The sequence below is a fragment of the Hemiscyllium ocellatum genome, chromosome 47 (genome assembly GCF_020745735.1).
Source record: "Hemiscyllium ocellatum isolate sHemOce1 chromosome 47, sHemOce1.pat.X.cur, whole genome shotgun sequence".
Lineage (NCBI taxonomy): Eukaryota > Metazoa > Chordata > Chondrichthyes > Orectolobiformes > Hemiscylliidae > Hemiscyllium > Hemiscyllium ocellatum.
In genome coordinates, this window is record NC_083447.1 from 8,066,286 (window position 1) to 8,210,464 (window position 144,179).

General features: G+C 46.4%; 1 protein-coding gene across 2 annotated transcripts; it reads right to left on the bottom strand.

The window, feature by feature from the left end:
- Positions 1 to 22,332: 22,332 nt before the first annotated feature.
- Positions 22,333 to 90,113, bottom strand: eml2 (EMAP like 2). Of its 2 annotated transcripts, XM_060856164.1 has the most exons (19): positions 89,996 to 90,113; positions 84,383 to 84,411; positions 71,706 to 71,835; positions 68,172 to 68,321; positions 66,750 to 66,819; positions 63,542 to 63,652; positions 62,132 to 62,227; positions 59,236 to 59,370; positions 56,157 to 56,256; positions 53,019 to 53,173; positions 51,861 to 51,986; positions 48,563 to 48,694; positions 45,248 to 45,315; positions 41,457 to 41,545; positions 39,779 to 39,876; positions 37,512 to 37,599; positions 34,033 to 34,125; positions 31,769 to 31,899; positions 22,333 to 24,200 (listed from the first exon to the last, which is right to left on the bottom strand). In XM_060856164.1, the coding sequence occupies exons 1-19, from the start codon at positions 90,013 to 90,015 to the stop codon at positions 24,075 to 24,077; spliced, it is 1,947 nt and encodes a 648-aa protein (XP_060712147.1). In that variant the 5' UTR covers positions 90,016 to 90,113; the 3' UTR covers positions 22,333 to 24,074. The 2 variants fall into 2 exon arrangements, with proteins under 2 accessions (XP_060712147.1, XP_060712148.1); XM_060856165.1 differs by lacking the exons at positions 68,172 to 68,321; positions 71,706 to 71,835; positions 84,383 to 84,411; positions 89,996 to 90,113 and adding an exon at positions 67,567 to 67,772.
- Between the last annotated feature and the right edge of the window lie 54,066 nt (positions 90,114 to 144,179).

A 144,179-nucleotide genomic window follows, 5' to 3' on the forward strand; every position in this document is an offset into this window, starting at 1 on the left:
TGTGTGGGATTCCTCCGGGTGGTCCGGTTTCCTCCCACAGTCCAAAGATGTGTAGGTCAGGTGAATTGGCCATGCTAAATTGTCCATAGTATTAGGTGAAGGGGTAAATGTAGGGGAATGGATCTGGGTGGATTGCTGTTTGGAGGGTCAGTGTGGACTTGTTGGGCTGAAGGGCCTGTTTCCATCTTAAAAGTAATCTAATCCATTCAACCTCTCCCTGTAGCTCAAATCTCCAACCCTGGCAACATCCTTGTAAATCTTTTCTGAACCCTTTCAGGTTTCACAACATCTATAATATTCCAACAGTGGCCTAACCAATGTCCCGTACAACTGCAACATGACCTCCCAACTCCTGTACTCAATACTCTGACCAATAAAGGAAAGCAAACCAAACGCCTTTTTCACTATCCTATCTACCTGCGACTCCACTTTCAAGGAGCTATGAACCTGCACTCCAAGGTCTCTTTGTTCAACACTCCCCAGGACCTTACCATTAAGTGTATAAGTCCTGCTAAGATTTGCTTTCCCAAAATGCAGCACCTCGCATTTATCAAAATCAAACTCCATCTGCCACTTTTCAGCCCATTGGCCCATCTGGTCCAGATCCTGTTGTAATCTGTGGTAACCCTCTTCACTGTCCACTACACCTCCAATTTTGGTGTCATCTGCAAACTTACTAACTGCACCTCTTATGCTCTCATCCAAATCACTTATATGAATGATGAAAGGTAGTGGACCCAGCACCGATCCTTGTGGCACTCCACTGGTCACAGGCCTCCAGTCTGAAAAACAACCCTCCACCACCACCCTCTGTCTTCTACCTTTGAGCCTCTTCCGTATCCAAGTGACTAGTTCTCCCTGTATTCCATGAGATCTAATCTTGCCAGTCAGTCTCCCATGGGGAACCTTGTCGAATGCCTTACTGAAGTCCATATAGATCACATCTACCGCTCTGCCCTCATCAATCCTTTGTCACTTCTTCAAAAAACTCAATCAAGTTTGTGAGACATGATTTCCCACGCACAAAGCCATGTTAACTATCCCTAATCTGACCCTGCCTTTCCAAATACATGTACATCCTGTCCCTCAGGATTCACTCCAACAACTTGCCCACCACTGATATCAGGCTCACTGGTCTATAGTTCCCTGGCTTGTCCTTACCACCCTTCTTAAATAGTGGCACCACATCCAATCTTCCGGCACCTCACCTGTGACTATCGATGATACAAATATCTCAGCAAGAGGCCCAGCAATCACTTCTCTCACTTTGCACAGAGTTCTTGGGTCCACCTGATCAGGTCCTGGGGACTTATCCACCTTTATATGTTTCAAGACATCCAGCACTTCCTTCTCTGTAATATGGACATTTTTCAAGATGTCACCATCTATTTCCCTACAGTCTATATCTTCCATATCCTTTTCCACAGTAAATACTGATGCAAAATACTCATTTAGTATCTCCCCCATCTCCTGCGGCTCCACACAAAGACCGCCTTGCTGATCTTTGAGGGGCCCTATTCTCTCCCTAGTTACCCTTTTGTCCTTAATGTATGTATTAAAGCCCTTTGGATTCTCCTTAACTCTATTTGCCAAAGCTATCTCATGTCCCCTTTTCGCCCTCCTGATTTCCCTCTTAAGTATACCCCTACTGCCTTTATAGTCTTCTAAGGATTCACTTGATCTATACCTGACATAAGATTCCTTCTTTTTCTGAACTGACCCTCAATTTCTTTAGTCATCCAGCATTCCCTATACCTACCAGCCTTCCCTTTCACCCTGACAGGAATATACTTTCTCTGGATTCTTGTTATCTCATTTCTGAAGGTTTCCCATTTCCCAGCCGTCCCTTTACCTGTGAACATCTGCCTCCAATCAGCTTTCGAAAGTTCTTGCCTAATACCGTCAAAATTGTCCTTTCTCCAATTTAGAACTTCAACTTTTAGATCTGGTCTATCCTTTTCCATCACTATTTTAAATCTAATAGAGTTATGGTCGCTGGCCCCAAAGTGCTCCCCCACTGACACCTCAGTCACCTGCCCTGCCTTATTTCCCAAGAGTAGGTCAAGTTTTGCACCTTCTCTAGTAGGTACATCCACATACTGTATTAGAAAATTTTCTTGTATGCACTTAAAAAATTCCTCTCCATCTAAACCCTTAACACTATGGCAGTTCCAGATATTTGGAAAGTTAAAATCCCCTATCATAACCACCCTATTATTCTTACAGATAACTGAGATCTCATTACAAATCTGTTCCTCAATTTCCCTCTGACTATTGGGGGGTCTATAATACAATCCCAATAAGATGATCATCCCTTTCTTATTTCTCAGTTCCACCCAAATAACTTCCCTGGATATATTTTCGGGAATATCCTCCCTCAGCACAGCTGTAATGTTTATGTGAGGGACAAGAGGATGGTCAGGATGAGGGTAGGGTTGATCACAGATAGTGGGGGGAATTTGCAGCTGGAGTTGGAGGAGGTGGGGGGGGGTCCTTAGTAAACACTGAGCTTCAGCATTCACTACTGAGAGGGATCTTGTCGTTTGTGAGGACAGCGTGAAACAGGCTGATGTTAATAAGGAGGATGTGCTGAAAATTTTGACAAACAAAAGTTTAGATAAGTCCCCTGGGTCAGATGGGATATAGGGTTGAGAGTATGGTGCTGGAAAAGCACAGCAGGTCAGGCAACATCCAAAGAGCAGGAGAATCGACGTTTTGGGCATAAGCCCTTCATCAGGAATTATGCCTGAAACATCGACTCTCCTGCTCCCCCGACCTGCTGTGCTTTTCCAGCACCTCATTCTCAACTCTGATCTCCAGCATCTGCAGTCCTCACTTTCTCCCAACTGGGATACGCCCAAGGTTACTACAGGAAGTTTGGGAAGAGATTGCTGCACCTTTGACGATAACCTTTGCGTCCTCACTGTTCACTGTGGTGGTGCCAGATCATTGGACGGTGGCAAATATTATTCCCTTGCTCAAGAAAGGGAATGGGGATAATCCTGGGAATTACAGACCGGTCAGTCTCACCTCAGCAGTGGGCAAATTATTGGAGAGGATTCTGAGAGACAGGATTTATGGAAATCTATTGTTTGATTAGAGATAGTCAGCATGGTTTTGTGAGGGGCAGGTCATGCCTCATAAACCTTATTGAATTCTTTGAGGATGTGAAAAAACACATTGTTGAAGGTAGAGCACTGGATGGGATGTTCATGGAATTTAGCAAGGCGTTTAATAAGGTTCCCCATGGTGGGTAAATTAAGAAAGTAAGGAAGCATGGGATACAGGAAAACCTGTCTGTCTGGATAGAGAATTGGCTGGCCCATAGAAGACAGAGAGTGGCGGTAGATGGAAAGTATTCAGCCTGGAGCTCAGTGGTGTCCTGCAGGGATCTGTTCTTGGACCTCTGCTCTTTGTGAGTTTTATAAATGACTTGGATGAGGAAGTGGTAGGGTGGGTTAGTAAGATTAGCAATGACATGAAGGTTGGTGGAGTTGTGGATAGCGTGGAGGGCTGTTGTAGATTACAACGGGACATTGACAGGAGGCAGAGCTGGGCTGAGAAGTGGCAGATGGAGTTCAACCTGGAAAGGTGTGAAGTGATTGACTGTGGAAGGTCAAATTTGAATGCAGAATACAGGATTAAAGGCAAGATTCTTGGCAGTGTGGAGGAACAGAGGGATCTTGGGGTCCATGTCCATAGATCCATCAAAATTGCCACCCAAGTTGTTTGGATTATTAAGTAGGTGTACGGTGTGTTGGCTTTCATTAGCGGGGGATTGATTTTCAGAGCAATGAGGTTATGCCGCAGCTCTATAGAGACTTGGTTAGACCACACTTGGAATATTGTGTTCAGTGCTGGCCACCTCATTACAGGAAGGATGTGGAAGTTTTAGAGAGGATGCAGAGGAGATTTACCAGGATGCTGCCTGGACTGGAGGGCATGTCTTATGAAGGAAGGTTGGGGGAGCGAGGGCTTTTCTCATTGGAGTGAAGAAGGGTGAGGGGTGACTTGATGGAGGTCTACAAGGTAATGAGAAGGATAGATAGAGTGGATAGCCAGAGACTTTTCCCCAGGGTGGAAATAGCTATTACGAGAGGACATAATTTTAAGGTGATTGGAGGAAGATTTAGGGGTGATGTCAGAAGTAGGTTCTTTACACAGAGAGTGGTGGGTGTGTGGAATACACTGCCAGCCATGGGAGTGAGTCAGAGACATTAGGGATGTTTAAGTGACTCTTGGATAGACACATGGAAGATGGTACAATGACGGGTATGTAGGTTAGTCTGATCTTAGAGTAGGATAAATGGGTGGCACAGCATCGAGGGCCGAAGGGCCTGTACTGTCCTATGTTCTATGTTGCTCTGTGTATCTGCTGCCCACGTCCTCAGAGATAGGCTGTTGTTTTCGGAGGTGATGGGGATTATCTTTTACTCCAAGAGTAGTAGACATTTGGAATGTTCTCCCTCTTTTGACTCAACTTCACAATCCAAAGGAAATCGGAAACAAAATCAGGAAGAGCACAGGAAGGGTGAGGGGGATGGGGCTCAGGGTGGCACTGGGTGGTCTCCTCATGTACGGAGCCTGTCCACTCTGTCAAACCCAAAGTCAGAAGTCACACAACACAGGGTTATGGTGCAATAGGTTTATTCGAAATCACAAGCTTTCGGAGCGCTGCCCCTTCATCAGGTGGAGTGTTTAGAACCCAAGATGTTTTGTCCACCAGGAGCTATGAAGCTTTGTAAAGAGTTTGGGGGGGGGGTGGGGGGGATTATACACATGATCACGATAAACTGAAATGCCAATGAACAAATGAATGAATGAATGATTTTATTGTTACGAGAATTTTAGTGAGAAGAACAGTTAAATACAGTGAAAAGCTTTCCCACTGTCGCTGTGATCATTTTCAGTAGTTTATGATTAAGAAATAAAAAATAGAAAGATCGAGCTTAAAAAGAGTCCATCAGTCCTGAGCAGCTCATCATCAAAGATGCCTGGGCCGCTATTCCTCTCCTCCATCGTCTCACCACCACCACCACCACAACCATCACCACCATCACCATCGCCACCATCACCACCGCCACCATCACCACCGCCACCATCACCATTATCGCCATCGTCACCACCACCATCACCACCACCATCACCACCATCATCACCACCATCACCACCATCATCACCACCACCATCACCACCACCATCACCACCATCATCACCATCATCACCACCATCACCACCACCATCACCACCATCATCACCATCATCACCACCACCATCACCACCACCATCATCACCACCATCACCACCATCACCACCAACACCACCCCTTCGCAGCCGAGGATGACTCTCTCAGGGTGAGTCTGCAGGTGGCTGTACAGACCGATGGGCCTACCGCAGGCTCTGTTACTCTGGGGGCAGGAGGTGGTCATGGGAAGGGGGTGGGTGGGGCGTTGGTGAGGCAGCGCGCTCCTTTCGCCCGGCTTCCGCTTCTTCCCGACGGCGAGTCTCCAGGTGCTCCACAACTTCCCGGATGCCCCTCCTCCACTGTGGACGGTCTGGGCCCAGTGATTCCCAAGTGTCTGTGGGAAGGCATGCACTTGGCCCAGTGAGGCCTTGAGGGTATCCCTGAGGCGCTCCCTCTGTCCCACCTGGGGCTGGCCTGCCGTTTGGGAGCTGGGAGTAGAGCACCCGCTGGGGGGGTCTCGTGTCGGTCATGGGGACGGCGTGCCCAGCCCATCGTGGCCGATCGAGGTGGTGGTTGGGGGGGGTGCAGGGAGTGTCAGTGCCTCACTGCTGGGGGTGTTGGCCTAGTATTGGAGGCTGGCGTTAGTGTGTCCGGTGAATTTGCGGGATCTTGCACAAGCAGCGTTGGTGGGACCGCTCCACTGCCTGAAGGTCCCGGGCTGGAGACCAATTGCATCTCAGATCCATCCTGGAGGGCGGGAACCAGCACAACTCTGTAAACCATCAGCCTCTTTCCACACTGTTGGGGTTCTAGGTGCTAATCTCATCTGATCCATCTCCTGTGCAATTATTCTCTTCCTTTAATAGGGAGACCAGGAGTGCACATCATATTAGTCTCACCGATGGGACATGGAGAGATCTACACTGGAAACGTTAACTCATTCTCTCTCCGTGGATGCTGCCTGACCCGCTGTGATTTCCCAGTGTTTGTTGTTTTCAGTAAGTGTGACGGAATCTCCCTCCACTTCGATTCCGCTCCTCTGCTGAACCTGTTGAGCGAGGTGTCTTAATTCAGCTGCACTCAATGTCTTTTACTCATGGGGCAAGGTGAAACGCTAACACTCTACGTCTGTTTTCTGACATTTCAAGGATTGAAACGGGTGAGAAGGTGATGGAGATCAGAACTTCAGTCTGGGATGATTCACCATCCCCTGAGTGGGGGGTGAGAACCGAAAACACAATCTGCAGGGAAGAGTCAAAACGAAAGCGAAAGTCCTCACTGCAATAAAAATTTGTGCAACTGACTCTTCGGAGCCCATCCCCTCTCGTCTTAATCTGGGTGCCGTACGTCAAAGACAGGAGGTGTGTTTATTTACGCACTCGGGCCAGGTGGACAAAGCTGGCAAGGCCAGTACTTGTTGCCTGTCCCAAATTGCCCCTTGAGAAGATGGGGGTGAGCTGCCTTATTGAACCGCAAAGTGTTGAACAACAATCCATCTGGGCAGCAGATACATGAGAACATCACCCTGCACCCCCCCCACCCCACCCTGCAAGTTCCCCTCCACCCACCATCCCAACTCGGAAATATATCGCAGCTCCTTCCCTGTCAGAAGAGCCAAGGTGTTATAGAGATGTACATCACACCCCCTTCAGTCAAACCCGTCCATGCCAGCCAGATATCCGAAATTAATCTTGTCCCATCTGCCAGCACCCGGCCCATATCCCTCCAAACCCTTCCTACTCATATACCCATCCAAATGCCTCTTAAATGTTGCAATTGAACCAGCCTCCACCACTTCCTCTGGCAGCTCATTCCATACCCATACCACCCTCTGTGTGAAAAAGTTGCCCCTTGGGTCCCTTTTAACTCTTTCCCCTCTCACCCTTAGGTCCCTCTAGTTCTGGACTCCCCCATCCCAGGGAACATTTTGTCTATTTACCCTATCCATGCCCCTCATGACTTTGTAAACCTCTATAAGGTCACCCCTCAGCCTCTAACGCTCCAGGGAAAACAGCCCCAGCCTGTTCAGCCTCTCCCTGTAGCTCAAATCCTCCAACCCTGGCAACATCCTTGTAAATCTTTTCTAAACCCTATCAAGTTTCACAACATCTTTTCGATAGGAAGGAGACCAGAATTGCATGCAATATTCCAACAGTGGCCTAACCAATGTCCTGTACAGCCGCAACATGACCTCCCAATTCCTGTACTCAATACTCTGACCAATAAAGGAAAGCATATCAAACACTGCCTTCACTATCCTATCTACCTGCGACTCCACTTTCAAGGAACTATGAACCTGCCCTTCAAGGTCTCTTTGTTCAGCAACACTCCCTAGGACCTTACCATTAGGTATATAAGTCCTGCTAAGATTTGCTTTCCCAAAATGCAGCACCTCGCATTTATCTGAATTAAACTCCATCTGCCGCTTCTCAGCCCATTGGCCCATCTGGTCCAGATCCTGTTGTAATCTGAGGTAACCCTCTTCACTGTCCAATACACCTCCAATTTTGGTGTCATCTGCAAACTTACTAACTGTACCTCTTATGTTCGCATCCAAATCATTTATTTAAATGATGAAAAGTAGAGGACCCAGCACCGATCCTTGTGGCACTCGACTGGTCACAGGCCTCCAGTCTGAAAATCACTCCACCAACACCCTCTGTCTTCTACCTTTGAGCCAGTTCTGTATCCAAATGGCTAGTTCTCCCTGTATTCCATGAGATCTAATCTTGCTAATCGGTCTCCCATGGGGAACCTTGTCAAACGCCTTACTGAAGTCCGTATAGATCACATCTACCGCTCTGCCCTCATCAATCCTCTTTTTCATTTCCTCAAAAAACTCAATCAAGTTTGTGAGACATGATTTCCCACGCACAAAGCCATGTTGACTATCCCGAATCTATCCTTGCCTTTCCAAATACATGTACATCCTGTCCCTCAGGATTCCCTCCAACAACTTGCCCACCACCGAGGTCAGGCTCACCGGTCTATAGTTCCCTGGCTTGTCCTTACCACCCTTCTTAAACAGTGGCACCACGTTTGCCAACCTTCAGTCTTCCGGCACCTCACCTCTGACTATCGATGATACAAATATCTCAGCAAGAGGCCCAGCAATCACTTCTCTAGCTTTCCACAGAGTTCTCGGGTACACCTGATCAGGTCCTGGGGATTTATCCACCTTTATGTGTTTTAAGACATCCAGCACTGCCTCCTCTGCAAAATAGATACATTTTAGGATATCATTATTTATTTCCATGTGTTCTCTATCTTCCATATCCTTCTCCACAGTCAACACTGTAGTATCTCCCCCATCACCTGCAGTTCCTACCTTGATGATCATTAAGGAGCCTAATGTATTGAAAGAATCCCTTTGGATTCTCCTTAACCTTAGTTTGAGCATAAAATTACTCACTTCCATCCTTTGTATGAGAACCATTTCCAGATTGTCTTGTTTCTGAGTTAGTTACAAAACTGGGACAACCACCTGAAACATGAGATTCAGAAAGATATTATATTATCTGTTAATTATATTATTAAGACACAATAGAGACCTTTGTTTTAATTAAGTGCATGGAGCACTTATAAAGAGGGGCTGCTGTGAATAAAGATCTGTGCACTTTTGTGTCTCTCACTGCGTCTCACACCTACACACACACACCATGGGGGCTGGGGAAAAAGTAAGCGCTACTGCAGTTCGGCGGGAGCGTGGGGGTAAAGAAAAAAAAAAAGAAACAAAAAAAATAAGAAAAAATAAGCAGGAGTGTCTTTGGTTACACTTTGGGGAAAAAAAAGATTTGTGCACTTTGTGTCTCACACCTGCACACACACACACACACCATGGGGGCTGGGGACAAAATAAACACTACCGCAGTTAGGCGGGAGTGTGCGGGTTTAAAAAAAACAGGAGCGTCAAAAAAAAATAAAGAGGGTCTGTTGGTACACTTATAGATTGAAAGCAGTCAGGTTGTTTTCTCTGAGTCAATTTTTAAAAGTAATGTTTACTTTTAATCCACCCATGGGCTAGGCCCAGCATTTATGGCCTTAATTGCCCCAGAGGGCACATAAGAGTCAAACACATCGCTGTGGGTCTGGAGTCACGTGTAGGCCCGACCAGGTAAGGATGGCAGTTTCCTTCCCTAAAGGACATTAGTGAACCGGATGGGTTTTCCCAACAATCGACAATGGACTCATGGTTACCATTAGACTCTTAATTCCAGATTTTTTATTGAATTTAAATTCCACCATTTGCCATGGTGGGAATCGAACCTGGATCCCCAGAATGTTACCAACAATAAAAACGGAAATTGCTGGAAAAGCTCAACAGGTCTGACAGCATCTGCGGAGAGAAATCAGAGTGAACGTTTCACATCCAGCGACCCTTCCTCACAACTGGTCCCGAAATGTTAACCCTGATTTCTCTCCACAGATGCTTAGCACAGTAGTTATAACTGCTGCCTCACAGCACCAGAGACCCAGGTTCAATTCCTGCCTCAGGTGACTGTATGGAGTTTGCACATTCTCCCTGCGACTGTGCGGAGTTTGCACGTTCTCCCTCTGTCTGTGTGGGTTTCCTCCCACAGTCCAAAGATGTGCGGGTCAGGTGAATTGGCCATGCTAAATTGCCCGTAGTGTTAGGTTAGGGGTATGGGTGGGTTGCGCTTCGGCGGGTCAGTGTGGACTTGTTGGGCCGAAGGGCCTGTTTCCACACTGTGAGTAATCTAATACTGCCAGACCTACTGAGTTTTTCCAGCAATTCCCATTTTTATTTCTGATTTCCAGCGTTCATAATTCTTTTTAGTTTTTATTACCCTGAGTCTCTGAGTTAACAGCCCGGTGATAATACCACTAAGGCACTGCCTTCTCTAAATGTGTATTTGCATCTTTCAAAGTAACAAGACCTACTCAGAAATATCAGGGAACACCATTTTTAGAAGATTGTAACATAACTTTTGTGACATCATGTGTAGCTTGAATAATTATTTTTCACTTCCACCTCCATCGTTAATGGAATAGGCTTGATTGTTTGAATGCCACTGTAATCTTACAAGATCAGAGGGGCCACTCTCTCATCAGAGAGAAGCAACTGGTGGTGTTTGAACCTGAGGGTCACCAGAGGTCAGAGTTGAGAAGGCAACTTCAAACAGGTGATAGGAGTTGAACCCATGCTGTTGGCATCACACTGCTCTGTTAACTATCAATCCAGCCAACTGAGCTAAACCGATTCCCCTGTCGGCTTAGGTCAAAAAATCACACAACACTAGGTTACATCCAACAGGTTTAATTGGGAGCACTAGTTTTTGGAGTGTGCTTCCAATTAAACCTGTTGGGTACAGGACATTGGTTAGGCCACTGTTGGAATATTGCGTGCACTTCTGCTCTCCTTCCTATCGGAAAGATGTTGTGAAACTTGAAAGGGCTCAGAAAAGATGTACAAGGATGTTGCCAGGGTTGGAGGATCTGAGCTACAGGGAGAGGCTGAACAGGCTGGGGCTGTTTTCCCTGGAGCGTTGGAGGCTGAGGGGTGACCTTATAGAGGTTTACAAAATTATGAGGGGCATGGATAGGGTAAATTGACAAAGTCTTTTCCCTGGAGTGGTGGAGTCCAGAACTAGAGGGCATAGGTTTAAGGTGAGAGGGGAAAGATATAAAAGAGATCTAAGGGGCAACTTTTTCACACAGAACGTGGTATGTGTATGGAATGAGCTGCCAGAGGAAGTGGTGGAGGCTGGTACAATTGCAACATTTAAAAGGCATTTGGATGGGTGTACGAATAGGTTTGGAGGAATATGGGCCGGGACCAGATTAGGATGGGATATCTGGTCGGCATGGACGGGTTGGACCGAAGGGTCTATTTCCATGCAGTACACCTCTATGACTCTCTGACTCTATGACTATAACCTGGTGTTGTGTGATTTTTTAACTTTCTGCACCCCAGTCCAACACCGGCATCTCCAAATCATGTCTGATTAGGTGCCTCAGAAGAATGTTGGGAGATCTCATGCCTGCAAAGGTGCTACACAAATTTAGGTCATTGCTATCCAGGTATGGTGACATTCAAAGTTGAGGTAGTGCATTGTATGCGGACTGGTGTTGTGCAGTCTGCTACTTTACCAGTGAGCCCCTGGGGGAGGGGTGAAGGGAGCTAAAGAACGCTGCTAAATCCGACCTTCTCCTTTTCGGTGGCATCAAGAAAAATCGCCAGGCACCGGCTGGACTCATAACCGAACAGGTTTCCAGGCACTGTTTGAATCACGGCTGATGCAGTAAACGTTTACTCAGAGGCTACAGGGCAACAAGCCAACTCCCAGAGGTGACAGCTCAACAGAAATCCCGAAAACTCGTGAAAAAAAAAATCTGCGTTCAATTCAAAACAAAACTGAAGTTTCTGACTCAGGGACTTTTATCAAACATTCCAGTAAATAATTAAAGGCGTACATAATACCAATAAAAACACCAGAATGACTTCTACCTCCGAATCAAAGAAAGATGCAGTGAATTTGGAGACCACAGTACTGGTCAGATTTGAGAGGTTTGTACAAGGTGCTGAGACACCCGAACACACATTATGAAAGTGGAGATACCGCATGTTGAAACCAGTGTGTGTCTAACGTGGTGCACCAATCTTTCCAGTTTTATAACACTTGCTGTGATTTCTCAAAACATGACCTGGCACAATCATGTCTGACTTTAGTGTGGCCCTCATGGTTCAGTCGCTGTGTTACAAACCCCATACCGCGTGAAGACCATGCTGTAAGTTGTGGTCAGGTTCACTGGAACTTACTGAGTTCCACTTCTGATTTGTGATGCAGCATCAACGTGGTGTGTTTCTGTCCCAGCGCCATCTCAGTGTTGCTCCTCGTCGGAAGGGGTGAGTGCTTACCGAGAGGTTAATCGCGCTGACCAATCACTTCTCTTTGACGACAGAGGGGCCTACTAACCTCTCCCTTGTGAAGATATTCTCCACAGGCTTGCCTGGTTTCTGCCTCAGGAGATTTGAAGAAGGGGCTTGGGGATGGTGGGGGGAGCGGGGTGGGGGGGTTGTATTGTCGATTAGCTCAGTTGGCTGGATGGCTGATTTGTCAACATGGGTTCAGTTGCCATCCCAGCTGAGATGAAAATGTGTTGCTGGTTAAAGCACAGCAGGTCAGGCAGCATCCAAGGAACATGAAATTCGACGTTTCGGGCCAGAGCCCTTCATCAGGAATGGCTGATTGCAGGGAACGTAGGTAGCGACGCATGGCTGCAAGGGTGGAGCGGAGGATCCGGAGGGAGGTCTGTTCCTGATGAAGGGCTCTGGCCCGAAACGTCGAATCTCCTGCTCCTTGGATGCTGCCTGACCTGCTGTGCTTTAACCAGCAACACATTTTCGGCTCTGATCTCCAGCATCTGCAGACCTCACCTTTTACTCGAAGACTTATCCCAGCTGAGATTACTGGTTCAGTACTGCCTCGGTGTGGTCTCCCGGTCTCGAGGTGATTCCACATCGGTCTCCCAGCCTCAAGATGAAGCGCAGCTCAGTCTGGAGTCTAGGCCCAGGGTGGATGGGAAGCTAGATACCAGGGTGGTCTGGGTTGGAAGACCCTTGTCCTGACCTTTTATATTCTCCATTTTTGTAAGTTATTCCCAAAACCTGTATTGTTGGACTTTTCGCTTCTTTATTTTTCTGAGAACTGTAACTGCAAAATCGTACACAGGGATCCTTGTAACTAAGATGGCGGTGACTTATCTACTCCTCGCTGTAGTCCCAGGGAGGACTCACGCTCCCCTCACTCTGGGTGAGGTCACTCCCAGGTTGAGCTGAGCTCTCTCTCTCTCTCTCTATGGGGGAGTAGCCTATCTGACTTTCACTTCCAAGTGTGATGTCGGATCACTGTGGTAGTGTTCCCTACCTCCAAGCCAGGAGGTCTGAGCTAAACTCCCACGTGCTCTGGAGGCATATTATAAGATGTTCGAACTCTTTGATTCGAACGGCACTCTACCTCAAGCGCTCCCTTGGAGATTCAACTTCCGCCTCAGGACCCTCCAACCACACGGGATCAATGTCGACTTCGCCAGTTTCCTCATCTCCCCTCCCCCCACCTCATCCAAGATCCAACCCTCCAACTTGGCACCGCCCTCTTGAACTGTCCTACCTGTCCATCATCCTTCCCAACTATCCACCCAGTCCTATCACCATCACCTCCCACCTTCACCCACCTATCGCATTCCCGGCTAACTTCCCCCAGCTCCACCCCCCTCTCACATTTATCTCTCAGCCCCCTTGGCACCCCTGCATTCCTGACGAAGGGCTTGTGCTCAAAACGTTGATTCTCCTGCCCCTCAGATGCTGCCTGACCGGCTGTGCTTTTCCAGCAACACTTTTTTTGACGTCGGTTTGGAGCGGTTGACTCTGAGCCCCGGTAGCTCAGTCAGTAGAGCATCAGCCTCTTTATCATGAGGGTCCAAGGTTCAAGTCCCCGTCAGGGTGCTGGCTTGCATCACGGAGTGACCCCAACAATATGGGTTCAATTCCCAGAGCAGCTGAGGTTACCTGGAAAGAATCTCCCCTCACGAGCTGTGGTGACCCTCAGGTTAAACCACCACCAGCTCTCTCCCTCTCCCATGAAAGAGCAGCCCTAATCTCTGGTAGGACTGTGTTCTCTTTAGTGCTTGGTTCTGCATTATCAGTAACAGGGTGGGTTGACCAGATGACATCAATTGCTTTAGATTAGATTACTTACAGTGTGGAAACAGGCCCTTCGGCCCAACAAGTCCACACCGACCCGCCAAAGCGCAACCCACCCATACCCCAACATATACCCCTTACCTAACACTACGGGCAACTTAGCATGGCCAATTCACCTGACCCGCACATCTTTGTGACTGTGGGAGGAAACCGGAGCACCCGGAGGAAAGCCACGCAGACACGGGGAGAATGTGCAAACTCCACACAGTCAGTCGCCTGAGGCAGGAATTGAACCCAGGTCTCTGGCGCTGTGAGGCAGCAGTGCTAACCACTGTGCCACCGTGCCACCCTTTCTCCATGGTAACACCTCAACCAATGTGTAACTGAGGAGTGCACAGTAAAAGGCCTTAACGGGGGGGTGGGGTGGACCGAGAGCCGGAAGGGGCATAGGGGTGGGCTACCTTAGAGTGGTGGGAGGGACGAGGGGGGGTCCTTGCTGGGAGTCTGCATTGTAAGCACTGTTTTTTATGTAATTGGACTGTCTCGTATATACAAATGTCATCGTTACTGTTTTGTGATGATTGAAAGTGGGATTTGAGGTTTGGAAGGTGGGGTTTGGGTCCTGGCTTTGCCACTCCCCTCCATTGTAAATCGCTGTTTCTCTGTATACAGCTGTTCATGTTAATTGTTTTGTAAACTGTGTATTGTTTAATAAAATTTAAAAAGGCTTTGACAGTATATCTACTGATTCAGCAAATTGGTGGCTCAGTGGTTAGCACTGTTGCCTCACAGCGCCAGGGACCCGGGTTCGATTCCAGTCTCGGGCGATTGTCTGTGCGGAGTTTGTACATTCTCCCCGTGTCTGTGTGGGTTTCCTCCCACAGTCCAAAGATGTGCAGGTTAGGGTGGATTGGTCATGAGTTCAGGGATGTGTAGGTTAGGGGACATGTAGAGAAATAGGGAACGGGCGGGTGGGATTCTCTGCGCAGGGTCAGTGTGTACTTGTTGGGCCAAATGGCCTTTCTACATTGTGGAGATTCTACTCTATTCTCTCGAGGGGCAATTAGGGACAGGCAACAAAATGTTGGCCCTACCAATGGTGAACACGTGCAGTGAATAGGACTGGCAGGATACCGAGAGGCGTGGGTGGAGTGGACGTGGAGAAGATGTTTCCATCAGTAGGAAGGACTACGACCCAAGGGCACAGTCTCAGAGCGAAAGGTCAGCCTTTAGGACTGAGATGCGGAGGAAAGTCAGAGGGTGGGGAATCTGTAGAACTCGTTCCCAGCGAAGGCTGAGGTGGCCTTTATCTTTAAACCCAGGAAAGACAGATCCTTGATGAGCAAGGAGATCAAAGGTTCAAGGGAGAAGGCAGGAGTACAGGTCTGAGAAATCAGTCCTGATACAATGGTAGAACAGATTCAAGGGGCAGAACGCCTTCGAGGGGCAGAACGGCCTGTTTCATATGGAATGGAATTTTAAAAATAGCTCCCAAATACATTTCATGATGTGAGAATGCTTCCATATTTTATTTGATCAAATGTACACATACAACATAAACTTTATTTTCATTAAAAAAAAACAAACTGCAGCGCAGCTAAAAAGCCATCTTATATTTCAGTTTCCCCAGCCTTATGGCATGACAGTATGTTTTGGTTATAAAGATTTTTCTGCTAGGATTATAAAAATACCATACATACACTGTACAGGTCTGTATACACTGTCCCTGACCTCCAGCAAGCGGAATATCTCTGTCTTACACCGCAATGTTAAATTTGCCAATCCAGATTTCGACGGGTCACTGTCCTTTTGACTGATTGCCCTCTGGGAAAGTTAGGCCCGATTCTTGAAGGTAGGGTGGGTGACAAGTTGTGTTGGCACTCAATCACCCTAGGGGGTGACATCTCTGCCAAAATATCACACTGCCCACAGTTCATTCTCAATTTCCACATCCCAATTGTGACAGACTTTGCCTTGCCCCCATTATTTTTTTTCTCAAACACTTGATAACGGTCCAATTTGAAGAGAAGCTGGTCACAACAAAAACTTCAAAATACTAGCCCCTGGTACGGAAGGTAGAGTGTAGATGCCTTTACCTCCCTCTCTCCAGGCCCTCAGCTCCCAGCCAGTCCGGTAACCAGTTACCCATCAGCCAGTTTCCCCTGCTCCTGTCGATGGCAATCCCAGGTATTGGCGTTACCCGACAATGCTGAACCACCCTGCATATTGAGACAGCACGTCACTCAAACCAAGACAATTGCAGTGAAAACGAAAGCATTGTTGCGCCATGACTGGGCAATTACAGGAAGGGTGTTCCTGGGGACCAGGGGAGTCCAGAACCATGGGCCCACATTCTAAGGATGTGGGGTAGGACTGAGATGAGGAGAAATGTCTTCATCTAGAGAGTGGGGAGCCTCGGTCATAGAGTTGTACAGCACAGAAACAGACCCTTTGGTCCACGCCGACCAGATATCCTAAATTAATCTATTCCCACTGGCCAGCATTTGGCCCATATCCCTCCAAACCCTTCCTATTCATATGCCCATCCAGATGCCTTTTAAGTGTTGCAATTGTACCAGCCTCCACCACTTCCTCTGGCAGCTCATTCCATACACACACCACCCTCTGCGTGACCAAGTTACCCCTTTTATAGCTTTCCCCTCACTCTAAACCTCTGCCTTCTACTTGGAATTCTCTACCACAGAAAGCAGTTGAGGCCAAAACATTGAATGTTTCCAAGGAGGGGTCAGATACAGTTCTTAGGGCTAAAGGGATCAAACGCTATGGGAAGAACGTAGGAACAGAGGATTCAGTTGGATGGTCAACCCTGATCATAGTGGACAACTCAAAAGGACTGATTCGATCAGCAACTGGAGAAAAGGTTCTATCTCTGTTTAATCCTGTTCCACCCTTCAACAGACCATGACTCATCTATCTAAAACTCCAGCTCCCTCATTGTCCTTCAGCACACCCCAAGGCTACTGATCTCTGTCGTGAACATAAATGGCTAAGCATCCAATGCTCTCCAGTAGAGAATTACACACAGCCACAAGGATTTGAGTGAATCCAATTTCATCCTAGTCCTGGACTCTTATCTAGAGTTTGTGGACTTTCAGGACAACAGTTACTGCATTTACTGGCCCCAAAGTTCGGAGCAAACCATCCAAGGAGCAGGGTTCGACATCCTCTCACCTCAGGGGTTAGGCATCTTCCAGGAGTTGTCATCGATGCTTAGCATGGAAAGAGGCCATTTGGCCCTTTGTATCCAGGCCAACACTAAGACTAACACAGCTACTGCTCACCTCCATTATGTTGCTGTCAAATTCCCTCATGAAAGTTTCGACGGAAACCGGCCTCCAGCCACACTCTTGGATTGTGCCTTCCACATCCCAACAACTCACTCTATACAACGCTTGTTCCTCACCACACCTTTGGTTCTACATCCAAGTGCTTTCTATTAGGCTCGCTAGGCCTTGGCCTGTCCAGCAATATTCCCAGCACCCCTCTCTATTCTGGCCAGGACCCTCGATCGAATCTCCTCACAACCCTCTCCAAAGAGAAACAGGTCCAACACCTCCACTCCATCGACATAACTGAAGTCACACAACATGGAACTGCCTTCTTGTAATTCACAGAATCCCTGCAGTGCGGGAAGAGGCCATTCAGCCCATCGGGTCTGCATCGACTCTCCAAAAGCACGCCACCCAGACCCACCCCATCCCTACATTTCCCATGGCTAACCCACTGAGCATGAACACCATGAGTAATTTAGCACGGCCAACCCATCCTAACCTGCCCATCTTTGGACTGAGGGAGGAAACCGGAGCACCCGGAGGAAACCCACACAGATACAGGTAGAACATGCAAACTCCGCACAGTCACCAGAGGCTGGAATTGAATCCAACTCCCTGATGCTGTGAACCCATCACTTGAGGAGCACTACTTTGTTTAGTAAAGGGTGCACTGAATGCAAAAGACCCAGAATATTGGCACTGAGTACAATTGCACTTCCATTATTCACACTGGCTGAGCGAGGTGCAGCATGAAATTCTACCCCAATTCCACACCTCAAGCCTCACCATGATAAAAGTCCCTCTACTCCCCAATATGACAGTGTCCCCATTTCCTACTTGTGCCCAGCTGTTGACTCGGACCTAGGATTGTTAATTTAGTGTCAAATTCAGGACATCCTGACCAGTGGGCTCGAATTGAAAATAGGGCGCGATTCCTACAGCCAGCAACATCTCTGCGGTAGAGAGAAACCTCAATTATCCGAAGGACACGGGTGGGGAGTATTTTGTTTGGTTAATCAAATTCTGGATAGTCGAGTGCCAGATAACAGTTTAGCCAAACATTGGGGCCTTGGGATCTTGCTGGATAATCCGATATTCAGATAATCGAGGTTCCTCTGTAGTTAGTGCTGGCTACAAAATTCAGAACCAGAGAATGAATGCATTACATTGAAGCCCTTTGTTAATGCAACTGGTCTGAGTATCGTTTCTTCTTCTCATCCAGGACCCATGAACCTGTTGCATCGTAACGTACAAGATCACAGGATGTAGGAGAAGGAGGCTATTCAGCCCACCGTGTCTGTTCCACCATTCAGGGAGATCCCGGCTGATCTGGTACCCCTCAGCTCCACTTGCCTGCCTTTTCCCCCATAATCCTGGATTCTCTTACAGAGCAAACATCTCTCACAACCTCGACTTTACTTCCAGCCCTCTGCGGGAAAAAAGTTCCACAGATTCGCTCCCCTCTGACAAGAAAGTCCTCCTCATCTCGGTCTTCAATGGGTGAGCTCTTATTTGGGGACGATGGTCTCTGACCCTTGACTCTCCCACAAGGAGATCCACATCTGCACCTACCCTGTTTCTTGGGGAAAGACATTTCTGGTAAATCCTTGCTTGATTGATCAGTGACTTGTCAAATATTTGCTCCTGGGATGTGGGCATCGCTGACCGGGCCCAGCATTTAACTCCTGGCCCTAATTGCCCCCTTGAGAAGGTGGGGGTGAGCTGCCTAACCTGCTGTGCTTTTCCAGCACCACTCTAATCTAAACTCTGGTTTCCAGCATCTGCAGTCCTCACTTTTGCCCAGTGTTATAACTAAGCTTCCCCTCATTTTGCTAAATTCCAATGAGTACAGGCCCAACCTACACAAACACTCCTCATAAGACAGTCCCTCCATACCTGCAAGTGAACCGCTTCTGGACTGCTTTTCGATAAAGGTCTGATTAGTGCCTTGTATAGTTTTAGCGAGACCTCCCTACTTTTACATTTTATTCCTTTTGATGAAAAAAAGTCATGAATTTGTCTAGTTCGACACCCATCCTCAGGTCCTGTTAACCTTCCTTTGTTTTAGTCCAGTCAATATGTTTGCCCTTTAGCTGAACACACAAGGACCCAGCCTCAAACCAAACCACCAACATTCGTTTCAGTCTCTATGAGCCGACAACCCTCTCTTCAACACCCCCTCCTTCCTACTCTGTGTTGAACCATGTAGTGTCATAGTGATGTACAGCACGGAAACAGACCCTTCAGTCCAACCCATCCATGCCGACCAATCTAGTCCCACCTGCAAGCACCCACCCACATCCCTCCAAAACCTTCCTATTCATATACCCATCCAAATGCCTCTTAAATGTTACAATTGTACCAGCCTCCAACACTTCCTCTGGCAGCTCATTCCATACACGTACCACCCTCTGTGTGAAAAAAGATGCCCCTTAGGTCTCTTTTATATCTTTCCCCTCTCACCCCAAACCTATGCCCTCTAGTTCAGGGAAAAGACTTTGTCTATTCCCCCTATCCATGTCCCTCATGATTTTATAAACCTCTATAAGGTCACCCCTCAGCCTCCGACGCTCCAGGGAAAACAGCCCCAGCCTGATCAGCCTCTCCCTATAGCTCGAATCCTCCGACCCTGGCAACATCCTTGTAAAATCATCCCTTTCCGTTGCTTTTGTGGCGATTTTGCCTTCACTCCTGGGAGACCCTCTCACTGGGGTCTAGCAGCAACGACAGGGGAGAAGCACCATTAGAGAAACCAGTTGGAGGGGTTGCACAGTGGTTTGTGCTGCTCAGCAGCGAAACACAGAGACAAGATCTTTGAGAAACTGCATAGAGGGTGATTTTTTTTGCTTTCCCCTTTGAGGAGAGAAGGTGAAGTCCAGAGCTCAAGGAACTTTCAATTTAACTCTCTATGTTGCAGGACGTGTTACTAAAAATTCATCTCTTCACTTGAATCGCCAGCGCTTCACCTGACTGGTGATTGAAGCTGGTTGTCAGTTGCTTGACTGCTGCGGCGTTTGGGCACTGCCATATTCCTGGAACGGATGACAGATCCAGGTTTGGTCAGTAGCAGCTTGGCATCAGGCTCCATTCCGATCCAGACCACCTTCAGCTCGGCAGCAACCGCCCATCACTCAAACTACGTAGGCAATAAATCCCCACCCCCAACCCACAAGGCGGGGGGAGGGGGGGGGGTGGGGGGAGCTAGATGAGAAGTTAGAGTAAGCGAAAAAATAAATGGTTGGTGATGTGCGATATAGGTTCCCACTTTGCTACAAAACACATCACTAAACAAAAAGCACCAATACGTCATTCAGGCACTAATGAAGGAACTGCTGTGCGTTGCAAACACATTCTGGCTCACTTTCACAGAAGCTTTAGATTTCCTGCAACAAAAATAAAACTGGCAACTTTCTTAAAGAAAAACCCAGGTCATGATGCCTTTACATCAGAGGTTAAATGATGTCTTCAGTGGGACTTTAAATTTGCACCTCCCCAATACCCAATGAAATGGCATGCTTTCATGGGTACCTTCAGCCAATCAGAATTCTTCCACAAATAGGCAACTTTTGAGTGAGTGCAGGGATGTGGGGGGGGGGAGGAGATGTTCGTTGACGGTAAAAGACAACCAAGCCCAGGAATGACACACAAACACAAAGCAGAATGATTTTTACCACTGGCACTTCTGACGCAGTGGGATTTTGGAATGTTTACCAGAGCGACTGAAGCAAAGAGGGTTTGCAGCTGAACTATAAAATACAGGAGAAATTTAGGCCAATTAGCCCCCATGCTGTCCGACTGTGGCCGGATTGCAGTGAGAACCCCCACATTCTGCCTGGCCCTGCTTGCTCCTCAATAGCTCGATTAAAAAAAAAACACACACAAACCTTGAATTAAAACAGAAATGGCCAGAAAAAGCTGATCAGGACTTGCAGCCTCTGAGAGGTCAGGTCCTCAGAGAGCAGTTCTGAGGAGGGGTCACTGGACCTGAAACATTAACTCCGATTTCTCTCCACAGATGCTGCCAGACCCGCTGAGTTTTTCTGCGCAATTTCTGTTTAGGTTTCTGATTTCCAGCATCTGCGGTTCTTTCAGGGTTTTAATTGAATGAATTCATCAACACAACCTCCACTACTTTCTGGGAAAGAGAATTCCACAGACCGATCACTCTCAGGAACAACAAAGTACTGAGAGTCCTTCAGGGGATCTGGCAAAGGCCAGTGTTTGTTGCTTATTCCTAAATGTCCTTGAACCAAGTGACTTTTTCGGTTAAGGATCAACCACATGGCTATAGTTCTGGAGCCACACATAGGCCCAAGCTGCTAAAGGTCACTAACTTTTATTTTTAATAATTCACTCATGGGAGTTGCTGGCTGGGACACCATTTAGTGCTCATCCTTGATGAACTAGATGGGTTTTATGACAATGGATAATTCTGGGGCCATTGAATATGTTTAAATTCTGGATTTCCACTTTAATTTAGCTCACCACAGCAAGAACCGAACCCAGCGTCCTCTGAGCATTACTGCTCTGTCTACGTTGGTCAACGAGACACTGGGTTGGGGGGGGGTGGGGTCAAGTCGTGTTCACTTTGGTCACAGCCCCAGCACAGACAGGAGATGCTGAATTCTGGATTAGTGGTGCTGGAAGAGCACAGCAGTTCAGGCAGCATCCAAAGTGCAGCGAAATCAACGCTTCGGGCAAAAGCCCTTCATCTCGAAACGTCGATTTCGCTGCTCGTTGGATGCGGCCTGAACTGCTGTGCTCTTCCAGCACCCCTAATCCAGAATCTGGTTTCCAGCATCTGTAGTCATTGTTTTTACCAAGATGTGCCGAATGTCTTCCTTTCTGGAAACATGCATTCAAAGAAAAAAAAAAGTTAAATGATGCTGTAACTCTACAAAGAGGGAATAAAAAAGGGAAGTTTCCCCTTGTCACCTACTCTTTCTGAGAAATAGGAAGTTTGATTCTAAAATGAAAAATTACTGGTGACTCGTGGGACTCCCGCGAGTGCTTGGAAGGACGTTGGTTCTTGTGAAGGTTTTACACACACCGACCATCGACACAGGCCTCTCGTCTGGGTTTAGAGACTTACAGGGAAAAAAATTGCAATTGTACAATTTGCTGCAGCCTTCACAAAATAGAGAGATCTTCAAAAAAAAAAGTTAAATTCTCTACAGTGGAGAAACACATTCATTTTCCATTTGTATTTCTTCATTGTGATTCTTAAATCAGTTAGTTATATACACTTTCTAAAAATAAAAGTCCATTCTCAGAACGTGGGGGAGATTGGTGAGATCAGATTTATAAATGACAGTGAGAGAGAGAGAGAGAGCACATTTGAGGAACATCAGGAGGGATTTAAACCATGGTTCAGCCAAAACAGGGAGAGGGGAACATAAATGTATTCAGGAATCTGTTAATAACCAAATGGCTTTGCTGCTGTCAACCAGGCCATTACCTGATAGATCCCATCCAACTGCCTTACTTCGGGTGTCGAGGTAATGGCCACGTGGTGTTGCCAGGTCAGCAGATTGATAACATTGGCATTTAAATGGTGCAAATGGAAGTTTAGTGCATACACATTTGTCACTGTGCTTAGAAACAACAAAAAAAATGGATAATGGCCTGTTCGACAGGCTTTCCCAGTTGCAAATCCATAGTGTGGAAATTGGATCAGAGCCTGTGGCTATCCAAACAAACTTGGGGCTGGTGGAGGGGGAAAAATAAAGAGGAAAAAAAAATTTGGAAGATGTGTTAGTCCAACAAGAAAATGAATTCCCATGAGCCAGTTGGGTTGCCATGGTGACACAGACTTGATGGGCTGAAGGGCCTCTTCCGTGCTACATGATTGATCTAGGGACTGCAGTCGACGTGGCAAAAGCAAAAACACTTCTTAACCCCACACCTCTCATTTAAAAATAACAAACCCAAGTACTCTGGTGTGGGACTAGTCTGGGAATCCCAAACCAGGTGATAATCGGACAGAAACAAAAACCGAATGGTCAGCCTTGACATTTTCAGCACATTTAGAAAATAAATTGAATACAAGAGAACTATTTTTGCCCGTTTGGTTGACTCCTGATGGTTTTAGACACATAGGGTATCCCCGTGAAGATTCCCCACGGGCTCCAGCTGTGAAAAAGGGTCTGTCGCAGAATTGGAAACAGTGTCCGGTTCCTTCAGCAGAGAGGGTGAGGAAAAAGGCTCCCAGAGTTTTCACCGCAATGGGCCGGCCGTTTGAACGCAGCAGGAAGGCAACTTTGGGAGGGCCGGTGGGTCAGAGGTGGAAATGCCTTTTTGCAAAATCTCAGTTTGGAGTCCTAGGGTGGCGCAGAAGCCTTTAAACAACCCCCAGAAAACAGACCGGGGGAGTGTTGACACAAATCAATCAATCAATGATTGGACTAATCAGGATAGCCTTGGAGCAATAATAGACCTGTGCCCTCTCCTACACACCCCGTTACCCTTGTAGGGTCCAGCTGAGAAAGTGGTTTGCGGGATTCCTTTGGAACTGAATCTCAACAGGAACCAACTGCTTACAAAAAGGGATCTCCAGAATGGATTCTTATATTGATTTTAAAAAAAAATTGCTCATACCACATGCAATGACTTGAGCACAGCAGGGGTGATGGAGACAGACTGCGAATCGTTTCAATGCAGCTATAGGACTGTCCTCGAGTTGGAAGTGGCCCAAGGAGGCTAAAGAAATCTTTTTAAAAAGCCATAGTGCAGGGGCTGAGGGTAAGGGAAGAGCAATAGATACCCCTTCAGCTTCCCACTAAAACAAAAATAAATTCAGCAAAACCGCAAAACAAATAAAAAGAGAATTGGTGACTAATGAGGCACTGAAGGGTGGAATCTTGCTGTGCAGTGCCCTAGCACCACCCAATCCACACGGCTGGGATTGCATCACTGGATAAAGTGCGGTAACCTAGGCGACGCTCCATTGAATGACACTCATGTCCTTCCCACCAGTGGAGATCAGACTGGTGTTGTCATGGAGAAAGGCAATGTTGGTCACATGACTGCTGTGGCCACTGTACTTGTGACTTGGCGCCTGTAACAGAAACAGGGAACAGTGACAGTCATTGCAGAGACAACCCCTCTATTAGATGGTTCGCATGTCTAAGTAGTTGCTAACCCACCTGTTCAGGGATGTTACGACACACCCTCTGGACCAGGTGAGACTTCAACTCAGCCCTTCAGGCTCAGGGCTAGGGACAGTACCACTGCACCACAATTGGGTGTTCATCGATCTATATAGAGTCCTACAGCATGGAAACAGACCCTTCGTTCAAACCAATCCCAAACTAAACTAGTCCCACCTGCCTGCTCCTGGCCCATATCCCTCCAATCCTTTCCTATTCATGAAATTAGCGCTGAAAATGTGTTGCTGGCTAAGGCGCAGCAGGTCAGGCAGCATCCAAGGAACAGGAAATTCGACGTTTTGGGCATAAGCCCTTCATCAGGAATGAGGAAAGTGTGCCCAGCAGGCTAAGATAAAAGGTAGGGAGGAGGGACTTGGGGGAGGGGCGATGGAGATGTGATAGGTGGAAGGAGATCAAGGTGAGGGTGATAGGCCGGAGTGGGGTGGGGGGCGGAGAGGTCAGGAAGAAGATTGCAGGTTAGGAGGGCGGTGCTGAGTTCGAGGGAATCGACTGAGACAAGGTGGGGGGAGGGGAAATGAGGAAACTGGAGAAATCTGAGTTCATCCCTTGTGGTTGGAGGGTTCCCAGGCGGAAGATGAGGCGCTCTTCCTCCAGCCGTCGTGTTGTTATGGTCTGGCGATGGAGGAGTCCAAGGACCTGCACGTCCTTGGTGGAGTGGGAGGGGGAGTTAAAGTGTTGAGCCACGGGGTGGTTGGGTTGGTTGGTCACGAAATTATCCAAATGTCTTTTAAACATTGTAACTGTACCCACTTCCTCTGTCACTTCATTCCAACCACTAAAATAAAATTGCCCCTCATCTTTAAAATCTCTCTCCTCTCACCTTAAAAATATGCCCACTAGTCTGGAAATCCCCCCATCCTATGGAAAAGACGCCAACCATTTACCTTCTCTATACCCCTCATGATTTTATAAACCTCGATAAAAGGTCACCTCCTCAGCTTCCAGTGAAAAAGTCCCCCTTCCGTGTCCTGCAACATCTTGGGAAATCTCTTTCTGAACCCTCTCCGGTTTTAATATCCTTTCTATAACCGGGAATCTTGCTGCTCATTAGCTCCTCCCCAATGCGGATCTCTCTGTCCTAAATCGGCCAATGGGAGAGGGTGACAAACCGAGAGCATCCAGTGTGGAAATCCATCATGCACTTGCCTGACAAAATAAAGTCTTGAGAAAGGAAACAAAAATGAAGTGACCATACAAATCTGCCATGATACAACTGAATGGCAGGACAGGCCTGATGTGCTGACACGAACAGAATAGGCCATTCGGCCCTTTGAGCCTGTTCTCCCATTCAATACGATCATGGCTGATCGTCCAATTCAGTGCTTGGTCCCAACTTTCCCCCCATACCCGTTGATTTCTTTATCCCTCTGAACAATATCTAACTCTTTGAAAACATTCGACGTTTTGGCCTCGACTGCTTTCTGTCATAGAGAATCACACAGGCTCCCCCACTCTCTGGGTGAAGAGATTTCTTCTCATCTCAGTCCTACCCTGTATCCTTTAGATATTGACTCCGTGGTCATCAGGAACATTCTTCCTGCATTGACCCAGTCTAGTCCAGGAGAATTTTATAGGCTGCTGAGATTTATTTATTAATTTTATTGTCACGTACTCAAAAGTATAGGAGTACAGTAAAAAGTGTATAATGTCACTAGCCAAGTGCCATCTAAGTACATTAGTACAGAATCTTAGGAGCAGCGTAGAAAGAAAGAATAAAGTTAAAGTTAAACATTGCAAGTGATTAAAGTACAGTGACACCTTTGTTTTAAGTAGAAAATAAAGCTTCAAGTTCAAACATTTCCCCCCCTCTAAAACTCGAGTGAATATAATCCTAAGTCCTCCTATCCTGGAAATTAAAATGGTCTTCTCAGGGGGTGTCTCAAACACTCTGGGATAGTTAAAGGTGGATGTGACAGAAGTGTCCATTGTTTTGTTTTGAGAAAACATCTCATGAGCCTGAGATGCGTAATGGTGAGTCTGTGCTGGCACTGTGAGATACAATACACACAGTGAAGAGAAAAGTGACGGGTTCACCTGCTTTTGTTGTTTGTCAGCCACTTCAAACGGTCAGGACTCACTCCTCTCGGACCTAAACGTTTGGCCCCTTATCCAGAGACTGTGCCTCCCACGGTCTATATTCCCCGGGTCAAGTCTGACAGTGCAGCATTTGGAGCGTCAGCCAGGATTGTGAACAATAGCTTATATTTGCAAAAGCACTTAATGTCATAAAAATGTTCCAAGGTGATTCACGGCTACATTATGAACAATGCTTCACACTATCCTACTATGCTGATGAGCCAGAGCAGTGAGGAGGAACAAAGATGGACTTCCTTCCATTTATAGCCTTCTATTCTTCAACTACACAAAATGGCACCAGATTGTGTTGACAGTTGAAGCTTTAACTGTATTTCGCTGTGTTGTTCATTGCAGAGTACAAGTGACTATTATTCATTCAATCATTTAACTGATGAAAGTGCAGTGCTTCGAAAGCTTGTGGTTTTAAATAAACCTGTTGGATTATAACCTGGTGTTGTGAGATTCTAACATTAGATTAGATTCCCTACAGTGTGGAAACAGGCTCCTCGGCCCAACAAGTCCACACCGACCCTCCAAAGAGGAACCCATCCAGACCCATTCCCCTACATTTACTCCTGATGAATGCACCTAACATCATTCAGTTCACTCTGACTGAGCTCCAAGTCTTCCTAGAAGAGGGTTAAAAAGGAGTATCTTCAAAAAGGAGGAATAAACTGAAGGCGGACGGGTTTGAGGAGGGAATTTAGTGCTAGACAGTTGAAGGTAGCACAGCCAATGGCGGAAGTGATTAAAATCAAAGTGGCGGTGAAGCTAAAGAGGCAGGAATCGGAAAATCATAGACTTCAGAGAGTTGCAAGGTTGGGGGCCTTTACAAAGATAGAGAAGGATGAGACTGTGGAGAGATTGAAAATAAAAGACGAACATCATTTTGTTTTTTTAAAAAAAAATCAAAAATGAGGCATTACTTCACCCAAACCAGTGTCAGTCAGTCAGCCAACAGGGGATTTGGAGAGATTGCAGAGTTTGGCATGACCAGAGTTTACAGAGAGTAGGGCCTGGGTAGCAAGCCAGACACGTGCTCGAATAATCGAGGGCAGAGGTCACTAAGGTGTGAACGAGGGCTTCAACAGCCAATCAGCCGAGATGGCAGTAGAGTTAACAGAGGAAAGCTGTTTTGATCACACAGCATTGCCCTTTGATGTGAAGGGCCCAGCTTGTCACAGGCCACTTGGGTGTTTCCTTTCTTCCTGGTGGTGGAAATTAAATAAAGATTCATGCACCTTGTGTCTCTCACCTGCACACACACAGGCCCTACCGCAGTTAGGCAGTAGTGCGGGGGTTAGAAAAAAAAAAGAAAAATTTAACCAAAAAAAACAGGAGTGTAGGGCACTGCTTGTCACTAGGCCAATAGAAGAAGAAAGAAAAAGAAAAGAAAAACAAATAGCTCTCTTCCTATCTTCCTGGTGTTGGAAATTGAAAAAAAAATTAAAAAAAGAGGAAAGCTTGGAAACAGCAGGATTTGTCCGATTGGAAGCTCATTGGAGGGTGCAAACATGGTCTGGCCGAGTGTCAGACAGTTGCCAGGGCTGAAGTCAATAGCTAGGGACTGAAAACAATGGCTTCCATATTCAACTGGAGGAAGGATTTCAGGTCAGCCTGAGTCCAGTGTGCAGCCAGACACCACAATAACTGTGGCACAGTGGCTCAGTGGTCAGCACTGCTGCCTCACAGCACGAGGGACTTGGGTTTGATTCCAGCCTCGGGTGACTGTACAAACTCCACACAGACAGACATTCTCCCCGTGTCTGCTTGGGTTTTCCTCCGGGTGCTCCGGTTTCCTCCCACAATCCAAAGACGTGCAGGTCAGGTAAATTGGCCACGCTAATTTGCCAAGTCAGGGGTAAATTATAGGGTCTAGATGGGTTACTCTTGAGAGAATCAGTGTGGACTTGTTGGGCCGAAGCGCCTGTTTCCACACGGAAGAGAATCTAATCCTGACTCTGCAGAGTGCCAGAATACTCAGAGGGTGGGAAAAGTAGTGATATGATAATTATGACATTTAAAAACAAATAGGTCAATTACAAATGTGACTTAAAAATGTTTAATAATTCCTTTCCCATCGCTCTGCTTAAAAGTAAATCCACCTTCAAAAAACAGATGAACCGAGATGATGCAGAGGGGAGTGAGCGAGCGAGATTAATAGAATAAAAAGGCACTGAATTAATTGGGTGCACACATTAATGTGAAGCGAGATTATCGGACTGTCACTGGCTGCTAATAGTCATTAATTTTGCTATATTAAAACCACAGCAGAAAGCCAGAGATTGATAGAATTCTTTGAGAGCGCGCTTTCAGGAAGGATCTGAACTCTAAGTAGAATTCACACAGTTCACGCTCTCTCTCTCTCTCTCAGGAAGCCAGAGATGAATTTGCTGATTTTCAAATTGGCAAACCATGAGTTTTCTGAAAAAAAACAAGGCAAATAGCAAAAAAACCAAAGACAGTGGGGCGGCACGATGGCTCAGTGGTTAGCACTGCTGCCTCATGTCCCAGGTTCAATTCCAGCCTCTGGCGACTGTCTGTGTGGAGGTTACACATTCTCCCCGTGTCTGCGTGGGTTTCCTCCAGGTGCTCTGGTTTCCTCCCACAGTCCAAAGATGTGCGGGCCAGGGTGGATTGGCCGTGCTAAATTGCCCATTAGTCAGAGGGAAATGGATCTGGGTGGGTTACTCTTCGGAGGGTCAGTGTGAACGGGTTGGGCCGAAGAGCCGGTTTCCACGCTGTAGGGAATCTAATCTAATCCTACTGAACTGACCAATGGCCAAGGGCTATGCTCTGAAGCAGAGACAGCTGCTGCCATGTTACAGAGGGAACAGACCACTGTCCGAGGTCTTCCTGCTGAAGGTAAATGGGGGTCCGTTCAGTTATTGGACCCTCGTGGTGCCCTAATTAAAGTCCTGCATGTGTAAGAGATGCCTTTCGTTTTTTGGGAGAGAGTCAAACTCCAAAGGAGTGTTGGTTTAGTGGATGTGCTACTGCGCAGAACCAAACTGGATTCGCGATTGTGTATGTACACAAAGATTTGTTTTATGAATATCTGAAATTTAAAGAAAAGCCAAGGGCTGCAATATGCTGCTTTTTACAGACAAAGAAATGGCAGGCAGCAGGAAACTGGGATTTAAAAAAAAGGGTTATTCTGACCAGATCCAGAAAGAAATAGGAGCTGGGCCACTCGCCTTCAGTCAGCTCTGCCATTTTTAACTCAATCATGACCGATCCAGTTCAGTGCTGTTTCAGAATCCCGACAGTGTGGAAACAGGCCATTTGGCCCAACAAGGCCACACCAACCCTCGAAAGGGTATCCCACCTTGAACTCTACATTTACCCCTGACTAATGCACCTAACATGCACATCTTTGAACACTATGGGGAAATTTAACATGGCCAATCCACCCTAACCTGCACATGAATGGAGGGCTTATCTTACGAAGAGAGGTTGACTGAGCTCGGACATTTTTCATTGGAAAAAAGGAGGAAGAGAGACGACCTAATTGAGGTGTACAAGATAATGAGAGGCATAGATAGAGTTGATAGCCAGAGACTTTCCCAGGGCAGAAATTGTTAACATGGGGGGTCATAGTTTTATACTGTTTGGCAGAAAGTATAGGGGGGGGAATGTCAGAGGTGGGTTCTTTACGCAGAGAGTTGTGGGAGCATGGAATGCGTTGCCAGCAGCAGTTGTGGAAGCGAGGTCATTGGGGATATTTAAGAGACTGCTGGACATGCATATGGTCACAGAAATTTGAGGGTTCGTACATTAGGTTTACCTTACATGAGGATCATTGGTCAGCACAACATCATGGGCTGAAGGGCCTGTTCTGTGCTGTCCTGTTCTATGTTCTATCCCTGGACACTATGGGACAATTTAGCACAGCCAATCCACTCTAACCTTGTTGTGGAAGAATCACTCAATGTTCTATAAAAAAAATTACTAGGAGACACAGAAAATCCTTCATGAACTTAAACTTTAATCTTGCAAAATCAAAGCTGTAGGAGCCAGCAAAAGGTCTTCCCTGACTCGCCCCAAGCTTTGTTCTTCTCGTGGTTATATAATTGTTGGTCCCGTCCTTATCGGATAATGTTAGCATAGCCGATCATGCTGGCTTGCTTTGTTTTTCTAAAGAAATCATCTATCTCACTGGTTACCTCCATCACACCACAACACCAGCATTAGGCCATCTACCAGTGAATTAACTAGCCTATCACAATACACCATTATCTGTTACTGGAGCCCTGTAACATGACCCCAGGCATACACTGCAACACTAAGTTAATGACAGAATAACTTCCATAACCTGCACCTGTTTGAACTGTGGGAGGAATCCCACGCAGACACTCGGAGAATGTGCAAACTCCACAAAAGACAATTGCCCGAGGCTGGAATTGAACTTGGGTCCCTGGCGCTGTGAGGCAGCAGTGCTAACCACTGAGCCACCATGCTACATATTTTCTCACACTAATCATCATGCCCTTTGATGGTTTTTAAGTGTCAACAAAAAAAAACTTTGAATATTTTCAGCAACTGAAGCACATTTTTTGTTAAAGACTAAGCGAACTGCAGGAGGATGAGGGGATTTGAGGATGTTTCTCCCCCCCCATTAGTCTTCCAGCTGATGTTACGAACGTGAACTGCACTGACCAGGAGGGTAATTGCAGCAAGAGCCCTCAACCTTTTTTCAAAAGGAAAACTAAGTATCGTAACATTCATGGATGGAGTGCGGGAAAGTGGGACTGGTGTAGACTTACAGTAATTTGTCATGGCTGATTTCCTGGGGCCTTTTCTGTACTGCCACAATTCTGTAACTACTTCAGTTAATTCCATTGGAGTCTGTGAAATTTTCCAGTTTGAAAATAAAAGAGATTTGCAAAGAGTCCCAGGCATAAGGGGACATAGCAGTATTTTCCATTTCTCCCAGGCAATTCCCCCCCCGAATCTGCTAGGCAGAGGTTCTACAGAGCAGAGAGACACAGACACAGCGAGACACAGGACAAATGACTGCCTGGCCGTTGGGAAAATCAGGGGCAAAAATTTAACTTCAGGGCCCAATAGGACTCTTCTTTCTAAGAGAGGATTCTTGAACTTGCAAAAGAGGGAAAAGGATTCTAAAAACTAAAAAGGTGATAGTTCGCGGGGAGAAAAAGGGAATAAAAAGGCACTGAGCTGTTGGATCAGTTGCAGAGATCTCTGCTCAGTGGTGAAGTGGAGGACAGCATGAGGAGACGTTGATCTGGATGATGGAGGTCAATGAACAAATGTGGATGAGCTATGGGAGGAGCGAGTGCGAACTACAGTGTAACAAGAGGCAGCAACTGCATATCGAGGGAGACCACTGGGTACAAAATGTTCACACTACACTTACCCGAGGGTGCAAGCACGGATAGGAAAACAAATTCACTTTCCCAAAGTCATCTGCTGTGACAAGGAGTTGATCATCGGATGACCTGCAAATGGCATTGATATCAGTCCCGTCAGCCCCCTCTGGCCAGACACCTGGGAAAAATAAAACCAGGAATGAGCTGGGCACAGTGCCCACTAGGGGGAAGCAATGGGCTGGTGGTACGTTCACTGGACTATTAACCTGGAGAGACCTGGGGGGTGCAGTGAGAGAGAGACTCACTGAAATCTTTGTAGAGGGAGGAAGAGAGCTTCTTCAAGGAAGGCATCCTTGCAAGAGGATTCGCAGTAGGTTAAAATCTTCGAGTAGAAAGTGAGGTCTGCAGATGCTGGAGATCAGAGCTGAAAATGTGTTGCTGGTTAAAGCGCAGCAGGTCAGGCAGCATCCAAGGATGCCTTCCTTGAAGAAGCTCTCTTCCTCCCTCTACAAGGATTTCAGTGAGTCTCTCTCTCACTGCACCCCCCAGGTCATCTCCTCTGCACAGAAGCTCTTCACATCTCCATCGCCCCTCCCCCAAGTCCCTCCTTCCTACCTTTTATCTTAACCTGCCTGGCACACTCCCCTCATTCTTGATGAAGGGCTCTGGCCCAAAACTTCGAATTTCCTGTTCCTTGGATGCTGCCTGACCTGCTGTGCTTTAACCAGCAACACATTTTCAGCTCTGACCTCCAGCATCTGCAGACCTCACTTTTTACTCGAAGATATTAACCTGGAGACCCAGGTAATGTGCTATGGAGCATTTTAATGCAGAGACTGGAATCTATACGGGAAACAACAAATGCTGCATCTCACTGCGGGTCAGCCACCATCCATGGGGAGAGAGGGCACACTAATGCTTGGAGTCTAGATGACTCTTCAGAGCTAATGTTCTGAGGACCCAGGTTTAAATCCCACTGTGGTAGACAGAGGAATTGGAATTCAATTAAAAATCTGGAATTAAAGAATCCATGAAGCAGTTATGATGTTGGAAAAAATCACCTGGTTCACCGAATGCCCTTTAGGGAAGGAAGCTGCCATCCTTACCTGGTTTGGCCTACACGTGACTCCAGACCCACAGCGATGGGGGTGACTCCGTTACCCACTGGGCAATACAGAGTGGAGGAAACCTATTTAAAGTTGGTTTCCTGGCATCAATAGGTGCCTGCTGCTTTCCTCTGGTAACCACTTTGCAGTTTTAAAAAAAAAATATATATATATATATATATAGACTACTGCTGGTCCTGAGAGAAGTCCTTAAACTGATGTGTCTTTAAGACAATGTACTATCCCATGAAGGAATAATAAGCACACTCTGGGGTGAGATGTACATGTGACCAGTTTAACCACCACATCTCACACCAGCTTGCACAATTAAAATACCTAGAGCAGCTACAAAGAGCAAACATCACCCTTGCTATTTGTCATGGCTGTGCCCTGTCCTTCCATGGGAGATTGAAGGGTTTCCTATACAGCAGCTTCTGCTGTCCATTTGTCACTCCCGCGCCCTCTGTTTGGACGTGCCCTGGCACTTTTTGACTGGCTGTTTGGAAATGGCACAACATTCCCCAGTCCCCCCACTCCCCAAAACCAAACACCTTGCCAATCAAGGTTTCCCCCTTTGTACAGAGTTGCTCAGCTGCAAGTTCTACAAAGGAAGGCAGTTCTCATGTTCTAGTGCCGGATACAGTTAACGGAAATTTATTTGCCAAGTGGTGGCCAATCCCTTGTATATGGTTGGTGCCTTGTTTTCAAGCAACACAAGTTTAAAGACTTCTCATAAGACCAACAGTAATCATTATATTCAAAATGAAACAGTGGTTACCCAAGGAAGGCAACAGCCATACACATTGATGACAGGAAGCCAATTTTGAGTGGCTCTCCCTCTAATGCCATTTCCAAAATGAATGGTGACGGCACAGTGGTTAGCGCTGCTGCCTCACAGCGCCAGAGACCCGGGTTCAATTCCTGCCTCCGGCGACTGTGCGGAGTTTGCACATTCTCCCAGTGTCTGCGTGGGTTTCCTCCCACAATCCAAAAATGTGCAGGTTAGGTGAATCGGCCATGCTAAATTGCCCCTAGTGTTAGGTGAAAGGGTAAATGTAGGGGAATGGGTCTGGGTGGGTGACGGGTCGGTGTGGACTTGTTGGGCCGAAGGGCCCGTTTCCACACTATAAAAGTAATTTAATCTAAAATATCTCTGTACTGACATATAGGACTTGGATAAGGAGAGGAGCCAATTTAATACTCACCAAAGACCTGGAAGGACAGTACACAGGAAGAAGTTGCCCACTCCAAGTCCCGCACCACATCCATGCTGGTCACCTGTTTACAGTTCGGAGTCCCTAGGGGAGGGAAGGAAGGGTTAGAGACGTCACTTGGAGACACAAGCCTTAGAGAAAAGGAAGCAACGGAATCACAAAAATCAGAACACGGGCTACAGCAGAAAGGTTTTAACTTTTTCCTGAGAGGGATCTAAGAATTAGCGCTGAAAATGTGTTGCTGGAAAAGCGCAGCAGGTCAGGCAGCATCCAAGGAACAGGAGATTCGACGTTTTGGGCATAAGCCCTTCTTCAGGAATGGGCTGAAGAAGGACTTATGCCCAAAAGGTCGACTCTCCTGTTCCTTGGATGCTGCCTGACCTGCTGCGCTTTTCCAACAACACATTTTCAGCTCAGATCTGCAGACCTCACTTTCTCCTCGAGGATCTAAGAATTAGCCAAGTATTACAAGTGAGTCGGAAGTCGGATGAGACTTTTTCGCTAAACTCCATCAAAAAGGGATATGGAGTTAGGTGACAAAAATCAGCCAGGGTTGCTTTTGACCGGTGAGACAGGACTGAGGGGACAAACGGGATTCTACTCAGAATATACAAACTAGTACACTCACTCCTCACCATCCACAAGTTCACTGCCCTCCCCATTCACTAGTCTAACCTGACCATGTTGGCCTTCACTGTCGATAGGAGAGTTACAGTGTACCAGTATTCACGGTTGGTAGTTGTGTTGCCATAGTCTTACCAGACCATTAGAGAGTAGCGACAGGTGGCGATTTAACCCGAGGACCACCAGAGCTCAGATGAGGGAAGGAGTTGAGAAGCAGAGTCCTTCAATGGGAATCTAAAACCGGTGATGGGAATTGAACCCATGCTGTTGGCATCTTCCTACTCAGGAAACTGAGAACCCAGCCAACGGAGCTAAACAGATTCCCACATTCGGTGGCATCCGTGGAAGATCTAAAGCTCCTCCGTTCCACGGAAAACAAGGATTTGGTGTAAGAGGGAGTTTTGTGTCAGTGTTTACCCAATCTCCAAACAGATAGCTACAGACTAAATACAGTTCGGAAACACAAATTGCTGGAGAAACTCAGCAGGTCTGGCTACAGAAAGCAAAATCAAATGTTTCTGGTCCAATAACTCTTCATGGCGCTTGACATTTTAACAAAAGTTTCTGATGAAGGGTCACTGCACAGGAATCATTTATTCTGCTTTCTCTGCCCCCAGACTGGCAGAGTTTCTCCAGCAATTTCAGTTTTCCAACATCCACAGTTCTTTGTATTTTATTTTAAACTATGGTTCTAAAAAACTGTTTATTGTTTTATTATAAAAATCAAGATCAAAGAGTTACAAATGTTAATGCTAAAATTTGAAAAAAGTAGGCCATTCAGCCCATTGTGACTGCTCCACCTCAATTTCACTTTCTGGTCTAATCCAAAATCCTGTGTCCCCCCCCTTAGTAGCCGAGATTCTCTCCCCGCCTTGGGGGATGTTTAGTGACCTGGTTTCTACCATTCAGTCATGAGTTTGGCATGTTTACCTTAATTTCTTGTCCCAACTCCTATACTCAAATGGCTACCATGTTGATGTTTTAGAGAGGACATTGGTGAGGCCTCTTCTGGAACATTGGGTCCAGTTCTGGTCACCCTGTTATAGGAAGGATATTAAGCTGAAGAGGGTTTCACAAGAGATTTACCAGGACGTTGCTGGGAATGGAGGGCTTGAGTTATAAAGAAAGACTGGGTCTTTTTACACTGGCGCGTAGGAGGTTGAGGAGTGACCTTAAAAGTTTAAAATCATAAGGGGTATGGACAGAGTTAATGATGGTTATCTTTTCCCTAGAATGGTGGGGGGGGAACTTCAAGACATGTGGGCATATCAAGGAGAGAGGAGGGGGTGCTCCGGTTTCCTCCTACAGTCCAAAGATGTGTGGGTCAGGTGAATTGACCATGCTAAATTGCCCGTAGTGTTAGGCAAGAGGTAGGGGTATGGGTGGGTTGCGCTTCGGCGGGTCGGTGTGGACTTGTTGGGCCGAAGGGCCTGTTTCCACGCTGTAAGTAATCTAAAAGACATGAGGGGCAATTTTTTTCTTCATTAACAGAGGGTGGTTTGCGTGTAGAGTGAACCTCCTGAGGAAGTGGTAGATGTGGGTACAACTACAACGTTTAAATGCCACTTGGAGAAGTACATGCAGAGGAAAGGTTTGGAGGGAAATGGGCCGGGAGCAGGCAGGTGGGACTAGTTTAGCTCGGGATTACGTTTGGAATGGACTGATTGGACCAAAGGGTCTGTTTCCGTACTGTATGAGTCGTTAGAACTTTCTTACCCAAGGTATTTCTCAATTTGTCTGAAATGGAAGCCCCCTCATTTGTAAACGGTTTCCCTTGGTTCTAACCTCTCCCAAAAAAGGGAACAGCCTACCAGCATCTACTCGGTCAAGTTTCCCTCAGGATTTTACATGTTTCATTTGGATCACATCTTATTCCCCTCCATTCCAGTGGGTTACAGGCTCAGACACAATCTGTCCAACCTCCCCACACAAATAATTCCCCCTTCCTCAGGGACCCATCAACTGAACCTTCTTAGAACGGTTTCTAAAGCAATTTATGTCCTTTTTATTAATAATAAGAGACCAAAATTGTACACACTACTCTAGATATGGTCTCACCAATGTGCAGTTCAACGGTGTCGAGGAGTGTGGTGCTGGAAAAGCGCAGCAGGTCAGGCAGCATCCAAGCAGCAGGAGGTCGATGTTTCAGGCATAAGCCCTTCTTCAGGAATGAGGTGATGGCCCAAGGAGGCTGGGAGATAAATGGAGGGAGGGTTGTGGTGGTGGTTGTGGTGTTGGAGGGAAGCTAGCTGAGGAGGTGATAGGTCAGAGAGGAGGGTGGAACAGAGGTGGGAAGGAAGGTAGATAGGTAGGACAATTCAAAAGTGTGGTGCCCAGTTGGCAGGTTGGATCTGGGATAAGGGTAAGGGGAGGGGAGGGGAGGGGAGATGAGGAAACTGATGAAGTCCACATTGATCCCATGTGGTTGGAGGGTCCCAAGGTGGAAGAGGAGGCGTTCTTCCTCCAGGTGTTGGGTGGCTAGAGTTTGGTGGTGGAGGTGGCCCAGGGTTTGCATGTCCTTGCCGGAGTGGGAGGGGGAGTTAGTTTTTGGCCACAGGGCAGTGGGTGTCCCGAAGATGTTCTCTGAAACGTTCCACAAGCTGGCGTCCTGTCTCCCCAGTGTAGAGGAGACCACATTGAGAGCAACCACAATCGGACACACTAACAGTGGCAAAACATCCCCGCTCTACAGTTTATCCCCCTCACAAAAAACAGCATGCTAGGAAACACTCACGCACTCAACATAGTTACCATCTGAATAAGAGACCAGACATTTGTGAAAACTTTCCCCAGGTTTAAGTAGCATCTATAGAATTTGACAACAATGTTAGAGACTCTGTACTCACAGAAGAGGACCTCATAGTCTCCAGAGTTTGTGACTATGTAGCGACTGTCAGTCGACCAGTCCAGATGTGTTAGAAAACTGGAGTGTCCCTATACCAGAATAAAAATAAATTCTTTGGTCAGGAATCAAGTAAAGATAGATTTCCAGAGCCCTCCTCTGGAAAGAGAGCAGCAAAAATATGGTAATAAAACAGGGAATGCTGGGAAATTACACAACTGCTGACAGACCTACTGACAGAGACACAGAGAGAGAGAGAGAGAGAGAGAGAGAGAGAGAGAGAGAGAGAGAGAGAGAGAGAGAGAGAGATACAGAGAGAGACAGAGAGAGACAGAGAGAGACAGAGAGAGAGAACGAGGAAGGAGTTAACATCTTCAGAATTCAGAACACTTATGGCTGTTCTGAAGAACTGGATTCTGGATATTAGTGGGATTAGAATAGATAGTTGTTTGACGACTGGTGTGGATATGATGGGCCAAAGGGCTTCATGACAGTAGCTTTAAAAAGAACTCGAGAGAGGGTGCTGGAAAAGCACAGCAGGTCAGGCAGCATCCAAGGAGGAGAATCGACTGTTTGAGCAGGTAATGATGAAGGGCTCCAGCCTGAAACATCGATTCTCCTGCTCAGCGGATGCTGCCTGACCTGCTGTGCTTTTCCAGCACCACACTCAACTCTGAACACTAGCATCTGCAGTTCTCACTTTCTCCCCATTAAAAAAAAACTGACATTTTTCCAGCCCTTTCTGACCAAGAGAAGAGTCCTGTTTCTCTCTCCACAATTGAAGAGTTTCTCCAGTATTTTGTTTTGGGTCCAGATTTCCAGCATCAACAGAATTTTGCATTGAGTGAAAATGAAGTTCTGCCCCTCAAACAGCCACCCTTAGTTGCTGGAGATAAACCTTGACAAGTAAGCTAGCAATACAGAGAGAAACCACATCAATATGTTCAGGCTACCCCAGACCAGGGACACAGAACACATTTGAGATTGGGAGAAAGGGTTCAGGCTTATAACCGTCACAGACAATCCAACGAATACAAAAACACACCAACGTGCAGGAGCGAGGAGGAAGACGTGCCCACTCACTTGCGAGGGATTTTAATTAACGGAAGTAGAAAACATAGAAAAATACAGCGCAGTACAGGCCCTTCGGCCCTCGATGTTGCGCCAATCCAAGCCCACCTAACCTACACTAGCCCACTTTCCTCCATATGCCTATCCACTGCCCGTTCAAATGCCCATAAAGAGGGAGAGTCCACCACTGCTACTGGCAGGGCATTCCATGAACTCACGACCCGCTGAGTAAAGAATCTACCCCTAAAATCTGTCCTATACCTACCTCCCCTTAATTTAAAGCTATGCCCCCTCGTAATATCTGACTCCATACGTGGAAAAAGTTCATGGTCAACCCTATCTAAACCCCTAATCATCTTGTACACCTCTATCAAATCTCCCCTAAACCTTCTTTTCTCCAATGAAAACAGCCCCAAGTGCCTCAGCCATTCCTCATACGATCTTCCTACCATACCAGGCAACATCCTGGTAAACCTCCTCTGCACACGTTCCAGTGCCTCCACATCCTTCCTATAGTATGGCGACCAAAACTGCACACAATACTCCAGATGTGGCCGCACCAGAGTCTTATACAACTGCAACATGACCTCAGGACTCCGAACTCAATTCCTCTACCAATAAAAGCCAGTACACCATATGCCTTCTTCACAGCACTATTTACCTGGGTGGCAACTTTCAGAGATCTGTGTACATGGACACCAAGATCCCTCTGCTCATCCACACTACCAAGTATCCGACCATTAGCCCAGTACTCCATCTTCTTGTTACTCTTCCCAAAGTGAATCGCTTCACACTTAGTGACATTGAACTCCATTTGCCACCTTTCTGCCCAGCTCTGCAGCTTATCTATATCCTGCTGTAACCTGCCAACCTATCTATATCCCACTGTAACCTGTATTTGATGTTTTAATGCCAGAGGCGAACTATCCAGCCCAGAGATGGGACTGGAACTCAAAACACCTGGCTCAGAAATGGTGACTCTATGGCAGTACCAGAAGGGCTGCTGCAGCTGTACTATAAGCCAAATGGCTCTCCTCTTAGTCCTAATGTCCTCAAAACTGGTCACACATGTTGTTTGCAGAATATTAAGGGGGGGGAAAAGCTGCAGTTTGTTTAGATGCATTGCCAGATGGTCACTGCAGTTTGATCAGGCATTGACCAGCCCCAGGGTAGAGGGCGGGGGGGAACCATTTTACTTACGGAACATCTTCCCACTCGATTGTACTTCCTGCCATTTTCGGCCACTGTGTAGATGTAAACATAGTTGTCGTGCGATCCAATGGCCAGGTAATTGCCATCTGTGGGCAAAGAAAGCAAGATACACTTGGAATGTTGTGTACAGTTCTGGTCCCCATATTTCAGGAAGGATGTGGAAACGTTGGAAAAGGTGCTGAGATTTACCAGGATGCTGCCTGGTCTGGAGGGAAGGTCTATGAGGAAAGGCTGAGAGACTTGAACCTGTACCCATTGGCAAGAAGGATTTGATAGAGACATACAAAATGATCAGAGGATTAGATAGGGTGGACAGTGAGAGTCTTTTCCCTAGGATGATGTCAGTGTGTATGAGGGGGCACAACTACAAATTGAGGGGTGATAGATTTAAGATAGATGTCTGAGGCAGGTTCTTTACTCAGAGTGGTAAGGGTGTGGAATGCCCTACCTGCTAATGTAGTTCACTCAGCCACATTAGGGAGATTTAAACAATCCTTGGATAAGCACATGGATGATTTTGGGATAGTGTAGGGGGGACGAGCTGAGAATAGCTGACACAACAGCGAGGGCCGAAGGGCCTGTTCTGCGCTGGATTGTTCTATGTTCTATGATAAATGAAGATCTTCAGAGTCTGGATGAATGGCTTCAAGCTAGCCAGGGACACAAGGCCTTATCCCCCATCACAAATTGAAATTTTAGTTGGGGTGGCATGGTGGCCCAGTGGTTAGCACTGCTGCCTCACAGCACCAGACACCCAGTTCAATTCCAACCTTGGGTGACTGCCCATGTGGTGTTTGCACATTCTCCCAGTGTCTGCGAGGGTTTCCTCTGGGTGCCCCAGTTTCCTCCCACAACCCAAAGATGTGCAGGCGAGATGGATTGGCCATGCTAAATTGCCCCATAGTGTCCAGTGATAAGTCCATGAATAAGACACATTTGGAAGGATATGGATTAAGGACAGGCAGATGAGATTACAGAAGAACCTCAATTATCTGAACAACACAGGAGAGGAATATTTTGTTCGGATAATAGATTGCCAAATAACAGTTCAGCCAAGCATTGGGACCTTGCGATCTTGTCAGATTATCCAATTTTCGGATAATCGAGACTCCTCTGTATTTTAGTTTGGGAAGATGGTTACTGTGAACTGTTTGGGCTGAGGAGTCTGTTCTAGTGATGTATGAACATCAGCCACAATTCTATTGAGTTGGAGAATAAGCTCAAGGGGCCCACTGGCGTACCCCTATTAATATTTTCTAGGCAGTACTGAGGGAGTGCCTTACTGTCAGAGATACTCTCTAACATTAACGACAAACACAGTAGCACAAACTAAGCAGCCAAGGTCAGAAGAAACTACACTCAACAGGGTCAGAAGGACGCCATTCAACCCATTAGACTAAAAGCAAGCAACAACAAAAGAATTACTCTTGAAGTAAGTTCTGTAAATTCTCCTACTATCCTTTTCAAAATGGTAGACGTTTAAATGGCCAGCCAGACTGATCACATGATTTCAACCAAACTGGATCAGAAAGCACCATTCAATGGGAAGGTGTGAAAAAATAAAAATCTTCAAATCTAAAACTCGCTTAGTTAGAATTCTCTGGTTTACCCGGAGTGGACTGGTCAACTCCAGATTGATAAATGGTGCGCCCGAGCCCTCTCATACCTGGAGAATAGCTCATCACAGACAGCTTCTCATTCCCATCGGTGTGCACAGTAATGGGATCCTTTGTTTCAGCATCAATTACCATCCACCTGTAGGAGACAAGAGCCAGGGAGAGAGAGTCACTGTCGATGCTACCCACTTGGACGTAATTAAGCGCCCAAAAAGGAAAAAAGTTTCCATACAGGAGTGCGGTCAAACAAACTTTGACTGAAGCACACAAGGAGAAATAGGACGGGCAATTGAAAGGGTGGCCAAGAGGCGTTAGTGTTAGAAACAGATTTTAAAAAGGAGTTCCAGAGCTTGGTGCTCCATTAACTGAAAGCACGGCTGTCAATAGCAGAGCAATTAAAAATCAGGCTACTCACATGGTTGGAATTAGGAGAATCTGGATATTGAAGGGATTGGAAAACATGGATTTTATCCCTCTCCCCCAATTCAACTCCAGCTTTGCCAGACCAGGAACCAGTGTAGGTCAGTGCACAGAAAAAGGCAATGGGACCGAGAGCACGTGTGTGAGGGACAGCACAGTTTTAAGTCCTCTCTAGGGATTTCTTTGGGTTTGTGGGGTAGAGTCAAACTCCGATGTTTTTTTTTCTTGTATGGTACTGTACAGAACTGAACTGTGTTTGTGACTGCTTATACATAAAATATCTTAAATGTATTTTTGAAATAAAAAAAAATCTCTAGTGTGAACAGGGAAGTAGTAAAAAAGCAAAATATATAAAAAAGTGTAGAAACAAAAATCAGAAATTGCTGGAAAAGCACAGCAGGTCTGGCAACATCCAAACAGAGAAATCAGAGTTAACGTTTCAGATCGAGTTTTGAGATAGGGTCACCAGACCAGAAATATCAAGTCTTGTTCCTCCCCACGGATGCTGCGAAACGTGCTGAGCATTGCCAGCAACTTTGACTTTTGTTTCGGATTAACAGCAAAAGTAGCCTTGTGCATGATTCACTCCACAGAGAATTGTACCAACATTTGCCTCAGTGTTACAGCTTTGTGTTACAACTGGTGTAGATAGAACCTCCCTGAACAGCTATTCCCTTGAACCCAGGCTGAAAGTGTGAGTGTTGACAGGTCGTTCAAGCAGAGGAAGATCACATACAAACCAAACCCCACTGTGTTCAAGGGACAGAAATATTTCCATTGCTCATCAGCAAGTACTTGTGAATGCAATGCACCCACAGGCAGAGATAAGGACAAGGTGGCATATGGTTACTGTTAGATTGATACACCGTTTAAAAAAATACAACACTAATTAGGGATTGGTTAACTTCACAGATTAGTTTAGACAATGTACAGGTTACAAAGCAGTTACTGCATCAAAGTAACCAATTTGAGAGTGTGCGCAGCTTACAAACAAAGATAACAGGCAGACAGAGTTGCAACATCACACAGACACACACACGTTAAGTATACAGGTCATTCTGCTACAACGTGCGTTTTAGGAACAAATTCCCTATAACGCGATTGAGGACGCTGTTTCTAAAGCAGGAACTTTTAAAACAGGTGTTGGCTGTATTGAGATTACATCATTGACACTAACCACTGCTTCTATGTGTGATTTTTCTCTAATGTGGGTTTGCATAAGAATGCAGTCATCGTGTTACAGAAGAAAGTATTCACACAACTAGTAATCCAGCGGCCTGAATTAAGACAATAAGAGAGGCAGGCCATTCAGCCCATCAAACCTGTTTTGCCATTCAGGGAGATCAAAACCAATCTAATAACCTTTAGCTCTACTTTCCTGGCTTGCCCACCCCTACTTTTTAAAAAAATTGGTTTCTCTTAGCCTTGAGTATACTTGACATAGCCTAGTTTAAAAAAATCACGACACCAGGTTATAGTCCAACAGGTTTAATTGGAAGCACTAGCTTTCAGAGCGCTGCTCCTTCATCAGGTGGTAGTCAGACAAACACATGACCTAACCCATACAGCCTTCTGGGTTAAAGGAGTCTACAGATTCACTCCACAGACTACAGCATCGGGGGCGGGGGTGGGGGGAAAAAGAAGAGAGAGAGAGAGAGAGAGAGAGAGAGAGAGAGAGAGAGAGAGAGAGAGAGAGAGAGAGAGAGAGAGAGAGAGAGAGAGAGAGAGAGAGAGAGAGAGAGAGAGAGAGAACGAAGACCATCATCATTAAAAACACCCATTTGCAGTCTTTACTTGGTCTGGCCTAGAGGTGAGTCCAGATTTGCAGCAATGTGCTTTTTTTCTGAAATGGCTCCAGCTTAAAGCTGCTACACTCTGTCAGGTTACACAGCATGGTGGGTTTACACATGCCATGGACTTCAATGGTTCAATGTAGCAGCTCACCAACTTGCCCCCCGACAAGATTCATTAGGCTGCAAACGCTGGCTTAGCCAACATTCATATGAAAAGTAAAAGTGACAGATATGGCACTGGGGAAACTACAGGCTTGCTATGAAATAATAAATTAAAAACAAAATTGAGGAGTTTTAGAAATTTCACTTCAAACTGGTTATTTTTATCAGAATAAACTTTTCTTTTGCTTTCAGTTCCTTTCGCCTCCGTACCAGGCCATCGTGTTCTCGACTCTTCACAGCTAGACTGGCACAGGAGAGAGGAAAGGCTTTAAAGATACTATTGACACCGTCCCCGATCACAGCATTCATGACCAGGGAAAGAACACACTCCCAAAATCATTCAAACTGTTGACATGCCCAAAGCTGTACCTTATTTAGTCTCAGAATCTTAAATACTGGAGGTAGAGAAGGAAAGAATAAACATGGAGGCAATCCTGCTCTCCCAGTGAGGTGTCCTGCTCCAGGTACCCAGCTGAACAGCACATCCAGAATTGGCCTGTCGAAACAGGCGAAGTCTCACAGCACAACGTGACTCCAAGACAGAGGCATACAGCACAGAAATGGACCCTGCAGTCCCAACAGGCTGTGTCAACCATGTTCCCTAACAAAACTAGTCCCATCTACCCTGTATTAGGCCCATATCCCTCCAAGGAGAAAGTGAGGACTGCAGATGCTGGAGGTCAGAGTCAAGAAACGGGGGGGGCTGAAAAATCACAGCCGGTCAGGCAGCATCCAGGGAGCTCGAAATGTCAACTCTCCTGGTCCTTGAATGCTACCTGACCGACTGCGTTTTTCTAGCACCACACTCCTTGATGCATATCCCTCCAAGACCTTCCTATTCATGTACTCATCCAAAATGCCTTTTAAAAACATTGTAACTGTACCTGCATCCAACACTTCCCCAGGAAGTTGATTCCACATTTGAACCTTCGAGGAGAAACTGAGGACTGCAGATGCTGGAGATCAGAGCTGAAAACGTGTTGCTGGAAAAGCGCAGCAGGTCAGGCAGCATCCAAGGAGCAGGAGAATCGACGTTTCGGGCATGAGCCCTTCCTGAAGAAGGGCTCATGCCCGAAACGTCGAATTTCCTGTTCCTTGGATGCTGCCTGACCTGCTGCGCTTTTCCAGCAACACGTTTTCAGCTCCACATTTGAACCACCTGTGTAAAAAAGTTGTCCGTCATGTCAGTTATTAAACCTTTCTCCCCTCATCTTGGATAGATGCACCCTAGTTTTGAACTCCCCCCACCCTAGGGGAAGACTCTTGCCATTCACTTTACCTATGCCTTTTTCGCCTGTAAATTGAGGAACTTCAACAACTGACTGCGACCCAGCCCTGCCTCTCAGAAGCGCTAGTGTTATTGTGTTAGAACGGATATGAAAATTAAAGAGATGCTGCTAGATGTGCCTGCAGCACGATCAACGAGTAGCTGGCTTGTATTTAGCAATTACCTGGAGCATGCTTACCTGGCAGTTTGCATTCCCACTGCGATAACAGACCCACTGGGATGGAAACCAACTGACTGAGCTGCATCCTGGCAAGAAATAAAGGTGGGGGGGGGGGGATAAATACAAAAAATAAGTATAGTAAACCTCAAAATATAACTCATCCATTTCCTTCTGAAAATCAGATACAAGTAGAGTCTGTTATGGACCACACCAGACCCCTTCAAATATTTTAAAAAGGTGGTATCCTGGACCCTAACATTTTCTTATTTTATAAAGACAAATATAAAGGGTTGCGTTCCAGATGCAACTGGACTACTCCACATTAAGCAAGACACAGATTTATTCAAATGCTAGTTAAAACAAAAAAAAGGAGGAAGAACTTGAAATAATAGATACAGTAATTATTACTATTTAACTGTTCCAATATAGTACCATCCCATCAACACACCCCTTGGCAAAAAGGCAAATTCAGACACAGATTGTCTCACATGTAATTCATCAGAATAAAAGTATCAAGTGGAAACTCTGTAGCAGTAAGGGGGTATTTACTGCAGCTTCCAACTCTGCGGAGACTCCAGCAGCAACTGCTGCCTAATCTTCAAAGTTAACTAAAAGTCCTTGGTCTAAGACAGCTTGACCACACCCTTTCAGGCTGCTTCTATTGTTCCAACTTTAATAAGCCCTCAAGGCCCCACAAATTGTTTATCTTCTCACAGACCCCTCAAAACCTGTCCCCCAATCTCTCTAAAAGAAAACAGGACAGAAACACACCTCTTAAAGCCGCAGTATCATCACAGGATCAAGACAGCGCTTTGCAAAACGTTAAGCACGCGCATCTTTATGTTGCCAGTTTATCAAAAGTGAAGGCCACCATGAACATCCTGGGATTGAGTCTCTTGTCCTATTGCTTTCTGGCCAGTTTGTTATGTGCTACTTTGTGTGTGGAGGGATATCACAAGAATTAGCAGGAGTTGACCCCATGGTTCCTGGAGCCCGCTCAAATATTCAAAATGATATGACCAACACCTTAACTCAACCTTCCCGCCTCCTCCCTTAGCTTCCTGAAGGACCAAGAGCGGGTGTCTGAATCACTGCCTCAAGGAACAGAAACAAACCTGAGGTGGTGGAGGAGGAGAGGAGAACTCCAAAATATTCACAACCTTTTCAGGGACGTCATTTCTCCCCCTTTCGGTCCTAACTGACCAGTCCTTCATCTGGAGACTGCGGACCCCTGTTCTAAATTCCCCAGTGGGTGGGGAGAGCACTGTTCCTCAGTGTCTACCCTTCACTCAACCAAACCCCCTAGAGGTCAGCCATATTTACTCAGCCTCTCATGACAGGAGACCCCCCCCCACCTCACTGAAGTTGTCGTGAAATATATACAGTTACTGACAGTGACATCACAAGGACTATTCTCAGCATTTAAATAAAGCCATTAGACGTAGTGGCAGAAGTAGGCCATTTAGCCCATTCTGCTGTCCCATGACATCATGGCTGATCGGATTATCCTCAACTCCACGTTTCCACCCAACCCTTAAGCGAAATCAATCCTTAGCTGGACAGTACAATGGAGTTCTGAAGAAGGGATACTAGACCTGAAACATTAACTCTGCTTCCTCTCCAGAGGTTTCTAGACTGGTGGAGCTTTGCTGATTTTGTTTCCAAGTACAATCACTGACCCGATTGTGGAAATGGCAGGTCAAAAGGAAAAAGCAAGAAAAATAAAAAGGCAGAGCACAGAAACAAACTCTTCCATTCAACCAGCTCATGCCCACCATGACCCCAAACTAAACTAGCCCCACCTGCCCGCTCCTGGCCCATATGCCCCCCAAACCTTTCCTATTCACATACTGATCCAAATATCTTTTGAGCGTTGTGACTGTATTAGCATCCACCACTTCCGGTAGAAGTTTGACATGTGAACAGTGTAAAAAAAGTTGCCTCTTGTGTCCTTTCTTTGCTTACCTTAAAAATATGCCACCCCCCCCCCAGTTTTGAACTCCTCCCAGCCTAGGGAAGAGGTTTTGCCATTCTCCTTATCCTTGCCCTTCATGATTTTATCAACCTCTATAAAGGTCACCCCTCAGCCTCCTAATCCCCAGTGAAAAAAGTCCCAGTCTCTCCTTATTACTCAAACTGGTCAACCTTTTCTGAACCCTCTCCAGCTTAATAATATCCTTCCTATAACAGGGCAACCAGAAATGTACACAGTACTGCAGAAGAGGCCTCACCCACTGCACCCCCCAGGTCATCTCCTCTGCACAGAAGCTCTTCAGCCACGTTCTCAAACAGACTCGCTACCCTTTCCCCTCACCCATATCACCTTCCACTGTCCCTGTATAATCAAAGCGTTTTACAGACAACTGCACAGAATCATAACAGGCAATTTACAGACAGCAAGCTCCAACACTTAGAATGGTGACAATACCCAAGCACCTCCCTGCAATTTTTCAAAATAGTGATGGTAGTATCTTTTACATTCCCCAGGCCTCAGAGAGGCTAGATGTCTGCTTTCATGCCTGACAGCACATCAGATGCAGCAGCTTTCCCTCAGAATTATCACTGGAGCGTTTGCTAGATTAATTTAAACCAAAATGGACAATTAGAGTAGGCCGTGAACCGACAGCAGACTGAGACGAGAGCATTACCACTTGCTCACACCTTTTTCACTGGTGGGTACCTGGACTCCAGGTGCCTGGTTATTTCATTCCTTCATGCTAACATGTGAGGGAGGCATTGTCGGAAAGGGTAACATTTGTAACCGACCCCTAACTGAACTTGAACAGTGGCCTGCCGGGGTTATTTCAGATGGCAGATAAGAATCAAATCCCATTGCTGTGGGTTTGGAGATAAATGTAGGCTGGGCCCAGATAAGTACAGGCGACTTCCTATTCTCAAAAGAAAAAAAAGTGAACCAAATTAGTTTTTACAACAATTAATAGCATTACCCAGTCATTATGACAGAGACTACCTTTATAATTTCAGATTTAGTCCTCATCTCCCTCTAAAATGGTCAAACGATAGGGTTTGGGGCCTAGCTTTGCTGCTCCTCTCCCTTGTAAAATTGCTGTCTCTTGTACAGCTGTAAATGTTTATTGTAAACTGTTTTGTAATTTGTTTAATAAAATAATATAACCAGGAAAAAAAAAATTCCAGATTTACTAACTGAATTCACATTCAGATGTGGTGGGATTTGAACCAAAGGGGTTAGACTGGACCCTTCCAGGTTTACTGCAGCATCATCACCATCTACACCTTGGTCACCAGCTGCCTAGCACTGCACATCTGAATCCTGGTGATAAAGTAATGACCTGTACTTTCTCAGTGACTTACATCCAGAGTCTTAGTCCAGACTGGCTGGTGTGACGTGGAGTCCCAGAGATGGATCAACTTGTCCTGCCCACACGTCACAAACCTGTCCTGACCCGGGTGAGCAGAGAGTCCCCACAGCTCATCAGTGTGACCCTGCGGAGGAAGGTTAACACTGTGACACAAGAATCACGTAGGGGAGAGCATACACCTTCATCCTGCGAAACAGAGAGGCTTAAGTTTGTTCCCACACACCTGATCGAGAACAGGAGCAAAAACAATTTAAAAAAATTATATGAACATATGATTTTTTAAAATTCTTTGAGGAACAGCCAAAGAGGAGGATTCGGAAGAGAAATAGCTGGTCAGAGATGGACAGCATGGAAATAGACCCTTCGGTCCAACTCATCCATGCCGACCAGATATCCTAACTTACTCTAATCCCATTTGCCAGCACCTGGCCCATATCCCTCTAAACCCTTCCTATTTCATATACCCACCCAGATGCCTTTTGAATGCTATAATTGTATCAGCCTCCACCACTTCCTCCTGCAGCTCATTCCTTGCTCAGCACGACGTTGCCCCTCAAGTTCCCTTTTAAATCTTTCACCTTTCACCTTAAAAGATATGCCCTCTAGTTTTGGACTCCCCTACCCAGAGAAAGAAAAATGACCTTGGCTATTCACACGCCTCATGATTTTTTATAAGTCTCTAAAGGTTCCCTCCTCAGCCTCCGACACTCCAGGGAAAACAACCCCAGCCTATTCAAATCACTCTCTATTGCTGAAACCGTCCAACCCTGGCAATAACCTTCTAAATCTTTTCTGAACCCTTTCAACATCCTTCCTATAGCAGGGAGGGCAGAATTGAACAGCTTTCCAAAAGCAGCCTAACCAATGTCTTGTATAGCTGCAACATGAACTCCCAACCCCTATACTCAATGCTCTGACCAATAAAGATGAGTGTACCAAACATCGTCTTGTCTCGGATGCTGCCTGACCTGCTGTGCTTTTCCAGCACCACTCTGACCCAGACTCTGGTTTCCAGCATCCACAGCCCTTGTTTTTACCTCGTGGATTTTAACCCTACTGCGAATCCTCTTGCAAGGATGCCTCTCTTGAAGAAGTTTTCCTCCTCTCTCTACAAGTGTCTCAGGGAGTCTCTCTCTCACTGGTCATCTCCTCTGCCCTGAAGCTCTTCAACCATGTCCTCTCTGACCTATCACCTCCACCCCCATTCACCTATTGTACTCTATGCTACTTTCTCCCCACTCCCCCTCTCATTTATCTCTCCACCCTGGAGGCTCCCAGCCTCATTCCTGATGAAGGGCTTTTGCCTGAAACGTCAATTTTCCTGCTCCTCGGATGCTGCCTGACCTGCTGTGCTTTTCCAGCACCACTCTGATCTAGACTCTGTGCCTCCTCTGTCAAAGATCATGATTGGCCCATTTTTCCAATGACTGGGTCATGGCAACTATTTACTTCCTGCCCTCACTCCCCACATCTGGTGGGGACATATATTTCATGGTAGGCAAGAATAAACAATTATACAGCACCTTGCAGAGTGAAAAGCTTACAAAAGGTATTGGGGCTTTCGAAAATTAAACACAATGCTAACAAAAGGAAATGTTTGGAATTTTGGGCATCCGATCTTTTAAAATAAAAAGGAGACATTTTAAAGAAAAAAGTCTTGAAGAAAACAAAAACAGTGGGCGGCACGGTGGCACAGTGGTTAGCACTGCTTCCTCACAGCGCCCGAGACCCAGGTTCAATTCCCGACTCAGGTGACTGACTGTGTGGAGTTTGCACGTTCTCCCTGTCTGCGTGGGTTTCCTCCGGGTGCTCCGGTTTCCTCCCACAGTCACAAAGATGTGCGGGTCAGGTGAATTGGCCATGCTAAATTGCCCGTAGTGTTAGGTAAGGGGTGATGTAGGGGTATGGGTGGGTTGCGCTTCGGTGGGTCGCGCTTCGGTGGGTCGGTGTGGACTTGTTGGGCCGAAGGGCCTGTTTCCACACTAAGTAATGTAATCTTAAAAAAAAGGACAGAAAGAGAGATAGACGGGTGGAGGGAGTTAGAGAGAGCTTCAGAGCATGGGGTTCAGGGAACTGAAGGCACAGCGACTGGTGGTGGATGCTCACGAGGCTGAGATTGGGGAAGAGCTGAGATTTCAGAGGGTGAGGAAGAACACAAAGATAGGCTAGAGCGATTTGCAAAGAAGCATGAGAATTTTACAATCGGAACCACCGTTCAAAGGGCCTAGGCAGATCAACGCGCACTGGGTGGGTGGGGGAGACAGTAGAACAACATGGCACAAACTAAAGGCACTTCACTTCACTTCAGAGAATCCAAGGACACTGAAGTCACACAAAAACAATTTCTGGATTAGTGGTACTGGAAGAGCACAGCAGTTCAGGCAGCATCCAACGAGCAGCAAAATCGACGTTTCGGGCAAAAGCCCTTCATCAGGAATAAAGGCAGTGAGCCTGAAAGCGTGGAGAGATAAGCTAGAGGAGGGTGGGGGTGGGGAGAGAGCAGCATAGAGTACAATAGGTGAGTGGGGGAGGGGATGAAGGTGATAGGTCAGGGAGGAGAGGGTGGAGTGGATAGGTGGAAAAGGAGCTAGGCAGGTCGGACAAGTCCGGACAAGTCATGGGGACAGTGCTGAGCTGGAAGTTTGCAACTAGGATGAGGTGGGGGAAGGGGAAATGAGGAAGCTGTTGAAGTCCACATTGATGCCCTGGGGTTGAAGTGTTCCGAGGCGGAAGATGAGGCGTTCTTCCTCCAGGCATCTGCTGGTGAGGGAGCGGCAGTGAAGGAGGCCCAGGATCTCCATGTCCTCGGCAGAGTGGGAGGGGGAGTCACCTCATACAAAGACAAACCTACTGGTAAAAATCTTCTTTCTTCTTCAAAACGCTCAGAGCCAGCACAGGAGATAACAAGGACCAGGGGTTTCATTTAACATGAATTCGCTTTATAGTTGTGGCCCATAGCTCAGTGACATCCTCCATACACCAGTCCCTTCACCCTTCATTCCTCTTCCAGCATTGTTCCTTAAAAAGTGTTACACACTGCCCAATTAAACAACCTCGCCATCTCTCCTCAGCACCTTCGGAAAACAGTCATCACTCAAAAACCTCCCTCTCAACCAGCATTCATTCATTAGCTGCCTGAAGCATACCACAGAGCACCAGGGATGCTACGCTGACTGCAGTTAAAAAAGGTCTTTTCCCCCCAGGACAGAGAGTTAAAGACAATCGACATGAAAAAGGGTGAGGGGAGGGTAAAATAAAAAGGATTTTGTTCAACGTTTGCAGTTTCTTACTTGTACAATAGGGCAGTATCCCCCGCTCAGTGTGCCTTGGAGAATGCAGTTCCTTGTTGTGCCAATAAATAATCCATCGCCTTTTCCTTCTGCAATTGTCCTCACCGGGCCAAAGGCCTCAGGAATCTGTGTTTAATAAAAAAACAAATACACAAGACAGGACATTAAGGGAAACACAATTTGGATGGACCTGTATCATCCAGTAGGTGGAAGCAGAGTTATTAGGGTCATTTAAGCGACACGCTGGACATGCACGTGGATAGCAGTGAGTTGAGGGATGCGTAGGTTAAGTTATGTTATTTTATATTAGGATTAAATCTCGGCACAACATCATGGGCCAAATGGCCTGTTCTGCGCTGTACTTTTCTATGTTCTATGTTTAGCCTCTCCAGAATCAGTCAATCCACTACAGAAGGAACGTCGTGAGGTTTACACCACACCCAAAAGAGGGAGACCATTCAGCCCATCATATTTACACTAACTGGAAACAAGTAGTCCTGCCCAAAACTCAGCTTCCAGTTCTTGGCCTATAGCACCCTGACAGGGACAGCACCTCAAGTCCACATCTAAAGCAGTTTTCTTTATATAATGATGATGAGGGTTTCCACCTTCCAGGCAGTGAGCTCCAAGCCTCTACCACCCTGTGTTTTTTCAAGTTCCCTCTAACCACAGGAGACACAGTCTCAGGATAAAGGGTCAAATCATTTGGGATCAAGGAGAAATTACTTTACTCCAAAAAAAAAAGGTTGTGTCTCTTTGGAGCTCAAGCTCAAAAGGCAGTGGAGTCTCCATCACTGATATTGAGAAAAGGATTTTGGTGTCTCGCGAAATCGCAAATATGGACTTTAAAGCTGCCCTCATATGGGGCAAGTTTGGTCACATAGAAGAGTGAGGACTGCAAATGCCGGTGATCAGAGTGCGTGGTGCTGGAAAAGCACAGCAGGTCAGGCAGCAGCCGGGGAGCAGGAGAGTTGAGGGCATCAGGAATGAGGTTACGCTCGAAACATTGACTCTCCTGCCCCTCGGATGCTGCCTGAGCGGCTGTGCTTTCCCAGCACCGCACTGAGACGGAGGTTAGTCACAGGGAGACCCACAGTGGCTCGTCAGCAAGGTTACCCCAGAGTTGAATCGGAGCACTGAAACAGGTTTCCTAATCACCTCGGTTTCCTGGACCTTGTGGTACTGCCTGTCCCAGAGGATGACTTTGCGGTCTTTCCCTCCACCGGACACAAGGGTCCCATCATTCAGCACGCAGAGGCTGAAAATGCCACCTTCATGAGCCCCCTGAACCGCCGAGCTGATCCGGTTAGTTCCTGCAAAAACAGAAAGAGAGATGAACCACATCGCAGGGAGGATAAACCATTGAGCAGAAACTAGGGGACTGCACATCAGAAAGAGTGGGTAAAAAGAGAATTAAATGCTAATCTCTACCCTCCGAAAACTGGATGCACCACAGAAACAGTGGGAGTATATCTTGTTCCAATGTTATATAAAAAAAAGCTGAAAGAGACGGCACGGTGGCACAGTGGTTAGCACTGCTGCCTCACAGCGCCAGAGACCCGGGTTCAATTCCCGGTTCAGGAGACTGTGTGGAGTTTGCACATTCTCCCCGTGTCTGCGTGGGTTTGCTCCGGTTTCCTCCTGCAGGCCAGGTGAATTGGCCATGCTAAATTGCCCGTAGTGTTAGGTAAGGGGTTAATGTAGGGGTATGGGTGGGTTGCGCTTCGGCGGGTTGGTGTGGGCTTGTTGGGCCGAAGGGCCTGTTTCCACACTGTAAGTAATCTAATGTAGACATTTTGTTGAATTTGCTGTTGGGGTTTTAGTCATTGAAATGAGAACATCTTCCTCATTGATGCTCTATAACTTATGAAGAGAAGTCTTATCAGAATGCCTCTACCTTCTCCTCAGAGGGAGAGGAACCCCATTTCTGCTTTATCTTGGTACTTTAAGCCAGTTCTGCTCCCTGGCCGTGGAAGAACCCCAGTCTGGGGTATCACTGGGATGTTTCCCCATATTAAAACGAGCAGCAGGCAGCCTTGGAGGAGGGCAAGAAAGACTTTTCAGCTACATATGTAAAGCACAATCTTAATTTACAGCCATACCAAGTAGATGCCCAACCCAATACCTTACTGTCCAAGTCAAAATGTGTGGCACTGGGTCAGCACAACAGGTCAGGCAGCACCTTACTGTCCAAATCAGCCACCCTGTCACCTGCGCGTTCTAGACTGGTATCTTCTCTTACTGATGAAAGTCAAGTGATCAGCTGCAGGAATTAACATGGGGCAGCACAGTGGCTCAGTGGTTAGCACTGCTGCCTCCAGGGGCCTGGGTTCGATTCCTGCCTGTGTGACGTTTAAACATTCTCCCAGTGTCTGTGTGGGTTTCCTCCCACAGTCCAAAGACGTGCAGGTTAGGAGAATTGGCTGTGCTAAATCGCCCATGGTGTTAGGTGCATTAGTCAGGGGTAAACATAGGTTAGGGGAATGGATTACTCTTCAGAGATGTGGTGTGGGCATGTTGAGCCAAAGACCCTGTTTCCATACTGTAGGCATTCATTTACACGATCCTCATTATACTCAAATTATGGACACCCTTCCCCGAAACGTAGAAGTTGACATTGGTCACAGAGAGCAACAACTGATGGCAACTTTAACCTGAGTGTCAACATGCCTCAGAGGAGGGCTGAGATTTAGAAGGTAAGCTCAGCTGGAGAGAGAACTGAACCCACACTGTTGGCATCACTGTTGCAAGCCAGCTGTCCAGCCAACTGGCACTTCCTCTCCTCCACCTCCAGCTTTATAGTAATCAGCTGGTCAATAATAGCATGACTGATCTGCAGCACAACTCCATCCACCAGACTTGGGTCCATGATCCTTAAAAACTCTTGTGCCCAAATTCCCACTGTTAAAGCATTTCATATGATCCTGACTGGGAGAGGAAGACACGTTTCCACTTCCTGTGTTGGTATGGGATACACATGGTTGGCTGTCCTATGTGATGGTGATGCCTCTTAGTCCAGGACTCACATGCACATCTAGGGAACTGCCCCTCAAGATCATACAATTCAGGATGAAGTTTAGGGTGAGAGGGAAAAGATTTAAAAGGGACATCATTTTCACACAGAGGGTGGTGCATGTGTGGAATGAGCTGCCAGAGGAAGTGGTGGAGGCTGGTACAATGACAACATTTAAAAAGGCATCTGGATGGGTATATGAATAGGAAGGGTTTGGAGGGATATAGGCCAAGTGCTGGCAGGTGGGACTAGATTAATGTAGGAAAGCTGATTGATGTGGGCTGGTTATACTGAAGGGTTTCCATGCTGTACATCTCTGACCATTCAGCCCGTTGTGCCTACTCTTGCAGTCAACAGTATCAACAGATTGGTCTGAAGGCTGTCTCAGAACTCCTTTCCTTTCTGTTCTCTGTAACCATGGACTAACTTTTGAGTTACACAGGTCTGATGAAGGGCTTATGCCCGAAACGTCGAATTTCTTGTTCCTTGGATGCTGCCTAACCTGCTGTGCTTTAACCAGCAACACATTTTCAGCTGTGATCTCCAGCATCTGCAGACCTCATTTTTTTTTTTACCCGTTACACAGGTCTGTCCAACTTCACTGCTTTCCTTGGAGGGAAAAGGAGGAGCAACAGCAAGAGAGAGAATCCCAAAGACTAAAAGACTCCCAGATGAAATTCCAACTTATCTCCAGGTGAGAAACCCCCTCAGTTTAATTCTACCGGCCCCCATAACCAGAAACATCCTCTCAGCATCCAGGCTATCAGAATCTTAGGTTTCAAGAAGATCACATCAGGTTCTCCCAAACTCCAACGAGTACAGGCCTAACCTGGCCTCAAGAGGCAACAGATTCACCCCAGGAATCGGCAGAGAGTGATCCTTCCCTGAACAACTACCAAAGTGTAATCCTTTAAAAGTGTACTCCGTACTCCAGGTGCAGTCTCAAGGCCCTGTCAAGTCATATCAAAAAAACTTTCAAACTTCACTCGCGATGCAATAAAGGCCGACATCGATCGGTCCTGCCTCAAACGCACGCAGGTACGACAAGTTGTGATTCATAACACCCAGACTCCCCTGCACCTCAGCATTCTGCAATCCCTCACACATTAAACCTCAAAAGTCTGTTGCAAGGTACACCCGAATGGCCAGAGGCCCCACACAAAAAAAAGACATCATGCGAATGTACGTGTCTTTCGGTTTCTGTTGTCTTTAAAGCAGATTCCACTACAGCAGGTCCAGAAACACTGGCCACTTTTGCGATCAGTTACCTATTCCTTCCTTACCTTTTCCCCAAACAACCAGATTTCCACTTGAGTCACCAGTGATCACATCCCCATTTTCAGAAAAAGCCAAACACAGAAGGTATTTGGGTTTCTCTTGCTTCTGTAAAAACAAAAAATAAAAGTTTCAAACAATAAAAAGAATCAAGTGATTAACAGCCCCAAAAATAAAAGGCCATTCGGTCCATCACAGCTGCACTGGCTCTTTGAAACAGTCGTCCAAATAGTCCGACATGCCTTCCAATTTTCTCCTTCAGAAAAATAAAAGGATCGATCGATGTAGGGGCAGCACGGTGGCTCAGTGGTTAACACTACTGCCTCACAGCACCAGGGACCTGGGTTCGATTCCAGCCTCGAGTGACTGTGTGTGTGTGGAGTTTGCACATTCTCCCCGCGTCTGCGTAGGGATGCTCCGGTTTCCTCCCACAGTCCAAAAGGTGTGCAGGTTAGGATGGATTGGCCATGGGAACTTGCCCCATAGTGTCCAGAGATGCACAGGCTAGGTGGATTGGCCATGAGAATTATAGGGGGTGGGATGTTTTTTGGAGGGTTGTGAACTCTATGGGCTGCTTCCACACTATTGAATAAAACAGCCAGAGCTCCCCAATTGGGTTTGTTAACCTGGGCTCCGTCAATTAGATCTACTCAGCCCTTGTGCCAATGACCACACGGACAGAGACAGAAAATTGGAGTTGAGGGTTATTAGATCAGACTCTCATTGAGTCCACATTGATGTTCAATGGGCTGAATGGTCCACTTTTGCTCCTGTGTCATCTAGTCCCTTAAAATCCCAAAAGTGCACAAGGCCGGTGGGACTAGATTGGGTTGGGATATCCAGACAGCATGGACATGTTGGACCGAAGGGTCTGTTTCCATGCTGTACATCTATGGCTACTTTGCCTCGACCCTGAATAAACCCAGCAGCTGAGCGCTGAGATAGAGTATTTGAAAGATTCAAATTAATCTAAAAAAAAACTTCATCTCCACCTTAAAATAGATATCCTTTATTATGAAGTTGTCGGTCCTATTTCTAGATTCCCCAGTGGGGAGGTTTGAAGGGGGAAAGAGAGAGTGGGGGGAAAAACAATGTCTTCACTATACTGGGTAGAGCCAAAGAGAGTGACTGGGTCCACAGATTTATCATCTGGATAGGGACCCCTACCCTTGTCCCTACAGTCTCAAGCCCCAGTAGAGAAAGAAAAAAGCTGGTCTCAAAATGTCAAAAACTTTTGCTTTTGATTTAAGTATAATAAAAGCACAAACTGTGTACAGGTCATGTTTTAACCTCTACAGGCAAGACAGGACCAATTCCCAGTCTACATGTAATCGTCCCAATGACCACGTAAACTAATCGCCTACTAACATTTTTGCATGTCCACAGTTTTAAAAAGGAACACCGCTCAAATCCCAGAGAGATGGGACAGTGATGGAGTGCCATTCTCAATGACTTGTACCTCAGATATTTCCTGAAAAAAAACAAATTGTACTGAACAACTGACCTGATGGAATTTTACAAGAGTGCGAGGGGCATGGATAAAATGGATGGTCAGAGACCCTCACCCTCCCAGGGTGGAAACGTCAGTTACTAAGGGGATGCAGGTTTAAGGTATAAAGGTGGTGGTGGAGGAGGAGGGATTGTGTTGAGGAAGCTTTGATGTATTTTTGAATGCTCGAATGGATGTTGAAATTTGATTGATCTAGAAATCCCAGCGCAGGGCTGCTAGCTACCCTACACAAAATGGTGGTGATGTAGATCCCCTCCTGCTCTATGACCCTCGATTAGAGTTCCCCCTTACCTCCGGCCTTGTGTTACCATTGGGACGGGGGTTTAAGAAGAGTCGGAGTGGAAAGCAGGTTGGCCACTCCCTCTGTCTGACTGAGCAGCCAATTAAGTATCACCTGAAAGGGAAGGTGCTGTTGGGATGGACTCCACACCCAATGCGACATCTAGACCATGACATCATGGCCACAAGTTTATAAAGGACCACTGCTCAAATCCCACAGGAGATGGGACAGTGACGGAGTGCCATTCTCAATGGCTTGCATCTCCGACACCTCCTGCAAAAATATTCTACTGAATAACTGGGTGGCACAATGGTTAGCACTGTTGCCTCACAGCACCAGAGACCTGGGGTCGATTCCGGCCTTAGGCGACTGACTGTGTGGAGTTTGCACATTCTCCCCGTGTCTGCGTGGGTTTCCTCCTGGTGCTCTGGTTTCCTCCCACAGTCCAAAAATGTGCGGGTTAGGTGAATTGGCCATGCTAAATTGTGTTAGGTGTAGGGGAATGGGTCTGGTGGGTAGTGGGTGGCGGGTCGGTGTGGACTTGTTGGGCCGAAGGGCCTGTTTCCACACTAAGTAATCTAACCTAAACTGTTCTGATGGAATTTTACAAGATGGAGAGAGGAATGGATGGTCAGAGATTTTCCACCAGGCTAGGGTGGTAGGGTGGCATGGTGGCTCAGTGGTTAGCATTGCTGCCTCACAGCACCAGGGTCTCAGGTTCGATTCCAGCCTCAGGTGATCGTCTGTGTGGAGTTTGCATGTTCTCTCAGTGTCTGTGTGGGTTTCCTCCGGGTGCTCCGGTTTCCTCCCACAGCCCAAAGATGCGCAAGTCAGGTGAATCGGCCGTGCTAAAGTGCCCCATAGTGTTATAGGTGGATCAGTCAGAGGGAAATGGGTCTGGGTGGGTGACCCTTCAGAGGGTCAGTGTGGACTGGTTGGGCTGAAGGGCCTGCTTCCACACTGTAGGGGAGTCTAACCTTAAGGCTAGAAATTAGAGTTACTAAGGGATGCAGGTTTAAGGCATAAAGGGGGGAATTAAAAGATGTGAGGCACTTTTTTAAAAAAAAGATAACTAGTGTCTGGAATACACTGCCAGAGGTGGTGATGTTTACAATGCATCTGGACAGATGTAGGAATAGATGGATAAGGATTGTGTACAGGCAGACGGTTTTTAAGTTTAGAAAGCTGTCATGTGTCAGCGCAGGGTTAGTGGGCCGAAGGGCCTGTCCCTGAGCAGCTCTTCCAGTAGCACAAGGGGCTTTCCCACCACCCCATCTGAAAGAACAAAGCAGCTCACCTCAAAAATGCCATGCTTCTTAGAAAGAGTGTTGCCTTCCATCGTCCAGAAGCAAATGTGGGATTTGCCGCAGGTGATGAGGAGCTGGGCTTCGGTGGGGTGGAAACTCACTGCCAGCACAGACTCGTTGGAACACTGTGTAAAAACAAAAGAACGTGGAACACACAGACAGAGGTTAGACAGGCAGCTGCACACATGGAGAAACTCCCTTCCAATGGGCACAAGGTGGCTACAGGGCATTACATGACTAAGAAATACAAAAGGCAGGAGTGGGTATTCAGCCCATTGAGCCTGTACTCAATGTAATATGGCCTTGGCTGATGTGGAGCTTCAATTCCACTTCCCCCCAACTGCTCCCCAGTCTTAAACATACTCAATGACAGAACATGAGACAGCCTTCAATTTGATGGTCTTGGGATGGGTTGAGAACGCTCTTTAAATGAGATCCCTTTTATGTTGAGTCTGATAAGCTCACAATGCTGCCCCCAATGGTGCCTGCTAAAATGGCAGGTATCTTTGTTGGGTTTAGTTTGAAGAAGGCCACTTATTTCGAAGTCTCTTTATCCAACAATAACACTACAGGACGGGTTCAGTCCATCAGAATATAAAGGCCTGCTTCCAGGGAAGGTACATGGCATCGTTAACAGAAGGGATGGGGCTCGGGTGTTGGTAAGTATTTTGTAATTCTGTTTATGTATTCATCCTTTTTTTTCCCAAAATCACACACAAATGCCAAAATCACTGTTTTTTTTGTTTTCCCTTTTGAAACACTAACCACCACCACCAGTAACATAGCCATGTAGCCAATTAGATCATAGAATCCCTACAGGGTGGAAGCTGGCCATTTGGCCCATCGAGTTCACACCAACCCTCCAAACAGCATCTCACCTGGACCCACCCTCCAATCCTATCCCTGTAACCCTACATTCCCCATGGCCAATCCACCCTGACCTGCACATCTTTGGGCTGTGGGAGGAAACCAGGAGCACCTGAAGGAAGCCCACATGGAGACATGGGGAGAATGGGCAGACTGAATACAGACACAGTCGCCCCGAGGCTGGAATCGAACCCAGGTCCCTAGTGCTGTAAGGCAGCAATGCTAACCACTGAGCCACCACGCCACCTTAGGGCTCAGCCAGGACCTTTCACACGTCTACAATGTAGAAAGCCCTAAGCCAGGATCATACCCCTAGGCCAATGAGCTATTGCCACAGGTTTATGTGCAAAGCCCATTGAGGGCAATGCAAAACATGAAAAGGTGAAGGGGAGATGGGAAGAGAAGAGAGGGACTAAAATGGTTACATTAGTTCAACATCTTTTATAAAGATCTTGGAGTGCAGTTACTAGCGGTGTTCCACAAGGATCTGTTCTGGGACCATTGTTGTTTGTCATTTTATAAATGACCTAGAGGAGGGGCTTGAAGGCTGGGTGAGCAAGTTTGCGGATGACACGAAAGTCGGTGGAGTTGTGGACAGCGAAGAAGGATGTGGCAGATTACAGCGGGACATAGATAAGTTGCAGAGCTGGGCAGAAAGGTGGCAAATGGAGTTCAATGTAGCTAAGTGTGAAATCATTCACTTTGGTAAGAGTAACAAGAAGGTGGATTACTGGGCTAATGGTAGGCTACTTGGTAGTGTGGATGAGCAGAGGGATCTTGGTGTCCATGTACACAGATCTCTGAAAGTTGCCACCCAGATAAATAGTGCTGTGAAGAAGGCATATGGTGTACTGGGCTTTATTGGTAGAGGAATTGAGTTCCGGAGTCCTGAGGTCATGTTGTAGTTGTATAAGACTCTGGTGCAGCCTCATCTGAAGTATTGTGTGCAGTTTTGGTCGCCATACTATAGGAAGGATGTGGAAGCACTGGAACGAGTGCAGAGGAGGTTTACCAGGATGTTGCCTGGTATTGTAGGAAGATTGTATGAGGAAAGGCTGAGGCACTTGGGGCTGTTTTCATTGGAGAAAAGAAGGTTTAGGGGAGATTTGATAGAGGTGTATAAGATGATTAGGGGTTTAGATAGGGTTGACAGTGAGAACCTTTTTCCACTAATGGAGTCAGCTGTTACTAGGGGACACAGCTTTAAATTAAGGGGTGGTAGGTATAGGACAGATGTTAGGGGTAGATTCTTTACTCAGCGGGTTGTGAGTTCACGGAATGCCCTGCCAGTAGCAGTGGTGGACTCTCCCTCTTTATGGTCATTTAAGCGGGCATTGGATAAGCATATGGAGGTTATTGGGCTAGTGTAGGTTAGGTCGGCTTCAGTCGGCGCAACAGAGGGCCGAATGGCCTGTACTGCGCTGTATTTTTCTATATTCTATCTCAGGCTAGACTTAAGACTAAATATTCCTCATACCCGATGCCCGAAACATCGATTCTCCTGCTCCTTGGATGATGCCTGACCTGTGCTTTTCCAGCACTACACTCAACTCTAATCTCCAGCATCTGCAGTCCACACTTTCCCCTTACGACTAAATATGCATTACTGATAGATACATGGAACTTAACACTGAACTGGAACTGAACTAAATCTGGTCAGCTTCTCCCAGGGAAAGAGTCCCTTCATAGTTGGGCCTTATCTTGACATTATTCAACTCTACACTAATAAATGGGCCTTTTACAAAACATTAACATCAAACAGAGACTTCAATTTTATTTATTATTCATTCACAGGATGGATGCCTCAGCTAGCACTTATTGCCCATTCCAGTAGAGATGTAGTGATGATGTGCCAACAGAGAGGGAGATGGTGTGATTGCCATGTGACATTGTATGCCTCACAGGAAATGAGGCAATCTCATTTGCAAATGATGCAGTCATCCATGTGAATTACTGAGGGCTGTGGCACATTTCAAACCAGTCACAATAAAAATACAACCAAAAACAATGGTGCCCTACCTTCACGTCAGCCACTTTTAGCTCTTTCTGCCAGTCCCAAACAGAGAGGACATGTTCATTGGAATCATCCACTGCACAAAGGTGAACCCCTCCATTCTGCTCAATTCAAATAACATAGGGAGAAAAGAAATACACCAGATTCAACATCAGACAGTGACAGAATTGGGAATAGTTTCTGTGCAGGTACCTATATGGAAGATGTATCCACACAGGGGTGTGTGTGGGTGTGTGAGGGGCACTACCTGGGAACTGTCCTCCCCTCTCCTGTAGGAATAGCCAAAGGTCAAGAGGCCTGACAGAGAAGCAGATTCAGGAATTGAAGAGGATTTCACCCAACTCCAGAATCTAACGGCACAGCGAGTAGAACATCACAGCTAAGTAGCATCAGGCTCACGTCCCAACTCCAGGAATTGTTTTGTCCATGATCAACATAAAAGTTAGAAACAGGAGTAAACCTCTGAGCTTGCTCTGCCATTCAACAAGATCATGGCTGATCTGAACACCACATTCCTGTCTGCTGTGGTATGTGCGTGTTCATATTGCAGTTGTTAATAATTAGCCAGCTACATCTCAGTGCATACACTTCACTCCTACTTTGGAGAATAGTGAAGGTACAAACTAAATTGAAACAGACTCGCTACTACAGTCACATTTGCTTCCTCAGTGCCTCCTCCGTACCCAACTCATCCCACACGGACTCCGGGCCACCTTTAAACCAGCAGAGTTCGGATCCAATCAGGACAAACAGTACAGGCTATAGATTTAAAAACACCAGCAACAGTTCCCCTTCAAGATCCTCCACTCCACATTTGCAGCAATGCGCCAGCACCTAACCTCTCTCAACACTGTCCCCATGACCTGTCCATCTTCTTTTCCACCTATCCACTCCACCCTCCTCTCTGACCTATCACCTCCATCCCCATTCACCCATTGTACTCTTTGCTACCCTCCCCCACCCTCCTCTCTGACCTATCACATTCATTCCCACCCCCCACTCACCTATTGTACTCTTTGTTACTTTCTCCCCACCCCCACCCTCCTCTCATTTATCTCTCCACCCTTCAGGCACTCTGCCTCTATTCCTGATGAAAGGCTTTTGCCCAAAACGTCGATTTTCCTGCTCCTCGGATGCTGCCTGGCCTGCTGTGCTTTTCCAGCACCATTCTACTCCAGAATCTGGTTTCCAGCATCTACAGTTATTGTTTTTACAAACTAAACATATCCCTCTCTGATAAAGGGGATAAGTTTAAACATTGTAAAGTGCTTTTGGCTCACATTTCATGTGGGGTGTGTGTGTGTGCGTGCGCACGCGTGACCTCCTAGCCCACAGAGGGGGAAATATTTCCAAAATGGGAATGCATTAAGCAAACGCACAATGGCCTCGAAAACAAATCAATGAATGACACTTACGGACTTAGAGAAGGACACACAAGAAATGCCTCGATCGAAGACTCCAGATCCGATGACGTGCAGTGTGCTGAGGCTCACCGAATCCCACACACGCACGTGAGGTGGAAGATGCTGTTCGGGAAGGGTAGAAAGTTACTTAAAGAGAGTCATAACTGAGGTAACTCCATGAAGGCCGGTATCCGTCACCAAGCCACCCATTATTTACACTAGCATAGTGCTTGACACTGATCCAGCTCCCTCAGAGAGCTCCGAGTGAACAGGACCCCTGACACTTCTGTTTATATTGGTCAGCCAGGGCTCCCTGACTTGAACAGATTAACAGCCCCAACCAGGGAACTCATTCTACGAGAGATTCACCCAGCTGACACCTCTTATGGGCAAAGTTAAAAATCACACAACACCAGGTTATAGTCCAACAGGTTTATTTGGAAGCACTAGCTTTCGGAGCGCTGCTCCTTCATCAAGTGGTTGTGGAGTATAAGATCATAAGACACAGAATTTTAGCAAAAGATTACACAGTGTCATGCAACTGAAATTATATATTGAACAAATCTGATTTAGACTGAGGGAGTACTGCGTTTAAGTGGAAGATCCCTTCTCTTTAAAAAGACACTGATGAGAAAGAATCTCTTCTCTCGAGAGAAGATTATGGAGAACCTTCCAAAGCCACGACCAATTCCATCAGGAAGGACGAGGGCAGCAGATACATGGGAACACCAGCCCCTGCAAGTTCCCCATCACTCACCATCCCACCTTGGAAATAGATCGGAATTCCTTCAGTGTCTCCGGGTCAGAATTCTGAAGTTCCCTCCCTAAGGGCATTATAGCTTGACCCACAGCAGGTGGACTGCAATGGTTCAAGACAACAGCTCACCGCCCCCTCCTCAAGGGCAACTAGGGACTGGTAATAAGTGCTGACCCAGCCAACAACGCCCACATCCCACAAATGAGCATTTAAAGAAGGAAGCTGGCTGGCTGGGTTGTATGGCCTCCTCCTGTTCCCATTTCATATCGTCCCAGAAGCATTTACTGATTCCACAGTGAGTAGTAAGCAGACAAAAAGCCTTTTCCTTGTGTGATAATGTCTAAATAACAAGGAAAACTTCACCACTTTCCACATTTCTCACTAAATTATTCCATATATGTTTGCGGAATTGGGATATCGTGTAGCATTAACAGACTGCATATCTTTCCCACCAGATCCACAGCTCACTGTCAGAACATTCTAGAATGATGACAATAGAGGACCCACTGAAAAGAAACCGGATCAGGCAATTCTGCCTAGAGCCTGCTCAGCCATTCAATATGTTCATGGCCAATCTTTTATTTAATACAACCTTTCCTCATTATCCCAAAATCTTTTAACTCCTTACTATGTGAAATTCTGTAACCTCAGCTTTGAATCTTCACAATGGTTATTCACAGTTGATAGAGTTTCTGTTTTGGAGGACGCAGCCAAAACGATAGAGGGCAGAGTCGTTGATGTTGTTTACACGGACTTTAGTGAAGCCTTTTGCAAGGCTCTATATGGTAGACTAATTGGTAAAGTTAGATCACATGGGATTCAGTTAGAGTTATCAACTAGTTACAAAATTGGCTTGACAATAGGTGACAGAGGATTGTTTTTCCAAACTGGAGGTCTGTGACCAGCGATGTTCCACAGAGACCAGCGCTGGGTCTACTGTTCTTGGTCATTTATTTAAATGATTTGGAGGAAACTATTCGAGGCAATGGTTAGTAAGTTTGCAGATGACACCAAAATTGATGGTATATAGTGGACAGTGAAGAAGGTTACCTAAGATTCCAAAGGGATCTTGATCAATTGGACAAATGGGCTGAGGACTGGCAGATGGAGCTTAATTTGAATAAATGCAAGGAGTTGCACGTTGGTAAGGTGAACAAGGGTGTGAGTTACCCAGTTAAATGGTAAGACCCTGGGTAGTGTTACATTGTTCTTTAAGGGTTCTGTTACATTGTTCTTTAAAAGTCATGTCACAGGTAGACAGGCTGTTTAAGGTGGTGTTTGGCACACACCTTCATCGCTCAAACCATTGAGTGTAGGAGTTGGGACATCATGTTGAGGTTGGGGAAGTCACTTTTGGAGTACTGTGCGCACTTCTGGTTGCCCTACTATAGGAAGGATATTGTTAAATTGAACAGGGTTCAGAAAGGAATTAACAGGATTGGAGAGGTGGAGTTATATAAAAAAAAAGGACTAAAAAGGCTGGGACTTTTTTTTTAAGAAACACTGAGCATAGGAGGTTGACAGATGACCTTATAAAAAGATTTATAAAATCGTGGCGTGGCGTAGATAAGTGTGGCACTGAAGAAGCACATCAGGTCAAGCAGTGTCTGAGGAGCAGGAGAGTCAATGTTTCAGGCATAAGCCCTTCATCAGGGAAGGCTCTGCTCCTCAGATGCTGCCTGACCTGCTGTGCTTTTCCAGCGTCACAGTCTTCGACTGACTCTCCAGCACCTGCAGTCCTCACTTTCTCCTAGGGAGATAAATATAGGTGAATATAAGACTTGGGGACATATTTACAAAAGTACCATTAAATTCTTCAGGAGTGACACTAGGAAACACCTCTCTAGGCCACGTCAGGTAGAAACGTGGAGCTTTCTTCCAAAAGGCAAGAAATCAATGTTAGATTGCAAACTGTGACAGATAATACTTTCAGTTGATAGAACTCTAAAAATGGTACCAAGCACAAGTGTCAAGTCCCATCAGGGCGGCACAGTGGTTAGCACTGCTGCCTCACAGCGCCTAGCACTGCTGCCTCACAGCGCCAGAGACCCGGGTTCACTTCCCGACTCAGGCGACTGACTGTGTGGAGTTTGCACATTCTCCCCGTGTCTGCGTGGGTTTGCTCCAGTTTCCTCCCACAGTCCAAAAATGTGCAGGTTAGGTGAATCGGCCATGCTAAATTGCCCGTAGTGTAGGGGAATGGGTCTGGTTGGGGGCGAGTCAGCGTGGACTTGTTGGGCTGAAGGGCCTGTTTCCACACTGTAAATAATCTAATCTTAGTGGATAGAATGATAACTTGAGGGACTGAGTGTCCTCCTCCAGTTCCTATGCCCCTTGCTTTCTGCAGTTTAAGATAATAGGTCTTTTGTTGGGTCAATGTTATAGCAGAGAATGCAGAAACCAAATAGGCAAATATACCTTCTTTATTTAAAGAACAGAAATTGAAATTTGAATAGATTGTACCTTTCCATCTTTTGTGGTTCCTGCCACCTGCCCTGTCGCCATGGTGACTCTGTCAGGATGTACTGCAAGGCTGAGAGAGAAGAGAGGAATGAGTCACAATGTTGGCCTTTAATTCCTCATCAATAACAGTGCTGGGTCCAGAATAAAGCAAGAGGCCTAGCCACACGCTGTGTACAACCTTTAAGCATGTTACTGTTTCTATTTAACTTCTGCTTCCCTTTCACTTTGTTAGTATTATTTCACTGCATAAGGTTTCATGAACAATACTCAGTCCCTAACCAAGGCATAAATTGGACATTTACAAAAGGAAAAAGGTGTGAATTTCACCACACAGTAGGGGGCAGTGACGTTCAATTATCCAAGTGGCAGATGAGACCCCTTTCCAAATGGTGGCCATTGTGTTCTCTTCCCATCCCAAATCCTGATAGTCCTTGGATCAATAGAGAACACGCCACACCACCATGGAGGCTCAAGGCTGTCACCAACACAAGTCGATCGGGTCAAAATCCTGGAATTCCCTCTCTAATGGGATTGTGGTCAACCTATAGCATTTGGACTGCAGCAGTTCAAGGCGGCAGCTCATCATCATCTTCTCAAGGGTAACTAGGGACAGGCAATAAACACTGGCCCAGCCAGTGACACCCGCATCTGAGAGAGAAGTAACAACTTCTAATGCATGAAACAGCGACTGATTTACTCCTGCAGTTATGGCAAGAGTCCGCAGAGATAGCAATGACACACGTGGCTCACAGATAGGATTCAACCCTTCTGGTTGGCTGACGTTAAAGGTTTGGCACTGACAAAACACAAAACTCACCAATGCTCTCCGTTTGCCAATTCCAGTAAACTCCAGGCGATCTCACAGTAAGGAGACCATATGGCAAAAAAAAGCTTGTGGTTGTGAATAAAGGCAACGCAACTAGCCAGCAGCAACTCATCATCGCGATGAGATCACTTGAAGAATGCTGCTGGACCTGCTGTGCTTTTCCAGCACCACACTCTCTACTCTGATCTCCAGCATCTGCAGTCCTCACTTTCTCTTGAAGTTGACACTGTCCAGTCAACGCTAGAAATGTCATCCGACTTAAGTTAAAGGTTGCCATGGACACAAACTTCAGTGATATCATTTATTAAAAAGTTTATCACTGCACAGACACGTCGGCAGAGGGTCAGTGGTGCATGTGTTACCAAGAGATAACGAGGGGGAAGGTTTCCATTCACTAGAATGAAAACGGTTTTGGTATCGACCTTTGACTTGACAATGCAGGTTAAAAAAAAAAAGCAGATTGACCCACACAGTGGACACAAGAGGAAAAAAAATAAAAAAGTAATAAAAAAAATCAACCTGTTTGGATATAGCACTGGGGCAGGTGGCACTTGAGCCTTGTAGCCTAGAAGCAGAGACCACCGTGAGATACTCACCATTTCACATCGTCATTATGTCCGAGGTAATGACGCTGCAGCTGCTCTTCTACGTTGTACAGAACAACAACCGACGCGATAAAGTAAACAATCTCGCCTGTCGGTAGGAGATAGAGATTGGACCGGCAATCGCGCCCTCGATAACCATACCTGGATCGAATGGTTAAGGTAACAATACAAGGAGACTGGAAGTTAGTGTACCACTGAACAGAACCGTGTACAGTGGAATCCTCATGGGGGTCAAACATCATAGGGTCCGAGAACTGTATAGCACAGAGACAGACCCTTCGGTCCAACTTGTCCATGCCAACCAGATATGGTAACCTAATTTAGTCCAGTTTGCCACCAGTTGGCCCATATCCTCCTAAACCCTTCCTATTCATATACCCATCCAGATGCCTTTTAAATGTTATCATTGTACCAGCCTCCACCACATCCTCTGGCAGCTCATTCCATACACGTACCACCCTCTGTGTGAAAGTGATAAACTTTTGACATTTACAACAAAAGAGTTAAACATATGAAGAATAAAAGCAAGGTCTGTAAACAGGAGATTTATCATCATGTTCACATTTCAGTCAATAATCAGTTTTGATTATCATGACCTGGAATGTTAAGACCATAAGACATAGGAGTGGAAGTAAAGCCATTCGGCCCATCGAGTCCACTCCGCCATTCAATTATGGCTGATGGGCATTTCAACTCCACTTACCCACATTCTCCCCGTAGCCCTTAATTCCTCGTGACATCAAGAATCTATCAATCTCTGATTCCAACAGGTTTGTCAGGCATGACCTCCCCTTACTGCACAGAGATGCTGTCTGAGGTGTAGACTATTTCCTGCTCTTAGTTCAGGTTAGCAGCATGAGTGCGATTTTCTTTTGCACTGGATTCAAGAACGTTTATCTCAAAAAAAAAAGACATCACTGCCAGGGGGAAAAAAAAGTTTAAAAAAATAATAAAATATATTTATCCTCAACGTTAAGGGCTTGTAAACACGTGGAAAAGTAGTTGCAAATTAGTCGGTCAAAGAAATGGTCAACCGGTGAGATTTGAGAGGCTGAAAGTTATTCCCCATCACCTCGCAAACCCATGAACTCTACCATGTAGAAGGGCAAAGTCAGAGGCCAGCAGGTTATGGTCCGACAGATTTATTCTAAAATCACAGGCTTCCAAAGCACTGCCCCTTTGTCACCTGTGATTTCAAACAAACCTGTTGGACTACAAGTTGGTGTCGTGAGACGTCTGATTTTGTCCAACCCAGTCCGACACCGGAGCCTTCACAAATCACCTCCACAAAATCATGTTGAAGGGCAGCAGCTAACTGGGAGCGCCACCACCCTCCTGTTTCTCGCTAAGCCATTCACCATCTCCATTTAGATCTAGGTCAGCCATTCCCACGCCATCCGATCAAAATCCTAGAAATTTCTCCCCCATCAGCCCAGTGGGGTGCCCCTACACCCGAAGAAATGCCATGGGTCAAGAAAGCAGATTACCACGAGCTGACCTAGCTAGTGATGCCCATATCTCAGGAGTAGACAAATGCCCTTTGCCATCAATCGCCCTTGTGATTTGGAGATGCTGGTGTTGGACTGGGGTGGACAAAGTTAAAAATCACACAACACCAGGTTATAGTCCAACAGGTTTAATTGGAAGCACTAGCTTTCAGAACATCGCTCCTTCATCAGGTGGTTGTGGAGTATAAGATTGTAAGATACAGAATTTATAGCAAAAGTTTACAGTGTGATGTAACTGAAATTATAGCAAACAATCCAAGTCGTTTTCCATATATAATTTCAGTTACATCACATTGTAAACTTTTACTATAAATTCTGTATCTTACAATGTGATGTAACTGAAATTGAATATTGAAAACGACCTGGATTGTTTGCTATAATTTCAGTTACATCACACTGTAAACTTTTGCTATAAATTCTGTATCTTACAATCGTATACACCACAACCACCTGATGAAGGAGCAGCGCTCCGAAAGCTAGTGCTTCCAAATAAGCCTGTTGGAGTATAACCTGGTGTTGTGTGATTTGTAATCTTGCAGAGTTGCCAGGCTGTTCCAGCCACCTGCAAATGAAAGTAAAACAAAAAAAAATCTCAGAATTATTAGATGCAAACGAAGGCCATTTAACCTATTGGGCCTGCACCAGATCTTCAAAACGAGCATCAATACATTGTACCTGTCTCCTGCTGTTTCAACCCTTGTTTCTAATCTAAACTGGATCGGCTGACCCATTGAGCACAATAGCCACCTGGATGGCCTGCTGTTCTATGTATAACAAGGTGGCTTGTACCAGGGGCAGTTTGACTTAAGCAGTGAGAGGGTGGCAAGCACAAAATATATTGGATTTCAACCAAAAATATCAGGAGGTACATGAAAAAGAAAAAGCTTACAGGCCAGAAGTCAGTGTTTACACAAGATTGACCGTGACTTACATATCTGAAAATGTGTTGCTGGAAAAGCGCAGCAGGTCAGGCAGCATCCAACGAACAGGAAATTCGACGTTTCGGGCATAAGCCCTTCTTCAGGAATGAGGAAAGTGTGTCCAGCAGGCTAAGATAAAAGGTAGGGAGGAGGGACTTGGGGGAGGGGTGATGGAGATGTGATAGGTGGAAGGAGGTCAAGGTGAGGGTGATAGGCCGGAGTGGGGTGGGGGGCGGAGAGGTCAGGAAGAAGATTACAGGTTAGGAGGGCGGTGCTGAGTTCGAGGGATTTGACTGAGACAAGGTGGGGGGAGGGGAAATGAGGAAACTGGAGAAATCCGAGTTCATCCCTTGTGGTTAGACGGTTTTTAGGTGGAAGATGAGGCGCTCTTCCTCCAGCCGTCGTGTTGCCATGGTCTGGCGATGGAGGAGTCCAAGGACCTGCATGTCCTTGATGAAGTAGGAAGGGGAGTTGAAGTGTTGAGCCATGGGGTGGTTGGTCCGGGTGTCCCAGAGGTGTTCTCTGAAACGTTCCGCAAGTAGACGGCCTGACTTACATATGTATAGTAGGCATTTTTAATGTAGGATAGATATTCTGCAATGCAATGATTCGAGACAGAGATAGGATTTCTCGTCAGCAACAAACCACCCAGAAACTCCTGGAGAAGCTCAGCAGGTTTGACAGCGTCCAGAAAGAAATCAGAGTTACCGTTTCAGGTCGAATGACCCTTCCTGAGAACTGAAGGGTGAGGAAAGGTCACCTGACCTGAAACATTAACCCTGATTTCTCTCCACAGCTGCTGCCAGACCTGCTGAGCTTCTCACAGCATCCAGAGTTTTTTTTTTCAGTTTTTAAATAGGTGGTCTGGTGGAGGAGAGCAGAAACTCCTAAAAACAAAAAGAAAATGACAGGTGAAAGCGACACCAGCCAGAATGCAAACTCTGGATCCTTCTATCCACTGAAGAGAGAGGCAGAAACGCACTAGAAAAAAAAGACAGAATTAAGAAATATTTAAGTGGCTATTTTGCAGATCCTGCAACATATTGAAAAATGTCTGAAAGGAAAAGAAACAAAATCTGTTGTAAGGTGGAGGATACACCCATTCCATCTTCAGTTTGGAGGCTGGTAATTCAGTCGTGGCTTGCAACTTGTATGTTCCAGTCAGTGCCTGTGGCATGTACAGAGTGATGGGTCGGCCACGTAGGAACATCTTCACATAGCCATCCTCTGTAAAAAACAACAGCAGAAAGAGAGAGAAAACAAGAGGGTGAGAGACACAGTGACCAGCTGTCTGCTTCTGAAGCAGAAAAAAAAGGTATCCCGCTTCATCACCTTCAGAAATCAATCCTCAGGTACTGCACCACCTCACCTTCAGGAAACATCTGGAGGAAATTTTTTAAAATGGCAAACCTACCAATACAAATGGCAATTAGATTGCGGCTCTGATGACTGCAGCTCAGTGGATAGCAGGTCCTGTTGCGAATGAAGGAGGTTGCAGGTTCAATTCCTGCTCGAATTGCCTACAGTGTGCAACCCAGACAGAAAACAGGTGCAGTACTGGCAATGCTGAGTAGTATCACTACCTCCAGGCCAGGAGGCCCAGGTTCAAGTCCCACCCACTCCAGAGGGATGTAATAACATCTAAAAAAGGCTAGAGTCATAGAGATGTCCAGCACAGAAACAAACTCTTCAGTCCAACCCACTCATGCTGACCAGATGTCCTAAATTAATCGAGTCGCATTTGGCTCATATCCCTCTAAACTTAATAAAATCATAAGAGTCATGGATAGGGTAAATAAACAAAGGGTGGGTGAGTCCTTAACTTTAGGGCATAGATTTAGGGTGAGAGGGGAAAGATATAAGAGAGACCTAACGGACAACTTTTTCACCCAGAGGGTGGTGTGTGTGTGGAATGAGCTGCCAGAGGAAGTGATGAAGGAGGGTACAATTACAACATTTGAAAGGCATCTGTAATATGATTATTGTCTATGTATAGGAAGGGTTTGGAGGAATATGGGCTGGGTACCGGCAAGAGGGACTAGATTAGATTGGGATATCTGGTCGGCATGGAGGTGTTGTACATCTCCATGACTCTACAAACTTTTCCTATTCATATCCCTATCCAGATACTGTAATTGTACCAGCCTCCAGATCTGGGAATCATCCAACCTGGGAAAGGGACTTTGGGTATCCACTAATCCATGAATGAAAACTATCCTGACAGAACGCTGCACCATCTCCAATGCCAACTTTCTGATGAGTCGACAACCCAAAAAGGATCCATCCGCTCTCAAAAGTGATTGCAAAGATCTGGTGGCATTACAGGGTGACCCCTGTATCCATGGAATTGTTTTCTGCAGTTTCCTGTGGGCTGAACATACTACAGGGAACCTTCTAGAAGCAGGAAGCTGTCGGGAAGGTAAATCTTCCCACTGAAATGAAGGGGTTCACCCCTATCCCCGATAGGTCAGGGAACCTACTGTATTTTAAACAGAAGGGAAGTCCCGGTCTCCTGATCAATCTCGAATTCTCAAAAAGCATGGGTGTCCAAAAACCAAAACTAGTACAGATGCTGGAAACCATAGCTAATAACGAACAGAAGGGGAAAAAAAAAGGAGGAATTCAGGTCAGGAAGCAGCTATGAGGAGAAACAGTTTGTTTCAGATTAATGATCTCTCAGAATTTGTTCTAAAGAGAGACCACCCAACTGAAATGATTGAGGGAGGGAGAAGAGAAACCAATATATCTTTTGCACGTGGGTGATCTCTGAAGGTCTGAGAAAGGTCAACCTGAAACATTAACTGTTCCTCTTCACAGCTGCTTCTGGATTTAAATTTTCCCTTTAAAAAAAAGGGATTCCTACTGGTTCAACCCAGTTTCCTACTTTCCGTTAACAATTTGAGAAGTTATTTGGCTGTGTAGCATTTTGGGATGGTCAGTGGATACAAGCATTACCACTTAAATGCAAGTGTTTACCAAATCCATTTTGATATACATCAGAAGGAATGCGGTGATCACAGCTCAAACATTTGAAAATGCATAGATTAGATTCTCTACAGTGTGGAAACAGGCCCTTCGGCCCAACTAGTCCACACCGACCCTCCAAAGAGCAACTCACCCAGACCTATTCCCTCCAAATAATGCACCTAACTCTATGGGTAATTTAGCAATTCACCTGACCTGCACATCTTTGGACTGTGGGAGGAAACCACAACACCTGGAGGAAACCCACGCAGAGAATGTGCAAACTCCACACAGACAGTGGCCCGAGGCTGGAATCGAACCCGGGTCCCTGTAAGGCAGCATAGCAGTGCTATGAGGCCCAATGGTGGCTCAGTGGTTAGCGTTTCTGCCTCTCAGTACCAGGGATCGGAGTTCAATTCCACACTCTGGCAACTGTGTGGAGTTTGCACATTCTCCCTGTGCCTGTGTGGATTTCCTTCCAAAGATGGGCAGGTTAGGGTGGATTGGCCAGGCTAGGTTGCCCACAATGTCCAGGCGAAGTGAATTAGTCATGGTAAATATGGGGCTACAGGGATGGGGTGGGATGCTGTGCAGGTTAGTGTGGACTGGATGGGCCGAATGGCCTGCCCCCACACTATAGGTATTCGAAACTATTGCAAGTATCACTGTCATATTCTAACTGGGTTTGCAAGTGTGTAAATCACTCCGGATTGATCTCATCCATACTGCCATTGATTCTAAGTGTATTCTCAGAGCACACAGAGGCTGTAAATAAGAGTTACATAGAACAAAAGGATAAACTCTTTATGGTTTGGTTATTGCTTTATTCTGGATTAATTACTGACAGACTCGAGGCTATTTACATTTGGGATTTTGGCCAAAATCCCAATCATTTACAGCTGGAAGGGACTGTCAAAAGGACATACATAAAGCATGGAAGCTGAACAAGTCAGTAACAGGAGACACACTGACTCATCTGATCATTAACTCAAAGTTCTACGTCCAAACAATGAACAGAGTAAGTTCGTTATAAAAGGATGCCATTGATCACTTGGCCCTGGGCAAGCTCAGCACAGAAAACTGTCCAAATGAATTTGGAGGACACAAGTGAAGAAATAAATATGCTCAATGATTTTGTAATAAAAAAGTTTAATGATGTGAGTGGTTAAAGATGGGACAGTAGGCAGATATGACCCTGCCAGCCTTGTCCTAGCAGACATTGGTGTTTACATAGCAACATTAAGTGTCAAAAAGGAAAAGCAGAGACACAGAATACCTGACCTCATGCTTGCTAGTCTAGCCGTTACAGATTCACCCACCTGCCCACGACAGTACTGAGGGAGCACTATAGTCCTTGGAGATGAGGCCCAGTCTGTATCGTGACGATACCCTTAATCATCTGTCCAATGGGACAGTTGTTTTCCCCCTATCCCCAGTCACTCATGGGACATTGGGCAATAAATACTGGTTTGGCTAGAGATGCCAACGGGCAGTCAAGAGTCAACCACGTTGCTATGGGTCTGGAGTCACGTGTAGGTCAGACGAGGTAAGGACGGAATTTCCTTCCCTAAAGGACACTTAGTGAACCAGATGGGTTTTTCTGACAAAACAGTGGTTATGGTCATTATTAGACTTTTAATTCCAGATTTTTTTTATATAAAACAAAAATTCAAGTTCCAACAGCTGCCATGGCAGGATTTGAACCTGGATCTCCAGGTTACTTGGCTTAACAGATGCTGACTACAGCTAGCAACTCAAAACCCAGCATTCATGAGGTGCTATGGACCATCAGCAGATTTGTGATCATTCATAATCTGGAACCTCATGATCCAGCATGTCTCCATTCTACTGGTGGTGCCATCAGGCTGGGAGGGGGGGGGGGGGGGGGGAGGGGCTGGTTGATGATTATCCATGGTTCCAAAGAGGATTACCACAGGACATACCAGGAGCAGTAAAAAGCATCGTCCTTGTGACGTGACAATACTGGAATACTTGCATGATAAACAGCAGAATCGGCCTACAATAGACAGAACCAAGAGGTCCCAAAAACAATGAATCCCTACTGGTTGGAGTCATAACCAATGCTAAGGAAGCCAGTCATTGTTGGAGGTCAATCCTCCCTCTGGGACATTTCTGCAGGAGTTCCTCAGGGCAATGTCCTCAGCTCAAACAAACATCTTTAATGGCCTTCCCTCTAACACAAGATCAGAAGTGAGGATGTTTGCAATTGATCACACAATGTTCAGCACCATCTGTGAATCTTCAGGTCCTGAAGCAGTCCAATGTCCAAACGCAACAAGACCTAGACAGTCAGGCTTGGGCTGATGATTTGAACGTTGCTTCCCACTCCCCCTCCAGGGCAATAAATACTGGCTTATTTGATAATACCATCATCCCACTAAACAAATTTAAAATTTAAAAACTCCAAATTCTCACCCTGTTTCAAATCTCTCCATGGGATGGTCTTCCCCAATCTCTAATGTCCTCCAGTTCAACAGCAGATCTCAGGCCTGTTGTGTATACCCAATGTAAACACTTCATGGGCGATTGTCCATTCAGCTGCCTGGCTCTAGCCCCTGCAATTCTTGTCCTATACTTTTCCACCTCAATTTTCTCCTTTAAAACACCCTTAAAAGCCTACCTTAGCTGCACTTATGGGGACCCGTTATTAGATCCTAGTCGCTCAGAGCTCTTTTATAGCATTTCTATAGCCTTTATAATGTGGAGAGAGGATTGCATATTGCCCAAGGGGCTAGATAAATACAGATAGATCGGTTTTTAACATGCTCATATTCAGGCTACAGAAAGAGCCTCGGTTTTTGTCAGAGGCAGTGGTCCTTATGTCACTTGGTGATGAACAAGAGATGTGGACAACCTACTAGTAATGGGTCAACTGGTAAGAAGAATTGCATTGATCAGAGATAATAGACAATAGACAAAAGGGCCGAATGGCCTACTCCTGCACCTTCGAGCCTGCACCGCCATTCAATATGATCATGGCTGATCATTCCTAATTAGTATCCTCTTCCTGCCTTATCTCCATCATCCTTGATTCCACTATCTTTGAGAGCTCTATCCAACTCTTTCTTAAATGAATCCAGAGACTGGGCCTCCACTGCCCTCTGGGGCAGAGCATTCCACACAGCCACCACTCTCTGGGTGAAGAAGTTTCTCCTCATCTCTGTCCTAAATGGTCTACCCTGTATTTTTAAGCTGTGTCCTCTGGTTCGGCACTCACCCATCAGCGGGAACATGTTTCCTGCCTCCAGAGTGTCCAATCCTTTCATAATCTTATATGTGCTGAAAATGTGTTGCTGGTTAAAGTGCAGCAGGTCAGGCAGCATCCAAGGAACAGGAAATTCGACATTTTGGGCAAAAGCCCTTCATCAGGAATGATCTTATACGTCTCAATCAGATCCCTCTCAGTCTTCTAAACTCAAGGGTATACAAGCCCAGTCGATTCAGTCTTTCAGTGTAAGGTAATCCCTCCATTCCAGGAATTGACCTCGTGAACCTACGCTGCACTCCCTCAATAGCCAGAATGTCTTTCCTCAAATATGGAGACCAGAACTGCACACAGTACTCAGGTGTGGTCTCACCAGGGCCCTGTACAGCTGCAGAAGAACCTCTGATTCTATATTCAATTTCCTCTTGTTATGAAGGCCAGCATGCTATTAGCCTTCTTCACTACCTGCTGTACCTGCATGCTTGCCTTCATTGACTGGTGTACAAGAACACCCAGATCTCTGTACTGCCCCTTTACCTAAATTGATTCCATTGAGGTAGTAATCTGCCTTCCTGTTCTTGCCACCAAAGTGGATAACCATACATTTATCTACATTAAACTGCATCTGCCATGCATCTGCCCACTCGCCTAACTTGTCCAGGTCACACCTGTAATCTCCTAACATCCTCATCACATTTCACCCTGCCACCCAGCTTTGTATCATCAGCAAATTTGCTAATGTTATTGCTGATACCATCTTCTATATCATTAACATATTTTACAATATATGTTTGTAATATTACCTGGCCACCAGATAAAAGTCCCCATCAGCAGCATGTTCTGGCAAGATGCTGCATGCCAGGTATCAAGGACATGTCCAGCAGAATTTCAGCTTGACCAGGTCAGTCATACAGTTTGGAGGGGGCCTTTTAGACACTCTAGGCTGTGCCCTTCAGATCAGAAGAACTTGCACCTCTAGATATCCCAAAACATTGACAAAGATGGCCTGAAAAATCCAACCTCAGAGCTTGTAAGCTGGGGCCCCAAGACACAGGGTCAAACAACTTGACCAGAAACACCTCCACGTGGCTCTATTGAGTGACTGCAACATTTGAGGGAGAGGAGAAAGTCAAGCATATTTAGGACGAGGGAATACACCAGAAAAACAACGTCTCTGTCCCTTCAAAACGAATTTCACATGCTGTGCTTGCAATTAGATATGCAAATCAAGGTGTGGTCCAATGTCACGGGAGACATCAGCCTGGATTGTAACTGTTTCATTTAAGCTGAATTTTGTCTGAAGTGACAGGAGAACCCACTGTTCTTGGTGTACGGCCACACCCCATTTGGGAAAGTGAGCTGAGACAAGCCCCACTCTTCCTAGGGCTGTCACTGAAAATCAAAGATTTAATCAAAGCGTATAAACACTGATTCCTGTTATGACCTACTAAACCATTGCAAATAAGTTCTAGCCACAAGTAAACAAAAGTGAACTCCCAACTACTAGTTGGAACTAACCCCCTTTGTAAACTCAAAACAATGGGCGTTATAGGTGAAAGGAAAACTCTGGGGAAACATAGTTCAATAGCACCAGTCCACAGGCTTCAATGAGAAGTTTTTGTTTTCCTTCTTTCTGTTCTGTTCTTCATCTAAGCTCTTGGTCAAAGAGGTACAGTTTCACAAATCACCAGTTAGAGGCAGCAGCTTAGAGCAAATGGTAGAGAGGGAGTCTGACCTCCAAAAGACCTGGTTCAAGTCTCACCAGCCCTGGAGAGGTGTCATAGCATATCTGACCAGGTTGCTTTCAGTCAAGTTAAAATGATCCTATTGGATCTAGTATAGACCTAACACAGACATGGAGACTTTCAAAAAGCATTTCATTGACTGCAGTGCTCTTTGGGAAGCCTTGTGAACCAAACGTTTCAGGTTCAGGTCCCACCCAAACCACTTGGTTATCAAGCTGCATCTCCACAGCAGAGAATGAGTGTGGGAGAGTCTCCCAATCAGCCACGACTGATGTGGAATGGCCTCTCCTTAAACTACAGCACCTAGTCCCCTGTTCCAGAGAAAACAAGCTATGGGAACACAAAAGCACATGTTTTTTTTCTCTCTGCCTTGTATGCTACTAGGCTTTGGAAGAAAGTGACACACACACGTGCTTTGGAATGTTCGTAATTGCAAAAACAACTCAGTTGAAATGTTAACATGGAGGGGCCATGGCCTAATGGTGTTATTGCTGGAGCATTGACCTGGATAATGTTCTGGGGAGAAAGTGAGGTCTGCAGATGCTGGAGATCAGAGCTGAAAATGTGTTGCTGGAAAAACGCAGCAGGTCAGGCAGCATCCGAGGAACAGGAGAATCGACGTTTCGGGCACAAGCCCTTCTTCGGTAATGTTCTGGGAACCTGGGTTTGAATCCCACCATGGCAGGATGCTGGAATTTGAATTCAATAAAGAGAAAATCTGGAATTAAGAGTCTAATGATAACCATGGGTCCATGGTCGGTTGTCGGGAAAATCCCATCTGTGTCACTAACCCCCTTTAAGGAAGGAAGCTGCCATTCTTCTCATCTGGCCGACAGAAGGCACGGGATGGCATGGTGGCTTAGTGGTTAGCACTGCTGCCTCAGCACTAGGGTCCCAGGTTCAATTCCAGCCTCAGGCGATTGTGTGTGGAGTTTTCACATTCTCTCCGGGTGCTCCGGTTTCCTCCCACAGTCCAAAGATGTGCAGGTTCAGGTGAATCGGCCATGCTAAATTGCCCATAGTGCTAGATGCATTAGTCAGAGGGAAATGGTTCTGGGTGCGTTATTCTTCAGAGGGTCAGTGTGGACTGGTTGGGCTGAGGGCCTGTTGTTTCCACACTGTAGGGAATCTAGTCTACATGTGACTCCAGACCCACAGCAATGGGGTGGACTCTTAACTGCCCTCTGGACAATAAATGCTGGGCCTAGCCAGTGACACCCTCATCCTGTGAATTTATAAAGAAAAATTCCACAGTGTATGGTGCACTTCAGAAAGATTTGTGCAGAGAATTAGGGTTCAGATAGAGTCAGTTCTTGTTTGCCTGTATTCAGCAGTTCAGTTTAAAATGCAGTTCTGATGTAGAAATGATGGGACAACACTCCTGTCAAAGCCAATGCTATCCAGTAATGATCAACAGCCAAAGTAAGTCAGTTAAACAAAATTAGCGCAGTGTCTTAAATAACGACCAAAGAAAATTTACAGCCCAGGAACCGGCCCTCCAAGCCTGAGCCTTTCCAAATCCACTGACTAAACCTGTTGCCCAGTTCCTAAGCATCTGTACCCCTCTGCTCCCCACCTACTCATGCATCTGTCCAGACAGATCTTAAATGAATCTCCCATGCCTGCCTCTGCTGGCAACGTGTTCCAGGCACCTCCCACCCTCTGTGTGAAGTACTTGCCATGTGTACCCCCTTAAACTTCTCACCTTGAAAACATGACCTCTCGTTATTGAATCCTTCACCCTGGGAAAAAAAGCTTCTCTTTCTACACGTCATTATTTTGTAAACCTCAATCAGGTTTCTTCCCCCGCCCTGATCTCCTTTTTTCTAATGAAAAGGAATCCTAACCTGCTCAACCTCTTCATAGCGAGCACCTCCCATACCAGGCAACATCCTCAAGCCTTCTCTGCACCCTCTCCAAAGCGTCCACATCCTTTTGGTCGTGTGGCAACCAGAACGGTACTCAGTATTCTAAATGCGGCAGAACCAAAGTCTTGTACAATTTTAACATGACCAGCCAGCTCTTATACTCAATACCCCGTCCAATGAAGGCAAGCCTTCTCGGCCACTCTATCCACCTGTGCAGCCACCTTCAGGGTACAATGGACCTGCACTCCCAGATCTCTCAAGCTTAAAAGCACGTAGCTGATGTCCTAAAGAGAGACATGTGTACAGCTACACCAGTATATTTACCAGTAAATGTATTAATAACCGTTGTACTTAAATTTTTACTTCTAAGCCAATTGGATGGAGAAAGGCAAAGACACCTAACTTTTCTTCATTTAGAGTTTGGCTTGTTTCGTCTTACTCCTCACGGAGATTTTCTAAGTATAGAAACAACAACTTGTTTAGCAATATTCCTATGGTAGGAAGATCGTATGAGGAAAGGCTGAGGCACTTGGGGCTGTTTTCATTGGAGAAAAGAAGGTTTAGAGTTGACTTGATAGAGATGTACAAGATGATTAGGGGTTTAGATAGGGTTGACCATGAGAACCTTTTTCCACGTATGGAGTCAGATATTACGAGGGGGCATAGCTTTAAATTAAGGGGTGGTAGGTATAGGACAGATGTTAGGGGTAGATTCTTTACTCAGCGGGTTGAGAGTTCATGGAATGCCCTGCCAGTAACAGTGGTGGACTCCCTCTTTATGGGCATTTAAATGGGCATTGGATAGGCATATGGAGGAAAGTGGGCTAGTGTAGGTTAGGTGGGCTTGGATCGGCGCAACATCGAGGGCCGAAGGGCCTGTACTGTGCTGTATTTTTCTATGTTCTATTACAGACACATCTGGGGAGCAAGTGCGACTTGAGCCTGGGCCTCCTGATTCAGATGTAGTGACACTACCACTGCACCAGAGCAACCACCCCTTTATCTAATATTCAGTGCTCAAGCTTGCTTTTCTAAAAGAAAACTAGCCCGTTTTTCTTAAATCAACCTGTTCAGCGATGTTATTACACACCTCTGGAGCAGGTGTGGGGATTCTGGGCCCTTCCAGTCCAGGGGTAGGGACACTACTACTGCACCACAGGAGGACCCTTGCTCAAGTTCCCTTACATGTACTCAAAGATGATTAAAGCCAACCAATCTTCAATGACATTGACAAAAAAAAAGCATTTTCTTTTCGTAAGAGATTGTATGTGAAGTGCAGCTTAGAAGCAGTTGTGTTCAAGCAATAACGGTCTATCAAGTTATGGTTGGTGTTCAATGTTTGTCTTTCCAGAGACGGTAGCCAGTGGATGGGAAAATTAATGACGAGTGTTTTAATGCTATGTTAAAAAAAAAAATCAATGAGGGGATCATGCCTTTGTCACAGGGAGGGGCAGAGACAAATCAGGTCAAGCTTCAACCACTCCACTGGGTAGCTGACTTCCTATTGAAGGGATATGCATTAAATCAACAACTCATTTCATCCAATATTCATGAACTGCAGCTGGATGGCATCCGGCTTAGAGACATCCATGTCCGCATAAAAATGGTTCTTTTAAAAAACAGTGTCGTTGGTCGAGCACTTTGGAAATTAGTCCCACGTTCGCACAGCCATATCTAATACAGATACGTTTGGAAAATAAAACAGCTATGCAATTAAATCTGCTTTCACAGAGGGGAACAGACTTCACTAGTCCAGGAGTCTAGGTCAAGGGAGAGATTTAGAGTCAGAGTTGTACAGTACAGAAACTGACCCATTGTATCAACTCGTTCGTGCCAACCAGATATCCAAGATTAATCGAAGTTAAAACAAAAATGACAACACCAGATTATAGTCCAAGAGGTTTATTTGGAAGCACTAACTTTCAGAGTGTTGCTCCTTCATCAAGTGGTCACAGAGTAGATTGTAAGATGCAGAATTTATAGCAAAGGTTTAGTCTGTGTGATGTGACTACAGTTGGGGAACACTTCAGCGGTCTGGGACATTCAATCTTCAGGTGACCACCCTCCAAAGCCGACCTCAGGACAGGCAATACCATCAAGTGGCCGAGCAGAGGCTGATAGCCAAGTCAGGTACCCCCTGGGAATGGCCTCAACCAGAAGCTGGGGGTTCATGTCACACTACAGGTGACCCCAATGCACTACACTCAGACCCTGTCTCATGCACCACACACCACCCCCCCCCCCAGACTTCCACCCCTTTACTCTCAAGTTTGTGGGGTGAAGTTTACTTGCAGAATTACATTTTATTTTGCCCAAAAACTGCATTAATCCATGCAAGATTCTATAAATTCCTTTAGGGATAGATTTAGGCTGAATATTGGGACACAGACAGATTTTAACCTCACCCTCAATGCATTAGGTGCCACGTCAGCACCGATATTGTTAAAGTTCATTTGAGAATGAAGTTTTTAAAAAGTTCCGGGTTTTCATATGAAAGAACTGAAGCCATTCTAAAAGCTGAGAGACTTAACAATCCAAGTCTTTTTCAATACGTCATTTGAGTTGCACCACACTAAACTTTTGATATAAATTCTGTATCTTATGATCTTCTGCTCCACAACCACCTGATGAAGGAGTGGCACTCCGAAAGTTAGTGCTTCCAAATAAACCTGTTGGACTATAACCTGGTGTTGTGTGATTTTTAACTTTGTCCACCCCAGTCCAACACTGGCATCTCCAAATCAAAATTAATCCAGTCCCATTTTCCAGCACTCAGCCCATATCCCTCCAAACCCTCCCTATTCACATACCCATCCAGATGCCTCTTAAATGTTGTAATTGTACCAGCCTCCACTTCCTCTGGCAGCTCATTGCATACATGTATTACCCTGAGAAAAAGTTGCCCCTTAGGTCTCTTTTGTATCTTTACCCTCTCACCCTATAGTTTTGGACTCCCCTACCTTGTGAAAAAGACCTGACTATATCCTATCCATGTCCCTCATGATTTTATAAACTTCTGTCAGATCACCCAGATGCTCCAGGGAAAACCCCAACCTGTTCAGCCTCAGCAATATCATTGTAAACTTGAAATGATTCAGAGAAGATTTAACAACATCTTTCCTATAGCAGGGAACATTGCCACACAGTCAGGCAGAAGACGTTTGGAATGACCTTCTGCCAATGGGTGATAGATTAATTGTTATTTTTAAATCAAATGTTAGGGTATTCCTCCCCCTCCCCCCCACAGGGTATTAAAAGGCAATAGAGGGTATATGGAGCTAAAAACAATGACTGCAGATGCCTGGAAACCAGATTCTGGATCAGTGGTGCTGGAAGAGCACAGCAGTTCAGGCAGCATCCAACGAGCAGCGAAATTGATGTTTCGGGCAAAAGCCCTTCATCAGGAATAAAGGCAGTGAGCCTGAAGCGTGGAGAGATACTATGCTACTCTCTCCCCACCCCCACCCTCCTCTAGCTTATCTCTCCACGCTTCAGGCTCACTGCCTTTATTCCTGATGAAGGGCTTTTACCCGAAACGTCAATTTCGCTGCTCGTTGGATGCTGCCTGAACTGCTGTGCTCTTCCAGCACCACTGATCTGGTATATGGAGCTAGGTCACAGATAGGTCATGACCTGATTGACTTGTCATGTAGGATTGAGGGGCTGAATGGCCTACTCCTGTTCCTATGTTGAAGGTACACTCCAGTCCCTCCAGGGTGCCAATGTGGGCTGTGATCCCAAAGGCCTCTTGCACTGTAAGTTACTCGGAGATTGTAACTGGCTGTTTTTTGGGAGTTGAGCACTTATATTTTCAGGCTGATACTGTATTCAGATCCAGATGATACAGAGAGAAAAAAATCTCATATCACCTTTATAACTGGTACTGACTCTGCTAGAAAGATTACTTTTAATACAGTCAATTTAATTCCCTACAGCCATAAGATGACTAAAGTAGTAACATTAACACTCACCTGCACTGAAGATGGAGTCTTTATGTTTGCTGCAAAAACAAGAAGACGGCAATTAAAGACATTTCTAACTCAAAAGACTAACTGCATGTTGTCTCAATGGAGTACAGTCAAACCCTTTGATGTGGTTCATCACTGCAGGAAGTTCTAAAACCCTTAATTCCATCCATTTCTCCCAGACCCCCTCAAAGAACTCAAAGTCATGATTTGACCTCCTCTGTGTCTTCTCTAAAGGAAGGGAACTACATGTCATCGAATTCCTATATAGTGTGGAAGCAGGCCATTCAGCCCATCGAGTCCACACTGAAGAGCATCCCATCAAGACCCACCCATTCCTATAACCCTGTATTTCCCATGGCTAAGCCACCTAGCTTGCACATCCCTGGACATTATGATCAATTTAGCATGGCCAATCCACATCTCTGGAAGAGGAAACAGGGAGAACATGCAAACTTCACACTAACAGTTGCCCAAGAGTGGAATCAAATCCAGGTCCCTGGCCCAGTGTTAACCACTGGGCCACCCATGTGCCCCATCTATTCACGTGTCGGATTTTAGAGATAAGGAATGGCAGTCTTGTACATCTCATGCTCAAAATGCAGTCAGACATATTTATTAATTAAAAAAATGTAGTCAGTCAATCTATTTCCCACAATAAAAAGTTGTCAATCTTCAGATTTTTTTTTAAATAAAAAGCAAATCAACGGTTTCTTTTTTGTGATGTTCTTTTTAAAAAGAAAGTCACAGTTAAAGCCTCGCCCAGCCTGCAGGCAATTTTCTGTGTTCCAATAATTACTAACGTACACAGCTTGACTGACTGGCAGTTTGTTTGTTTAACTAAAAGGCCTCAATGTTTAGAAACCTTTCTATAAAAAAAAAGAGACAGAAAGAGACACAGAAAATAATGCACCATGACGACAGCTTCCAAAATGTGGTTAGCAAAAAAAAAAAGCAGAGAGAGGGTTACTGAATATTTGAGAATAAATAGTTTCGTTAGGTGAGAGCTACAGAACTAAAGATGGAACAAAGTTACAGTTTAGTCAAGAATCTGAACGTAATAGCTCACCCACCCGAAGTGTCTACTTCAAATGTTTACTAGTTTATATCCACATAAATTTTAAATAAGTAGATCATGTCAGGGAACTATAACAACTTATGTTGCTGTTCAGCTGTGGTTCAGTGGATAGTCGTTTCACCCGAGTGATAATGGGCCAGGGCTTCACTGCCACCCCAGCAAGTGAGGACCATAACAAGGCTGATATTCCCAGGGCAGTACAGAGGGAGTGCCACACTGTTGGAGTCACCGTCTTTCAACGAGGTTTTAAATCAGGCATGTGGGGAAAGACGTCCCACAGCACTATTTCGAAAGGGAGTTCTCCCTGAGAATGTGGCCATTTCAGCCCAGATTACACAAGGAATTGGTCATTATCCCCTGACAATTTGTGGGAGCTTACTGTATGAAACATTTTGTACGCTATAACAGTGGATACAAAGATATTTGTTTAATTAGCTGTAAAGCCCAGTGAGGTGGCCAGAGGACATAGAAAGCACTATACACAAGAGCAAGGCTCTTTTCTTTGACTGCCAGGTCCTATAATGTAAATTGGGGAAGCAATGGCCTACTGGTATTATTGCTGGAGTGTTAATCCAGAGACCCAGATAATGCTCTGGAGACCTGGGTTCAAACCCCACCATGGCAGATGGCGGAATTTGAATTTCAATAACTTTATGGAATTAAGAGTCTAACGATAAACATGAATCTATGGTCAATTGTTGTGGAAAAGCCCATCTAGTTCATGAAATGTCCTTTAGGGAAGGAAATGGTCATCCTTACCTGGTCATGGACGAGTGTAGGTTAGATGGGCTTCAGATGGGTATGACAGGTCGATGTAACTTTGAGGGCCAAAGGGCCTGTACTGCACTGTAACGTTCTATGTTTCAGAGTCATTTTAGGGTCACAGGCATCTTAAATTGTTGGGATGCAGAGAATATTGGCAAGACCAATGCAACTTTCCAGTTGGATTTTGGTGGGATGACGACATGGGCATTAAAGAGCTCCACAGTTTTAATCAAAACCCTAATCACACCTTTTCTGTTCCATTATTAGTACCAATACCTTTGGCCCTCAAATCTGAAAGGTTCCCTCTCCACCACAATTTACAGCAATAGCTCATGTCTGACTAGTGATTAGCCACTCACATGCATTAAAAGAAACAAAATTAAACACCCACAATAATATTAGAGCAGATGACCAAAATGTTTAGTCATAGATGTGGTTTTAAAAAGGGACTATCTTAAAAAGACAGTACTTTCAAGAGAAATCCTAGACCATAGAGAGTCCGGCCAGCTGAAAGCTCAGGCACCAGTGATGGCATGATTAAATTCAGGCATGCTCCCAAAAGACTAGAATTAGAGGAGCAAAGATCTCCAAAGGATTTGAGCGCTTTTCTTTTAAAATTTACTTGTGGGGCTTGGGTGTTGCTGGCTGGTCTTACCCATTCCTAGCTGCTCTTTGAGAAAGTGGTGAGCTGCCTTCTTGAACCACTGTAGGTAGACTCAATGCCATTAGGTAGGGAATTCCAGGTTTTGGACCCAGCAATGGTGAAGGAATGGTGATATATTTCCAAGTCAGGGTGGCGAGTGCTTTGGAGGAGAACTTAAAGGTGCTAATGCTCCCATGTATCTGCTCTCCAGGTCCTTCAGGATGGTAGAGGTCTTGGGTAAATTTCTGCAGTGAATCTGGTACATGGCACTACTAGGTAAAAACAATGACTGCAGATGCTGGAAATCAGTCCAGGTTAGAGTGGTGCTGGAAAAGCACAGCAGTTCAGGCAGCATCAGAGGAGCAGGAAAATCGACGTTTTGGGCAAAAGCCCTTCATCAGGAATACAGCTGTATTCTACATGGTGCTACTGAAAGGTGGGGGGAGTAGATGCAGTGTCCTGGATGGTGTTGAGCTTCTTGAGTGTTGTTGGAGCTGCCTCCATCCAGGGCAAGTGGGGAGTATTCCATCACACTCCTGACTTGTGCCTTGTTGATGGTGACAGGGAGTCAGGAGGGGAGTTACTTGCCGAAGGATTCCTTGCCTCTGACCTGCTTTTGTTTAGGTGGCGAGTCCAGGTGAGTTTGTGGTCAATGGTAACCCCCAGAATGGTGGGTGATTCAGTGATGGTAACAGCCAGGGCAGTGATTAGAATGTCTCTTGTTGGAGATGGTCACTAGCTGGCATCTCTGGAGAAGGGAAGTAGTGATGCCATGATACAGTTTGAAAAAGAGGGGGAGAACTTCTTAAAAAAATAAGAAGGCATTGTGCACCACGAGCCAGTGTGTGGAGGATACGAGAGGGGAATGGAACTTGGTGTAAATTAGGATACAAGAGAAAAAAAAACACATTTTTGGGCTTTTAAAACAAAGGCTCCTGGCATTATGAGCATCACTGGTGAGGATAACACTTAGTATCTTTGAGAAAAATAGCAATCAGCCACCTTCTTGAGCCACTGAACTCCTTGGGGTGTAGGGACACCCACAATGCTGTTCGTTAGACAGAGTTCCAGAATTTTGACATTGAACAAATAGTAATAGAGTTCCAGCCTGACTGTCTGCATGGAGGGTGCATGTTCTCCCCATGTCCGTGTGGGCTTCCTCCCACAGTCCAAAGATGTGTAGGTTAGGGTGGATTGGCCATGCTAAATTTCCCCATAGTGTTCAGGGATGTGCTAAGTGGGGTATCCATGGGGTTACAGGGATTGGGACAGAGGGTCAATGCAGACTCAATGGGCTGAATAGCCTCTCCCCAGAATATAGGGATTCTGAGTCAGGATGATGGGTGGCTCGGAGCAGGATCTTCAGATGGTAGCATTTCCTTGTCCTTCTCGATGGAAGTGACCGAGAGTTTGGAAGGTGCTGTCTAATGGAGGCTTGGTGAACCTCTGCAGTGCGTCGTGTGGATGGTACACACTGCTGCTACTGAGGATGTGGTGCCAGTCACAACAGGTTGCTTTGTCCTGGATGATAAAGCTTCAAGTGTTGTTGGAACTGCACTCAGTGATTCCCAACATCACTCTTGCTCTTGAAGCTAAAAAGCAAGCTCCCAAGCAACTGACAACTACACAGGACAGTTGAACACTGACTCAAGACAACTATGTTGGAGTGGGCGTGAAACATACTACAAATAATATTTCAGCAAGTTACCCGTATTACTACATCATGCAACTGGGAGTTGCAGATATGTGGCCACTTTTGGAATACTGCTCTCAATTCATGTCTCCCTGCTTTAGGAGGGGTGTTGCAAAAGCTGAAAGGGTTCAGAAAAGATTTACGAGGATGTTGCCAGGGTTAGAGGGTGTGAGCTACAGGGAGAGGCTGATCAGGCTGGCGCTGTTTTCCCAGGAGCGTCAGAGGCTGAGGAGTGACCTTAGAGGTTTATAAAATCATGAGGGGCACGGATAGGGTAAATGATCAAGGTCTTTTTACTCAGAGTTAGGGAGTCCAAAACAATAGGGTATAGGTTTAAAGGAGAGAGAGGAAAGATTTAAAAGGCCCCAAAGCAGCAATCTTTCATGGGAAGAGTGGTGCAATCTGTCAGAGAAAGGTTTTCATAGAATCCCTACAGTGTGGGAACAGGCCCTTTGGCCCAACAAGTCTACACCAATCCTCCGAAGAGGAACCCACCCAAACTCATTCCCCTGAATGATGCACCTAACCTACAGGTCCCTGAACACAGCAAATTAGCATGGCCAATCCACCCTAACCTGCACATCTTTGGCTCATGGGAGGAAACCAGAACTTTTCACAGACAGAGGCTGGAATCGAACCTGGGTCCCTGGCACTGAGGCAGCAGTGCTAACCACTGAGCCAGCATACCACCCATGGAGGAGGCTGGTACAATTACAACATATAAAAGCATTGGGATGGGTGTATAAATAGGAAGGGGTTAGAGGGATATGGGGCTAATGGGACTGGATGAATTTAGGATATCCAGCCAGCAATGACAAGTTGGACTTAGGGGTCTGTTTCCACACTGTACAACTAATCATTTCTGTTGCATGTGTTAGAAGAGGTCATTGTTTTAAACATAGTTTGAGTAGTAAAGCTGGTCAGCCTGATTTCAAAAAACAACAATTTAATTCTGTAATTGGGAGGCTCACTTTATACAAATTGGGGGGGAGAGAGAGCGCAAGTTAACATTTTGAACACAAGTTAAAAAAAGTTGGCTTTGCATCTAAAAACTCATTAAATATTTCTTCTCCGAAACCAAACATAATTAAAATGCTCCAAAAGTAACACTCAAGAGTGCAGTTTTGAATAAGATACACCCTGGTGGAAAACAAGCCAAATTGGAGTTGAAAAACAAGACACAAGAAAATACTAAGAATGTTTCCTGGTAACAGAAAAACCACACAAACTTTTCACTATCTTAAGAAAGACAGACCCCTTTTGAGAGGGATATCATGCCTCACAAGTCAAATAGACCAAACAGATTACAGGGAGTAGCAGCTTAAAAATAGACCAGCAAAGTGAAACACAGTTGCGCAGCGACAGTGGTCAGCCACATCCTGTAGTCTTTAAAACTACATTTTACAAAGTTGGAAAAGCAAACAAGAATAAGACACCTACTTCAAAGCAGCTTTGCTCATCTTTCTGAGATGGGAGGGGGAAAGACTTTAAATACAAGCTATAAACTCTGACACCCAAGAAGGCAGACTTCAGAACACTTCACTGCCCACCAGTCGGTCTCTTTATATACAGCAAATTGACTCAATCAGCCCATAAAGTCAGCCCAGGCCAATCAGATGCCACTTCCTATTGGATGAGCGCCAACTGGATTTCCAGCATCACCTGATAGCAGTGAAACCACAAGCACAGGATGAGTGCCTGGAGGTAACAGAAAATAATCGTAAACTGTTTCAGCACAATTTGATTTTGAAATCAACAATTCTGTTCTATAAACATGAAAAGATTATTTCCAAACTGTCCCCCCCACCCCATTAACCTTTTGGACTCTCAGCAGTCCCAGGGAAAGATGGATCCACCTGGGCTGACAGAGCATCATGCAACAACTCAGCATGTTCAGCCCCTTCTTCAGGGGTTGGCACTGCTGCTACATAGCCCCAGGGACCTGGGTTCGATTCCAGTCTCAGGCGATTGTGTACATTCTCCCTGTGTCTGCCTGGGTTTCCTTCAGGTGCTCCGGTTTCCTCCCACAGTCCAAAGGTGTGTAGGTTAGGGTGGATTGGCCGTGCTAAATTGTCCCATAGTGCCCAGGGATGTGCAGGTTAGGGTGGATTGGCCATGCTAAATTGTCCGTAGTGTCCGGGGATGTGTAGGTTAAGTGGATTAGCTGTGGGGAATGCAAGGATAGGGTGGAGGGGGTGGGGTGGGTCTGGTTGGGATGCTCTTTGGAGGGTCAGTCTGGACTCAATGGGCTGAATGACCTGCTTCCACACTGTCGGGATTCATGGATTGGGCCAACTCTTTGGTGCGGCACTCCAATTGGTCACCATTTCCCTCATCGTTATCTGTAACGGCCACAAATGTTTCCTCTTCAGCTATTGAGGTGGTTCCAATTTGAATACCATACTGAACCATGTCCTGCAACACCCTCAGCTGTCTCCCAGGGCAACAGCTCACTCCATTAGAACAAAGATTTCCTTGTGTTGTAGCTTTGAGTATACATAAATGATCTGGAAGAAGGTATAGGTGGTCTGATTAGCAAGTTTGCAGATGACACTAAGATTGGTGGAGGAGCAGATAGTGAAGGGGACTGTCAGAGAATGCAGTAGAATATAGATAGATTGGAGAGATGGGCAGAGAAATGGCAGATGGAGTTCAATCCAGGAAAAATGTCAGGTGAAGCATTTTGGAAGACCCAATTCAAGAGCAAACTGTACAGTAAATGGAAAAGTCCTGGGAAAAACAGAGATATCTGGGTGGTCAGGTCCATTTTACCCTGAAGGTGGAAACGCAGGTCGATAGAGTGGTCAAGAAGGCAGACGGCATGCTTTCCTTCATTGGACAGGATATTGAGTCCAAGAGTTGGCAGGTCCTGTTACAGTTGTATAGGACTTTGGCTTGGCTACATTTGGAATACTGCATACATTCCTGGTTGCCACATTACCAAAGGACGTGGATGTTTTGGAGAGAGTGCAGAGAGGTTTTAAGCAAGATGTTGCCTCATTTGGAGGGCATTAGCGATGAAGAAAAGTTGAGTAGATTAGGATTATTTTCATTAGAAAGACAAAGGTTGACGGGGTCCTGAGTGAGGACTACAAAATCATGAGAGCTATGGATAGGGTGGATAGCAAGAAGTTTTTTTTCCCCAGAGTGGGGGTCTCAATTACTAAAGGTAATTGGTGAAAGGGGAAAAGTTTAAGGGAGATATGTGTGGAAAGTTCTTTACGCAGAGGGTGATGGGTGCCTGGAACGCATTGCCAATGGAGATGGTAGAGGCGGGTATGATAGCGTCATTTAAGGTGTAGCTGGACAGATACATGAAAGGCCAAGGAGCAGAGGGGTACAAATTCTTAGAAAACAGGCGACAGGTTTAGATGGACGATCTGGATTGGAGTAGGGTTGGAGGGATTGGAGCAGGCTTGGAGGGATTGGAGCAGGGTTGGAGGAATTGGAGCAGGCTTGGAGGGATTGGAGTAGAGTTGGAGGGATTGGAGTAGGCTTGGAGGGGTTGGAGTAGGGTTGGAGGGATTGGAGCAGGCTTGGAGGGATTGGAGCAGGCTTGGAGGGGTTGGAGCAGGCTTGGAGGAATTGGAGCAGGGTTGGAGGGATTGGAGTAGGCTTGGAGGGGTTGGAGCAGGCTTGGAGGGATTGGAGCAGGCTTGGAGGGATTGGAGCAGGCTTGGAGGGATTGGAGCAGGCTTGGAGGGGTTGGAGTAGGCTTGGAAGGATTGGAGCAGGGTTGGAGGGATTGGAGCAGGCTTGGAGGGATTGGAGCAGGCTTGGAGGGATTGGAGCAGGCTTGGAGGGATTGGAGTAGGCTTGGAGGGGTTGGAGCAGGCTTGGAGCAGGCTTGGAGGGTTGGAGTAGGCTTGGAGGGATTGGAGCAGGGTTGGAGGGATTGGAGCAGGCTTGGAGGGATTGGAGCAGGCTTGGAGGGGTTGGAGCAGGCTTGGAGGGATTGGAGCAGGCTTGGAGGGATTGGAGCAGGCTTGGAGGGATTGGAGCAGGCTTGGAGGGATTGGAGCAGGCTTGGAGGGGTTGGAGCAGGCTTGGAGGGGTTGGAGCAGGCTTGGAGGGGTTGGAGCAGGCTTGGAGGGGTTGGAGCAGGGTTGGAGGGGTTGGAGCAGGGTTGGAGGGGTTGGAGCAGGGTTGGAGGGGTTGGAGCAGGGTGGAGGGATTGGAGCAGGCTTGGAGGGATTGGAGCAGGCTTGGAGGGCTGAAGGGCCGGTTCCTATGCTGTAATGTGTTTTGTTCTTTGAATTTGCTTTCACCTCATGGTACCTGAAAATTGAGATACTCAAAATATGAATTCTTTAAAATTCAGACATGTTAGTGCACATTTTGAGAACTTTAAACATTGCTCCAGTTAACCTGAGTAAGTGGCCTCTGATCACACATTTCTTTCCATTTTCTCAGTTCTGTTTTTAATCTCAGCTTCTCTTGTTTCTTCAGATTCCTGTAATTGTTCCTTTGTCTCCCATTCAGAGCCGAGAACTCTGACTCTTCTACTGCTCAGATGAACTGGCCATGTTTCCACGGTATTATCTTCTTGTCCCTGGTTCACGTCCCACGTGGGAGACCTGAGCCTTATGTCTAAGCCAACGTTCAATACTGAGGGAGTGCTACACTGCTGGAGATTCAATTCCTCAGAGGAGACATTAAACTAGGGCCCTGTCTGCTCTTTAGATAAGAATAAAAGTTCTCTTATTGAACACTATATCAAAAAAAGGGAGGTGATAGCCTAGTGGTATTATTATTAGACTATTAATCCAGAAACTCACTAAAATTCTGGTGACCTGAGTTCAAATCCCACAATGGCCGATAGTAGCATTTGGATTCATGAAAAAAAAAACTGGAATTAAGAATTTAATGATGACCATGTATCCATTGCTGATTTTCAGGATGTACCCATCTGGGTCACTAACGTCCTGTAGGGAAAGGAATCTGCCATCCTTATCTGGTCTGGCCTACACGTGACTCCAGACCCACAGCCAATGTTGTTGACTTACTGTCCTCTAGGGCAATTGGAAATGGACAATAACTGCTGCCTAGCCAGCGATGCCTATATCCTGTGAATGAATTAAAATAAATGCAGGGAGTACTCACAGGTTAATATTTATCCTCAATACGTGGGTTATTTAATGGACTTTGATCCAAATGCTGAATTAGGTGGCAAAAGCTTTTCAGAGATTTTATTGTAAATCTACAATGCATCACAAACTCGTTTCCACCTTTCTCATCTGGAAGACAACTCTTCATTAGGGAAGAACCCAGTGTGGTTTTGGAATATAAAGCACCCCAATTCACAAAACTACCATGTTAACAAATTATTAACGGGGCAGCACAGAAATAACAAAGATGTAGTCGAATTATGGGTTGGGACCACATCAAGATGGTGTTGGTGGGTGTTGTGATTGGAACCAGGTGGATCTTGTTGAGTAAGAGATTCCTGATTGGGGTTGTTAGCCTGGATCAGTCAGGGAGCCCTGGCTGACAGATATAAACAGGGGAGGATCCCCAGTGGAGGGCTCTCTACATGGGAGTCCTCCCCCTTTCCCTGAGGGATCTGGGGGGGGAGGGTGCTGCACGCAGCGGTCCCCTGCAACCGCAGATTGTGGTGGTTCACGGACTCCCAGCCCAGCTGCTTGTTCTGTGATGCTGTGGAGTCCGTAGACCACGTGTATATTGGGTGTGGGCGCTTACACTCCCTTTTTGATTTTCTAAAAAACCTTCTCCTCTGCTTTTGGTTGCACTTCAGCCCCACGCTCCTGATCTTCGGGCACCCGGTATGGAGGAAGGAGGGCAGGTCTGAAGACCTCCTCGTGGGTCTGCTCCTGGGCCTGGCCAAACTGGCCATAAACATGTCCAGGCAGTGGGCCGTGGAAGGGGTCATCAAGGCCGACTGCCTGACCCTCTTCCACGGTTACGTTAGGGCCCAGGTGTCTCTGGAGAGGGAGCACGTGGTCTCCACCAACATCCTGGAGTTGTTCAGGGAGAGGTGGGCGCCGCAGGGAGTGGAGTGCATTATTTCCCCCTATTTTGATTTAATCCCTGCCCTCCCCTTCACTGTTTGATCACACAGCATTGCCCTTTGATGGCCATTAACGGGTCCAGGCAGTGGGCCCTGGAGGGGGTTGTTAGGACTGCTAGCCTGCCCCTCTTCCATGGGCCCGGGTGTCCATGGAGAAGGAGCACATGGTCTCTACCAACACCTTCACGATTTTCCGGCAGAGGTGGGCATCATGGGGTGTGGGGTGCTCTATTTCCCCCTTCGACTCTATTTTGATTTAATCCCTGCCCACCCTTTCCGGTTTTCAATCACTCAGCATTGCCCTCGTTGAGAAGGGCACTGCTTGGCACTGGCCACCCGGACGTTTCCTTTCTTCCTGCTGGTGGAATATAAATATTTATGCACTTGTCGTTCTTAACTATGTCCTAAAAAGAGAAAAAATATATAACCAGGGGATTATTAGAAACTCCTCAGTTCAAGGGCTGACTGTACTGTGCCTGAGTAAATAAAGGGTGACTCTGTGCAGTTTTTTTCAGTGGGAGAGCTGTTGTATGCTAGTCACCATCCTGCTCACTCATCCCAAAAGGAAAACTGCAGCTCTTCCTCCAGAAGTGCTCTGACAAAAGACCCAACATTTCTTTTTTCGCCATCACCAAATCACCCGTGATATTTTTTCCACCGCCGGTAAGTCACCCATTTTCCAACTGATTAATCCATGCCCAAGGCCTGTTGAGGACAATGCAGGTTTGGAAAGGTGATTAAGAGGTCGGGAGAAAATGAGGGGGGCTAAGACAAAATGGTTTGGAAGAGGTCATAAAGAGTCCCACCACCCTCTGGTGCTCACCTCTCACTACAGAACATTGGTGACACCATATGCTCCCTCTCCAAGGACAGGCAGGCATGAACGTAGCCATGGAAGTGACGTGGGTAGGTAGCAATTAGGACACTTTCCACAGCCTGCTGCCCGGACCTGTTAATGGTCAGAACCCAGCTTTTGATATTTTTCATCAATCCATTCAAACACGTTATTACACACTAACTAAAAACTGAAAGAACTGCGGATGCTGTAAATCAGAAACAAAAACAAAAGCAGAAATTGCTGGAAAAGCTCAGCAGGTCTGGCAGCATCTGAGGAAAGAAATCAGAGTTAACGTTTCGGGTCAAGTGACCATTCCTCAGAACCTCTTTCTCTTCTCCATCACCAAATCACCTGTGTTTCTTAAAAAAAATAATCTGTTAACCAGTTAGCAGACCATGGGGGCTTCTCTCATTGGACAGAAGCAACTGGTGGTGATTTAACCTGAGGGTCACCACATCTCAGGCAAGGAAGAGGTTGGGAAGGAGAGTCCTTCACTGTAATCTCCAAACTATATGAATCAAACCCATACTGCTCTGTAAACCAGCAATCCAGCCAACTGAGCTAAACTGACTCCTAAGTTGAAAAGTGTGGTGCTGGAAACACACAGCAGGCCAGGCAGCATCGGGTGTTTTTCCAGCACCACACTTCTCAACTCTGGTTTGCATCATCTGCAGTCCTCACTTTCTCCTAAACTGATTCCTAATCTATTAACCACCATCAGTAAATCACCATTTTTTTTCCAATCGACTAATTGACATGCAAAGCCCATCCAAGGACAAATAAAGAAGCTCTTAAATCCAAAGTCCATTTGGCATCACCCGTTCTCAATCAACTCTGGAGCTGTTCTGGTTGACCTCTGCGTTTCTAGCTCCGAAATTAGTAAACTACACCCTTTCCTTGTCTCAATCTGCAAATGTTCTGGAAAAGGGATGGACAGAATCACATCAAACATCTCACCTACAATGTAGAAGTAGATGATATAACTGGTGAAAAAGCCACACCCTTTTGTTTGCCTCAGTGTGTCCCCACCTCAGGGTCTGTTCACAATTCATTGAGGTGAGCAATATTGTTTGTGACATGACAGAACTATTTGAAATAATCCGGTCAAAATTCAAATTAGCGACAGCTCATGTGGCGGTTCTAATGGAAATACAGCGACAGGAGCTGCAAGAGATGCTCACCTCAGATCATCATTTATTAAAATACATACAATAGTTTCAGGGAAAATGGCTATTGGTTGGACAAAGACTTCCATCCTTTTATGATGTGGAGATGCCGGTGTTGGACTGGGGTGGATCAAGTTAAAAATCACACAACACCAGGTTATAGCCCAACAGGTTTATTTGGAAGCACTAGCTTTCGGAGCGCTGCTCTATCAGGTGGTTACCACCTGTTGAAGGAGCTGTGCTCCGAAAGCTAGTGTTTCCTGTTGGGCTATAATCTGTGTTGTGTGATTCATCCTTTTATGGTTCTTTCCCATGCCTAGTGAGACAGTGACAGGTAAAGAACATGCTGCTGGAAGAGCACAGCAGTTCAGGCAGCGTCCAAAGTGCAGCGAAATCGACGTTTCGGGCAAAAGTCCTTCATCTGGAAGGCTTGGCTTTTGCCCGAAATGTCAATTTCGCTGCTCGTTGGATGCTGCCTGAACTGCTGTGCTCTTCCAGCACCACTGATCCAGAATCTGGTTTCCAGTATCTGCAGTCACTGTTTTTACCAGGTAAAGAACATGCAGATTTCTGTCTCAGTGGCGGGTTTGTTATTGCTGGGATAAGTCTATTCTCAGAAGCAGGAGTGTGAACTTGGTGGGGGATACATTCTACATTAACGATGGTGCTCCCCTTCCATCTTACTGACTTCCATCGGCATATCCAATGGTTTATTGGTTGATAATCACTTTCCAACGCTTCTCTTTGGTCATCAGGACCTGCAGTGTGTCTTGAACCAGAGCCAACAACGCTATCACTGGGCCACAAAACTGGGGAGATGACTACGCTATTTGAAAAAAAATAACGTTGCCAAGAAATTAGAATCTAAAATTAAACAACAAATTTAAGTTTCTCAAGTCACACATCAGCTGGTGCAAGGATCTTTTTGGAAACAAGGAATCTGAGAATCCAGGGTCATTCCATCAAGTTAAGTATATCCTGAACCAGTTGGTAAAACATGAAATCTAACACTACTATATTTTTCCACATGATAGCTTTATTGAAAAATGTAGCATTACACATGCCCAATTCACAACTGAAACCCCCCATGTTCCTGCAGACTCTCTATAAACTATTTTAATTAACCAATTAAGCCAAATCAAACAAATTCACAGGGTGAAAGACCTTTAGATTAGATTCCCTGCAGTGTGGAAACAGCCCCTTGGCCCAACAGGTCCACACTGACCCTCCGAAGAGCAACCCACCCAGACCCATTCCCCTACATCCACCCCTGACTAATGCACCTAGCACTACGGGGCAATTTAGCATGGCCAATTCACCCTGACCCGCACATCTTTGGACTGTGGGAGGAAACCGGAGCACATGGAGGAAACCCACATAGACACGGGGAGAATGTGCGAACTCTACACTGACACTGCCCGAGGTGTAAATTGAACCCGGTCCCTGGTGCTGTGAGGCAGCAGCGCTAACCACTGAGGCACCACGCCACCCATTTAAAAGGACATTGCAACACAAATCGACAAATCAAAAAAAACGTTAGTGCAGGTTTCTGGAAAACTATTCCAGTGACATAACCATTATGTGACACTCAATAACAGCAGTTTCTCTTTAGTCGTTCTCTGGGTATTTTATCTTTTAACTCAACCTATTTTTCTAACCAAACTCTTTAGAGACATTATTACCCACCTCTGTGGCAGGTGGGATTTGAACAGGGGCGTCCTGGCCCAGGAGTAGAGACACTGCAGCACATGAGGGCCCTTTGTTTTATTTCACCTATTTTACTAATCAATCCTTGCAGAGATGTTATTACACACCTTTGGAGAGGTGGCACATGAAGGCAGGTCCAAGGGTAGGGACACTACTATGCCACAGCCAGCCTAGAAGTGCTCTTACTTAGATAATGCCCTTCATTTATGGACCTTAACAATAGAATAGAAGTGTCTATAATATAGCAGGCTGATGAGAAGGGCCTTACGGTGCAGTGGTAGCATCCCTACCTCTGGGATAAAAGGCCTGGTTTTCAAGCCCTCCCTGCTCCAGAGATGTATTGTAACATACCCAAACAGATTTCTTCAAAATATTGTGCACGCAAATGACCTGACACACAATGGCCAGGGAAGCAGTTCAGACTAAAGAAAGGAAGTCTTGCAAAGGAAGGAGGGACTAAAAAAATAGAGTGAGAGGGGAATAATGCACCTAGGTGATGAGGGGAGACAGTGACCGAGTGGTATTATCGCTGGACTGTTAAACCAGATAATGTTCTGGGCACCCAAGTTCAAATCCTGCCAGGGCAGATGGTAGAATTTGAATTCAATAAAAACCTGGAACAAAAAGTCTAATAATGACCATGAATCCACTGTCAGAAAACCTCATCTGGTTCATTAATGTCCTTTAGGGAAGGAACCTGCCATCCTTACCTGGTCTGGACCACATGTAACTCCAGACCCACAGCGAAGTGGTTGACTCTTACACTGCCTTCTGGGCAATTAGGGACAGGTAATAAATGCAGCCTCGCCAGTCATGCCCACATCCCATGAATAAATAAAGATTAGATGAGATTTGATTCCCTGCAGCGTAAAAACAGTCCTTTCGGCCCAACAGGTCCATACTGACCCTCTGAAGAGTAACCCACCCAGACCCATTTCCTTCTGACTAACACTATGGGCAATTTAGCACGGCCAATCCACCCTAACCGGAGCACCCGGAGGAAACCCACGCAGAGACGGGGACAATGTGCAAACTCAACATAGACAGTCGCCTGAGGCTGGAATCGAACCTGGGTCCCTGGTGCTGTAAGGTAGCAGTGCTAACCACTGAGCCACCGTGCTGTGCCGCGCAGAATGTTTGCCTAAGAGAAGAAAATGCCCAGTGGGACCCACCCCTCTTCAATATATGGGCGTCATTAGCCAGGCCTGCATCTATCACCCCTCAACTGAGTAGGTTGCTAGGCCATTTCAGAGGACAATTAAAAGTCAAACCCCTCGATGTGGATATGGACCTATATGTAGGGAAAGAGCAGCAGAGTTATTGTTGTAAAAGGCATTAGAGAATCAGATTTTTAAAGAATAATAAATTGATATTTCCTCGCTGAGATGAGCTTTGTATTCCAAACGTATTTGTTGAATTTATAATTCCACCAGTTGCCATGGCAAAATTTGAACCCATGCACCCAGAGCATTAAGCCGGGCCTCTGGATGACCACTCCAGCGTCATTGCCAAGTGCTAACTGGCACAGGTACATTGTACAGAAGGATTGGGGTCTGTTAGGAAAATACTCCGGTCAAGAGACGGCTGAATGAATGGTATGAATGGTGAATAACTCACCTTCTGACTCCCCAAAGCCTGTCCACCGTCTATGAGACATAGTCAGGAGTGTGATGGAACACCCCCCAACTGCCCTGGATGGGGGCAGCTCCAACAACACTCAAGAAGCTCAACACCATCCAGGCCAAAACAGCCTCCTGATGAAGGGCTCTGGCCCGAAACATCGAATTTCCTGCTCCTTGGATGCTGCCTAACCTGCTGTGCTTTAACCAGCAACACATTTTCAGCTCTGATCTCCAGCATCTGCATTCCACTCCCTCCCTCTACAGTCGCTCAATAGCAGTGGTGTGTACTATCTATACAATGCACTGAGGAAATTCACCAAAGATCCTCAGACAGCACCTTCCAAACCCACGACCACTTCCATCTGGAAGGACATGGGCAGTAGATATAGGGAACACCACCACCTTCAAGTTCCCGTCCACTCACCATCCTGACTTGGAAATATATCACTGTTCCCAGTGTCACTGGGTCAAAATCCGAGAGTTCCCCCTCCAATAGCATTGCGGGTCTAACCACAGCATGCAGACTGCAGTGGTTCAAGAAGGCAGCTCAACCCCACCTTCTCAAAGCGAAATAAGGGATGAGCAATAAATGCTGGGCCCAGCCAGTGATACCCATGTCCCACGAGTTAATAATGTGAGGGAAGATTCACAATACAAGCTACAAGCCATTCTATGAGAGGACAGGTTCTGATTAAGTAGCCCAAGCTCAAACAGCAATTTGCTCCCTTGTGTGTCTTAACCGATGTAGTGGTGCTGGTGTTGGACTGGGATGGACAAAGACAGAAGTCACATGACACCAGGTTATGGTCCAACAGGTTTATTTGAAATCACAGTATTTTCCGGAGCGTTGCCCCTTCCTGAGGTGAAGTCACCTGACGAAGGAGCAGCGCTCTGAAAGTTTGTGATTGCAAATAAACCTGTTGGACCATAACATGGTGTCGTTTGACTTTGACAATGAGGTTTGAATGATCTCAGCACCCTACCATTTTCAAAACCTCCAACCTGATGCATCCTGTAAACATCTTCAGCAGGGATCGATTGTGGGTTATTTGCCATGCTGAATGTAATGCAAGGGAGGCAAGCAAACAGTTTTACTTCATGTGGTTGCTAAGTGCTTTCTTCTCTGTTGACATAGAACCTCCCGGGGGACGTTAACTAACACTCAAAGTATCAGATTGGCAATGATGCATAATTGAAGAGAATTATAATTGCAAAACAATTACCTAAGTGAACACTTTGGACGAAAGAGTATTCTAGAAAGTGTTTGTAATAACCACAATACAGGTTTGTATGAAAGAATGCTTTCCTGGCTAATTTCACATATCTTTTCTGAATATCTACAGCTCCTCTGTCGCAGCATCACCTGTTTCTTAAACAAGGTGTGCCTCCGAAGCGCCTGAGACATGCGCAAACAGCACGCCATCAATCTTTACCCAATTAAAAACCGACAGAACTGTGGAAGCTGTAAATCAGAAACAAAAATGAAAATGTTTGGAAAAGCTCAGCAGGTCTGGCAGCATCTGTGGAGAGAAATCAGAGATAACGTTTTGGGTCGAGCGAGGTAGGATCACTCGACCCGAAATGTTAACCGTGATTTCTCTCCATGGATGCTGTCAGTCCTGCTGAGCTTTTTCAGTTACTTCCATTTTCGTTTCAGTCTTTGCTCACTTGGCACCCTCCCCTAAATCGTAAGGTGCTGGGTTCAAATCCCACTCAGGGCTCCAACATAACCAATTCCTTCTCATACCCAGTGCGGCGCTGAGGTAGTGCTGCACTGTCGGAGGTGCAGCCTTGCAGATGCAATGAGCCAATGAAGCCAGTGGAGGTGGGCATAACGTATCTCACATCACAACCTCAAAGAAGAGGAGGACAGTTTCTCAGTGCATTCCTGATGAAGGGGCCCGAACAGTTGACTCTCCTCAGATGCTGCCTGACCTGCTGTGCTTTTCCAGCGCCACCCTTTACAACTCTGAATATTTATCCCTCAAACATACAGCAATCCAGGGCATGGTAAAATTGCTATAGTTTTCCTTTTTACTGGTAAAGCCAGCATTGATTGTCTCACTAAGCTTTCGCAGGAGACTGTTCACAGTCACGCATATCATTGTGGGTCTGAAGTCACATGCAGGGCAGACTGGGTATAGATGGCAGAGTTAGTTAGGCAGTTGTTTTTGACTCAACGGGCTCCTGTATTGTCAACGAGTAAAAAGTGAGGTCTGCAGATGCTGGAGATCAGAGCTGAAAATGTGTTGCTGGTTAAAGCGCAGCAGGTCAGGCAGCATCCAAGGAGCAGGAAATTCAACGTTTCGGGCCAGAGCCCTTCATCAGGTGATGAAGGGCTCTGGCCCGAAACGTCGAATTTCCTGTTCCTTGGATGCTGCCTGACCTGCTGTGCTTTAACCAGCAACACATTTTCAGCTCCTGTATTGTCAACCTCAATACCTCCACTTCCTCCCCTAACGGGTATGAGTGAACTAGATGCTGCTCATCATTAAAACCGAAAGAAGTGCGGATGCTGAAAATCAAAAACAAAAACAGAAACTGCTGGAAAGGTTTTGAGGAGAGGGTCACTTGACCCAAAAGATTAACTCTGATTCCTCTCCACAGATGCTGCCAGACCTGCTGAGCTTTTCCAGCAATTTCTGCTTTTGTCACCATTACCAGGGCTAGCTTTATATTCAAATTTTATTCATTGAATTTTTATTGGTCCGTGCATTGATTTTAGGAGCTGTGTTGTCATGTTGTGGCTCTACAGGACATTGGTTAGGCCACTTTTGAAATACTATGTTTAGTTCTGGTCTCCCTGCTGTAGGAAAGAGGTTGTGAAACGTGAAAGGGTTCAGGAAAGATCTACAGGGTTGGAGGGTTTGAGCGATGGGGAGATGCTGAATAAACTGGGCTGTTTTCCTTGGCTGAAGGGTGATCTCATAAAGGTTTATAAAATCATGAAGGGCGTGAATAGGGTGAACAGCCCAATGTCTGTTTCCCAGGGTAGGGGAGTCCAAGACTAGAGGGCATAGGTTTAAAGTGAGAAGGGGAAGATGGGGGTGGCACAGTTGCTCAAGTGGTTAGCGCTGCTGTCTCAGTGGTTAGCACCAGGGCCCCAGGTTCGATTCCCGCCTCAGACGACTGTGTGGAGTTTGCACATTCTTCCCATGTCTGTGTGGGTTTCCTCCAGTTACCTCCCACAGTCCAAAGATGTGCAGATCAGGTGAACTGATCATGCTAAATTGCCCATAGTGTTAGGTGCATTAGTCAGGGGTAAATATAGGGGAATGGGTCTGGGTGGGTTACTCTTCGGAGGGTCGGTGTGGACTTGTTGGGCTGAAGGACCTGTTTCCACACTGCAGGCAATCTAATTTAGTATAAAAAGGACCTTAGGGGCAACATTTTCACACAGAGGGTGGTACGTGTGTGGAATGAGCTGCCAGAGGAAGTGGTGGAGGCTGGTACAATTACAGCATTTAAAAGGCATCTGGATGGGTAGATGAAAAGGAAGGGTTTAGAGGGAAACTAACAAATTAACTCGAGTTGCAAGAACAAAGGGCGAGGTATGACAGGAATTCCACAGAATATTTAGAGAGTGTTACATTTACCTTCCTCACCTGCAAGTTGTTTTACTCAGTAATTAACTCTGCTGTTCCTTTGAGGCTGTCATTTATAAAACCTGAAGGTCCGAACCCTGCAATATGCTTGTTTCTTGAATTTGAAAAGTAAGGCTTTGCTTTTTGATCATTTTAAGTTGAGCTCGATCGAGTATGGACATCAAAGATGTTTATTAAATAGACAGGAAAGCTGGTCATTTTCGATATGCTACTTAGCATCAGTGCTGGGCCAGAGTTTTGGATGGGGTGGGGCTGTTATGTTGTTAATCATCCATTGACTGAAACAGGAGTCAGTCTGTCGGCCACAACTGCATTTCATTGTTCAATTCAAACATCAGACTGCTATATCCACTTCCTGCAATCCCTTTTAGTCAGAATTTTAAAAAAACAAATAATGTATGATCATCTGCTGTCTGTTATTGAGATAAAAATGGTGTTGGAAAGGTATGGGGGAGAAAGCAGGAGATTGGCACTTGGTAATGATGCTCATTTGAAGAGACGGTACAGGTGCGATGGAATGAATGGCCTCCTTCAGGGCTGTAACACTCCTGTGGTTTCAGCAGCATGCCTCGGCTCATTCATAAAGGGACTGTCACTTGCAACATTGTCAGAGGACTGCGTACTGAATGGAGTGAGGCCAGCCAGGTGGTCCTTACAGAATCTGAGGAGGAAGTGGGGTCAGCTGATGCTGGAGAGTCAGATTCGAAGAGTGTGGTGCTGGAAAAGCACAGCCGGTCAGGCAGGACAATCGACGTCTCAAGCTTAAGCTCTTCCATGAAACATCAACTCGAGATTCAAGATGGCGGCTGTCTGAACAGTCTACTGTGTTGGGCTCTGTGCCATACACCAGGCAAGGTGGGCTCCTACCATCCCCCCACCATTAATCACCTCTGAGGAAAGTCTGTAGTTTAAAATAAATAGAATACCTAGAGCCCCTTTAAATCAGGATTTGGAAGATTAGATTCCCTACAGTGTGGAAGCAGGCCCTTCGGCCCAACCAGTCCACACCGACCCTCCAAAGAGCAACCCACTGCCCTCTGACTAATGCACCTAATGGCACTATGGGCAATTTAGCATGGCCAATTCACCTGACCTGCACATCTTTGGACTGTGGGAGGAAACTGGAGCACCCAGAGGAAACCCACACAGACACAGGGAGAATGTGCACACTCCACACAGACAGGCTGGAATCGAACCTGGGACCCTGGTGCTAACCACCGAGACAGCAGTGCTAACCACTTGAGCAACTGTGCCACTCCCTGGTGTGTGAGACAGCAGTGCTAACCACTGAGTCACCGTGCACCCTGATTTGGAGCTAATATGAAGAGGTTGAAGTGAAAAGGGCCTAGGGGAGAGCAGCAAGCATGGCACTCCCCTACTACATCGGGTACATCCACGGCCGTTACCTATACTCCATAGGCGGTGCCCATGAGTTCAATGGAGCAGCAACAGTTACTAACGGAGTTTACAAAACTCCGTGAAAAAATTGAGGGAGTGCTGGAACCAATCACTGCCACGTTGGCAGAACCTGAGCAGGAGACCCGGGCTTTGGATCAGCGCGTGGAGACGGTGAAGCAGAGGACTGCAGCCTCAGAGGGTGCGACGGAGAGCTCGGAGGGGTGGGTCTGAACCCTGGAAGGCCAGGTTTGGGTCCTGCAGGAACAAGTGGATGGCCTCGAAAATTGAGGTCAGAGAAAAAAAAATCTGCACATCTTGGGGCTTATTGGAATGTGAAGACGGTGAAAACCTCGCTGACTTCCTCGAGGGACGACGTCCAGGGTTGCTGGGCTGGGAGATCGAGTTAGGCCAGGTCAGCGAGGAGTGGGCCTACCACATCGCATTGCGCAGATCCAGGCGGGCCCAGCGCCCCTGTCCAGTCCTACTGCAACTCCAGCATTACAAGGAAAAGCACTTAATAATAGAAACAGCCAGAAGACTGGGAAAAGATCCACAGGCTTTGGCTTATAAAGTCTCGAAAGTAATGTTTTTCATTAGTTTTCTGGGGCTGTAATTAAGGGAAGGAAGGTCTTTGATAGTGTAAAGAAAAAAAACCGAGAGATTTAAACATTCAATACTCTCTGAGGTACCCGGCAGAGCTATGGTTCAGTTATGGGGGATCTGTCTACAACTTTGATTTGGCAGAAAATGTAAAAGGATGTTTGGACTCGCTGCAATGATAGATTTTGAGGAGAAAGTGAGGACTGCAGATGCTGGAGATCAGAGCTGAAAAATGTGTTGCTGGAAAAGCGCAGCAGGTCAGGCAGCATCCAAGGAGCAGGAGAGTCGACGTTTCGGGCATGAGCCCTTCTTCAGGAATGAGGAAAGTGTGTCCAGCAGGCTACGATAAAAGGGTGGGGAGGAGGGACTTCGCCCCTCCCCCAAGTCCCTCCTCCCTACCCTTAATGATATATTTTGACGAAGAAGGAAGAAAAAAGGTGAATGGACAATGGCATAGTATAAAACTTTTCTTTTGTATCTTCTTTCTCTTTGTTCTTTCCCCTTTTGGGGTTTATAGGCTTGATATTGCTCAGGTGTCAAGTCCGGCGGGTTTTATATTATATCTGTTTTGAGGTGATTAATTACTCTATTGTTCTGTTTTGCTGGGTGAGGGATGGTTCCTTTGTTTTAAAGATGCATGGGGTTGAGATGAGGAGGGGGAGGGGTGGCCATCCATTGTTAACTGGTGGGAGTGTAAATAATAAAAGTAATAATAATAATATGTGGTTTTTTCCATTGTTTGGGTTTTGGGTGCGGCTTTATCTGGATGGTTATGAAGTTGGGAGTGAATGCCCCCTATGGGCAAGGGCGGGGGGGAGGGGAATCTCTGGAAATTTGTGTTTATTTGTTTAAGTTAGGAGTAGAGGTTAGTTTGGTTAGCTTAGGCAGTTCTAGTAGTGCTATTGGAATAGTCTTCAGATTTGATAAAGTCTGTTTTTTCTTCACTCGTCACACATTGAATGGGCTTTCTCTTCGCTGGGGACTACAGGCTGTAGTGTGCGGTTATGGGTCGTGATCAGTTCAGGTGGTGCACCTGGAGTATAAAGGGAAGCCACGCCCCCATTAAAAGGAAAAAGGTGTTCTCAAATCTTAAGGAGGAAACGGTTGACGTCGTGCTGTTGCAAGAGACACATCTGACTGATAGGGAACATCTGAATTTACAGCAGGCAGGGATATGATAGGGTATTCCTTTCCTCCTTTAACTCCAACAGCAGAGGAGTGGCCACACTGGTACGAAAGAACCTCCTATTCCAAGTGACAGATCAAATCAAGGATGACTATAGACGGTTCGTCATTCACGAGCCGCTGATACACGGAGAAGAGTATAGCATCCTGAATGTTTATTGTCCCCCAGCACACCCTCTCAAATTTTTACTTGATGCAGTTGCTAAGTTAATGGCTCTTGGGGTGCGCCATACTATTATTGGAGGGGACTTTAACGGACCCTGGGGTAGACAGGATACCAAGAAGGCTGTCGGGTACACCTCAGCAGTCTGGACAGTTAGTGGACTTGTGTAAGGAACTGGGGCCAGTGGATGTGTGGAGGTGTCTCCACCTGAACGGAAGGGAGTTTACCTTCTCCTCCAGCCCACACACGTGCCACACAGAACTGATATGTTCTTTGTCCCGTCGGTTTGTTTAGATTTGGTGTTAACTTGCAGAATTGGGAGCATAACTATTTCGGACCATGAGGCAGTATACTTAGATGTCATGAGGGGCAGGCACATGGTAGTGGCGCACGGATCCGTTTTTGACGAAAGATGACAACTTTGTTCACAATGGAGTTCATGGCTTTTTGGGACATCATTCGGGGTATGGCCGGCAATCCATCAGTGCTCTGGGAAACCACCAGAGCATTCTTACGGGGGTATGATTATTTCATACTCAGCAATGAGAAGGAGCTGGAGGGGGGGAGCAGCAGCGGATGTTTGAGGCCTAGTTGAAGGCAGCCAAGTCGGCATATTACACCAGACCATCCGTGGTCAAATTACAACGGGTCATGGCTCTCCGGGCTGCTCGGGACTCAGTGCTCACACAAGTGGCGAAGAGAGGGGTCTCCTTTGCAAAGCAACGGCTGTTTGAATATGGGGATAAGCCAGGTGGATACCTGGCTAGGAAGGAAAGTGCTCCACAACCCGTACTGTCGATCAGGGAGTGAGCTGGTAACGTCTCTCATGAATTGAGGAAGATCAAGGCCAGTTTTTAGGAGTTTTATACAGAGTCACACCAGTTGGAGGGATGTGGGGATGAAAATGCGAGGATGGAATCCTTTTTGGAAAACTTGGACCTCCCCAGTATAAACGCAGATCAAACCTCCCTTTTAAATGCACCTCTAACAGTACAGGAGGTGGAGGTGGTAATGCAGCTCCAAAGTGGTAAGGCACACAGTCCAGGCAGATTCCCGAGTGAATTTTATAAGGGGTTCATATACATGTTGGCTGAACCACTGCTGGGGATGTATAGTCACTCATATAACCAGGACAGGATGTTCATGTATTTGGAAAGGCAAGGTCCGATTAGGGATAGTCATCATGACTTTGTGTGTGGGAAATCATGTCTCACAAACTTGATTGAGTTTTTGGAAGAAGTAACAAAGAGGATTAATGAGGGCAGAGCAGTAGATGTGATCTATACAGACTTCAGTGAGGCGTTCGACAAGGCTCCCCAAAGGAGACTGATTAGCAAGGTTAGATCTCATGGAATACAGGGAGAACTAGCCATTTGGATACAGAACTGGCTCAAAGTTAGAAGACAGAAGGTGGTGGTAGAGGGTTGTTTTTCAGACTGGAGGCCTGTGACCAGTGGAGTGCCACAAGGATCGGTGCTGGGTCCACTACTTTTCATCATTTAAATAAATGATTTGGATGTGAGTATAAGAGGTACAGTTAGTAAGTTTGCAGATGATACCAAAATTGAAGATGTAGTGGACAGCGAAGAGGGTTACCTCAGATTACAACAAGATCTTGATCAGATGGGCCAATGGGCTGATAAGTAGCAGATGGAGTTTAATTCAGATAAATGCGAGGTGCTGCATTTTGGGAAAGCAAATCTTAGCAGGACTTATATACTTAATGTAAGGTCTTAGACACCTTGGAGTGCAGGTTCACAGCTCCTTGAAAGTGGAGTCGCAGGTAGATAGGATAGTGAAGAAGGCGTTTGGTATGCTTTCCTTTATTGGTCAGAGTATTGAGTACAGGAGTTGGGAGGTCACGTTGCAGCTGTACAGGACATTGGTTCGGCCACTGTTGGAATATCATGTGCAATTCTGGTCTCCTTCCCATCAGAAGGATGTTGTGAAACTTGAAAGGGTTCAGAAAAGATTTACAAGGATGTTGTCAGGGTTGGAGGATTTGAGCTATAGGGAGAGGTTGAACAGGCTGGGGCTGTTTTCCCTGGAGCGTCGGAGGCTGAGGGGTGACCTTACAGAGGTTTATAAAATCATGAGGGAGGTAGATAGGATAAATAGACAAAGTCTCTTCTCTGGGGTGGGGGAGTACAGAACTGGAGGACATAGGTTTAGGGTGAGAGAGGAAAGATATAAAAGAGACCTTTTTCACACAGAGGGTGGTACGTGTATGGAATGAGCTGCCAGAGGAAGTGTTGGAGGCTGGTACAATTACAACATTTAAAAGGCATTGGATGGGTATATGAATAGGGAGGGTTTGGAGGGATATGGGCCAAGTGCTGGCAAATGGGACTAGATTAGTTTAGGATATCTGGTCGGCATGACCGAAGGGTCTGTTTTCATGCTGTACGTCTCTGTGACTCTATGACCGTTTTCCGTCCTCACTTCGGGAGGCTAATATCTCCCTTATCTTAAAGAAAGGGAAAGACCCCAAGGATTGCGCATCACACAGACCCATCTTGTTGTTGAATGTGGATTTTAAAATTCTATCAAAGGTGTTGGCTCTGAGGTTGGAGACGGTGCTGCCCATTATTATAAAGAAAGGACCAGATGGGTATTTATCAAGGGCTGCAGCTCCTCCATAATATCAGGCAGGTGTTGAGTATCATGCAAATATGTCAGCAGAGAACAACTCCAGGTTTGGTCATCTCCTGGATACAGAAGAGGCTTTTGATCGGGGGGAATGGCCGTATCTCTTTGCTGTCCTGGATCGTTTTGGTCTGGGAGGGGCCTTCGTCAGGTGGGTGGGAGCAGTGTTGTATAAAGACCCACCAGTGGTTCAAGTACCAAGGTGAACAGTAGCGACGACAAGGGGATCCTGGTGGGCTACCCCAACCCCACAAATGGGATTAAATTGAGCAACTTTGGTGTGGGGAGGGGGTAGCCCACCAGGATCCCCTTGTTGTCACTACTGTTCACCTTGGTACTTGAACCACTGGTGGGGGATATCCGAAAAGACCCTGAAATAACGACATTGGAAGTGAGAGTTGGGGAACACAAAATCACTCTCTGTGCGGACGATGTCCTTTTGTTTTTAAGCTAACCAAAAAAAAAATGCACACCCCGGTTAATAAAAAACACTAAATTATTCAATAGCTACAAATATTACAAAATTGGAGGTCATGCCCATGAGGGGGATGGGTAGTGGAGGTACCGAAGCTGGAAGGCAGAATGGAATTTCTCTTGAGGTGGTTACAGAAGGGTTTTCATCTTTATCTGGGGAATTTTTATTATCCCTCGCTTCCGGTAGCTGTACAGAGCTAACTTTGTGCATCTGTTTGAGAGGATCAAGCAGGACTTGCAGTGATGGGAGGGACTACACATGTCATGGCTTGGTTGTGTAGCCTTGATTAAAATGAATGTTCTTCCTCGGCTGCTATATCCAATGAGGACGCTTCCGTTATAATACTGTCACACAGCTAGTCCAAAAGCTGTTCCTTGGCTCAAGGAGACTCTGTGTTTGATTTTTTTCAGAGGGGTAAGAAACCAGGCCGGGCTCCCATCAGTCTGGTTTGGTACAGAGATGAAAAGGATTTTGAGAGGCTTTTTGTTTATAAGTAAACAGATGAGACTTCAGGCCAAAGTGGTCATGTTTTAGAAGTGACCTGTATAATGAACGGGGAGTGGTCAGCTCTCTCTCGCTGAGCAGTTTAGTTCAGTCTTGAACTGGTGAGGAGTTCAACATGGAGCTGTGTGGAAACTCTCTCTGTGTGTCTCTTTCTGTCCTTCAACTTCGACCTGTAAGCATGCGTTCCATTTATAATTGGCTTTAAAGGGAGTTTGATTATTGGGACGGTTGTGTATATTCGGAACAGCAGAATTAAGTCTCGTTTGGATAGACTGAGTTCTGTCGGGGTTCCTTATTCTGTTCTTTGTGTTTCATTGCGTACTTTTGTGAATAAACTTTTGTCTGTTTTAAAATCTAGTAGTCAACCTAACTAAGTTAATCCGGGTAGTTTTCATTGTACACTTCGCGAAACAAATTGCAAAGTTATGGTCTGCGCTGCCTGCTTCAGAATGTTTTGAGTGGTCTGGCCTAGTCCATAACAATACCCGAACAGGTGCTGCAGTGGTTTGTGGGATAGCTTGGATCATTTATTTGGTGCTGGAGGTATCCCTAAATTAAATATGCAGCTTCCACAAAATGAAGGGGGAAATGGACCTCCCGGATTTGAAGAAATATCAAAGAGGCACTCTGTTAATATATGGAGGTGCACAATGACCCAAAATCGATATGGCTTGATGTGGAGGCCTCGTAGGCAAAGTGTCACGTCATAAACTTACCGCTCGTGGATAGGATGAGGTTGGTGGCTGAGCACTGTGAAAGACCGATTATCAGAACTACGGTAAAAGCACGGAGGATGATGCAGTACGGTGAGGGCAATTTGTTTAAGACTTCGCCGTTCACCCAGTTAGTGGGAGCCCCAGGATTTATACTGGGGTCAATGGAGTCTGGCTTCAGAGCTCGGGAGAGTAAAAGAATCTCCTGTCTGGAAGACCTATTTGAGGAGAAAGTGAGGTCTGCAGATGCTGGAGATCAGAGCTGAAAATGTGTTGCTGGAAAAGCGCAGCAGGTCAGGCAGCATCCAAGGAACAGGAGATTCGATGTTTCGGGCATAAGCCTTCCTGAAGAAGGGCTTATGCCCGAAACGTCGAATCTCCTATTCCTTGGATGCTGACTGATCAGACCTATTTGAGGGGAATTTGAGGGGAATTGATGTCTGTTTAGCCAATTAGGTCAGAAATACAGAATCCCAAATGGGGACCTTTTCTGATATTTCCAAGTTAGGGGCACGTACAGAGGAAAACCACGCTCTTGACCCAGCCCCACAAGTCAGATGTAGAACAAAGTGTGCTCTGATGTGGGAACGCGCTCTCAGTCAGTACTATATATCATCTGCAGAGAGGGAATGCCTCGTGAGATAAGGAGACACTCCATGAGATTTGGAATCAGGGGTCAGGGGAAGAAATCTCATCGGAAATGTGGGAGGACAGATGAGGGAATGTAAGGAAGATTTCAATATCCAATAAGGCGCAAGCGATGCAATTGAAGATCCTCCACAGGGCCCATATGGCGCCAGAGAGACTAGCAAAGTTTAAGAAAGGATCCTCCCCAAAATGTCCCAGATGTTAAAACAGTATTGGCACCCTTACACATTGCTTTTGGTCCTGGTACAAGATTTGCGGATACTGGGGGGCCATAATGAATGAGCTGGAGAGGATCTTGGGAATGGAAGTTGGGTGGGATCTGGTGTCCCTCCCCTTCGGAATACCGAAGTCTCCCTCTCTGGATGGGCACTGGAAGAGGTTGTTTAACATCCTGACGCACTGTGCAAGGGAGACCTAACGAATGAACTGGATAACAGAAAAACCTCCAGTTCTTGCAGGATGGCATAGACTTGTGATGGAGCACATCCCTCAGGGTGACCTGACAGGTATGGTGCACCAGGGAATGGAGCAATTTTATAAGACTTGGCGGCCCTTTCTAAATTATATAGACATGGATCTGTCGGCGGTATTAATCAGGCCCTTTCTATAGCCACTAGGTGGTCTGGGGTTTCCAGCGGGTGGGCAGAGAGACCTAGTAAATCTGGGTTAAATTACTGTTGCTCCCATGGACAGGAGCTTTGATGGAGGTGCAGTGAGTGGAGCAATGTAATATAATATAGTACAATGTAGTGCAATTTAATTTTTTGGATTGTAATTTAGTTTAGTGTTATCTCATTTAATTTGAGTCTGCGCTAATTTAGTTTAAGTAAATATGAGTTGACTGTATCTTGGAGAATAGTAGGCAGTTTATTGTCAATGTTACTATAATAACATAATAGCATGACATCATTTCTACGTTTCTGTACTTTCATAATTTTGTTTTTTTCTGGTTTGTGTTTTTGTAGCAAAAAAAGGGAAACTTTTTTTTCAATAAATACATCCATTAAAGATAAGGAAACATTGACTCTCCTGCTTCTCAGATGCTGCCTTACTGGCTGTGCTTTTCCAGCACCACACTTTTCGACTCATAGAATATGAGTTCCCTGATTGGGGCTGCTAACCTGGTCCAATCAGGGAGCCCGGGCTGACAGATTTAAACAGGAGTGTCAGGGGTCCTGTTCACTCTGAGAGCTGGCTCTGAGAGAGCTGGACCAGTGTCAAGGACGCACCATGTGTAAGTGAAGGGAGACTTGGTGGTGGGATACCGGCCTCTGTGGAGTTATTTCAGAGAGGTGACAGTGAGCAATGGGGGAGGGGAGCAGAGGTTGGGAAGAGGGGTATGTGTGTATCTGCATCCAGAATTTGGGATCCAAAACATGTTGTGAGTGAGTTGCAAGTTAAAAAGTTTAATATTTTTGGTAATAGTGCTGTATCTTTCTAAAGAAGACTTTGAAAAGAATTCAGCATAAATTCATGAGGTTGACTGCATCAAGTCCAAAGGTGTACAGGTTAGGGTGGACTGGCCATGCTAAATTGTCCCATAGTGCCCAGGGATGTGCAGGTTAGGGTGGATTGGCCGTGCTAAATTGCCGCTGAAAATGTGTTGCTGGAAAAGCGCAGCAGATCAGGCAGCATCCAAGGAACAGGAGATTCAACGTTTTGGGCATAAGCCCTTCTTCAGGAATCCTGAAGAAGGGCTTATGCCCGAAACGTCGAATCTCCTGTTCCTTGGATGCTGCCTGACCTGCTGCGCTTTACCAGCAACACATTTTCAGCTCTGATCTCCAGCATCTGCAGACCTCACTTTCTCCCATGCTAAATTGTCCCATAGTGCCCAGGGATGTGCAGGTTAGGGTGAATTGGCCATGCTAAATTGTCCCATAGTGCCCAGGGATGTGCAGGTTAGGGTGGATTGTCCGTGCTAAATTGTCCCATAGTGCCCAGGGATGTGCAGGTTAGGGTGGATTGGCCATGCTAAATTGCCCCATAGTGCCCAGGGATGTGCAGGTTAGGGTGGATTGGCCATGCTAAATTGCCCCATAGTGCCCAGGGATGTGCAGGTTAGGGTGGATTGGCTGTGCTAAATTGTCCCATAGTGCCAGGGGTGCTAAGTGTTAGCCATGGGAAATGTTGGTTACAGAGATGGAGACTGGTTCTGGGTGAAAGGGCCAGTGTGGACTCGATGGGCCAAATGGCCTCTTTCTGCACTGTAGAGGTTCTATGATTCTACGATGAAGTAAGCGAGAATGATGACAGTGCCTCTGAAAATCAGAAAGTGGCCGACATGAACATCTCATGAGGCGACATGAGATAAGAAGTTATTTTGACATCTGTGCTTCAGTCTGACAGAGGTCCAGTAGACACCACAGAGTTCAGAACTAACAATTGGTATTTGCAGTTACTCATCTATCTCCCAACACCACAAATGACATCTGTGCACAAATTTGGTCTCCTTGTTTGAAAACAATATATAATTGTTTTAGAAGTAGCCCAGAAAAGTAAGGACGAGCAGGTCAGTGATATTGGATGACCAGGAGGTAACAATAGATAGTTTTACTCGCCATAGGTAGGCGGAAATAACCTCTGGGCCAAATTTAACAGCTCTCCCTACCTTTTTGCAGAGGACGTCTCCTTCCTGGGTGAGGATGGTGACTGAGGTATAGCATTGCTTCTTTTCGGAGGTGTTGCAGTCCCGTTGGTGAGGGTGTGCCGCGAGGGCAACGCTGGCATGAAGAGACGGGCTACAGAGGACGGGGTGGGGGGGTAAGAAAGAGCAGATTGTAAATCAACGACATTTCCCCAGGAACGTTAAACCCACGCCAACCTCCAACCCAGACTGCATCTCCTGTGTACTTTTTGTGGGCGGCACGGTGGCATAGTGGTTAGCACTGCTGCCTCACAGCGCCTGAGACCCGGGTTCAATTCCCGACTCAGGCGACTGACTGTGTGGAGTTTGCACGTTCTCCCCGTGTCTGCGTGGGTTTCCTCCGGGTGCTCCGGTTTCCTCCCACAGTCCAAAGATGTGTGGGTCAGGTGAATTGGCCATGCTAAATTGCCCGTAGTGTTAGGTAAGGGGTAAATGTAAGGGTATGGGTGGGTTTCGCTTCGGCGGGTCGGTGTGGACTTGTTGGGCCGAAGGGCCTGTTTCCACACTGTAAGTCTAATCTAATCTAAGTCTAATCTATTGAGCAGTGCTCCTCACAGAGTGATTCACCGAGTGGAGGCTCCTCTGGGCAGTTCAGAGTTCAAAAGCAGCTGCCAAATTATCGTGGATGCTGGAATCTAAACTTGAAAACAAAAAGTGCTGGAGATCACAACAGGTCAGGCAGCATCCAAGGAGAGAGAGCAAGCTAACATTTCAAGCATCTAGACCCTCCCTCCATGGATGCTGCCTGACCCACAGTGATCTCCAATAATTTTTGTTTTTAGTTCAAAGGGCAAGTTGGTGATGGGCAATGCTACGGTCAAGGATATATACAAGAGAACGTTCCAGAATTCTGGTCCCCAAAACAAATTGTGAGAGGAAGGGTTTTTTTTTAAAGAATTAATTCATGGGATGTAGACGTTGCTGGCTGGGCCGGTGTTTATTGACCATGCCCTTGAGAAAGTGAGGGCTCAGCTGCCTTCCTGAATCAATGCAGTCCATTTGCTGATGGTACACTCACTTGTGCGGTTAGAGAAGGGAGTTCCAGGATTTAGACCTAGCGATATCAAAGAAACAAAGATTTACTGCAGATGTATGGGGCATAGGTAAGACCACATCTGGAGTGCTGCGTATAATTTTAATCTCAAAAGCAGAAATTGCTGGAAAAGCTCTGCAGGTATGGCAGCATCCGTGGAGAGAAAGCAGAGTTAGCTTTTCAGATCAATGCCTCTTCTTCAAAACTGTTGGTAGGTAGGAAAATGTCGGTTTTTATGTAAAAGATCAGGAAGGGAGTAAGGAATAAATGATAGTTGGGGATAGAGTCTAAAGACATTTGGACAGACAAAGGAGTGGGTAATGATCTGGCTTGGAGGGTGAATAGCTATTAATGGGGACTGTTAGTGGTGAACAATGGGTTGTGTGTAATAGCAGATAATGTGATAACAAGGGGCCTGGTGTGTGGGGGTTGGGATAAGGATGTGGGAGAGCTCAAGCCCTGAAGTTGTTGAACTCGATGTTGAGTCCAAAAGGCTGCAGGGTCCCTGAGGGGAAAACGAGGTGCTTTTTTCCAGCTTCACTGGAGCACTGCAGCAAGCCTGAGATGGGGGATGTTGGCCAGGGAGCAGGGTGGGGTGTTGAAGTGGCAGGCAAATGGAAGCTCAGGGTCTTTTTTCCAGTCACCCAGTCTACGCTTTGTTTCCCCAATGTACAGGAGACCATGACATTGTGAGCAGTGGATGCAGTCAACTGGATTATGGGAAGTGCAGGTACAGTGGTCCTCTTGCCTGGGAGTCTAAAACTGGGGGACATAATTTAAGAATAACAGGTCACCCTTTTAACACCGAGGTGAGGAGAGTTTGATTTCTCTCAGAGGGTTGGAAAAGCACAGCTGATCAGGCAGCATCCGAGGAGCAGGAAAGTCGACGTTTCAAGCATTAGCTCTTCAAAACACATTCCTGATGAAGGGCTTATGCCCAGAAATGTCAACACTCCTGCTCCTCGGATGCTGCCTGACCGGCTGTGCTTTTCCAGCGCCACACATTTTGACTCTGATTTCCAGGGTCTGCAGTCCTCACTTTCTCCTTCCCCCAGAGGGTTGTTTGAGTGCGGCACTCTCTTTCCCAGAGGCAGTGGAAAGCTGGGTGTTTAAATTTAGTCGAGGTTGCATCAAAGAGATTTTGGATGGATGAGGCTGGTGGGGTTACGAGACAGGAGAGTGAAGCTGAGACCACAGCCAGAATCAGCCGCCATCTTATTGGGTGGTGGCGCAGACCTGAAGGGTTGAATGGCCTCTTCGTGCCCTTGAGTCCTACGTTGCCTCACTGGACTGGTTTGGATATGTGCAGCATGAGACACCAGAAGCACAAGCAACAGCAATGTCGCCTCTTTAGGGCAATGTGTGTGACTGTCTGGTTTGGCTGATTAATATGGATGGAAACATTACTTTCTCTGAAGACTAGGACCACTCGGGAGAGAGACATGATGTTGAAACTTATAATGAGAGACATAGATAGAGTTGATAGCCAGAGACTTTTCCCCAGGGCAGAAATTGTTAACACGAGGGGTCATAGTTTTAAGCTGGTTGGAGGAAAGTATAGAGGGGATGTCAGAGCCGGGTTCTTTACACAGAGAGTTGTGAGAGCATGGAATGCGTTGCCAGCAGCAGTTGTGGAAGCGAGGTCATTGGGGATATTTAAGAGACTGCTGGACATGCATATGGTCAGTGAAATTTGAGGGTTCGTACATTAGGTTTACCTTACATGAGGATCAATGGTCGGCACAACATCATGGGCTGAAGGGCCTGTTCTGTGCTGTACTGTTCTATGTTCTATATTCTATAAACTGCACTCATCAGGATAACACAAGATTGCCAAATATCAGACAACCACAACAACTTGTTTATATCATTTACCACAAGTTATTTATTTACAGAGAAGAAGAATGTTGTGACGATTTTATAGCACTTATTAGAATGTTACAAATAAATAAATGGAACACTAATATTTATAATATAAAAATGGCTACACTTTTATTTCTGACAGGATATCATAACTTATGATGATTAATAAGAAAAATAAATATATATCAATTTATTACATTCAGTAGCACGTAAGAAGCAAAATGTTTGCAGTTCCCACAAGTTCTCCCTTCTGAAAGGGGCAGGTGAAAATATGCAGAAGAGACCTCACCCACATCCTGTCTGACCTCAACATGACGTCCCAACTCCAATACTCAAAGGTCTGAGCAATGAGGGCAAGTGAGCTAAACACTTTTTTAACCACTCTGACTATAGAGTCATAGAGATGTACAGCACGGAAACAGACCCTTCGGTCCAACCTGTCCATGCCGACCAGATATCCCAACCCAATCTAGTCCCACCTGCCAGCACCCGGCCCATATCCCTCCAAACCCTTCCTATTCATATACCCATCCAGATGCCTCTTAAATGTTGTCATTGTACCAGCCTCCGCCACTTCCTCTGGCAGCTCATTTCATACACGTACCACCCTCTGTGTGAAAAAGTTGCCCCTTAGGTCTCTTTTATATCTTTCCCCTCTCTCCCTAAACCTATGCCCCTCTAGTTCTGGACTTTGCCTATTTACCCTGTCCATGCCCCTCATAATTTTGTAAAACTCTATAAGATCACGGTGGCACAGTGGTTAGCATTGCTGCCTCACAGCGCCAGGGACCTGGGTTCAATTCCCGCCTCAGGTGACTGACTGTGTGGAAGTTTGCACGTTCTCCCCGTGTCTGCGTGGGGTTTCCTCCGGGTGCTCCGGTTTCCTCCCACAGTCCAAAGATGTGTGGGTCAGGTGAATTGGCCATGCTAAATTGCCCGTAGTGTTAGGTTAGGGGTATGGGTGGGTTGCGCTTCGGCGGGTCGGTGCGGACTTGTTGGGCCGAAGGGCCTGTTTCCACATTGTAAGTAATCTAATCTAATCACTCCTCAGCCTCCGATGATGTTAAACAAACTTCAACAATTATGTACGTGAACCCCTAGATCTCTCTGTTTTACAATGTCAAGATTAGTGTAGTGCTGGAAAAGTTATAGCAGGTCAGGCAGCATCCGAGAAGCAGGAGCGTCAATGTTTTGGGCAAAAGCCTCTCTGTTCTATAACTCGGGCGAAAGCCCTCCTTTTAAATTGTATGTCTCCTGCCTTCGTTTTTTTTACCAAGAAGCAATACCTCGCATTTATCCGTGGATGGTGCATGGTGCATGGTGGATGGTGGATGGTGGATGGTGGATGGTGGATGGTGCATGGTGGATGGTGCATGGTGCATGGTGCATGGTGCATGGTGCATGGTGGATGGTGCATGGTGCATGGTGCATGGTGGATGGTGGATGGTGGATGGTGCATGGTGCATGGTGGATGGTGGATGGTGGATGGTGGATGGTGCATGGTGCATGGTGGATGGTGCATGGTGCATGGTGGATGGTGCATGGTGCATGGTGGATGGTGGATGGTGGATGGTGGATGGTGCATGGTGGATGGTGGATGGTGCATGGTGCATGGTGCATGGTGCATGGTGCATGGTGCATGGTGGATGGTGGATGGTGCATGGTGGATGGTGGATGGTGGATGGTGCATGGTGGATGGTGGATGGTGGATGGTGGATGGTGGATGGTGGATGGTGGATGGTGGATGGTGCATGGTGGATGGTGGATGGTGGATGGTGGATGGTGGATGGTGGATGGTGCATGGTGCATGGTGGATGGTGGATGGTGGATGGTGCATGGTGGATGGTGGATGGTGGATGGTGGATGGTGGATGGTGGATGGTGGATGGTGCATGGTGGATGGTGCATGGTGCATGGTGCATGGTGCATGGTGCATGGTGGATGGTGGATGGTGCATGGTGCATGGTGGATGGTGGATGGTGGATGGTGGATGGTGGATGGTGGATGGTGCATGGTGGATGGTGGATGGTGGATGGTGGATGGTGCATGGTGGATGGTGTCGGCAGGTCAGGCAGCATCCAAGGAACAGGAAATTCGACGTTTCGGGCCAGAGCCCTTCATCAGGAATTGATGAAGGGCTCTGGCCCGAAACGTTGAATTTCCTGTTCCTTGGATGCTGCCTAATCTGCTGCGCTTTAACCAGCAACACATTTTCAGCTCTGATCTCCAGCATCTGCAGACCTCACTTGTTACTGGTGGATGGTGTATAGACTAAAGGTTTGAGAAACATTGTTATGGAAAGATAATGTTCAGCAACAGAGAGAAGGAATTTGGAAAAGGTTTGAGATGGTGTAACAGCCACAATTTGCACTTATGTAACACTGTGGAAATGGGCAAAGCATGGCAAGGATGCTGTGCAGAAGAGTTAGGGAACATTTGAGCCACGCGATGAGGATGTGATGGAGCACCAGCCAAAACGCGCCAAGGCTCTGTTGGGTGAAGCCAGGTATTCAGAGGCTTTGTTCTGAGGGAACCAGGGTGGGGATTGGGAAGTGGGGGTTGGAGGTGGAACAAGGCAAGACGGAATTACATCTCTGTCCATTGTCCCATTGAGAAGCAGACAGACAGAGAAAGAGAGAGAGAGACATAGAGAGAGAGACACAGAGAGAGAGAGAGAGACACGGAGAGAGAGAAAGAGAGACAAAAAGAGAGAGAGAGCAAGAGAGTGTGGGGGGGGGAAGAGAGAGAGAGAAGCAGGGGTGTGGGCTGAAGAGAGAGAGAAAAAGAGAAAGAGGCAGAGACGGGGTGGTGGGCGGAAGAGAGAGGGGGGAGAGAGAGAGAGGGAGAGAGAGAAGAACAGAGAGAGAGAGAGACAGAGAGAAAAGAGAGAGAGAGATGGGATTTGGGTGGAAGACAGAGAGAGAGAGAGAGAGAGAGAGAGACGAGGACAGGGAGAGAGAGAGAGAGAGAGAGAGAGAGACGAGGACAGGGAGAGAGAGAGAGAGAGAGAGAGAGAGAGAGAGGAGAGTGGACAGCACTTCAGAGTCAAAGGAACAGAGTGTGCAGCTGGAGGCAGGCACCTGTTGGGAACAAACGCAGACAATAAGAGACTGTGAAAGATTTCGAAACAGATGGCATGATCCTGAATTCAATCCAACAGCAGAACCAGTGTGGTGGGTATTGCAACATCTGGGAGCACTCTACTTTGGATACCTTGGGATAGGAAGATTCACTGAATAAACTTCCTTGTATTGTGGTACAGAACATTCTGTGATTGTTAAAATGTGTCTGAACCTTTGAAAGAGAAAAGAATGATTGCTTTTCACTTTTAGTTTTGTGTACAAGAAGTTTTTAAAAAGAAAATAAATGACAATTGGTCATTAGCTATAAATGATTATGGTATAACTTCAGTTAGGCTAGAACAGTAATTGTATGTGAAGGGATTTATTAACTACAGTAACAAATATTTTGACAATAAAAGCAGATTAAAGTCTAGGAATCCTTCAATGAGTAACTCCTGAGTCCCCCAAAGCCTGTCCACCATCTACAAGGCACAAGTCAGGAGGGTGATGGAATACTCCCCACTTGCCCTGGATGGGGGCAGCTCCAACAACACTCAAGATGCTCGACACCATCCAGGGCAAAGCAGCCCCCACTTGACTGGCACCACATCCACAAACATCCATTCCCTCCACCACCAACACTCAGTAGCAGCAGTGTGTAATGTCTATAAGATACACCAGCCGAATCAGCGACAGCCACATCCCATGAATACATTCTTAAAAATGAAAGACAATGCTTCAGAAGATACATTCTGTAAAAGGGATTCAAAATATTTGCACCGGGAATGTTTGTTAGAGAGAAACAGCTGGAGCGTAAAGAACTAAAAGGGTCACCTGAATAGAGTTCCAGAACCATTGGTAATAACAGATGAAGACCAATCAGCCCATGATTCTCATTCTGCAAGAACAATTCACCTGATCTCACTTCCCCCACAACCTTGCAGCATTTCAAATAATAATTAATACAATCTTGATTGAACCATCCTCCACTACATTTTTAACCAGCACCTTCTCGACCCTAACCACTCACTGCAGTGAAAAGTTTTCCTCATGTATTCATTGGTTCCTTTCTCAAACATTTTAAGTTTGCGTCCTCTGGTCTTGACCCTGACTGTCAGCCACACAGATACAGAAATAAAAGCCAACCCCCACTTCCCAATCCCCACCCTGGTTCCCTCAGAACAAAGCCTCTGAATACCTGGCTTCACCCAACAGAGCCTTGGCGCGTTTTGGCTGGTGCTCCATCACACCCTCATCGCGTGGCTCACATGTTCCCTAGCTCTTCTGCACAGCATCCTTGCCATGCTTTGCCCATTTCCACAGTGTTACATAAGTGCAAATTGTGGCTGTAATTTGCTGAGGACGCAGTTGACTGGGATGTGGCCTCAACTCCACTTTCTGAACCTACACCTGATAACCCTCACCGACCTTTACAGATGCACTATAGAAAACATTCTATCTGGATGCATCATGGCTTTGTAAGGCAACTGCTCTGCCCGGGCCCATAAGAAACTACAGGCAGCTCAGTCCAACCAGCAAGCCATTCTGCTGTGTTTCTTCCCAACAGGTGTCTTTGCCTCTGAAGTGCTGCCCACTCTCTCTCTCTCTCTCTCTCTCTCTCTTTCCCTCTCTCTCTCTCTCCCTCTTTCTCTCTGTGTCTCTTTCTCTTCTCACCTCGCTCTTTCCATCCATTGACTCCATTTATAATTCTTGCAGCTTCTAGTAAGCAGCCAGCATCAAAGACCCCTCCCACCCTGGATATAATCTCTTCCAGACACTTCTGTCAGGCAGAAGATACAAAAGCTTAAACACACATATCAACAGATTCAAGAACAGCTTCTTCCTCTCAAATTTCTAAACTCATTCTGATCTTGCTTTTTTTATACCTTCTCTACAACTGTAACATTATATTCCTCACTCTGTTTGATCACCCTATGATCTTTGTATGGTATGATTTGCCTGTACTGCACGCAAAACAAAACTTTTCACTGTACCGAGGTACATGTGACAATAATAAATCAGATCAAACTTTTAATTTCCTTGTTGGTCGAGAACCTACTGCCTTGTAGCAATTATAAAACTTCAACATCTTCTGTGTGCCTGAAACATTTTGTTGTGTGTGAGGACGATGGGGGGGGGGGGTGGTATGTGTGGACGGGAGGTGGGGGGTGGAGGGGAGGTGGGGGGAGGGATGGCAGGAGCAGGTAGAGAGTAGATGAATGCTGACAAGCCAATGAAGAGACGGGTGGGCAGCTCATTGTTACCAAGACAAGGTCACATAAAATCACAGCAAACTCCAGCCTTCTAATCCCTCCACAGTCTCCATCATGTGCATTATCCTCATGAGGCTTCACTCCCGGAGAGATCACAATCCTACATTAGATCTTTTCCAACTTGGATTCAGATCTGGCAAGGTCCCTTCCATCAGTACTCCCTGTTTAATAAGAAAGATACGTTGACTTCAAATGTTTACAGAAATATTCTTCTAGCGCTGTTGCAAACCATTGTGTGATTGTAAAGCTTGGAGCAGCAGCATCTGGCACTTCCCAGGGTGCCCAGAAAGAAGGAAATGAGCTTCCAGAACAGGAAGCAGGAGGCCATGTTTGATCCTAGTCGCTGTGATCTCAGTTGGGCAGAAACACAATGTTTCAGCATCTTCTTCCAAATTTTTGGTCCAATTTTCTCATTTTTTCATTTGTTGTCCATTGCTACTTGCCCTCAAGAGCAGGAAAGGGTCAACCTCATCGGGTGAAGACCCTCCTTAAAACCCAACTCTTTGGCCAGGCTCTGCCAATGAGCTTTCGTTGGTTGATTCTCCATTCTTTTTGGATTGAGCCGCTGTGACGTGCCATGAGGGTGCTACACAAATTCAGCTTGCTGTTGTAGGTCTTTGCCTAGACTGAACCACAGGATGTCAGCAAGAGGACTCTGGTCCACGTAAGGGAGTAAACAGAAGGTTGGTGAAAACTCCTAATTGACATCCGTTGTTAGAGAAAGGAAGACATGCATTTGTATAGCGCCTTTAGCGGTCCCACTGCAATCAACAGCCAATGACGCTTCTTTTCTTTGGATAGTCCCTTGGGTCTGAGGATGACTTTATTCCACTCTGGTGTTGTGGGTCCTGAGGTGATGAGACAATCCAATTCTCGACGTACACAGCCTGCCACAGGTGAGGAATTTCGTCCGCTCCATTTCGTTTGGTCCTGGGCTCAGGACTGCCATGGGTTGGCGAAGATCTTGCATTTCCATGAGAAGGCATTCAGGACGCCCTTGAAGTACTGCTGCTGCTCTCCTGCACGACAAAACTGCGAGAAGAGAGCTCGATTCTGGAGTCTGGTATCAGCAGAGCATGTTTGAGGCCAAGACATTAAACGCTTTCAGGAAGGAGTTAGATGTAGTTCTTAGTGTTGAAGGGACCAAAGGGATGGGGAGGAAGCTGGAAGAGGGGACTGAGTTGGATGATGAGCCTTGAATGAATGGGGGGCAGGTTTGAAGGGCTGAGTGGCCTACTGACTGCTCCTATTTTCTACATTTTTATGCTGTCAACCTGGCCCATCCAACACGACTGACTGATTTCAGCCAGAGAGTGGTGGGCCTGTGGAATTCATTGCCACAGAGTGCAGTGGAGGCCGGGATGCTAAGTGTCTTCAAGGCAAAGATTGATAAAGTCTTGACCTTGCAAGGAATTAAGGGATATGGGGAGAGTGTGGGTAAGTGGAACTGGAACACCCATCAGCCATGATTAAATGGCGGAGTGGACTTGATGGACCGAATGGCCTTGCTTCTGTTCCTATGTCTTACGGTCTTATTGCAACCAGTGCCTCAGTGTTAGGTATGTTGGCCTGAGAGAGGACTCTATCATTGGAGTGTCTGTTCTTCGGGAATTGGAACAGATTGTCCTTGTCTCCGACAATATGGAAGGGTCGGTAACACTGCAACCCTGTGGACCAGGAGCTGGGTGCCCCGATTGAGGGACACACTTCCCCTCAAGATGGCCCACGGCAGACCTGGCACGCAGTGGGGGCAATTTTGAGTTTCATCACTTGCCCTCGATGTGCCACTTTTAAAGGTAGTTGCATTGTAGGTGCAGAGCAAAATCCCTCAAACACTAATGCATCATTGACCAGATCATCTGGGAGGCAGCCCGATAGCTCAGCGGTTTGCACTACTGCCTCTCAGCTCCAGGATCCCAGGTTCAATTCCAGCCTCAAATGATTATCTGAATAGAGTTTGCAGATTCTCGCTGTGTCTGTGTGAGTTTCCTCCCACAGGGCAGAGATGTATAGATTGGCCATGCTAAATTACCTCATAGTATCCAGGGATGTGCAGGTAAGATGGATTAGCCATGGGAAATGTAGAATTACAGTCATAAGATAAGGGGGTGGGTCTGAGTGGGATGTTCTCTTGAGCATATGCAGGCTTAGGGATTCTAATATTTTTTTCCAAAAGGATATTGAGCGTTAAATCCCCCTAAGAGATAACATGAAATGCCACTCCACAGTAGCTCAAAAATCCATTTCCATTGGAGTTCCAAACTTCAATTACCCAATGCATGAAGGAGTTTATTTTATTTCTAAAGTCTGAAGGTTTGGCTCTAATTTCTAGAAACCCACCGACTCCCACAGCTACCTAGAATACACCTTCTCCCACCCTGCCTCCTGCAAAAATGCCATCCCGTATTCCCAATTCCTCTGCCTCCGCCTCATCTGCTCCCAGGAGGACCAGTTCCACCACAGAACACACCAGGTGGCCTCCTTCTTTAAAGACCGCAATTTCCTCTCCCATGTGGTTGATGATGCCCTCCAACGCATCTCATCCACGTCCCGCACCTCTGTCCTCAAACCCGACCCCTCCAACCACAAGGACAGCAGTCCCCTGGTCCTCACCTTCCACCCCACCGATCTCCGTATACATCGCATCATCCCCTGCCATTTCCATCACCGACAAAAAGCCACCACCACCAGAGATACATTTCCCTCCCCCCCCCACTCACTTTCCGTAAAGACTGTTCCCTCCGCAACTACCTCATCCACGCCCCCCAACAACCCACCCTCCCCTCCTGGCACCTTCCCCTGCCACCGCAGGAATGCAAAACTTGCGCCCACACCTCCCCCATGACCTCCACTCAAGGCCCCAAAGGATCCTTCTATATTCATCAGAGTTTCACATACACTTCCACATACGTCATTTATTGTATCTGTTGCTCCCGATGCGGTCTCCTCTACATTGGGGAGACAGGATGCCTTCTCTCAGAACACTTCAGAGAACACGGGGCGGCACGGTGGCACAGTGGTTAGCACTGCTGCCTCACAGCAACAGAGACCTGGGTTCAATTCCCGACTCAGGCGACTGACTGTGTGGAGTTTGCACGTTCTCCCCGTGTCTGCGTGGGTTTCCTCCGGGTGCTCCGGTTTCCTCCCACACTCCAAAGATGTGCGGGTCAGGTGAATTGGCCATGCTAAATTGCCCGTAGTGTTAGGTAAGGGGTAAATGTAGGGGTATGGGTGGGTTGCGCTTCGGCGGGTCGGTGTGGACTTGTTGGGCCGAAGGGCCTGTTTCCACACTGTAAGTAATCTAATCTAACATCTCTGAGACACCCGCATCAACCAACCCCACTGCCCGTGTCCGAACATTTCAACTCCCCCTGCCACTCCCTTACCACCCAAAACCTGGAGGAAGAACGCCTCATCTTCTGCCTCAGGACCCTCCAATCCCAAGGCGTCAATGAGGACCAGTTTCCTCATTTCCCCTCCACCTACCTTATCTCAGTTCCAACCTTCCAGTTCAGCACAGCTCTCCTGACCTGTCCCAGTTGTCCATCTTCCTTCCTACCTAACCATTCCACCCTCCCCTCTGACCTATCACCTTTACTCCATCCACCTATTGCACGCTCAGCTACCTTCCCTTTAGCCTCACCCCCCTCCCATTTATCTCTCCACCCCTGAGGCTCCCAGCCTCATTCCTGATGAAGGGCTTTTGCCCAATTTTCCTGCTCCTCGGCTGCTGCCTGACCTGGTGTGCTTTTCCAGCACCACAGTCTCGAGTCTAATTTCTACACTCTACCCCAAGTTCCAGAGTCCCCAGTCAGTGGAAAAAGTTTTTCTCCATCAGTTCCCCTCAATATCTTGAAACTCCTGATCAAATCATCCTTAACCTTCCAAATGTCATAGGAATATTTGTGAAATTGCTTCTCATAGTTTAACACACAATGTCCAGGTAGCTGTGAAGTTCTTGGAACAGAAGAAGAAGACATGAGAAGTTGTTGGTGGATAGGATCAGGGTAAATCCTAAGGCTTTCTGTAGATATTTAAGGAATAAAAGAATGACGAGAGTAAGATTAGGGCCAATCAAGGATAGTAGTGGGAAGTTGTGTATGGAGTCAGAGGCGATAGGGGAAGCACTTAATGAATACTTTTCGACAGTATTCACTCTAGAAAACGACAGTGTTGTCGAAGAGAATACTGAGATACAGGCCTCTAGACTAGGTGGGATTGAGGTTCACAAGGAAGAGGTATTAGAAATCCTGCAGAGTGTGAAAATAGATAAGTCCCCTGGGCCTGATGGGATTTATCCTCGGATCCTCTGGGAAGCCAGGGAGGAGATTGCCGAACCTTTGGCATTGATCTTTAAATCTTCATTGTCTACAGGAATAGTGCCAGAAGACTGGAGGATAGCAAATGTGGTTCCCCTGTTCAAGAAGGGGAGTAGAGACAACCCAGGTAATTATAGACCAGTGAGCCTTACTTCAGTTGTTGGTAAAGTGTTGGAAAAGGTTATAAAGAGATAGGATTTATAATCATTTAGAAAAGAATAATTTGATTAGGGATAGTCAGCACGGTTTTGTGAAGGGTAGGTCATGCCTCACAAACCTTATTGAGTTCTTTGAGAAGGTGACCAAACAGGTAGATGAGAGTAAACCGGTTGATGTGGTGTATATGGATTTCAGCAAGGTGTTCGATAAGGTTCCCCACAGTAGGCGATTGTACAAAATGTGGAGGAATGGGATTGTGGGAGATATAGCAGTTTGGATCAGTAATTGGCTTGCTGAAAGAAGACAGAGGGTGGTGGTTGATGGGAAATGTTCACCCTGGAGTCCAGTTACCAGTGGTGTACCGCAAGGGTCAGTGTTGGGTCCACTGCTGTTCGTCATTTTTATAAACGACCTGGATGAGGGTGTAGAAGGGTGGGTTAGTAAATTTGCAGACGACACTAAGGTCGATGGAGTTGTGAATAGTGACGAAGGATGTTGTAGGTTACAGAGAGACATAGATAAGTTGCAGAGCTGGGCTGACAGGTGGCAAATGGAGTTTAATGCGGACAAGTGTGAGGTGATTCACTTTAGTTGGAGTAACCAGAATGCAAAATACTGAGCTAATGGTAAGATTCTTGGTAGTGTAGATGAGCAGAGAGATCTCAGTGTCCATGTGCACAGATCTTTGAAAGTTGCCACCCAGGTTGACAGGGTTGTTATGGTGGCATACAGTGTTTTAGCTTTTATTAATAGAGGGATCGAGTTCCAGAGCCATGAGGTTATGCTGCAGCAGTACAAAACTTGGACTATTGTGTATAGTTCTGGTCACCACATTATAAGGAGGATGTGGAAGCTTTGGAAAGGGTTCAGAGGAGATTTACTAGAATGTTGCCTGGTATGGAGGGAAGGTTTTATGAGGAAAGGCTGTGGGACTTGAGGCTGTTTTCATTAGAGAGAAGAAGGTTGAGAGGTGACTTAATAGAGACATATAAGATAATCAGAGGGTTAGGTAGGGTGGACAGGGAGAGCCTTTTTCCAAGTATGGTGATGGCAAGCATGAGGGGGCATAGCTTTAAATTGAGGAGTGATAGATATAGGACAGATGTCAGAAGTAGTTTCTTTACTCAGAAAGTAGTACGGGTATGGAATGCTTTGCCTGCAATGGCAGTAGATTTGCCAACTTTAAGTACATTTAAGTCATCATTGGACAAGCATATGGACATACATGGAATAGTGTAGGTTAGATGGGCTTCAGATTGGTATGACAGGTCGGCGCAACATCGAGGGCTGAAGGGCCTGTACTGCGCTGTAATGTTCTATGTTCTATAGAAACAGATATCTTCATGGCAGACACCCTCTGCTGGTACATGTAGGTATGGTGACCTCAAGCGGACAAAATGAACAATGCAATTTTCAACACAATACAGTATCATTCTGGTACATCGATGGAACACCATCCCCTTCAAGATCCCCGAAGCCATTCCCCGTACCGACTTGGGAAATATATTGTCATTCCTTCAGTGTTGCTGGGTCAAAATCCTGGAATTTCCTCCCTGAGGGCATTGTGGGTCAACCCACACAGGTGGAATGTAGCAGCTCACTCCCACCTTCTCAAGGGGCAACTAGGGACAGGGCAATAAATGCTGGGAACAGCCTATGATGCCTACATCCCAGAAATGAGTAATTTTCTAAAAATGCTGAACCCTATCTGAAGGCAAACTATCCTTTGTAAAGGTGCAGTAAGTGGAATTACTCTGGCCTGATCAAACCAGTTTGCCTGGGCTGGCACATGAAGGATAGCTGGCAGTGTTTGTGAGGATCAGGCTGCTCTCTCCTCTCGTACAGGCTGAACCAACACGATTCTGGTCTCCTTCCTATCAGAGGGACGTTGTGAAACTTGAAAGGATTCAGAAAAGGATGATGTCAGGGTTGGAGGGCTTGAGCTACAGGGAGAGGCTGAATAGGCTGGGGCGGTTTTCCCTGAGGGGTGATCTTATAGAGGTTTATAAAATCATGAGGGGCATGGATAGGATAAATAGACATGGTCTTCACCCTGGGGTGAAAGTGAGGGCTGCAGATGCTGGAGATCAGAGCTGAAAAATGTGTTGCTGGAAAAGCGCAGCAGGTCAGGCAGCATCCAAGGAACAGGAGAATCGATATTTCGGGCAGAAGGGCTTATGCCCAAAACGTTGATTCTCCTGTTCCTTGGATACTGCCTCTCCCTGGGGTGGCAGAGTCCAGAACTAAAGGGCATAGGGATAAAATTTAAATGGACCTTTTTCATGTAGACGGTGGTGCGTGTATGGAATGAGCTGCCAGAGGAAGTGGTGGAGGCTGGTACAATTACAGCATTTAAAAGGCATCTGGATGGGTATATGAATAGGAAGGGTTTAGAGGGATAAGGGCCAAGTGATGGCAAATGGAATGAGATTAGGATAGGCTATCTGGTTGGCATGGATGAAAGGTCTGTTTCTGAGCTGTACATCTCTATGATTCTATGAGTGCGTGGTAGGGCAACAGTGCCATTGACATACCTCTGCTGGGTGCTCTTTTGTTGAGCATGGTGTGCTGCTCCTCTGCGTGGGCTAACCGCCGGACCACATCGGCAAGCGCTGCTTTCAGGACCTGAATCTCGTCATCTTGTAGCTGCATTCGCTGCTCAAGGTAGGAGATACGGTCATCCACATCCATGCTACTTGTGGCTGAAACACTGTCATCTGCAGAGAGAAGAGGTCAAAGAGGAAAGGCGTTACCTCTCACCTTGTCGGCTGGAGACCTCATGAGCAGCGTGACCTGGGTTTGCAGCCCCATTCCTCGGGAAAAGCTGCATCCCTATGACGCCCGCTACAACACACTGAAGCGCTGCACCTCCCACAGATTTCTCCAAGTCGTTGTCACGGCCACAAGAGGACAGCCAACCGATGCACTGCAAACTCCCAGGAACAACCAACCAACGAGAAAACAATGAACGGCAGGTGCTGAGGACCTGAAACGAAAACAGAAACTGCTGGAGAAACCCAGCAGGCCAGGCAGCATCGGTGGACAGAAAGCAGAGTCAAGGTTTCGAGTCTGGTGACCTTTTTTCAGAACACAAAAGTTTTGAAGAAGTTTTCTGTAACATTACATCTACATTAAAAACTGCTCAGAGAAGCACTTGAGCTACTATAACATACAAGGCTTTTTTAAATTCATTAATGTGAGGTGGGTGTCACTGGCTAGGCCAGTATTTAATGCCCTAATTATCCAGAGGGCAGTTAAGAGTCAACTGGTTCACCATGGGTCTGGAGTTACGTGTAGGCCAGACCAAGTAAGGATGGCAGCTTCCTTCCCTAAAGGACATTAGTGACCCAGACGGGGCTTTTCAAACTGTGATCATCATTAAAGTAACTCCAGATTTTTATTAAATTCAAATTCCACCGTCTGACACAGCAGGCTTTGAATGCAGGTCCTAAGGACATTATTTGGGTCTCTGGATTAACAGTCCAGCAATATTACCATTAGGCCATCACCTCTCCTCTATGGGATTGGAGCTGATGGATGTTTGATGACCAGTGTGGATATGATGGGCTGAAGGGTCTCTTTCCATGTTGTAAAAACTCTATGGCGTCAACAGATTGATTTTCCAAATCAGTTATCACAGGACCTTAATTTTACACTGCCTCTGACACTCTCGCAGTATTGCAGCTTTTTTAAAATTAGGTTTAATATCAGAAGATCTCAGGGGCAGCCTTTTCACCCAGAGGGTGGTACGTGTATGGAATGAGCTGCCAGAGGAAGTGGTGGAGACTGGTACAATTACAACATTTAAAAGGCATCTGGATGGATTCATGAATAGGAAGGGTTTGGAGGGATGTGGGCCGGGTGCTGGCATATGGGACGAGATTAGGTTGAGATATCTGGTCGGCATGGACGGGTTGGACTGAAGGATCTGTTATGTGCTGTATACCTCTATGACTTTGGGCTTGCCGAGTTTACAGAGGACAGAATGTGAGAGCTGAATTGGGAGTGCATTACACAGGCAAGCTGGCTGGGTTAAGTTCTTCTCTCTGCGTGGATATGATCTTACATACACCACAACATGGAGCACAGACTTAAATAGACTCAGAGCCTGGAGGGTGGCAGGTGAAGGAGGAGGCCTCTGGCAGCGGCAATGCCAGGATGAGCCAGACCCCAACCTGGGGTCTACCGGCGAGTCAGTTGCAACCTGAGTCCCCTGCCCTGGACTTGTAGGCTAGGCCGAAGCTCCTAGACCACAGCTAGGCCGAAGCTCCTAGTCCACAGCTAGGCCCAGGCACATAAAGAAATGGAAGCATCGGTGAGCGTGATGGACAGCGTGATGGATTGAAAACACACGTGTCAAGATTAGAGTGGTGTTGGGAAAGCACCACTCAGGAATGGCGGATGAAGGGCTTTTGCCCAAAACATCAATTTTCCTGCCCCTCGGATGCTGCCTGACCTGCTGTGCTTTTCCAGCACCACACTCTCCACTCTGATCTCCAGCATCTGCAGTCCTCACTTTCGGCTAATGGAACACACACATCCCCAGGCCCATGACTACAGCTCAGATGCAGAGGTCGCTGGAGTGGAGGCAGCAAAAGCCCATAACCGAGGCCCCAGAGCTCTGTAACCGATATGCCAGAGCTCCGTAACTGAGACCCCAGAGCCCGTTACAGAGACCCCAGAGCTCTGTAACTGAACAGGACATTGTTGCTAATGTGAATATTGAGTCACAATTAATTAGAATGGATGCGTTTGAGATATGTAGGGAAGAGGTGTTGAAAATTCTGGAAAGGGTGAAGGTAGATAAGTCCCCCGGACCTGATGGCATTTATCCTAGGATTCTCTGGGAAGCAAGGGAGGAGATTGCAGAGCCATTGGCCTTGATTTTTATGTCCTCGTTGTCTACAGGAATAGTGCCAGAAGACTGGAGGATAGCAAATGTGGTTCCCTTGTTCAAGAAGGGGAGTAGGGATAACCCTAGTAACTATAGGCCGGTGAGTCTTACCTCTGTTGTGGCCAAAGTCTTAGAGAGAATTGTAAAGGATAGGATTTATGGACATCTGGATCGGAATAATGTGATCAAGGATAGTCAGCATGGTTTTGTGAAGGACAGGTCGTGCCTCACAAACCTTATTGAATTCTTTGAAAAGGTGACTAAGGAGGTGGACGAGGGTAAAGCGGTAGATGTGGTGTATATGGATTTTAGTAAGGCGTTTGATAAGGTTCCCCATGGTAGGCTACTGCTAAAAATACGGAGGTATGGCATTGAGGGTGAGTTGGAGGTTTAGATTAGGAATTGGCTGGCTAGAAGAAGACAGAGGGTAGTAGTTGATGGTAAAGGTTCATCTTGGAGTGCAGTTACCGGCGGTGTTCCACAAGGATCTGTTTTGGGACCAATGCTATTTGTCATTTTTATAAATGACCTGGAGGAAGGGCTAGAAGGTTGGGTGAGCAAGTTTGCGGATGATACGAAAGTCAGTGGAGTTGTTGACAGTGAGGAAGGATGTAGCAGGTTACAGCGGGATATACAAAAGCTGCAGAGCTGGGCAGAAAGGTGGCAAATGGAGTTCAATGTCGCTAAGTGTGAAGTGATTCACTTTGGTAAGAGTAACAAGAAGATGGAGTACTGGGCTAATGGTCGGATACTTGGTAGTGTGGATGAGCAGAGGGATCTTGGTGTCCATGTACACAGATCTCTGAAAGTTGCCACCAGGTAAATAGTGCTGTGAAGAAGGCATATGGCGTACTGGCTTTTATTGGTAGAGGAATTGAGTTCCGGAGTCCTGAGGTCATGTTGCAGTTGTATAAGTTGTGCGGCTGCATCTGGAGTATTGTGTGCAGTTTTGGTCGCCATACTATAGGAAGGATGTGGAGGCACTGGAACGGGTGCAGAGGAGGTTTACCAGGATGTTGCCTGGTATGGTAGGAAGATCGTATGAGGAAAGGCTTAGGCACTTGGGGCTGTTTTCATTGGAGAAAAGAAGGTTTAGGGGTGACTTGATAGAGGTGTACGAGATGATTAGGGTTTAGATAGGGTTGACCATGAGAACCTTTTTCCACATATGGAGTCAGATATTACGAGGGGGCATAGCTTTAAATTAAGGGGTGGTAGGTATAGGACAGATGTTAGGGGTAGATTCTCTACTCAGTGAGTCGTGAGTTCATGGAATGCCCTGCCTGTAGCAGTGGTGGACTCTCCCTCTTTATGGGCATTTAAACGGGCATTGGATAGGCATATGGAGGAAAGTGGGCTCGTGTAGGTTAGGTGGGCTTGGATAGGCGCAACACCAAGGGCCGAAGGGTCTGTACTGCGCTGTATTTTTCTATGTTCTATGTTCTAACTGATATGCCAGAGCCCCATAATCGAGACCCCAGAGCCCATAACCAAGATCCCAGAGCTCTGTAACTGAGGCCCGAGAGCCCCATAACTAAGACCCCAGAACTCCGTTACCGAGACCAGAACCCTGTAATCGAGACCCCAGGAGGCTGTTACCAAGATTCAGAGTCTGTAACCAAGACCCCAGAGCTTGTTACAGAGACCCCAGCGCCTGTTACAAAAACCCCGGGGCCCATTACGGAGATCCCGGAGCCCGTTACAGAGACCGTGGAGGTCATTACGGAGACTCTGGGGCCTGTGACAGAGACTCTGACCAACGTCAAGCAGCAGCTGAAGGAGCAGTGGAGGAGGAACATGATAAAGAGGGAAAGATGAACTCTATTGCAGTAAAACCTTGCATTATGTTCAGTGTTTCAAGATGCAAATGTGTTGGAACGTGGTTACACTTTGTGTAAGGCACATGAGAAAATGATATTTTTATACACTTGTGACAATCAATCTAAATGTAAGATACCAACTTAAACTAACACCCAGGAACACAGAGCCGGGCGGGTGGGGGACATGAATAGATTCCAATCGCTTCCTGAAGTGTAGCAATTGCACCATCTGTTGGTAACATCTGGTGGCATTAACTGAAAACAGAGACAAAGTTAAGAGCCAGCAACCCCACCCATCGCTCACTCTAATGCTATCCTAATTGTAGGCTGCCTCCTGTGGGAGACAAGCTGCTATGACATGCTCTTAACAAACATGATGAAAATCTGGATCACAGGCTGCCATTTCATGTGTGTTTACAGCCAAAAACAGTAATTTGGAAAAGATATAGAGTCATAGAGATGTACAGCAAGGAAACAGACCCTTCGATCCAACCCATCCATGCCGAGCAGATATCCCAACCCAATCTAGTCCCACCTGCCAGCACTTGGCCCATATCCCTCCAAACCCTTCCTATCCATATACCCATCCAAATGCCTTTTAAATGTTGTAATTGTACCAGCCTTCATCAATTCCTCTGGCAGCTCATTCCATACACGTACCACCCTCTGTGTGAAACAGTTGTCCCTTAGGTCTCTTTTATATCCCATTAGTTGCTGCCAGAGACGAGAGAGGGTGTGGGTTCAAATACATCGGTCTCTGTCACATAGCCTTCACATCAATACAGGTGATAAATAAATGTATTGATTCTTTCATGCATGAGTCAACCAAACATTCTCGGCTTTAAAGCGCAGAACTGTGCAAAGCAAACTCCCACACCAGAAAGCAGGGTCTACAATTACAACATTTAAAAGGCATTTGGATGGGTATATGAATAGGAAGGGTTTGGAGGGATATAGGCCGATTCTGGCAAATGGGACCATATTAGGTTAGGATATCTGGTCAGCTTGGACGGGTTGGACTGAAGGGTCTGTTTCTGTGCTGTACATCTCTGACCCTGTGGTACAAGTGGGTATTTTAGGGGCCCAATAAATGGTTCGGGACCTTAGAGGGATCGTTGTGCTCCGTGTGGGTTGTAAGGGGGTCGTAATGCCACCATGCTCAGGTCAAAGAGGGGGGGCTACTGTGCTAAGGGCAGTGGCTGAGGCCACTCTGCCCGGGTCAAGGGTTGGGCTGCGGTGCTCAAGGAGCACAAATGAGGGGGCAGCACTGGGGTCAGGGGCAGCACTGGGGTTCAGGGTAGCACTGGGGTCAGGGGCAGCACTGGGGTCAGGGGCAGCACTGGGGTCAGGGACAGCACTGGGGTCAGGGGCAGTACTGGGGTTCGGGACAGCACTGGGGTCAGGGGCAGTACTGGGGTCAGGGGCAGCACTGGGGTCAGGGGCAGCACTGGGGTTCGGGGGCAGCACTGGGGTCAGGGACAGTACTGGGGTTCGGGACAGCACTGGGGTCAGGGGCAGCACTGGGGTTCGGGACAGCACTGGGGTCAGGGGCAGCACTGGGGTCAGGGGCAGCACTGGGGTTCGGGGGCAGCACTGGGGTCAGGGGCAGCACTGGGGTCAGGGGCAGCACTGGGGTCAGGGGCAGCACTGGGGTCAGGGGCAGCACTGGGGTCAGGGACAGCACTGGGGTCAGGGACAGCACTGGGGTCAGGGGCAGCACTGGGGTCAGGGGCAGCACTGGGGTTCGGGGGCAGCACTGGGGTCAGGGGCAGCACTGGGGTCAGGGACAGCACTGGGGTCAGGGACAGCACTGGGGTCAGGGGCAGTACTGGGGTCAGGGACAGCACTGGGGTCAGGGGCAGCACTGGGGTCAGGGGCAGCACTGGGGTCAGGGGCAGCACTGGGGTTCGGGGGCAGCACTGGGGTCAGGGGCAGCACTGGGGTCAGGGGCAGCACTGGGGTCAGGGACAGCACTGGGGTCAGGGGCAGCACTGGGGTCAGGGGCAGCACTGGGGATTGTGCTGTCCGTCCTTGTTCATGACTCCACTGGAATCTGTGACAAGTGCAGTAAAAAAGCTCCATGCAAAATGGCAGATTTATTCTTCCTGAGCTCGAACTCATGTTTAGCACAAAGTGACGTAGTGATAATGTCACTAAACTATCAGTTTAGAGATCTAGGTGAATGCGCTGTGGGAGACCAGACCCAAGTACGGGCTAACATGTAGAAACGTGGTTAAGATTTACAAGAAAGGAGGTTGAGAGATGACCTCATAGAAGTTTAGGAATTGGTATAGCTCAGTTGGCTGGATTATCAGTTTACAGAGCAGTGTAATACCAACAGCATGGGTTCAATTCCCATCACTGGTTTAAGGTTACCATGAAGGACTTTCCTTCTCAACTCTGATGGCCCTCAGGTTAAATCACCACCAGTCGCTTCTCTCTCTCTTATGGGAGAGCGGCCCCTATGGGCTGGTAAGACTATGGCAACACAACAACCATACAGAAGTTTACAAAATAACAAAGCGTGGAGATAGAGTTAATGGTAGCTGTCTTTTCCCCACGGTGGGGGATGTCAAAAGTTGGGTGCACATTTTTACGGTGAGATGAGAGAGATTTAAAAAAGACACAAGCATTTTTTTTAAACACAGAGGGTGGTTCGTGTATGTATTGAACTTCCTGAGGAAGGGGTGGATTTGGGTACATTTAAAAGACATTTGGATAAGTACATGAAGAGGGAAGGTTTGGAGGGATATGGGCCAAGTTGGATTAATTTAGTTTGGGATTCTGGTTGGCATGTACTGGTTGGACCGAAGGTCATGTTTCCGTGCTCTTTTTTTTAGATAGATTAGATTAGATTACTTACAGTGTGGAAACAGGCCCTTCGGCCCAACAAGTCCACACCGACCCGCCGAAGCGCAACCCACCCATACCCCAACATATACCCCTTACCTAACACTATGGGCAATTTAGCATGGCCAATTCACCTGACCCGCACATCTTTGGACTGTGGGAGGAAACCGGAGCACCCGGAGGAAACCCACGCAGACACGGGGAGAGCGTGCAAACTCCACACAGTCAGTCGCCTGAGGCGGGAATTGAACCCAGGTCCCTGGCGCTGTGAGGCAGCAGTGCTAACCACTGTGCCACCGTGCCGCCCCCCACTGTGCCACCGTGCCGCCCCAAATATGACTCTATGGTATGGAGGTACACCTCAGGAACGGCTCAGGATTTTTTCTCATGAAGGATACAGACTGCAGGATGAGCAGATGACGCAAGGTTTTGGAGACAGAGACAACTTTACCCCTTCTTGTGAAAGAACATAATTGAAGGCTACCCATACAAGCTCGTCATCGAGGAATCCAATCAAGAATTCAGGAGAAACGTTTTTACCCAGAGAATGGGGCATTGTGAAACCCATTCCCACAGAGAATGATTGAAGCAAACAGTGTGGATGTGTTTTGAGAGAACTCAGAGAAACAGATGAAGGAACAAAGCAGGGAATACTGGAGAAACTCAGCAGGTCTGACAGCCTCTGCGGAGAGAGAAGCTGAATGAACATTTCACGTCTGACATGATTCTTCTTCAGAACTGCGTCCAGAAGTGTTCTGAATTCTGAATAAGAGTCCTACTGGACTTGAACCATTTGCTCTGTTTCTCTCTCTCTCTCTCCAAAGATGCTGCCAGATATATTCAGTTTCTCCAGCACTTTGTGTCTGCTTCCAGCATCTGCTGCATTTTGCATTTTTTATATACCAGTGAGAGAGAGGGGTTTATGATGATGGATTTAGATGAACAAAGATGGGGAGCAGCTCAAATGGAGTATCAGCACAAATGTGGACTGGATGGGCTGAATGGCCTGTTTCTATGCTGTACACACAATGTCACTGGACAAGTAATGTAATGCCCTGGGAATGTGAGTTCAAATCTCAATGTGGCGTCTGGAGGGTTTTAAATTCAGTATTCATAATTAATCTGGAATATAAAGAAAACCTCAGCAATGGGGAGCATAAAACCATCATTGATTATTGTAAAAGCCCATCTGCTTCACTCATACCCTTGAGGGAAGGAAATCGTCAGGCCTTTAGCTGGTCAAGGCCTGCATGTGATTCAAGGCCCCCTCACCAATATGGTTGAAATGCCTCTGAAATGGTCTCTTAGAGATTAGATTACTTACAGTGTGGAAACAGGCCCTTCAGCCCAACAAGTCCACACCGACGCGCAACCCACCCATACCCCTACATTTACCCCTTTACCTAACACTACGGGCAATTTAGCATGGCCAATTCACCTAACCTGCACATCTTTGGACTGTGGGAGGAAACCAGAGCACCCGGAGAAAACCCACGCAGACACGGGGAGAATGTGCAAACTCCACACAGTCAGTCACCTGAGTCGGGAATTGAACCCAGGATCTCCGGCGCTGTGAGGCAGCAGTGCTAACCACTGTGCCACCGTGCCGCCCTGGGCAACAAATGCAGGCTTTGCCAATGATGCTCACATGCCGTGAAAGAATTTTAAAAATGTACATTAAAAGCTAGTTTGTAGCAAGATTAGATTCCCTACAGTGTGGAAACAGGCCCTTCAGCCCAAACTGACCCTCCAAAGAGTAATCCACCCAGACCCATTGCCCTCTGATTAATACACCTAACGCAATGGGCAACTTAGCACGGCCAATTCACCTAACCTGCACAGCTTTGTGACTGTGGGAGGAAACCGGAGCACATTCACAGTGAAGAATGCGCAAATTCCACACCGTCACTTGATGCTGCAATTGAACCTGAGACCCTGGTGCTGTGACGCAGCACTGCTAACCACTGAGTCACCGTGCTGCAAGGTAATAACGTGGCTTTAGAGAATTCCAATGTAGCTCTGACTCCTCGCCTCCGATCCACACCGGAAGATTGATAGCTGTTATTCATCTCCAAAAATGCCAGAACAGCAGACTTCATGTTTACATCAGGCGGGTGGGGTCCAGAACTAGAGGGCATAGGTTAAAGGTGAGAGGGGAAAGATATAAAAGAGACCTAAGAGGTAACTTTTTCACACAGCGGGTGGTACGTGTATGGAATGAGCTGCCAGAGGAAGTGGTGGAGGCTGGTACAATTACAGCATTTAAGAGGCATCTGGATGGGTACATGAACAGAAAGGTTCAGAGGTATATGGGCCAAGTGCTGGCAAATGGGACTAGATTGATTTTAGAATATCTGGTCAGCATGGACAAGTTGGACAGAAGGGCCTGTTTCCGTGCTGTACATCTCTATGACTCTACCTGTGCCTCGTGTTACCTCTAGATTTGACAATCCCAGTTCACCACCCACCCTTCAATATCCAAACTCTGCTCTTGTAACTCGTGCCAAGTCCCTTTAATAAATCTGTGCTCAGTGACTTAAATTGCCTCACTATCTGGTGAAGGCTTAATTTTAAAATTCTCATTCTTGTTTTCAAACCCATACACCTCTCTGTGTGTCTCAGCAACCTGCTCCAGCCCTACAACCCTCCGAGATCTCTGCACTCCTCTGATGCTGACCTCCCGCCTGTCCCCAGTTTTCAGTGCAGCATCGCCGGAGTCTGTGTCTCCAGCTGCCCTGACAGGGGGCCCTGTTTCTTGGGAGAATAATTCAGTGGGCACAATGCCTCCACATTGGGAAGCAGCTCAAATGGAGCAGAGAGGCAAGTGTGCTGTAGCTGGGCTGAATGGCCGGCTTGGGCACAAAGGCAAAGTGGATTACTAGCTCTTTCGCGTTCCTAATCCTCTGAGGATCTGTGTTCAAATCCCACCAGCTGTTGCTATGGGACTGGAGGGAGCCTAGCAGCAGAGAAATGGTGCCTCAAGTAGGGTGACTCCTACATTGGTGGTTCTGGCACAGGCAGCGGTGAGGCTATGGAGGTCTCCCTAGAGGCTAGGTGCCAGTATGGACTGGGTTGGAAAGACCGATATTCTGAACTTATTACTTGTCTAAGTTATTCCTATTACTACAATGCTGGATGATTTATTTCTTTATTTTTCTCAATTTTAAGGAGCCAGTGTTGGACTGGGGTGGACATAGTTTAAAAAAAAATCACACACCGCACCAGGTTATAGGTTCATTTGGAAGCACTAGCTTGTGAAGTGCAGCTCCTTCATCAGTTGGTTGTGGTACAGGATTTACTATAAATTCTGTTTCCTATGATCCTGCTCCATTCGCTACCTGAGGAAGGAGCAGCGCTCCGAAAGCTAGTGCTTCCAAATAAACCTGTTGGACTATAACCTGGTGTGATGTGATTTTTTAACTTTACTTTTCTCATTTGTTTTTTCCTGAAGAATTTGATTTTCACTACCTGTACCTTTGTACATAAGATGGTGCTGTAATGCTGTGATTGTAAACTTTTAACTGTACTCTTTTGAGTACGTAGGGTATAGAATCGTAAAGCTGTACAACACAGAAACAGACCCTTCGGTCCAACTCGTCCATGCTGACAAGGTTTACTAAATTAGTATAGTCCCATTTGCCAGCACTTGGCCCATATCCCTCTAAACCCTTCCTATTCATATACCCATCCAGATGCCTTTTAAATGTTGTTATTGTACCAGCCTCCACTACCTCTCTAGCAGCTCATTCCAAACACACACCACCCTCTGTGTGAAAAAGTTTTCCTTTAGGCTCCTTTTAAATCTTACCCCTCTCACCTTAAATCTATGCCCTCTAGTTCTGGATTCCACCACTCCAAGGAAAAGACCTTGTCTATTCACCCTATTTATTACCCTCGTGATTTGATAAATGTCTATAAGGTCACCCCTATTCTCCAGGAAAAAAAGCCCCAGCCTATTCAGTCTCTCCCTATAGCTCAAACCCTTCAACCCTGACAACATCCTCAAATTTTTACTGAACACTTGAGACAATAAAGCTAATTTAATTCGTTTATAGACAGCAGGTTTCCTTCACAGAATGGCGAAAGTGAGGACTGCAGATGATGGAGGTCAGATTCCAGATTAGAGTGGTGCTGGAAAAGCACAGCAGGTCAGGCAGCATCCGAGGAGCAGGAAAACTGAAGTTTCGGGCAAAAGTCTTTCATCAGGAATGAGGCTGTCTCATTCCTTCACAGAAAGACAACCATGAACTGGTTGGAATTTTTCATGACAATCCAAGCGTCTTTATAGACTTTTGTTTCAAGCTCAAATCACTCTGGTGGGATTTGAACTCACGGCTACCCGAATCATGAGTGTGGGCTCTGGATTACTGCTTGTCCAGTAGCGTAACCATGTGTTCACTGCTTTCCAGATTTATAAAGTTCACAGGTTATTAAACTCGTTAGCTGTTCCTTTCACAATGATATATCTGACACTTGACTTATTCCTGTTCTTAGTTCCCATCCTCAATTTTAATGTCTGGTCATATTAAAGGGATCATTAATCACCCAGCTTTCTCTGCTCTGATGGTAGTGCAGCAAATGTTCATCTGTCTTTTCTGTTGCTGGTGTTTCTTTCATCTGAAGTTATCATTTCAAGTTAACAGAGGGAGTTCATTTTTGAATTCACTCAATCTTGGTCTCCATGTAAAACTATCAGGAGAGTAGCTGAGAGACAACCTTTGACCTCCATCGCACTGCCCCTCCATACCATAACGCTCCCAAAACATGAATCAGCACATCCTAGAGATGGACAGAAACGTTTCAAAGTCTTTTTGAGCATTTCTACTAAATTAACGACCTTCTTGAGCCATTCCCACAGCAATTGTGCATCCCAACAGATCATTCCCCATCAGATTTCACACTCTGTTGGTCACATATTCCATAGGGTCTGGCCGATCACACACCCCAATCGATCACAAGCTTCAGCAGACTGTGTACTACACTAGATCACACTCTGTAAGATGATGCACTCTGCTAGATCACACACACCCACACAAACATCCATTAGATCACTTAATCCCACGAGATTACACACGATTGGATTTCACAGTCCACCACAACTCTTAGGCAAAAGTCAGGACTGCAGATGCTGGAAACCAGAGTTTAGATCAGAGTGGTGCTGGAAAAGCACAGCAGGTCAGGCAGCATCCAAGGAGCAGGAAAATAGACGTTTTGGGCAAAAGCCCTTCTATCACCACAACTCTTAGTCTACCGGATTATGCAATATTAGATCATATGTTCTACTAGATCACATACATCACTTATACTACCTGATCACACATTGTATTAGGTCTTGCACTCCACTCAATAACACACATTCACTAGATCTCTCACTCTGTTAGACCCACACACTCCACTAAATGACACCAGATCCACTAGATCACTCATTTCACTGGCTTATACACTCTATTCGATTGTACACTCCACTAGATCACTTACTTCACTGGATTACACACTGTTAGCTCACACCCTTCGCTCACTGTCTAGTAGATTAAGCATTCCACCAGCTCACGGTTCCCACTAGATCACACTCCAGCTTCAATTGACAGATTAGCAGGAATGCCTTACCCACACGGTGGCCATTGATGGAGGTGACCTTTGCACCCTCTCACCTGTCATGTTGATATTGTCTGCAGTATTCAATCCAGCAGCGGATGAGCGATCAGGGCCCACATCCCCACACTGGCCACCCTCTATTCGACACGATTAATGCAGTTTAAAACTCAAGATTTCTCTTCCTCCATCCACAATGCGTCAAGATGCTTCGTCATTATCCCTCGTACTGGCTCCGGCCCAGACTCTGAATTAGCCCAGGGATAATGGATAGCATAATCTCCTTAAAGCGATTCAGAGATTATTACCCTGCCCTCTCGTGGGTAAGGCAGGTTGGCGTTTTTCAAATACCTGGAGCCAGCCACTCATAGAACGAGAAATGACAAACAACAAAGTCCCAAATCCTGTAGCTCAGCAACACAGGTTGGCACTCTAACTTAGTGCTGCCATAAATAACACTTCAAGGTGCACTCTCTTAAATTGGAGACCACAACAATCACCAGCGACCTCTGACACACAACGATAACTGCTTTACTTGCTTAGAATGCACCTATTCGAGGATTAATTTTCAACTTCCACCCACGGAAGTGTGCTGCCTTTGACTCCAGATTCCTGTGTGTGTGTGTGTGTGTGTGTGTGTGTGTGTGTGTGTATATTATATATATGTATATATATGAGTGAGTGTGAGCACTCATTAACTCATTCAAAGCACTCTTATTTGTCAGACCGTCGGTGAATATCTCCTCCTCCTCCTGCTCCTGTCCCTCCCCACTCCCTTTGACAAGTCATAACAACAGGACCATCTGGAGCCTTCCCAAGGCCAGCAACTTACTTTTAAATGAGTTAAGAACAGAAATGCAGGAATAGAAATTGTGCCGCTCTCTCAATATCCAGGATTTCTTTAAGTCTTTAATGTGAAAAAGATATTACGGCCACTATTTATTACCCATGTTTTGAACAGAACAGTCTACTTGGCCATATCAGGCGGAAACGTGGGTCTAGAGTCACATGTAGGCCCAGACAGGGTAAAGATGGCAGAACTCCATTCCCAAAAGGCCATCAGTGAACCAGATGGGTTTCTAAAGACAATCCAGTAGTTTCATAGGCACCATCACTGATTAGAGCTGAAAATGTGTTGCTGGAAAAGCGCAGCAGGTCAGGCAGCATCCAAGGAACAGGAGATTCGACGTTTCGGGCATAAGCCCTTCATCAAGAGGCTTATGCCCGAAACGTCGATTCTCCTGTTCCTTGGATGCTGCCTGACCTGCTGCGCTTTTCCAGCAACACATTTTCAGCTCTGATACTCCAGCATCTGCAGACCTCACTTTCTTCACCATCACTGATTAATCTGGACTGAAACAAAAGCGTGTTATAGAAAGAAGTACCTCCATTATCCGAACGTCGATTATCCGAATTTCAGATTATCCAAACAAGATGGCTCCCCACGGCCATCAGATCAGATATCCAAACTTCGATTATCCAAAGAAAGTACTCCCAGCCTGTGTCGCTTGGATAATCAAGGTTCCTCTGTAATTAACCGGACTGAATACCATGGTGGCATTTGAACTCTTATTCAAGGCCTTTGGTATACTAACATAGGAACATATCCACTGCAAACCCATATTTCCTGAATAATGTTGCCTAGTCAAACAAACTTGAGTCTTGCTGTGAACACTATGCTGTCAAAGATTCTCCTTCTTGTGATCATCAGGACACATACAAGAATGCCACATTGCAAACATATTGCAGGAGTACAGGGTACTGACTCCTGAAGAAGGGCTCATGCCCGAAACATCGATTCTCCTGCTCCTTGGT

Excerpts from the sequence above, each read along its gene's own strand:
- eml2 (XM_060856164.1), bottom strand. The coding sequence starts at position 90,015 with ATGAGCAAAGCTGCTTTGAA. Across the intron at positions 68,322-71,705 it reads AAACTGAAGATGGAATGGGT|GTATGGTTATCGAGGGCGCG; the intron begins GTATCCTCCACC and ends CATTCGATCCAG. Across the intron at positions 41,546-45,247 it reads GTGGGAATGCAAACTGCCAG|GTGGATGGTAATTGATGCTG; the intron begins GTAAGCATGCTC and ends TGTCTCCTACAG.